This window comes from Phocoena sinus, chromosome 9 (genome assembly GCF_008692025.1).
Source record: "Phocoena sinus isolate mPhoSin1 chromosome 9, mPhoSin1.pri, whole genome shotgun sequence".
Lineage (NCBI taxonomy): Eukaryota > Metazoa > Chordata > Mammalia > Artiodactyla > Phocoenidae > Phocoena > Phocoena sinus.
Genome location: NC_045771.1, coordinates 18,412,968 through 18,557,146, shown reverse-complemented (window position 1 = coordinate 18,557,146; position 144,179 = coordinate 18,412,968). Strand labels below are relative to the sequence as shown.

The 144,179-nt window shown below is 41.7% G+C and overlaps 2 protein-coding genes and 1 long non-coding RNA gene across 3 annotated transcripts; 2 read left to right on the top strand and 1 right to left on the bottom strand.

Moving 5' to 3' along the window:
• The first annotated feature begins 38,158 nt into the window (after positions 1–38,158).
• LOC116759121 (aldo-keto reductase family 1 member B7-like) lies at positions 38,159–55,017 on the top strand. Its single transcript, XM_032642559.1, is given in 9 exon segments — positions 38,159–38,231; positions 48,454–48,782; positions 51,610–51,738; positions 51,740–51,787; positions 52,664–52,785; positions 53,036–53,172; positions 53,608–53,666; positions 53,834–53,902; positions 54,680–55,017. Coding segments are annotated over 9 exon segments (1,212 nt in total). The 3' UTR covers positions 54,926–55,017.
• Positions 55,018–62,711: 7,694 nt separating this feature from the next.
• On the bottom strand, positions 62,712–104,143 carry LOC116759259. Its single transcript, XR_004351396.1, has 10 exons — positions 103,973–104,143; positions 81,617–81,730; positions 79,844–79,951; positions 77,544–77,676; positions 71,567–71,654; positions 70,121–70,336; positions 66,600–66,700; positions 65,815–65,906; positions 64,186–65,427; positions 62,712–63,099 (listed from the first exon to the last, which is right to left on the bottom strand). It is a non-coding gene; the product is annotated as an uncharacterized LOC116759259 (long non-coding RNA).
• Positions 104,144–104,375: 232 nt separating this feature from the next.
• On the top strand, positions 104,376–137,341 carry BPGM (bisphosphoglycerate mutase). The gene is made up of 3 exons (XM_032643383.1): positions 104,376–104,492; positions 116,684–117,345; positions 135,257–137,341. The coding sequence occupies exons 2-3, from the start codon at positions 116,745–116,747 to the stop codon at positions 135,433–135,435; spliced, it is 780 nt and encodes a 259-aa protein (XP_032499274.1). The 5' UTR covers positions 104,376–104,492; positions 116,684–116,744; the 3' UTR covers positions 135,436–137,341.
• Positions 137,342–144,179: the final 6,838 nt, after the last annotated feature.

The window sequence follows — 144,179 nt, the reverse complement described above, 5'->3', positions numbered from 1 at the left end:
TATAGGAAGAAGGAAGCACATGCATTGCCAGGATTTTTGCTAGAGATGGTTCATACGTTATTCTCTTTAATCCTCGCAGGAACCAGCAAAAGTAGGCTGTAATCTCTCTCTTTCTCTCTCTCTTTTTGAGCTTTAGTACATGAAGATCCTTACACTCAAAAAGATTAACTAACCTAAGTACAAAAGTCCAAAACCCAAACTCCTTTCAACATACAAGAATCCATTCCAACAACTAATGTTCTTAAAACACTATTGAGTTACAATGAGTTCTGCATACAGAGAGTGTGCAGTCACATACCTTGCCCTCTTAAGTGTTTCCCAGACCCCTCTGGAGCTACTTTTTGCTGTGCTCACTTTGCAGGTGAAAAAGCTGAAGCTCAAGAAAGTTACTTCTTATAGCCAATAAATAGCAGAGTTGGAATTCAAATGCAGGATTCAAATGACACACCATGTCAAACTCTGCCCAGGACACTGCCACTGCCACTGAAATCTGAGACACATTCCTCTTCACCCACAGGAAGCGTTTCTATTTGCATAATGGCCTCACAGACAAAACAAAGCTTGCTGCCTAAAGACAGACTAGGGGGTTTGCGTGCTCAGACTTTGAAAACCTAAATCTAAAAGTGATGGTTAACACCATTATCTTTAAAACAAACAAACAAACAAACAAAAACCCTTAGGCACAATTATGGATGGCAGCTCCAGAGAGCATTGTTAAAGGAAACCTTTGGCATCCATCCCTGTATAAGTCAGTGTTCTGCTAAGAACAGAACCAATAGGATGTATATATTTCTCTCCATAGATAGATAGACAGATACATATACATGCTTTGTCTCTCTCTCTGTATATATATACACACACTCTCTCTGTTTCTCTCTATATACATAAATATATAATAAATATATTACTGTATATTATATATTATCTCCTTTAATCCTCACAAGAACCTGAAAAATTAGGCTAAAATGTCTCTCTCTCTTTTTGATGTTTATCAGGATCCTTTAGCAAGATCAATAGAGAGAATTTATATATAGAAAGATCTCCTTTAACCCTCACAAGGATATCAATATGTCTCTATAGCTACATGTATCTATCTAGATAGATGGGGTGTAGATTTATTATAAGGATAAATGTGATTATGTGATTATGGAGGCTGCATGGAAGTCCCAAGATCTGCAGTCAGCAAGATGGAGACTCAGGAGAGCTGGGGGTGTAGGTTCCAGTCAGAGTACAAGGCTGGCATCTCAGTGCCAGCAGTCAGGTAGGCAGAATTCCCTCTTACTCCACCCTTTTTCCTATTCAGGTCTTTAACTGACTGGATGAGGCTCACCCTTATTGTGGAGGGCAATCTGCTTTCCTCAGTCTACCTATTCAAATGGCATCTCATCCAGAGACACCCTCACAGACACACCCAAACTAATGTTGATCACATGTCTGGGCACCCTGTGGCCTAGTCCAGTGAACACATAAAATTAACCATCACGTTACCTAACCAATGACATTGGCATTAAGAAAGATAATGGAGATCTTCCACCACATACACCTCATTGCTCTCTTATGAGAGGCAGGGTAACTGGGCAAACATTATATTCGTAAAGTTTAGATGTTTGCACCAAGCCCATAACTTCTCTTTCTCTCCCATTCTTACTATTTGCTCTCTTCACACATCTCCTATATTAAGCTGCTCCATAATTCCACTTGGCAACTCTTGTCTGTCAACTGAAATAAAAATGCACAACATAAAAACTGTGAGTTAGGTTTTATTTGGGGTCCTTACTGAGGAGTATAGCCCAGAGACAGCCTCGCAGACAGCCCTGAGGAACAGCTTGGAAGAGATAAGGGAGGAGCCAAGATAAATAGAATTTTTTTTTTTTTTTTTTTTGCTGGAAAAAACATGTAGTCAAACATCAAAAATACTACTGCTGATCACAAAGAACAGACATCTCAAGTTAATGATTTTAGTGCTTTTTTATGTATGGGAAGACGTAAGAATCTGAAGTTTTTCCTTAGATATGCATCTTAACTATCATTTGAAATTTGAAATTTGAAAGTTTTGAAATTTTTGAAATTTGAAAATTTTCCTTAGATATGTATCTTAACTGTCTAAGGGCCGGTATATCCAAAGCACAAAATGCATCCTGTTTTTCTCCAACCTGAATTCCTCTCAGGGCAACTACAGTGGCTAATGGCTTGAACCTTGTAGAACTGGAATTACAGGCGACATTTTTTTTCCTTTACATGTCCATCTGAAAATAAGTTTCACTGACAACAAAAGTTAGCAAAGTATGGAAGTGCAAGGGGCTGGGACACAGAAGGCTTGAGTTTGGATTACAGCTTTGCATCATACTAACTAACATAAGATTGAACTATATAAATGTATAAATATTCAGCTTTTTAAAATATAGGAAATGTCAAGTTCATGTGGTTTAATATAATAATGATAGAGTAAGGGGGTGATACTTATTATCTCATGTAGCTCTCACAAAGCTATTGTGAAATAGGTTTCTCATCACCTGCATTTTACTGATGAAGAGAAAGCTTCAGAGGGTTTGACCAAGGCCACAAAGCTATTGTGTGACTGAACTGAGATTCTAACCAGGTCTCCCTGTTTCCGGAGCCAACACTCTTCTAGGCTTCACTTCCCATTTATACTGTGAGTCACAGAAGCACTCTAGGTGTCAGGCATCATCTCTTCTATTTATCCTATGCAAGAAGGAACTTGGGGTTTTCTTTTTTCCACCAGTATTAACAAAGGAGTTAAACCATAAAAATTGACAGAATTAAAAAAAAAAAAAAAAAAAAAAAAAAATTGACAGAATTCATAAGTAATGGAATAAAGATTTTAAAAAAGTCAGGCAGACAACTAAAAGAATAAAAATAAAGAGTAAAGTCTAGCTACATGCAATAAGCATAGGGTATTACTCGTGAAAGTAATAACGATTAATAAAAACGTGTGATGCCATCTGTACTCGAGTCATTAAGTTATAGTATTTCTCAGTGAAAAGAAGTGTCTCTTTAGCAATGACTACAGGATATGAATTGTGATAAACAACACAGAGAAATAATGGATTCCTTTCTAGATTGTTAGTTAGCTCTGCGTTCTACTCAGATTGCATACTTTCTTGTCTATGTAGGAGATGGGGCTAAAGACAAAGCTTCCCCCTCTCACTGTCTTGAAGAAGGAATTTTGCAAAGCAATGGGTGTAACATAGACCCTCAGCCTCAATGGGGGACAGTATCCTTCCCGGAATGCAAGGCTTAGGTGATCCCAATGAAGGCCTGCCTCTGCCTAGGCCAGTCTATGGGTCCCTCCACTTGGGCTTGGCACTAACACTTCCCAATCCCATGTCTGCCACAGCCGAGACAAAGCACCATAAATAATATATGTACTCCTCCCTTTGTACCCCTAGACCCTCTTCCAGGGCTGCCCAACGCGGCAGCTGCACTAAGAAGATGATACTTGATACACATATCGGCAAGGGGGTCTAGGGGTTGTGGCTGTCACAAGTACTAGAGATAGGACCCGGTAAGGCAGGCAAGGGTTCCCAAAGATGGTGGGCGAAATGAGAGACATGGAAAAACATTTTTTTTTCACAGTAAGAAACACCATGATCAACCTGTGAAGGCCGCTTCTGCCTGACATGCCTCCCTAACCCCAGGCAGCTCTCTGGAGGGAAAGGGCAGAGAGCCATTCATGGGTCTCAAACCACATAAAATGGAATCTGCTCTCCATCCTGGATCAATTCCTAACATCCAGGATCAATTGTCTACAGGTGGGAGATAGTCATTCTTTAGGTGAAGAAACAGAGTAATCATTAATAATATCTATCTTTAAATAAGATTCTATTCGTCTCCTGCCTGGAAACCAGAAGCAAGAGGAACACAGCTTTGACAGGGAGTCGTCATGGAACTTAGAGTCGAACTTCTTGGATGTTCTTATTCTTTTCCATTTCTCTCATGCATCTGCTCACTCTGCAATGCAATAAGGAAACCACCACAGGGGTTAAAAATACAGCAGAACGATAGAAGTGTGCAAAGTGGCAGGCTTACGTCAAGCTAAATTCAACCAAACCAAGTCAAGTTAATGCAGTTCAACCAATGTGTGTTGAACAGTGCACCAACCACCTGCTTAGAGCAAATGTACAGAACTAACGGTGAGATGGCGGGGCAAGGGCAGTAGGGATGCACAGGAGGGAGGATGGGAAAGTTTTCACAGAGGGGGTCCTATTTGTACTAGGTAAGTTGGGCAACATGATACAGAGAGTTTGGGAAGGGCATTATAAGAAGTGGTTACCTTGACATGAATGAAGATGCTGAGTCCAGGAAATGGCAAGTATCTTGGCATCAGTGGTCAGGAAGGCACTGGGGAAAGAGAAGGGACAGAGAATGTGGCCAGAAAGGTAGACTGGTCCAGACTGCATAGGCCTTGAGTGCCAAGCAAAGGAGCTTTAACTTCATCTTGTGGATGTGCACTATTATGGGAATTGTCTCAGAAAATCAGAGTTTGTCCATTGCTAAGCAGTGATTAAAGTGCTATCAGCAATGCTGCCTTGAGGAAACAACCATGGAATTTTCACCAAGTAAGTGGATGGTTCTGTTTACTCAGCACTGATTGGTGTGAGTGGACATACCATTGGTTAGTATAGTTGTCATTCTTTTGTTTGAATGTTAGAGTTATTTCTTTGTTCACGTCTCTCAATGTTTTCTTAGTATCTAACAATTTCTAAAATTCTTGCCTAACTTAGCTATGCCAAGGGAATTCAGAAGAAAGTATATTTTTGTTCTTTATTGGCTGGAATTGTAAACTGTACTCAGGGAAATCGGGCATGGTGGTGACAAAGACATTAAATATTAGAACTCATGGAGGAAGGAGAAACTTGGGGGACTGAATCAGGCTGCTTGGTCAGTTTCTCCTCCCTACCTAGAGTTTTCATTCATTCATTCACTAAATACATATTTATAAATATATTTCTTTTTATAATGTATATTATTTATACATATAATACATATTCAAAATGGAAAATTTATTTAAAATATTTATATACTAGGCATCCTCTTCTCCACAAAAATTTTGTGGTCCTCTGTTTTCTTTAAATGAGAATCACACTGAGAACTGAAACCATCTATAACACACAGCTTCCTGTCTATGTCTACATTAACATGAATTTACTTTATTCACCAGCCTACTCTTCCAGGAGATTCTTGTCCAGGAAAATTAAAATTGAAGATAACATTATTGTTCATGTCAGGACAATAAAAGACCCATCAACTCTTAATTAATACACAACATTAAATGACAGTTTATACCCTGAAAATCTTTAAATCCTATCCTCAAAACCTTTACCTTTCTGGATCCACCAATTCTAGTCTATTACATCCTGATTCTTCCCCAGTTCTAATCAAGCTCCACCTCTGCCCCCTCCTCCTTCAAAAGACCAGACTTCAAAAGTCTCAATAAGGGACTTCCCTGGTGGTCCAGTGGTTAAGAATCAGTCTTGCAATGCAGGGGATGCCGGTTCGAACTAAGATCCCACATGCCACGGGGCAACTAAGCCTGCGCACCACAACTAGAGAGCCCATGTGCCACAACTACAGAGCCCACGTGCTCTGGAGCCATCACGACAACTAGAGCCAAAACGAAAGATCCCACATGCCGCAACTAAGGCCTGATGCAGCCAAAAGATAAACAAATAAATATATTTTTTAAAAAGTCTCAATAAATATTCCAACTTTGCCTGTCCCCCCTGAGATGCTAATGAGACTCCACAGAGGCAGCATTCTCCCTTACCTCGGTCAGGTCAGCATCCTCTTATCAGCAGGTTGTTTTGGTCTTATTTTGGGAACCTAGCATTCCAAAGAAGCCTTTCTCTTAAATTAGTAGAAATATGAATGTTTGAGCTGGAAAAGTGTATGTGGGAAAAGGTTTTAAGCGATTGAATTGATTGATGTGCAGCCTTGCCTAGAAATCAGATCGCAATAGTAGGAAAAATCAGATGACTAGGTAAAAAAAAGAATTTGAGAGATGCATGGAAATTGTTAGCAACAAATGAGAAGAAGCAAAAGGAGTGTAGGAAGTTAGATCCTTTTGGAAAATGATTAGACAACTTCATCTTTTACTAAACAAATATTGTGATTATTATCTAATTATTAAGAATAAGCTGTGGACTAGGCCATAAACTTGGATTGTTTTGAGAATAATCTAAATATTATAGCAGTACTAAAAAGTAGAGAAATGGAATTTGTTTTGTTATTGGGCTTTTGTAATATGGTACCACAAAAGCAAATATTTAGACTGGTCAGTTTAATACTTTCAGTGGAAATAAGCTTTTATTGTTTGTAAATTAGCACAACGTTTTCATCTCAATCTGCCAGAGGTTTAACACATATTGTGTAAGTACATGTTTTTACAAATTTATAAAAATATAAATTTTGTCATGCATAAACAAGTGCATTCTCGTAAATATGATCTGAAAATTTTTAGTGTTGTGGAAACATGTAAGTTTAAATTTAGCTTAAAAATTTTAGTACAAGATGGAGTGTTCTTCAGTTGTAATTTAACTTTGTATTTATCCCAACACGTTCACAGAATAATTGTAATAAAGTTTATGTGGAACTGAGGAAACAGGGAAAATTACTTGTAAATTGAAAATCCACTTTGCTTTTAGATTTGTGAATCAAGAAATTACTTTTTGGACAACTTCAAATTTAAATTTCCTCATAAATGTGTCAACTTTGACATGACCCAGTTGTAACATTTTTTCTAGATAGTTTTTTTACAGGTGAATCATTTGAATTTATAACAGCCAATGATATGATGCTGTCAAGAGGACTGAACTTCTGGTTGAAGGTTGATACATCTTGATTGTGGCAAAATCAATCAACAATCCTTTTATATTTTGATGAATTCACATGTGGATGCTTTCTTCCAAAGTATTGATAGAATCCTCTCAGTCCTGCACTGAAAGAGGAGAGCTGGCTTATTCATGCAGCATTATTTGTTTGATAAAGTGGGTTCATGTTATTAGGCAATAAAAGGGTTAAAATGTGGCTGGTATGTGCAAGATGTTTTTAGGGGGTTCCTGAAGCCAAAACTATTTCATAGTACTTCTAAGACAGCATTTTCCTTTTTGACTGTCATTCTCTTACAAGCATACAGTGGAGTTTTCAGAGGTTACATGGCATGCAATATTGCAACAGAGTTAAATGCAGAAGATATGAGAATTTGGCTGTCTTCTCTTAAACCACACATTAAAGAGTTTGTAAAAAGGCAAAATAATGCCAGTCTTCTCACTCAATTTTTGTATTTGAAAATAGTCATTTTTGCCTAAAAATATGTTATTTGTATAATATGTCATGGTTTTATTATTGTTATTTTTAATGAACTAATACATCAAGATTTCTTAATTTTCTCAGTTTTAATTTCTAACATAGCAAATATTAGTTAATATAGCACACATTAAACTAAAGCCCTTCAGGGTCCTCAATAATTTTTAAGCATATAAAGGGGTCCTGAAACCAAAAAGTTTGAGAACTACAGCCACAAAGTTCTACTACTGTTCCCCATTCAATGAGAAATCATTTCCAGCATCCCACACGGTTGGCCACCCAACCCAAGAAAAGATGACGAGTTCAGAGGTTTGGGAGGTAGCTTGCCAGTTTGTCGGACAATCATAACGTCATAATGTCTCTATTTTGTGCCCCATTGAACTCCTGGAAATATCTTCTTTTCGGTCTTAGTGCTTGCGGTCATAAAAGTTTCATATTGTATGATAGTTCTTCAATTTCTGAAGACAGTGTCATCTCTTGGCCAGTTTATTCTCCAAGCGTATTATTCCTATTTCTTTAGTGTATTCTCTGTCTGACATGATTTCTAACCTTCTCATCAGCACACTTCAGTTTTTTATGGTCTCCAAGAATTAGTTCCCTCCATCTCTCCTATCCTGTGTTTGTGCAATAGAGTCTTTAAACCCTAACCCTGATTCAAACATCATTGTGCTGCGTTTGGTCCCAAGTTTTAGCATAGCACAATTTTTATCTTCCCTTAGATGAAAAATGGCAAAACTTTATTCCATTATTAATCTTCCATTCTTGGAATAAGGAATTGGAATATGAAATTTTAAAGCAAGTAAACCAGCAAAAAACTGATGTTGTATTAGAAATAGAAAAGTTAAATAATATTGATAATTATGACCTACCTATTCAGTGGCTGTGGAAAGGGTAAAAACTGGAGTGGGGAGCAGTTTCACATCTTTTTAGGATTACCCGAAATAATCTTATCTTTTAGGCAAATTGCCTGAAATGACTGTACCAGGAAAAAGTGCGTTACTGGCTTTTATCTCCAAAGGGAATGTTAAACAAATCATCTTACTTCACCCTCCTTCCTAGATCTAATTTTAAGCACTGAATGTACTGTGTATTTATAGTTATCTTGACCCCCAGATGAATTTGTCTAACAGGAATTATTAAATTAACCTTTGAATCTCATTGGCTTTGTTGTGGGGCAAGTGAAAATTATTTGGCACTCACCTGTCAAAGGCAAAGTGTACAAACTCTTCAGAGTGTCTCGCAAGGGCCAGGTAGGAGAGCATAACCCTGTCTGTTCCATTCAGGTGACTTTAATAACTCAACTTAATAACTCAAGCTTTTAAGTTGAAAATCCAAAATCAATATCTATAGTATCAACTTAAAGAAAAATGCACAACATGAGAGTTGTGAATTTAAGTTTTATTCAGGGACTTACTGAGGACTATAGCCCAGGAGACAGCTTCTAGTAGCTCCGAGGGAACTGCTCCAAAGAGGTAGGGGAGAAGTCAGTTTATATATGAATTTTTTTCACTAGGAAATACATGCAGTCAAGTATATATCTTGGTAAAAGATCACAAAGAACATATATCTCAAGTTAAGGATTTTAGTGCTTTTCTATGTATAGGAAGATGCAAGAATCTGGGGTCATTGAGATTCTTCCTGAGATACAACCAACTAAGGGTCTGTTTATCCAAAGCACAGAGGCCCTCATCCAGTGCTTCTTCCTCTCAGGGTGCACTGTCTGGCAATTGCAGTGGGTTACAATTTAACCCTTGTAGAACTGGTGGGTTAAAGCTGGCGTGTTTTAACTGGTGGGTTAAAACAACACTCTTCGGTGTGTTTTTTTTTTTGTTCACAATAGTAACATTCAATACAACTTTTAACAAAGCTAGCTAGTGTGCTATACTCTTCACATTTGGATAAATTGCTCTGAAGAATAATCTCAAATTAAAACTAACATTGGTAAATTTCAGTGAACGTGAAACCTTTTTTAACAGTTGCATTGAGGGCCTTCCCTGGTGGTCCAGTGGTTAAGAATCCACCTTCCAATTCAGGGGACATGGGTTCAATCTCTGATGGGGGAACTAAGATCTCACATGCCCCCAGGGCAACCAAGCCTGTGTGCCGAAACCAGAGAAGAGCCTGTGGCTGCAACGAAGACCCAATGCAGCCCAGAAAAAAAAGAAAAAAAAGTTGCATTGAGACTGTGTAGGTTAAAAATGTATACTTTAAATCCTAAAGCTACCACTAAAAAATAAAGCAAAGAGTTTTAACTAATAGTCTCATGAAAGAGATAGACTGAAATCATAAAAGATACTCAGTTCATCTAAAAGATACAGAAAAAGAAAAAAGAGAACAAAGAACAGCTGAGACAAATAGACAATAAATAGCAATGTAACAGATTTAAACCTAACTACCTCAATAATCACATTAAATGAAAATGGTCTAAACACTCCTATTAAAAGGCAAAGATCATCAGATTGGATAAAAAGCACAATACAACTATATACTGTTTATAAGAAGCATTTTAATTATAAGGAAGCAATTAGGTGAGAAGAAAAAGGGTGAGAATTATATTCCATGCTAACACTAATCAAAAGAAAGCTTGAGGGACTATATTAACATCAAACAAACTTACCTTCAGAGCAGATGATATTTCATGAATAAAGAAGGGTATTTCATAATGATAAAGAGGTCAATTAATCAGGAAGGTATAACAACATTGAACTTTTATGTACCCAATAATAGACCTTTACAATATATGCAGCAAAAACTGATAGAACTGAAAAGAAAACAAATCTGCAACTATACGAAATTTCAATATTCCTTTTGTAATAATTGATAGAACAAGTAGTCAGAAAATCAGTAAGGATATATAAAACTTGAACAACACAATCAACTTGATCAAATAAAAATTTATAGAATACCCCACCCAACAACAGGAGAATATATATTCTTTTAAATGCATATGGAATATTTACCAAGATAAACAGTAATCTTGTCCATAAAACAGGTCTCAATAAATTTAGAAGTATTCAAGTCATACAAAGTATGTTCTATGACCGAATGAGAATTAAGCAGGTTCATGAAAAGATGCTTAACATTGCTGATCATCAGGGAAATGCAAACAAAAACCACAACGAGATATCACCTCACACCTGTCAGAATGGCTATCACCAAAAAGGACACAAATAATAAATGTTGGTGAGGATGTGGAGAAAAGGGAACTCTCCTACATTGTTGGTGGGAATGTAGCTACTGTGAAAATAAGTATGGAGGTTTCTCAGAAAAACTAAAAATAGTAACTACCATATGCCCCAGCAATTCTACTCCTGAGCATATATCCAAAAGAGACAAAAACACCAATTCGAAAAAATACATGTACCCCAATGTTCATAGCAGCAGTATTTACAATTGCCAAGGTATGGAAGCAACATAAATGTCCTTCAACAGATGAATGGATAAAGAAGATATGGCATATATATATATATATATATATATATATATATATATATATATATACACACACAATGGAATATTACTCAGCCATAAAAAGGAATGAAAATTTGTCATTTGCAGCAACATGGATGAACCTGGAGGGTATTATGCTAAGTGAAATAAGTCAGACAGAGAAAGACAAGTATCATATGGTATCACTTATATGTGGAATCTTAAAAATACAACAAACTAGTGAATAAAACAAAAAAGAAGCACACTCACAGATATAGAGAACAAACTAGTGGTTACCAGTGGGGCAAAGGGAGGGGGAGGGACAACATAGGTGTAGGGGGAAAAAGGGTTATTATGGGATTTTATGGAATCATGTATGTGAAACTTCTGAAAATTGTGAAGCACTACAGAATTTAAAGATTCTTTCATTCAATTAAAAAAATTTTTTTAATTAAAAAAAACCCTCACAACATAACCAGTCCCGCAAACCAATGCCTTACTCTTTTTTTTTTTGAACTAAAGGGTAGAATTTAATCTTTTTCTTTTTTATATTTTTTTATACAGCAGGTTCTTATTAGTCATCAATTTTATATACATCAGTGTATACATGTCAATCCTAATCACCCTACTCATCACACTCCCACACCCCCCGCCGCTTTCCCTGCTTGGTGTCCATACGTTTGTTCTCTACATCTGTGTCTCAATTTCTGCTCTGCAAACTAGTTCATCTGTACCATTTTTCTAGGTTCCACATTTATGTGTTAATATACAATATTTGTTTTTCTCTTTCTGACTTACTTCACTCTGTATGAGTCTCTAGATCCATCCACGTCTCAACAAATGACCCAATTTCGTTCCTTTTTATGGCTGAGTAATACTCCGTTGTATATATGTATATCTTCTTTATCCATTCATCTGTCGATGGGCATTTAGGTTGCTTCCATGAGCAGGCTATTGTAAATAGTGCTGCAATGAACATTGGGGTGCATGTGTCTTTTTGAATTGTGGTTTTCTCTGGGTATATGCCCAGTGAGGGATTGCTGGGTCATATGGTAATTCTACTTTTAGTTTTTCTGTTTTTGTTTTGTTTTGTTTTTTGCTGTAGGCGGACCTCTCACCGTTGTGGCCTCTCCCGTTGTGGGGCACAGGCTCCGGACGCGCAGGCTCAGCGGCCATGGCTCACGGGCCCAGCCGCTCCGCGGCATGTGGGATCCCCCCGGACCAGGGCACGAACCCGTGTCCCCTGCATTGGCAGGTGGACTCTCAACCACTGCACCACCAGGGAAGCCCTACTTTTAGTTTTTTAAGGAACCTCCATACTGTTCTCCATAGCGGCTGTATCAATTTACATTCCCACCAACAGTGCAAGAGGGCTCCCTTTTCTCCACACCCTCTCCAGCATTTGTTGTTTGTAGATTTTCTGATGATGCCCATTCTAACCGGTGTGAGGTGATACCTCATTGTAGTTTTGATTTGCATTTCTCTAATACTTAGTGATGTTGAGCAGCTTTTCATGTGCTTCTTGGCCATCTGGATGTCTTCTCTGGAGAAATGTCTATTTAGGTCTTCTGCCCATTTTTGGATTGGGTTGTTTGTTTCTTTAATATTGAGCTGCATGAGCTGTTTATATATTTTGAAGATTAATCCTTTGTCCGTTGATTCATTTGCAAATATTTTCTCCCATTCTGAGGGTTGTCTTTTCATCTTGTTTATGGTTTCCTTTGCTGTGCAAAAGCTTTGAAGTTTCATTAGGTCCCATTTGTTTATTTTTGTTTTTATTTCCATTACTCTAGGAGGTGGATCAAAAAATCTCTTGCTGTGATTTATGTCAAAGAGTGTTCTTCCTATGTTTTCCTCTAAGAGTTTTATAGTGTCCGGTCTTACATTTAGGTCTCGAATCCATTTTGAGTTTATTTTTGTGTATGGTGTTAGGGAGTATTCTAATTTCATTCTTTTACATGTAGCTGTCCAGTTTTCCCAGCACCACTTATTGAAGAGACTGTCTTTTCTCCATTGTATATCCTTGCCTCCTTTGTCATAGATTAGTTGACCATGGGTGTGTGAGTTTATCTCTGGGCTTTCTATGCTGTCCCATTGATCTATATTTCTGTTTTTGTGCCAGTACCATATTGTCTTGATTACTGAAGCTTTGTAGTAGAGTCTGAAGTCAGGGAGTCTGATTCCTCCAGCTCCATTTTTTTCCCTCAAGACTGCTTTGGCTATTAGGGGTCTTTTGTGTCTCCATACAAATTTTAAGATTTTTTTGTTTTAGTTCCATAAAAAATGCCACTGGTACTTTGATAGGGATTGCACTGAATCTGTAGATTGCTTTGGGTAGTATAGTCATTTTCACAATATTGATTCTTCCAATCCAAGAACATTTATTTACATGACACTGCAAGATATGAAATTCCACATAGAAATAAGAAACCCACTGAGAGGAGAAGCTTTATACAGTATGTACAGTTTGGAACTGTTCAAGTAGAGTTTCGTTGTAAAAAGTGCTACAATGACAAACCGCATTTAAAAAGAGTTCTTAGTAGAGAAACAGTGAGACAAACTTATACCAAACATAGTACACAACAACTTTTGTGTGTGTGTGTGTGTGTGTGTGTGTGTGTGTGGTACGCGGGCCTCTCACTGTTGTGGCCTCTCCCATTGCGGAGCACAGGCTCCGGGCGCGCAGGCTCAGCGGTCATGGCTCACGGGCCTAGCCGCTCCGCAGCATGTGGGATCTTCCCAGACCGGGGCACGAACCCGCGTCCCCTGCATCGGCAGGCAGACTCTCAACCACTGTGCCACCAGGGAAGCCCCATAACAACAACTTTATGCCTCAGATGTGCAATCTAAAAGTTGAAGGTCCCAGCAGTGCCATCCTGAACTTGGAATGTAATACTCTCTTAGCAATAGCCCATGAAATACAACTTTCCTGATCCCCAGACAAAATAAGCAAACCCTACTCTCCTCTTCCTTCAACTCAACACAGAAAGGCATTTACTCTTAGAATTGTTAAAATTTGTCTAATAACCTTAGGGTTTGTTTAAGCTCTTGATTTGCCTTGGTAAACTATCATACATATTGTATGCCTGGCTGGGCTTTTGGAAGCATGCTCCCTGAATAATACAATTTCTTTCTCCTTTTATTTTCACACCCAAATATTCTCTAAGAGTCACAGATTTGTTGTTCAGGTGTGCTTTTTCCTTCTTTAGTGCAGTGTTATCTTTCTATTAAGTGTGCTTTCTTACAAGAACACACATCCTTCATTTACCAAATTCCGATTCATTTGTATTAAACTACCTAGTTCTCATTCCTATGTTTACTCCATGCAATATTGTTTTGGGGGCATCTGAGGTCCTAAGTAGGGTGGCTAATTCATCTTGGTTTACCTAGGACTTTTCCGATTTTAAAACTGAAAGTCCTGGGACTTCCCTGGTGGTGCAGTGGTTAAGACCCTGCCTGCCAATGCAGGGGACACAGGTCCGATCCCTGGTCCGGGAAGATCCCACATGCCGTGGAGCAACTAAGCCCATGTGCCACAATTACTGAGCCTGCGCTCTAGAGCCTTCGAGCAGCAACTACTGAGCCCTCGAGCCACAACTACTGAGCCCATGTGCCACAACTACTGAAGCCCACGTGCCTAGAGCCTATGCTCCGCAACAAGAGAAGCCACCACAATGAGAAGCCCATGCACCGCAACGAAGAGTAGCCCCAGCTCACTGCAACTAGAGAAAGCCTGCACGCAGCAACAAAAATCCAATGCAGCCAAAAATAAATAAATAAATAAAATTTTAAAAAACAAAAAAACCTGAAAGTCCTGTGATCAGGAACTCTCCATGGTCCCAGGCAAACAGAGATAGTTTGGACACTTTAGTAAGAATTATTCCTGACAAGTGACCTTATCATATTTATTTAAGAAGTTTAAGCTCACCTCTCCTTTGCTGCCTCTTGTCATGTTTTTTTCATTGGATCCAATTTTACCGAGTTTCCTTCCTTTCCAAACTCTAAGCATCATAATCTATTAGAGTTGCAAGGAAACAGATATTGTCCGGTCAAACTCATTGATCTACAGGTGATCAAACTAAGCCTAGAGAGAAGTGAGCAGCTAAATTTACACCTCTGAAATCCTGTGGCAGTTATGCCTTACAACCATAGTATCTATAATAGTCATCGTGGCTAATACTTCTATGTCCTCAAGCCTTCCTGCTTGGTGGGGACAACTTGTCCTTTAAGATTAAACAAAAGCTTTCTCAGATTCAGATCCCATCTAATGACAAGTACCTGGCGTCTCTTCCAACGTCCCCAGGATTCTTGGTGTTCTCTGTTTTGCTGGGACCTCTAGGTCAGTCCCTGGCTCTGCTGATTTTCTGATGCTGGACATGTGCTCACCTTCTGTGTGGGGTGTTCTTTTCCACACAGTGTTGCTGTGGCTCCACTGCTTGGGACTTCAGCAGTTGTGGACCTACTTTCCCTTCCAGTGTCCTTCCTTCCAAAGTCGTCATCATTGTGTTGACCAGGTCACTCTATGGCCATGCTCACTGAGGGTCCTCTTCCTGCCATCGCTAAAATCCTTATTGGGCTTTCCCTTCTAGTGTCTTATTTTTTGGCCATGCCGCGTGGCATGCCGGATTGGCATGCGGGATCTTAGTTCCCCAACCAGGGATCGAACCTGTGCCCCCTACATTGGGAGCGCAGAGTCTTAACTGCTGGACTGCCAGGGAAGTCCCCCTTTTAGTTTCTTAAAATGATTTTTCTTTAGCTCATCCTTCAGTGTCAGACAAGCACATCTCTTCTAAAACTTGGAGTTAGTTTTGTTGGTCCAGATGGAGGACAACTCGAGAGTACATTTCTCCCACCACAGTCATTCTTTTAATACATAATCAAGTCAGCGTCCCTAAGCCTTGACACCTCAACTTGCTTCTACCCCAGGAAAGTTCCCTGCCCACCCCATACACTGCCCCTCAAAAGTGAGGCCTGGTCTTTCCTTCTCTTTTTACACCTGATTATTGGTTCCAAAATGTCCCCTTATGGCTTTATCCAGCAAATGGATCATAACCCCATGCAGAGGCTCTTGAGGCCCCCTCAGCATTTACCTGGGTCCCCACAGGTGCAGACCATGCTTTCTCAGGATCCCACTGCATTTAATGATCTCTAATAATATCTATAATAATTCCCAAGACCCAGCTTAGTTGCACCGATAACAATTTTCACGGTGTTACTATAAGAATAAAGCGATTTCTACCCCAAGCCCTAATCTAGTTTTGCTCATATAATTTATGTGGTTATATGCTGAAGAGAGATGCTAGAATTACAGAGACACCCTGCACTGATTATTTGCTTACTCTTCTGAGGGAGCAGGGATGAGCTGCTTCTTTATCCTACAGTAGACAAAGGACTGTTTTCATTTCTCGACTCTTTTCTGTTAACCTATATCAGTTTTTGGATAATAAGAAACTATGCTCAGGCCTCTCAGATTGGGCCTACCCTGACCCGAGGAGCAGACTCGGTGGGCTGCAGAGGGCTGCTGGGGAGGACACTTCCTCTTCCCTGTGCCCTTATCACTCAGAGCCGGCTTCGGCTCAAGCTTTGAACCTTTATTCTACACCTCAAACAATCCCCCATGAATAAAACACATCAATCTCTTTGGGGACAGTGTCTCCCTAGGCCAACTTGTCTTTCCCTGGGAGCTGGCCATCAGGCACTTCTGGGGGTGTCCTGAAGTTCCTACCAGAAAGGCCTGCTCAGCGTCTTGCATTCTGGCAATGAGAGCTTCAGTCTCTAGCCTGGCTGCAGGTAAATGCCCCTCCCAAGAGGGCTCTCACACCCAGCCAACACTGGGTAACACCGGTAACAAGGCAGAGTCATCCAGGAAAGGTCTGGTCCTAAGTTAGCTCCTAGCCACAGGTTACTCTGTCTCTCTCTGAAGAACTGATAGCTGGTCTGGGTGCATCTACTTGGAGGTAGGCGCTGGCAAGGGAAGCAGAGCTGCTCTTATACATGATGTGCTGTGCCTGCCTATGAACATGACTTTGAACGTGGTGTACTAGGTCTGACCCAGGAGATGAATGTGATAAAAGTCAGAGTGAGTAGGAGAGCCATGGAGATGTAGAACAGAAATTCAGACCCAGCCTGGGTCCATAAAGGTGCACAGATTTTACTAAAAAGCACAGGTTGTACCTACCTCAAGCGCTTCTGTGGTTGAAGAATGATCCGTTATGTGCCTTGCCAGCATCTCCCCGGTTTCCTTCTGTAAAGCCTTTAAAGATCATCTGGAAAGGTGTCCCCCGTTGCTTTCCCACTGTGCCCACCATGGATACTGTATCTATTCAGTTCTTAACTCGTTCATTTACCCATCAGATAACGGTGACTGTCTTCACTGGAGTGAGCGCTGAGCTGAGAGTATGTAAATGCGTGTGGCTCCTGATCTTAGGAAGCTTCAGGCTAGTGGAAGAGGCTAAAGCTCATACACTTAGCAAGGTTCAGGTGGTCTGAGCAAAATGCTGAGAAAGCACAAAGGATTTAGTGATTGACTCCTGGCTGCTGCCCGGAGGGGTCAGGAAGGGCCTCACAGGGGAGGAGACATGGTGTCTACACCTAGCGGACGAGAGACCCTTGCCAGGTAGGGAAGGTGAAGACAGGTGTCACTGGGGATCTCACCAATGGTATAGGACTGTCACCACCACGGCCCAGGCAGTCTCTGACCTCAAAGCCGACAGGTGGCTTCATCACCCTGGGGCCGCCCAGTGATGCCTCCTCCTCCCCTGCTCGTAGGCATTTTTCACCCTACACAGGCCGTTTTCTTTTTCTTTTTACATTTAAAAAAAATTTTATTTTATTCATTTATCTAATTTTTGGCTGAATTGGGTCTTCCCTGCTGCATGCAGGTTTTCTCTAGTTGCTGGGAACGGGGGTTACTTTTTATTGCAGTGCGTGGGCTCTAGGCACGCGGGCTCAGTATTTGTAGGGCATGGGCTTCAGTAGTTGTGGCTTGCGGGCTCAGTAGTTGTGGCACACTGGCTCAGTAGTTGTGGCACACGGGCTCTAGAGCACAGGCTCTGTAGTTGTGGCACAGGGGCTTGGTTACTCTGCAGCATGTGGAATCTTCCTGAACCAGGGCTGGAACCCATGTCCCCTGCCTTGGCAGGCAGATTCTCAACCACTGTGCCACCAGGGAAGTCCCCACAGGCCGTTATCTATCCTCACCCAGGAAGCAGAAGACTCTGGGCCCATTCATTCCCCAAGGACTGCACTTACTCTATGTGAGGCCCTGTCCCAGGCCCTCTGCAGGGGGAGCAAAGAACACGAGGCCCTGGGCCTGCACTAAAGAGCTGCAGTCATGTTAGGGGCTGTGCAAGGCCATGCAAAGGCGTCAGTGTGAGTCACAGAAGCAAAGGCCATGGGTTTGTCATGGGGGTGCAGGGCCTTCCACATGTCATGGAACACAGTACTGAATATCACAAACACTAAAACTAGCTTTCTCAACTTTTCTCTGATTGTTTACAAGTAATGTGTTTACCCTGACAAATCTTGTTAGACTCAGAGGTTCAATGGCCAGGGTTGCTATGTTGATGGTAATGCACATCATCCATCTCTGATGTCATATCAATAATTCAGTGTTCACGACGTCAGTTTTTTCAATAGACATTATTTACCCAAGAACTCACCATCACCACCGTGACTATAGTTTTGTTGCCACTATATATTCCATTTTATTTTTCATTTAAAATATTGGTTGAATGCCTACCCTAGGTCCAGCCCTTTTCCAGGTGGGAAAATTCAAAAGCAGGGGCCATAGGAAGAGGCAAATACCCTTGAGATGAGTGACATACTCAGCGCCTTCTCCCCATATACTCTCCCTTGGAATCCAGCCTTCTCTGCAGATGGAATAACAGACCTGCCTCACCCCTCAGACCTTCTCTACCAACTCACCCTCAAGATTTCAACTCAGCTCCAGGATTTTTTTTTTTAATTTTTGGCTGTGCTGCTTGGCAGGTGGGATCTTAGTTCCCCGACCAGGGATCAGACCTCCTCTCCTCCCCAACACCCCCCGCAGTGGAAGCCCAGAGTCCCAATCACTGGACCACCAGGGAAGTCCCATCAGCTCCAGGCTTTTAAATGCAAACAGCCGGAAAGACGTAGCTCAAGGATCCATGGATCATTTATGGCTCAAGGTGAATACATTTCCAGTGGGTGTGATTATGAAGAAGAGAGCAGAGCACCCATGGGGTCTGGGCTTCAGAGACCTGGAGCATTCAGGTGAGTTGTAGGGAGGAGGGATCGGGGAAAACGACACACGAAGGCATGCCCTGTTGACAAGATGAGTTCATGTTATAATTGCTTCTTAGTGTAGAGGAAACAGGGAAGAAAGTGCCCAGCGTGAGGGAACAGGGACACAGAAGGGAGGGAAGGGAGGAGGGAAGGGAGGAAGGGAGGGAGGGAGGAAGAAAGCAGTGCTCCTATTTCACAGATACCTCCAAGTCTGGGCCTGGAGCAGGACTGTTATCAGTTTCTCCCCTTCTCCTGCGTGTACTTCCTGAAGGAAGGGAATTCGGGAATTCATACGGTGACTTTCTTCCTGTCTTGTATTCTTTTTCTAACCCCCTGCCCCATCCCCCCACCCCACCCCGTCTCCCCGCAAAAGGGAGAGGGAAGGAAGGCAAAGACTAAAGGCAGGGCTGGGAGGAATGAGGGGGAAGATGCCTGGGGAGGTGTCAGCAGGCTCCTGCCTCTGTTGTGTGAGCACAGAGCGTCTCGCACCTGTGGGAGCATCCTTCATCCCACACTGCCTTTGGAGAGGCCGAGCTCTTCCCAGGCCAGCTCCCTGCATTCACACAGTATCAGCAGCAGCTCCCACAGTGACAGCCATTCTTCCCAAAGGGTCTCTCCCACAGTCCCGGGGCCGGGCATCCATCTCCAAGGACCCATTTGACAGTCCTGGGGAAACACTCTCTCACCAAAGTAACGATGAGGCTACAACTTAAAACCCCTTATTCTGCAGAAAGACAAATCTCCCCTGAAGAAGCTCCTGACAAGTACTCACCCCACAAAAGGAATTTGCTTCCGTTTGCTTTCTCCTCCACAGCAAGCTAAAGACAACTTCTTTGGACAGGGAGAGGAACTCTCCAGACAGAGCTCCTTCCTCAAAGATGCACTGAGCAACTGGGGGGGAAAAGCACAAGGTGTGGGATGTGCTCCCTGTGGTGACATAAGGAAGAAAAAGGGGCTGGCTTGTTTCTTTCCACTATTTTAAGGAATAAAGTTCCAAGTGGTAATACACAAAGCAATCATTTTGGACTCATAAGCCATTGATTTCTGTATTTATGCAAACCAGCTCTGGACTGTGGGCTGTGGACAGGCTTTCAACGTCTTTGGGGATCTGGCCCCAGTGTTCCCCTGCTCAGCAGTTACCTAAAGACAAACGTAGCTGGATGGGTGGAAACACTCTGAGGTCCTGAAGAGGGAATCTCACAGCTGTTCACCCCAGGCCACACCACCGGCCCTCTTCCAGCCTGAAAGCAGCAGGAAAGCCTGTGTGGTGCTGTAGGGTGCGCGGGTGAGGGTGCGGAGGGAGGCTGGGGTCTGGGTGGCTTTCTGGGTGGGGGGTGTATGCAGAGAAGGGGTGTTTATCCTAGTGCTTTTCAAACTTCCATGTGAACGCAAATCACCTGGGAATCTTGTGAAAATGCAGATCCTGACTCAGTGGATCTGGGGTGGGGCCTGAAATTCTGCATTTCTGACAAACTCCTAGTTCAGGCTGATGCTGCCAGGCCCCCAACCATACTTTGAGAAGCAAAAGAGAGACAAAAACGGGAGGTGGTGAGGATTCAGAGACAAGATTTTCCCGGTTCCGAAAATGGCCTTGGTCTAGCTCTGGACCTGGGCCTGAGTTCCCGATTGTGTTCTAAATGGCTTTTAAGTGATACACCCAAGTAGGCTTCGTTAAAGCTAGTTTGTCTCTCCCCAGAAAGGATACCTGAGGGCCAGTTTTGTGTTAGATTTGTCTGGAAAGCCAGGTGTGTAGGTATGTGCTGGCCTCTGCTGGCCAAGTCTGGCATGCACATTCAGCTGGATGGGGCAATTTGGGGTCCACGTCCAAAGTCACTAGATTCAGTCCTTCAAACGCGTAGGTTCACTCAGTATCAAGCCTTTAGATAGTCACATTTTCAAGCTTTAACACAGGTTACTATTGCAGAGTTGGTTCTCCAGACTACATGTTAGATCTGTTAGGAACCCTTCATGGCCATTTAGTACTGGATGGTGGGTATGTCAGGATGACTTTGAAGTTTTTTTCCCAAGAGACAAGAATACCATTCCAAGCTGTTCTGGCAGGCAGCCCCTTCTCTCTGCTGAGAATCACCACAGCACTGTTATTTTTCATATGAATAAACTGAGGGCTCACAGAGGCTAAGTGATAGGGCACGTTGACAGTGGAAAAGCTGGCCCTAGAACCTGACATGGCATCTGCCCACTCACATTTGAGTCCAGGTCATGGCTCTGTGTGAGGAGCTGGTCAATCCCCTTCAAGACTAGGATGGAGCTCCCCTTCAGAGCTACACCGACCCCTCCTGCCCAATAAATCTGTTTGGTCAGAAGGAGGGAAGAACGGGCAGCGGGCAGCCTCTCCTAGTTTTTTTTTTTTTTTTTTTTTTGCGGTACACGGGCCTCTCACTGTTTTGTCCTCTCCCGTTGCGGAGCACAGGCTCCGGACGCGCAGGCCCAGTGGCCATGGCTCACGGGCTCAGCCGCTCTGCGGCATGTGGGATCCTCCCAGACCGGGGCACGAACCCGCGTCCCCTGCATCGGCAGGCGGACTCTCAACCACTGCACCACCAGGGAAGTCCTCTCCTAATTATTTTTAATGCAACAGCTCAGCTGTGGCTGTCTCCAGGCTTCCCTTGTCAAGGACAATGCTAGTAATGACCACTGAGAAACCCTAGAACTGGGAATTTAAGCCCCAGGACTTGCCTTTAAAGATTACCATGAAAGACAGGGGTGGAAGGGATCATGAGAAACCCCTCTTCTTATAAATAATAAAAACAAGATCCTTCAATGTCCATCTTACGATGAAGGGCAACTTCAGCTGTGATCTTAAGCTTTGTGCACATAACCCAGTTAATAGAGATTCACCAGCAGGCCACAAGGGACCTGTTGACCGATTGTCGGGAAAAGGGCCAAAACGAAAAGCACAAGATAGTACGGCTTCCAGCAGCCAGAGAGAAAAGAGGCAAAAGAAAATTGATTGGTGGGAAAAAAAAATCCAAGAGGCCAATTCTGCTCTCTGTCTTTTACTGCTTACCCTCCTTCAAAACTGTTTTATGCCTTCTCCTTTCTCCTAAAGTCACCAACACTTTTCCTTTCAAATTTAGCGGATGATCTCCATGCATGTTTAGAGACACTGATACATGGAGAAAATAGACAAGCACCACCTCCTTCACCCTACTGTCATGTCCACCACCTCCCCCCTCTGCTGTCCTACACCCAAGAGAAGCTTCCTTCCCGTTGCAAAAGGAGACATGACTGTGGTCCTAATGAGGACTTTCTACGGGATGAGAAAACAAGAATAGTTTAAGGGAATCAGTTCCCAGATTCTCATGGAGCCCCAGCATTGCCTAAGTGGGTCATGGAGACATTCTCGCTATGTAACCAGCCCCCGTGCCATACTCCTCTGGGGGCCTCATCAATACCAGGGGCAAATCATGCATATCATCACGGAGCTGCATTTCTTATTTCGTAAGACTGTTCAGGCTAATTCCAGGCCTGGTGGAATTAACCCTAACAGCACAGTCCACCCCCAATCTGCAGTCAAAGGCCTTTTTATGATAAAACAAACACTCTTAGTTTGACAGTATTTATTTGCCTTGTAACATTGCCTAATCAGATAGACATCAAACAGTACATACAGATTCCAAACATTTTCAATAGCCGGTGAGGGGTTCTTTTTTAGATTTAAACAAATAGGTGAAGCATTCAGGGATTCTAGCACAAAGTATCTCACATTTTTGTAGTTAACTTTACAAATCTTTTACCTCCCTGGTCTTTAGCTATATGCACTTTATGCTATACATCTGTTGAATGGTTAAGAACTGTAATCAATCGTTAATTAAATCTAAATCTTCAGACCAATTCTCCTCCATAGAGATAATGTCCTTCAGGGGCTTTAGTTCAATTTCCCAGTAAATGTGCTTATCATCATCAGTATTATCATAAGTATCATTAGCTTCAATGACATTAATTTTATCTACGCTTCCTGAATTATAGGAAGTAATACTCTGGATATAAGGTTACAATTTGAATCAGATATAAGCACATTATAATTATTTTTGTCCCTCTCAACAAAATCTCTCTTTGCATATGGTATATGAATTACTTTCCTAATGCTGCTGTAATAAATGACTACAAACTTAATGGCTTACAGCAATGCAAATTTGTTATCTTACACTTCTATAGGTCAGAAGTCTGACACGGTTCTCACTGGGCTGAGAGCGAGGTGTTGGCAGGGCTGCTTTCTCGTCTGGCGGCTCTAGGGGAGATTCTGTTTCCTTGCCTTTTCTAGCTTCTAGAGGCTGCCTGCACCCTTGGCTCGTGGCCTCCTTCCTCCATTTTCAAAAGCCAGCAATGTTGGGCTGAGCCCTTCTCGTGCTGCCATCTCTCGGATTCTCTTCTCATCTCTCTTCCTAAGCTCTTCTACTTATAAGGACCCATGTGATGACATTGGGCCCACCTGAATAACCGAGGGTAGTCTCCCCATCTCAAAGTCAGCATATTAGCAAACTTAATTTCATCTGCAACCTTAATTCCCGTGTGCCGTGTAACCTAACATATCCACAGGTTCCAGGGATTAGGGCGTGAATACCTTTGGGGGTTTCATTATTTCGCCTACCATTCCTTATGTATTATTTCTCGACAGAGTATGAACTTGAGGCCATGTCTTTGTTATTCCAGGATTCAAAATGTCTGAGTAAAAAAATAGAAAGTCTTGAGTACACAGCCAAATTCCTTTCCTCTGGGTATATGGCTTAAATAAATACTCCTGCCCAGTAAGAAAGGTCCACAACAGGATCTACGGGAAACATTCTTGTCCTGTGTAAAATGTGTCCAGTGGAAAGAGTAATAAAACAACTACCTATAAAAAGGGCACCAGGTCCAGACAATGTTAAGGATGAGTTTTAGAAACTTTCAAGGAACAGATCATTGTCATGTCATATAAGTTGTTCCAAAATATAGGGAAGAAAAAAAGAGAGATTGAAAGAAGACAGCCAATTGTTTGATCAGACTAGAAAACCCAATAACAAATAACTATTATTCAGTGCACAGCATGTTCCCTCCGGTGCATGCAAGGCCCCTCAATTTGTCATCTGTTCTCACTTTCATTTTTTTCCCTTTGCCCTTCAACCCTACTGCCAGCACTGTGTCGCCTTCCCAGACCTTGTCATGGGCCAGCACCCTAGTATATTTGCAACCTTGTAAAATGGGTTTTGATGCCTGTGTTTTTAAATTCCATAAACAACATGCTGTTAAAAAAAGTGTAGGGCAAGAAAAGAAAACTATTGGCTAATCTCATATGAATTTAGACACAAAATTCTAACTACTTTTCCAGTACACACCTTGTTATATTACATGTACTATTATGTTCACATGTCCAAGATATTGTTCAGCAAAAAAGTTGTCAAGAAAGTGCATGATATTATCCAAAAATAAATAAAGAAGTAAATAAAACGTGTCCAATTACCATGAGTTGCACGATGGGGGAAAGAATTGTTAGCACTCAGTCATGGTGCTGACTCTGGGAAAGAGGGTCTCAATGGGCTGCATTCCCCAATTAAACATTTTCATGGACTAGGGAGCCTGTAAGTCCCTCACAAGCATTCACTTCGGCTTCTGCTCTGAGCACCCCTGGCCATGGTGCCTGGGATACCTCAGACTCCATTTGCATGAAGACATCTAATAACCCAGCTTGTGTGGACCTGCCAGCTTGTTTTCATTGCTGGGTTTGGGCATGTTGTCTTAATATCTGCCCTAATTACAGGGCCCATTTTATCAGTGCTGTGTTATCATCCCAGGTGACTTGCTATGTTTGTCCTCCTCCCTGGAATAGGATGCCTTCCAGGTGCCCTATCTATGTTATAAGGTCTTTTTCTGCAATATGTCTTTCCTCATGAAAAATGAATTCTGCCTGGCCCATTTCTCCTAGCCCAGCTCCTAATTCTCTTAAGGTCTCTTATTTTGAGTGGGCTGAATGCTGTTTGATCCTCCAGACATGTTGTTGCTGGTGAGTACTAACTGTTTTCATACAGTTAGGAAATAAAGTGAAGACCCCGAAAGATTGAGTTCCTCAGGCTAAGATCAAATGAGTAGCAATGACCCCTAAGTGACCTCATGTTTGTAAAAGGTCTTGGGTTTACATGGCCAGATGGGGTTCAAATGCTAAATTAGACTCACAGGATCCAAAATGGCAACGCACAAATCTACAGGTTATTGTAGGAAAAGGATACAATATAGAACAGCATCAAAGTAAGAATATCCATCACAGCCAAAGCCTGCCTCACAGCAGAGGGTCTGCAGAGACTCCTGAGCTCCCATTTTTCTCCCACTATCAGGGCTGTGCCAGGACATACTTTGCCTCCTGAATCAAGAACCACCAACTTATGTACAGAATCCCTTGGAATGAGGGTGTCCAAATGGGATCTCAGACAATGCTTCTTATACCTTACTGGCTTAATCAGCATTTTCTCGCTTACATAACCGGCAGTAAAGGAAAATTTACACTGAGGTGTAAAACCATCGATTTCATTGTTGTCAGCAAACAATGCTGACATACTGGTATGAACTGTCTTGAAAGTCCTCAGACCCAAGGTTACAAAGCAACACTATTAAATCATTATTTTCATGCCCAGTGACACACAGCCACACGCCACGTAGCCACATTTATTATTTTATGTCATTCAGGCCTATGGAGTTAACTCTCACAGCACACATGGATACAGAAACTGCTTTTTAAATAGTCTCCATTTGTCTTCTTTAGAGATGAATTTCCAGTGAAATTTTACAGATTTATAAAAAATTTAAATTATATTTATGTTTCTCTAAAAAAATCATTTTTGTGCTAATAGTAATGCTAATGATAACTCAATTCAGAAGAAAAACTTCCTAATCTTTCAAATTTCATGGTCACAGGAAATAAAATATATTAAAATTTTAAATCTCTATTTTCGTTGGAGAGAAATATGATCTAGTGAACAAGAAAAATGCTTCGAGCATAAAAAGGTGCTACATTAGGATAAAATTCCGTGAGGGTGGAAGCCTGGAATTATGAGTTAAAGGAGCAAGAGGCAAGATGAAAAGTTTCTAAATGTTAAAGAAAATCTTACATTTAGGAGTGAAGTTTTTGTTTTAAAATGTCAATATTGATAATCAACTGGGATTATGTCCTCTGCAACTCTTTCAAAAATTATATATTTTGCAACATTTCTTTGGACAAAAACATTAGATTTCAACATAAAGAGTGTGAGAAGGTTCATATTTTTTTCCAAATCCTCTTTGGAAAAGCGTGAAACATTGGAAGGCGTTGCCCTAAAGAAATTTACTCAGGTGTATTAGAAGAACTGTCAAAACTTTTCATAGTAGCATTTTCAAAATAGCCAAAAAAAAATCTTTTTTTAAGTGTAACAAACCAAATGTCCATTAAGAGGATTGACCCTTGGCATGAGCAAAATATGCCAAAGGGCAGGTGTACACAGGCGCTCCAGAACTGGTCTAGTGCAGTGGTTGGCACACTACAGCCCATGGTCCAAATTTAGCCTGTCACCTGCTTTTTTGTTTTTTAAGATTTATTTATTACTTTATTTATTTTTGGCTGCATCAGGTCTTAGTTGCAGCACACGGGATCTTCGTTGCGGCACGTGGGCTTCTCTCAAGTTGTGGCACGGGGTCTGGGACGCGTGGGCCCTGTGGTTGGCGGCACGCGGGCTCTGGGGAGGTGCGCGAGCTCAGTAGCAGCGGTGCGCAGGCTTAGCTGCCCCGCGGCCTGTGGGATCTTAGCTCCCTAAGCAGGGATGGAACCCGCGTCCCCTGCATTGGAAGGCGTATTCTTTACCACTGGACCACCAGGGAAGCCCCTGTCACCTGTTTTGTAACTAACATTTTCTTGCAACACGCCAATTCATTTATGTATGGTTCATAGCTGCTCTCATGCTACACAGCAGAGTTGAATATGTGGACACCACATGGGCCAAGCTAATTTGCTCATTGGATAAGTTTTGGCTTTTTACAGAAAAAGTTTTCTGCCCCCTGGTTTAGTTCATCAAGCTGGGGGTGTGGAGGTGAGGCGGCAGGCACAAGCATCCTTTATTTTATTCTTTTTAAAAAATTCTTTAAAAGATTGAAGTCTAGTTGATTTACAATGTCATGTTAGTTTCAGGTGTACAGCACAGTGATTCAGTTCTCTGTATATATGTTATTCTATATATATATTCTTTTTCATATTTTTATACATACATTATACGTTATTATAAAATATTGAACATAGTTCCCTGTGCTGTACCGTAGGTCTTTGTGGGTTATCTAGTCTTTATAGCTTATTCATACTTTATGTTTATTTTTTTGTAGGTACGAAATGTGGTATGTATTTTTATTTATTATAAAATATCAAAGAATACTTTCTATTTCCATACAACACAAAATTCTAAGGAGGTCGTAAGAGCACCCTGGACTATTAGAGCATAATTTTTGAGGAGTAAGTTTTCTTTAGTATTGTTTCTCACTGTGTGCTCTGCAATTAACTCGTGTCAAGGATGATCTACTAGCAAAAGTACGTAGAAATGGGAGGATGGTGTTCCAGGATCAAAAAAGTTTAGAAAAACCACATCTATACCTCCACTTCAAGATTCACAATGCACATGATTAATGTATTAAAGGCTCTGACAAGTCCTGTGCAAAAGTGACCTGTTTACACTTGTTTAACCCTGAATTTTCCAAAAACTTTTGAATACATCCTTTTTTTTTTTTTTTTTCACACAACATCTATTCCCTGGGACACGCTTTTGGCAACTCTCTAATAATCTAATCGCAGCGGAAGGAAGAGAGGTTCAGAGAGAAGCAAAGGGCAATGACAGTGGTTTTGGGTGATTCTATATAGTTCTGTTTCTGTGGAACAGAAAGGTATGGATTGAGATAGGAAACACTTTAAAGAAAGAATCAATAATACTAGAACTATATTTGAACATGAGGAAGGAGGCAGGGAGATAGAACATGACCATTCTACACATTTGCGTATCGGAGTGAATGGGGACAACTGAAGGGGAGAAGATTGCGGTGGCAGAGGCTGGACCAGTCCATCTGTGGTGCAGACCAAGTGCCTGCTGCCAGATCTGATGAGGCTGCTGCCTGTGTTCCTGCCGCTCAGGGAAAGGCAGAGAGGGAGCTGAACAAAACCTCTAGTACATCAGCATGAATTTATTGCTGGATAAACCCACCTTCGCTCTCTTCTCACAGGAGAGAGGGCAAAGCTCACCGGTTCTGCTGATGAGGTCTTCAAGAAACCTATCAGCAAGCATACTCTGCTTTGGTTCATAAAGTTTTCAGTTATTTCTTGTTATTACAGAATGGGACAGCCAACACATTTCCCTTCAGTGTGCTCATGTACTGTGGCCTGAGCCAAGGTCAGGGTTGGTGTTTGTGGAAAATGTTGTAAGAGGGCTTTGCATCCGCTGCTGCTTGTACTTTGTTTCTGAGCAGAATGTTGGAAAGGAGGGAAGATTCTTTGATTATTGGACTTCAGCCTTATATGTCAAGTGGGTCAGAAACTCTGAGCAAAGTGGAGGAATGAGGTAAGGACGAAACTGTGAGAGAAAAAAAACGAACACAAAAAAGTGCACTTGTCTGTCTTTGATCCTGGCGAGTGAGAAGAGCTGGAGAGCTGGCGAGCTCGTGGGGATGGCCCTTGGAAATGTCCTTATCAGCTGCTTTTCCTCGGGTCCAGGCCCCACTCCTGCCCTCAGGACCATCACCATCAAAACCCCACGGCTGACCCCTGTCCCGTGGAGCCGTCTAATCTTCCCTAAATACAGCCTTTTCCCTTATTTTCTTCTGACCTTAAGACTGTCCCTGAACCATCTATAAAGAATACCTGTTTTTGAGATTCTGAACAAAACAACAGCTTAAAGCCATGCTTTCTCTTAGAGTGCACTAAGTCACGTAGGCTAAACTTCAAGGCTCACCAGCCTGAGCCTGGGCCTGCTCAGGCACCTGGGGGCCCTCGGCCTCCTGCCCTGGGCTCCCTGGCCTGTCCAGGCTACCTGCCTTGTTCTGTGAGAACACTGTCCTGATGCCACAGCTCTGCTCTTGGTGGCCTCCAGCCCTTGAGGGGCCAAAGCCATGCTGTGGCCTGTGGGGAGGGATGGGCCCAAGCCCTTCATCCCCCTCCACTACCTGTGTGGGGAACCACGACCTCCGGGAGGGCTGGGACTGCAGCCTGGCGTTGAGTGGCTGGCCCATGGTGGACACTTAGTGGCTTAATAAATGTTGGGCAAAAAGTGAATTGATGAGAGTGGCAGCACCATCACCTGTGTGCCTGTTCCATCTTTCGCTAGGTGAGCAGGAAAGGACAGGAAGTGAGAGACTGAGGGAGGAGGGCCAGGGGCAGTGGGGAGTATGAAGGAACATGCATGCTTGCTGTTGGCCTTGTAGATTGCTTATAGTTTTGATCAAGCGACCTTTCTTCTGAAGTCGAAACAGTGGAGCCAGATTTCAATGGGAGTTTATCATGAAATTATATCATCTGAAGGCTGGCAGGAAGAGATGGGGGCAGGAACAGAAGAAATGCCTGAACCACGAGACCAGTGATGGTTATAGAAAGCTCTAACACCCAGACATCTGTACTTCTGCACTATTACAAGGCGATAATTATTTGTAAAGGGGGCAAGAGGACTGACATCTTGGAAGGGGTGGCCTTTGTGTCAAGTGCTCTACTTAATTTATTTAAGAGGAGACTTCCCTTGATTGAACTCAGATACTCAGCAAAGGAAATGTTTGATCATTACCAAAAGTGTTGGGGGAGGGGGAGCAGCCTGACAGTAACATCCTGTTTCTCTGTCTGCTCCATTTCTCCCACCTGGGTCTTCTCCAGCCATCATTCTACAGCTATCGAGGCACCCTCTGCCCTCTGACCATCTTGCCCCATCTCCTGTGTTAACACTATCAGGGTGGCAGGGTTTTATGGAATATACTAAAAGCCATGGGCCACTAGCACCAGGGCATGGAGTTATCTTGCTTCTTCCGGGCTGGAGTTGTTCCCTAATCCTTCAGTCTGCAGCCAGTCTGAGAGAAGGTTTGGCCTCCTCCCTACTTAATCCTGCAGTGTCCTCTGAGAGCTGTAGGAGGCTTGTGCTGGAACCCTGTCACTCTTCCTGGCCCCTCCACTCCCAGCCACCAGATCACACTGTTTTTCTCTCCTTTAACCTATTAAAACATGATCTAAGAATGGGACTCCTTTTGATCGTAAGGTAGATTTTTGAAAAAGTGTTGTTAGATTCTATATTTTAACATCGTTAAATTCTGTATTTTTACACCAATACCATATGTGTATTGGCTTATAGTTTTTTCTTTTCCTTCCAGTTTTACTGAGATATAACTGACATACAATGCAAAGTTTAAGGTGTGCAACATGATAGCTGGACATACGTATATCTTATGGAATGATTACTGCAATAAGTTTAGTTAACATCCATCACCTTGCATATACTAAAAAAAATTTGTTCCTTGTGATGAGGCCTTTTAGGATCTACTCTCTTAGCAACTTTCAAATATACCATATAGCAATGTTAGCTATAGTTATGGTGCTGTACATTACACCCCCAGGATTTATTTATCTGATAACTGCAAGTCTGTACCTTTTGACCCCCTTTACCAGTTCCCCTGACACCCCCCCTCTGCCTCTAGCAACCAAAAATCTGATCTATTTTTCTATGAGTTTTGTTTTTTGGGGTTTTTTTAGAGTGCACACATAAGTGAGATCATACAGTATTTGTCTTTCTCTGTCTGACTTACTTCACTGAGTGTCATACTCCTCAAGGTCCATCCATGTTGCCACAGAGCCTGTAGTTTTCTTTGATGAACTATCTTTGTGAAGTTTTGGTAACAGTGTCATGATGAATTCATAAGAGAAAACTGTGAAGCTTTTCTTCTTTCTCTGGTAAAATCAAAACATAGAGGAATTATTTGTTTGTTAAAGGTTAGAAGGGAATTGACCTCTAAACCCATTTGGACCTATAATTTTTTAGGGGGTGGGAGGGAAAGAGACAAATTTCTCATTTTCTCCATAGTTAGTTATAGGTTTAGATTTTCTACTTTTTTTAGTACACTTTAGCAACTTATACATAAAAATATTTCACAATTTAAAATTTATTTGTATGGAATTATGTAAAATAATTTCAAAAATTTTAAAATTTCCCCTGTATCTGTGGTGATTTTTCTTTTTGGGGAGAAGTATTTGTGACTTCTTTGTTGTTTTCCTTATTAATCTAGTGGGGGGTGTTGCTCTTTCGCTATTGTAACTCATCCTTATTTATCTCTTAAGAACATGTTGCATAGATTTAGCTTTCTAACCCAGTTTGATAGGTTTTGATCATGTACTGAATTAATCATATTAATTCAATAAATATTTATCATGCATAATCCTTAAAAGATACCAGAGGATTATTGTACAGATGAATTGTTTTACAAGCATTAGCACAATTCCAGAAGAATTGTAAGTGCTCAACAAGGGTTATTCTATGTAATAATAAATTGCGAATAAGACAGTGTCCCTGCCCATATAAAGATGACAGTTTTCTTTGACTTTTAATAGGTAACTTAAATGTATTCATATTATTGTAATGTCTTTTCAAATTTCTATTATCTAACCTTATTTTATTTTTGTCATGCTTTGCTGACTTTTTCCCTATTAAAAAAGTTTCCTTTAATCCTGATGGTTTCTCTTTCTATTGGTTTGGGTGTTCTACAATCCATTCATTCATTCAGTTTTTTATTTGCTCTTTCTTGCTCTTATTTGCTCCTTCCTTCACCTTTTATACCAAATTTATCTTCTGGGAACTTTCCACTACCAGCCATGCTGGGTGGTGGCAGCTGCATACAGAGAAGAAATGGGAGCACCAGCTTCAGAGGGTAAATAGTTCCCTCTGATCACGGAAAAAAATGATAAATAACAGATACAGAGTAAAGCAGCAGGAAGACAGAGTTGTTGGCTATTTTTTTAAAATTCCAAAAAAAAAAAAAAAAAAAAAATTCCACTGACTCAAAACTTTGAAGCAATATAGCAGGCTGTGTAGCCCACTCCCTTGAAGACCAAGACATTCACCAGCCACAATCGTTCATTCATTCATTCATACACGAAGTATGTACTGAACACCTGCTATGTACCAGGTACTCTCCCAGGCAGTGATGGTGGTGAACAAGACAGATAAGATTTCTTCCACGTGGAGTTTACATTCTTGTGATGGGAGAAAGAAACAACAAGTAAACACACTAATTCAGATTGTAATGAGATGACGTGAGAAATAAACCTGATGGTAGAGACTAGCTGGGGGGGGAGTGGGTAATCATGCCACTTTACGTGGGTTGGTCAAGGAAGGAAGCATCAGTTCAGGAGACAATTTTGCCGAGACAGGCAGAGAGCAGTCAGCTCTGCTAAGAGCCAGACAAGAAGATTTCAGGCAGAGGGAAAAGCAACTGCCTGTGCCCTGTGTTGACTAAACGAAAAACACACAATGTAAAAGTTATGAGTTAAATTTTATTCACGGAGCTTACTGAGGACTATAGCCTGGGAGAGAACCACTCAGAGAGCTCTGAGGAACTGCTCCAAAGAGGTAAGAGAGGAGCCGGGATGTCTCTGAACTCTTTTCTGCTTGGAAAAAAAATGTAGTCCGGCATCAAAAGATGACTGCTAATCATAGAGAACAGACATCTCAAGTTAATGATTTTAGTGCTTTTCTATGTATGGGGAAATGTAAGACTCTGGGGTCATTGGACATTTTTCCTTAGATATGTATCTTAACTACCTAGGGGCCGGTATATTCAAAGCACAGAATGCTTCCCGTTTTTCTCCATCCTGAATTCCCCTGAAGGCGACTGAAGGGGCTAATGGTTTGATCTTTGTAGTACTGGAATGGCAGGCAACATGTTTTTCTTTACCCCTAGGACAGGAAAGAACTTGGAATCTTTAAGGAACAGCGAGGAAGCCTGCAAGTGGGACACATGATAAGCCAAGGGAGAGAGTCACAAGATGTGGGAGGAAAGGCAGTAAAGGGACAAAGTGCAGAGGCCTTGAAGGCTCTATTGGAAGTCTGTATTTCACTGTGAGTGCAGTGGGAACTCCTTGATGCATTTTTAAGCAGGGGGTAACATGATCCATTTTCATTGTTAAAAAGGTATAGTGAAGAGAATGGTTTGTAACAGTCGTTCTCAAGCTTTAGCATGAATCAGAACCACCTAGGGAAAACACAGATTGCTGGGCCCCACCTCCAGTGTTTCTGAATCAGTAGGTTTGGGGTGAGGCCTGAGAATTTGCATTTCTAACAAGTTCTAGGTGCTATGGACTGAATTGTGTCCCTCACAAATTTGTATGTTGAAGCCCTAACCCCCAGTGTGGTGGCATTAGGACATGGGGCCTTTGGGAGGTAATTAGGTTTCAGTGAGGTCATGAAGGTGGGGTCCACATGAGGGGATTAGTGCCCTTATAAGAAGAGACATCTCTTTCACTTTCTGTGCCATGTAAGGACACAGTGAGAAGGCAGCTGTCTACAAGTCAGGAAGCAAGCCCTTATCAGAGCCCAACCATGCTGGTACCTTGATCTTGGGCTTCTAGGCTCTTGAATTTTGTGAGAAATAAACTTCTGTTGTTTAAGCCACCCAGTCTGTGGTACTTTGTTATGGCAGCCTGACTAAGATACTAGGTGATGCTGATACTGGGCTGGGCCCACTCTGCTAAGAACTACTCTCTGAGAGAACCAAGAATAGGTCCATGGAGACCAGTTAGGAGCTATTTCAGGGATCCAGGTGAACATGGACATAGTGTACAGTTTCAATGGAAAGGAGGTTGAGAGGGAATCAGTCAGTTGATCTATAAAAAGCATTTAGTCATAAAAACAAGAAAAGTCGATGTAGTTCCTGACTAAAATTTACTCTAAAGTTTGCAAAGAAATTCTACAACCTTGTTTCAACATTATTCTATTCTTCTTTTAAATATTTTAAAGTCCCAAATAAAAAGGTTGAGATAAATCGGTAAAACTGAGAACTGAACGTTTTCTCTGACTTACATAATGTGTGGGCATCTTTTTAAAATTCTTATGTCAGCATAGGATGTCCCTCCCTTTCTGTCCCTTTTTAAAGCACCTAATTAGGCATCCATCCATGAATAAAAATGCCTTGTGGGAGTTGTGGGATCCAGCACTATACACCAAGGGACCCAAAAGGAGTCTGCCCACCTGTGCATCTGGTAATACACAGACCTCAGTAAGGGCCATGGAACCAGGGGAGCCAGCAATCCTGCCCCAAACGCTCTTGGCTGTGGCCAGGGAAGACCTGGAGAGTGCTGACTTGGGAAAATACCCAAAGATGAGAGAGAATTTGTTGAAGTCCAGCCTTCCCAAGAGGAGATTCCAGCATGCTGTTAAAAAATATATATATATGAGTTTGTACACAGTGGCGAGGGTAAGAGGAACTTGGCTAGTGCTGCTTTTCCCCCCAGGACAACACAGTGAGGGGCTGAGCTATCCCTCGGGGACCTCTCCCACGGGGAAAGGGGAGTAGTGAGTGAGTGCCCAGCTACCCCTAGCTGTGAGGAACACAGCTGGAGAAACCCATTTCTCTCCAGAAGCGCCCAGTGCACACAGGCAGGACCTCCATTGTGGGTGGGAGGGAGGAGATCAGGAAAGGGGCAGATGAAAACATCAAAGGCCATTTAAGGGATGCAATTGCTGCTGATTGAGCTCAGGACTCCAGCAGGAAGCTCGCCCACAAGCCACTGGGAGCACCTCCCCTGAGGATCTCTCCACCAGCCACAGGCACCCCCAAGGCCCCAAGACTAAACACACACCTCCCAACACTCTGTTGCTGGCTTGGTTCTGAGTGTGGTGGCGAGAGAGTCTGGTAAAAGCAGTGCCATCAGAAAAACAGACCAGGATCTGTGGGCAAGGGAGAAGCCACAAACTTGGGCTATAGCGCCACCTTCTGGAAACAAGAGAGGTTTCAGCAGCCAGCCAGGTGAGTTTTAAGAACCAGAGAAGACAGAAAAGCTTAAGAATCCTGCCACAAAAGAGAGCAAGATGTGTGGAGCAGGTAGATCCATATCAAGGCAGACAGAAAACCTCAGATGTAATAGCCCCAATGAAAAATACACCCCATCTGAAGGCAACTAGTAAAGCTCTGAGGAGAAGTCTGCTACTTCAAGTGCAAAAGCAGCAATGCAAAGCTATAAGGAACACGATGAATCAAGGAAACGTTGCACCAAAAAATAACAATAATCCTCCAATAACCGAGCTCAAAGGCACAAAATCTTGTGATCTAGCTGTTAAAGAATTAAAAATAGCTGTTCTGACAAAATAAATGAGCTACAAGAAACAGAAAGACAATTCAGTGATGTCAGGACAAAAATATATGAACAAACTGAGAAATTTAACTAAGAGATATATATCATAAAAAAAGAACCAAACAGAAATTCTGGAGCTGAAGAGTTCAACGAGTGAAATGAAAAATGCAATAGAGTAGATCAAAAGGAAGACAGAGTAAGTTACCTAGAGAACAGGAACTTTGAAATAACCCAGAAAGGAACAAAGGGTGAATGAAAAAGAGTGAAGAAATCCTACATGATCTATGGGACTCAATGAAACATACAAATATCAGAATAATCAGGTTTCCAGAAGGAGAAGAGAGGGAGAAGGAAGCAGAAAGTTTATTTCAAGAAATAATTGCTGAAGAACTTCCCCACCCTGAGGAGAAACATGAACATCCAAGTTCAGGAAGCTAATAAATCACCCCTTATCTCAATGCAAAATGACCTTCTCTAAGACATATTATAATTAACCTATCAAAACTCAAAGATAAAGAGACCATGGCTATCATCAAGAAGACAGGACACAACGTGAGCATGTGGAGGAAAGGGAACCCTTGTACACTGTTGGTGGGAATGTAAATAGGTTCAGCCAAATAGAAAAGGAAATGGAGGCGCCTCAAAAATTAAAACTAGAACTATCATATAATCCAGCAATCTCACTTCTAGGTATATATCCAAAGAAAATGGAAACAGGCTCTCAAAAATATATCTGTACTCCCATGTTGATTGCAGCATTATTCACAATAGCCAACTTACAGAAACAACCTGAGTGTGTGTCGACAGATGAGCGGATAAAGATGTGGTACATACATGAAATGGAACACCATTCAGCTTTAAAAAGAAGGAAATCCAGCCATTTGCAACAACAAGGGTGGATCTTGAGGGCATTATGCTAAGTGAAATAAGACAGAGAAAGACAAATACTGCATGGTATCGCTTATATATGGAATCTATGAGAAAAGCCAAACTCATAGAAACAGAATAGAATGGTGGTTGCCAGAGACTGGGCGGGGGGGGGGGGGGGGGCGGAATTAGGAAGAAGTTATTAAAAGGGTACAAATTTTCAGTTATAAGATGAATAAGGTCTGAATTTCTTAACATCATCAAATATCCATCATTGTTAAAATATCACTTATTGTCTCATCTTTCAAAATGCTTAGTTTGAACTTAAATTCAAACAAGATCCTTTTACTGCAATAGCTTAATATATCTCTCATGTCTCTTTTAATCTAAGATGTCTGCTCCCAACTTCTCTCTTTTTTTCCATGGATTTTATTTATTGAAAACTGTCTTGTTTTTCCTATACAACTCCCCATATTCTGGATTTTGATTATTGCATCCTTGTGAAAGACTTTAGCTCATTCCTTTGTATGCTTTGTTCTGATATATATTTTCCTATACTTTTATTTAGAACCTTTGTATATACAGTCCTATGTTCCAGGGTTGGCACTTTTAAACATGATATATCTGAGTTTTTTAGACCAGTCATGATTATTTTAATAACGCTATTTTGGTTTTATTTTCATCATCTTATTTTTTGTTTTCTATTAGTTCCATTTTTTCTCTTTGGTCTTTTTTGCTCTCTTTTGAATTGATAGTAATTTTTAAAAAATTCCTCCAATTAAAAATATCTGTAGGCTTACGTGATATGTAACAGCTCTTTGCCCCAGAATTGTCTATCCCAGAAACCTGTGCATTTCCAATTTAGCATTTATCACAAGCATTTTTAGCTTACTTAAAAATAACAATAAACATTCATTGAGTGAAAAAAAAGATGAATAGGGTCTGATGATCTAATGTATAACGTGGTGACTATAGTTGATAACACTGTTGTATAATTGAAATTTGCTAAGAGAACAGAACTTAAATATTCTTTCTCTCTCTCTCTCACACACACACACATACACACAAAGTGTAAATATGTGAAATGATGGATATGTTAACTAACTCAATGAGCAGACTCCTTTCACAATGTATACATATATCAAACTGTCATGTTGTACAGTTTAAATATCTTATAATTGTGCTTGTCAATTATACCTCAATAAATCTGAAAAAATAATAAATAAAAATATCTATTGAGAAAAAAGATAAGAGCAACTGAAACTTAAGTTTCATCATAAATCTACCTCTGTGAACATGACTTCGTGGCTCTGCACCATCTGGTTTCTTTATACTTCTCTGGCTTCATCCTTAGCTCTGCTCTTGGAGCGTCCACACACTGGCTTCCTCTGATGAATTTCAGGGTCTCTCACCGCAGGACCTTGGCTTATACTATTCCTCTGCCCAGAAAGTTCTGTGTCTCACCATTCTTGGAACTGTTTCTTTCCTCCTTGTTTCTAACAGACACATGGGTTGCTGCTTCCTCTCCCTCTTGGATACACTGATGTGGGAATATTACAGAGGGTGAAAAATGGTCACTGCCCCTCACTCATTCTTCTATGAAATAATTTTCTCTTAACTTGTATTTATTTTACACGAAGTAAAACTTATTATAAATACATATTCCTCAGACCAGATAAAAGAGAACTTCAGTTTCTTAAAAGTATAAAACCATGAAGCTGGAAAGTACCTAATCAAAGCTCTTACTAAATCTCCTGGCGTTGATCAAAACTAGCCACAGATTCTCTGTAACAACTCTCAACAAGCAGTGGAGTTTGTTTTCCCACATCTTGAATCTGTGTTGGCCCCGTGACCTGCTTTGACTGATAGAATGTGGCGGAATTAACACGGCAGATGTTCTAAGAATAGGTCCTAAAATGCTGCTGTCTTGTGAACAAGTGCAAGTTAGCCTCCTGGAGGATGACGGATGTGTGGAGGGGGGTCTCGGCCGTCATCGCTGGCAGCCCGCAGCCAAATGAAGCTGAACACGTGAGTGAGCCCAGCTCACACCACGTGGAGCAGAGACGGGATTGCTGACGGATTTCAGCCCAAGTTGCCAACCCACAAAATCATGAGCAAATAAATGGCTGTTGTTATAACGAGCTCATATTTGACGAAGAAACAGCTGATACACCTTCCTAACCCCAGTTGTCCAATAAAGATCTCCGTTCTCACTGGCTCACAGTTTAAGTGGTTCTAGAAGAAATATTAGGAGGGATCACACACCTTTCTGTATTCTGTGAGTCACAAAGAATTTACTAATTCAATAATACTTGCATTGCCATGTCATCATTATGTGCTGGGACGGTAAGATGCCCCTATGTGGATTCACGAGATTTTACTAAAACCCAGTGGCCACAGTGGGTTTATGAGACATGCATATGTTACCTGATATTGAAGTAGATAATTTAACAAACATTAATGGAGTCTGAAGATTTTCCGTTCATAGGTGCAAATATCATGCCAATTGACTCCAATGAGCTATGTCATAATCCACAGTCTAGAGGTTAATGTTCACTTCAAGAGTCAATCAAAGCCAACTCACAAACAAGGGAGAACACAAAGACAGAAGACCCCCCTACCTGCAGGCTGAAATCTATGCTGTGCCATGCCATGAGTCTCTGTCATGTCCTCTGTATTGCTGACTACCCAACTAGTCACAGCTGACTTAGATCACGATTTGGCCGTCTCGCAACTAAGCCTGGAATTGCAACCTTCAGCACTGATGCACTGCTATTCCTCTCTCCTCTTCTAGACCCCATTTCACAGTGGAAACAATCACAAGGCAAGAAGAGTCCCTTTCTCCCCTTCCTTCCTTCCTTCCTTCCTTCCTTCCTTCCTTCCTTCCTTCCTTCCTTCCTTGCCTCCCTCCCTCCCTCCCTTCCTCCCTCCCTCCCTTTCTCTCTCTCTCCTCTAGCTGAGATCCTTTAACACAAAAGAAGTCCACCTTTCCAACTTCCAGTTGTACTGACTTTGTTGCCTTACCATGAACAAACAGAAACTTCTATTGCACTTCTATGTGATCTAGGGCTCTGAAATTAATTCAGGTCTGTTAGCAAAAACCTGACTGAACAGAAATGGGCCCTTTAGATCTTGTTTCTCCCCTGTTTTCATCAGTGAAATAGGATCCCCCAGACAGCAATAAAGAGGCCATGTAGTTAGAAGCCCCATGGACTTGTCAGCAGGATGGAGTCGAAAAGGAATGCTGGGGCTGAGGGGAAAGCCTTCTCATTGTGGGAGCAAGCACACACTTTTCAGAGAAAATCACAGCGGGTGTTTTGATACCTTGGACAGGTGTGCTGGGTGTGTAAGAAGTAAATGCAAGGTTTCAGGAATAAAATATCATAAGAATAAAACTGAACATACTGTTTCCATATGACCCAGCAATTTTGCTCCTTGGTATTTACCCAAATGAGCTGAAAACTTAGGTCCACACAAAAACCTGCACATGAATGTTTACAGCAGCTTTATTCAGAATTGCCAAAACTTGGAAGCAACCAAGATGTTCTTCAATAGGTGAATGGGTAAGCAAACTGTGATATACCCATACAATGGATACTGGCAATGAAAGAAATGAGCTATCAAGCCATGAAAAGACATGGAGGAAACTGAAATGAGTATTTCTAAGTGAAAGTAGCCAACCTGAAAAGGCTGCACACTGTATGATTCCCACCATATGACATTCTGGAAGAGGTAAAACTATGGAGACAGTAAAGAGATCAGTGATTGTCAGGGGTTGGAGGGGAAAGGGGTAGGGATGAATGGGCAGAGCACAGAGAAACTTTAGGGCAGTGAAAATACTTTGTATGGTATTTTAATAATGGATACATGTCGTTATATATTTGTCAAAACCCATAGAAGGTACAACGTAAAGAGTGAACCTTAATATAAACTATGGACTTTAGTTAATAATAATGTATGGATAATTTCTGTAAACCTAAAACTTTCCCCCAAAATGAACCCTATTAAGGAAAAAAAGAATGTCATAAGGATGAGGCTGTCCCGTCTTGAAACGGTCTATGTGCAGGGCCCACATATCCATGAGGCCCAGCAGGCACAGGGTCTAGGGCCCATGATATTTTTTAGGGACCCACAAAGATGTTTTAATTTCTTTAAAACTCAGGAGGAAAACATGAATATAATAACACATATATTGGTCTGGGTTTTTCTGTAACATCTTCCCTTAAGATGTTACAGAAAAACCCAAACGAACTTTTCGGCCAGCCCAATATAATCATAAATCCAGGCTTTATACCACCTCAGTCATAAAATATACTTTAAAATATATGATGGGAGAGGGGGCTCATAAAGGCACAAGTGTCCAGGACCCACAAATGTTATACTAAGGTCCTTGCTGTGTGGGCGTGAAACATAATACCCAGTGAATTTGGGTGTGGGCCTGCTCTATGGCTGGGGCTCAGCTGGAAATGAGCTAAGAGCTTCACACAGAGCTGGGATGTTAAGAAAAGAAGGGGCCTGGGGTTGTTCTTGAAGAAGCCTGGGCAAACAGCCTACTGGAAAAAAAGTAAAAAGCAAATTAGAAACTGCATGAGCGGGAATAGAATGGGGCTGGTTGGGAAGCTAGAGTATTTTCTGTGTAGGATAAGAAGCTGGGCTCAGAGGAATTAAGGCATTAGGTACCAATTACAAAGGAACCTCCAGGTGGGAGCTGGATTCCTGGAAGCAGAGACCAGCTGAGACAGAAGAGTCCTGTTCTCAGGGTATGGGGATGCCAGAGGGAAAGACTCCTCTCTGGCTGGGTAGAGACTGAACAGGCCTGGAAAGCACTTCTGGTGGTTGTGTTTCACACACACACACACATACACACACACACACACACACACACACACACACACAAAATCATTCCTGGCAGAAAACCTGTGTGTGTTCTTTGTCCATCACAGATAAGATTGCTACGGCCTTGACTTAGACCCATCTCATGCCTCTCATTTTACCTGAGTAAATGAAGCATATTTTATCAGCCCCAGAGATAAGCAATCCAACCAAAGAGTGCTTTCATGAGCTACAAAAGCTTATAAACGTTTTTATCTCCATTCTTTTTTTTGTTTGTTTGTTTTTGTTTTTGCGGTAGGCGGGCCTCTCACTGCTGTGGCCTCTCCCGTTGTGGAGCACAGGCTCTAGACTGCGCAGGCTCAGCGGCCATGGCTCACGGGCCCAGCCGCTCCGCAGCATGTGGGATCTTCCCAGACCGGGGCACGAACCCGCGTCCCCTGCATCGGCAGGCGGACTCTCAACCACTGCGCCACCAGGGAAGCCCTATCTCTGTTCTTGTAGCAAACTTTCAAAATTAACAATGCCTGAGAGGAGTAGGTCTTACCCATAAATCCTCACTGAAGGCAATTAAAACCATCATTCCATTTAGTTGCTGCATTTTCATCAGTTTCAAAAGATCTTGGGTCGAGAAATACTACTGGGTCTGATCTGACTTCTTTGCAATATGATATAATACAGCGGTTCTCCAACTTAGATGTGTGTAAGAATCACCTGGGGGGTTGTTAAAAAGCTAGATTCCCAAGGACCACATCCCCCCTCCACATTTTGGTTCAGTGGATGCAGGAATCTTCATTTTTAACAAGAATTTGAGTTGGTTTAGGTGCCAGTGACTGGTAGATCGTATTGTAAGAAATAAAGTAAGTCCTCAACATACTAACAAGTTCCATTCAGAGAGCGTGTTTGTAAGTCCAATTTGTTTGTAAGTCTAAGTTAGCCTAGGCACCCAACTAACACAATCGGCTATACAGTACTGTACTGTAATAGGTTTATAATACTTTTCACCCAAATAATACATAAAAACAAACACAAAAAATAAAGGAAACATTGTTACTCTCACAGTACAGTACCTTGAAAGGTACAACTGTACAGTACAACAGCTGGCACACAGGGGCTGGCATCGAGTGAACAGGCAAGAAGAGTTACTGACTGGAGGAGGGAGAGGAGGTGGGAGATGGTAGAGCTGAAGGATCCTCAGCAATAGGAGACGGAGGGCAAGCTGAATTTCATTCATGCCTGACGTTGATGGCACAGGTTCTGGTTCCTTGCTGGATTCAATTCTATCTACCCTCTTGAAAAAACGATCCAGGGATGTCTGGGTAGTAGCTGTTTTTTTCTCGCCACGGACAACACAGTAGCACTGCATTGCATCCTAAACAGCTGCTACAACCTTCGTGTACTGTTCTATGTTCGGGTGTTGTGCCTCAGAAACTAACAGTGCCTCCTCAAATAAAGAAAATCCCCTTGCCATTTTCTGCGTTGTGAATCTCTTTGGTTCTTCAGTTACTTCTCTTGTCTCTCTTCATCCTTTCTCTGGGCCTCCAGTTCCATCAGGTCTTCATTAGTAAGCTCCACGTTTGCATCTTTGAAAGTTCACAGCTTGAAGGTTCGTATGTAGGGAACTTACTGTACCTTCATGGTGCTCAAGGTATAATCTCTAGTGGAGAGAAGGGTTTCTCCACTTTTTGGGCACCTTAGGATCCCCCAGGGAGCTTTTTACAATGCCAGTGTTTTACCCTCAGACTTAGCAATTCCACTCCCATGTAAATATCCACCAGAAATATTCACCAAAAGATACATACAAGACTGTTTAAAGCAACACTACTTCATAATATCCCCAAACTGGAAAAATCCTAATGCTTATCAATTGTGGAACAAGATGTCATAGAGTGGAATACGACACAACAATAGGAATAAACAAACTACAACTTCATCCAGCAACATGGATGAATCTCACAAGCATACTTTTCGATGAAAGGGGCCAGACACACAAGAATGCACAACGTACGGTTCCATTAAAACATGTAAGTAAAGTTCAAAACGGGGCACAACTGCTCTATGGTGTTAGAAGTCCAGAGAATGGTTGTCCTTGAGGGTCCGGGGAGGTGGCGTGAGGGGCTTCTGTGTCTGTAATGTTCAGTTGCTTGCTGTGGGTGTCATTACGTGGGAGCATTCACTGTGTGAAATTCACCAGCTTATGCACAGGGCCTGAGCACTCGTCTTGAAGGGTATGTTAAACTTCAACCAAATATCTATTAATACTTAAGGCTAAAAAAAAAAAAAAAAAAAAAGTCAGTGTCTGGGCTCTACCTGAGTCCAGTTAAATCTGAATGTCTGGTGTGAGTGTGGGTGCGTGTAGGTGGGAGGTCACAGGCGTCTGCAGTTAGAAGCTTCCAGGTGATGCTACTGTACAGCTAAGGTCGAGAAACACTGCTCTAGAAAAAGCCTAATCTGGGTCTATAGCAAAGATCTTTTACTTATTAATTGTGTGACTTTTAAGGTGACAAACTGTCCCCTCAGATCAACTGACTGACCTGAACGGTTTACCTAACCTCTCCGAGCCCCCTCCTCTATCATAAGAGGTTGATAATGATGTCTACTCAGTAAAGTTACTTTGGACGTTAAATGGGAAAATTACACAAAAGCACTCGGCATCACGCTGACCGCATCCCTCCTCTCCTTTTCTCCTTCTCCAGGGTGGTTCCTCTTCTATCTGATTTCTCCCTTGCCTGACAGACTTTCTCAGGGGATCGTCTACCATTTGGGCTGTCTTCCTCCTTGAGAAGAAAGGGTGTCTTTACCTGGATAAAGATGGAGTTTGCAGGCACAACGTGGTGAATGCACAGGGCGGAGCACCGTGTGGAGTATGTGGACTAAATGTGCATAACACAACACTGTTTATATAAACTCCAGGGCTTCCCTAGTGGCGCAGTGGTTGAGAGTCCGCCTGCCGATGCAGGGGACGCGGGTTCGTGCTCCGGTCCGGGAGGATCCCACATGCCGCGGGGCGGCTGGGCCCGTGAGCCATGGCCGCTGAGCCTGCGCGTCCGGAGCCTGTGCTCCGCAACGGGAGAGGCCACAGCAGTGAGAGGTCCGCGTACCGCAAAAAAAAAAAAACTCCAGACACAGGCACACTTCATACCAATAAGCGTTATGAAAGCATTGACCAAATATGTTAGCATGATGTCCTGCATGAGCGATAGAAATAAAACAGGATAAATATGTAAACCCAACAGACAAAGAGGACTTTGTATGAAACGATGATGTTCATATTCCATGAGGTCAGTTCATGCACCTGACCCCCCAGAAACACATGAATGAGAAAACATGAACTGATATTTAGAAATGTGTATTTTTTATGGAAACAAAGACAAAAGCTCAGGAATCCAGTACAGTTGGTTTCCTCCTACACTATCGGGACCCCCATGCCTGAGGACCCCTTCTCATGAGAACATGGTTTTCTGGGAAGCAGAAACAAAGCTTGAGAGCCTTCTCCTGTTCTGGCAATCTTTTCCCCAAATATGTTTTCTCTTATGCTCTCGATGATTCATTTTTCCTTAATTACGAAGTTGAATATGTGCTTGATTAGTTTGGACGTCTGGGTCGCTGCTCACGGATCATTGTAAGTCATCAACCCGCACAAACTATGAGAAAATAGATGTTTGTTGCTTTAAACCATTAGGTCTGGGGATAACTTATCATGCAGCAGCAGATAACTAATACAGCAGAGAATACCCTTCTCATGCTCGTGGACACATCCTGTTGACCATCAGCTGCCGTCTGCCAGGAACCACCACTCCGTCCAATGAGTGTGTAAAACCTGCACGCGTTGGCACCACTTCTGGGCATGTCAGCCACCTCCACTAGTTATTAGTGTCCCCGAGAATCCCCAGTGCCATCCCCCACCAGATGCTACAGTCTCTCTCCTTCTTTGGTGTTTGTTTATAGGGGTAGCAATAAGTGGAATACAGGGATTGGGGTGTGAGGGTAGCAGAATAGCACAAGAGTTAGTCGTGGAGCCTCTGGACTCTGAAGGCCCGTTTGCATCTTGGCTTTTCCAGTTGGCCTTGTACCTCTTTCTCAGTTTTCTCCTTGGTATAAAATGGGATTAATAATCATATCTACCTTATAGCACGGTGACAATTGAATTGGAGAATGTGTATGGCACTTAGCACAGTGCCTAACTATAAACAAACAAATAAATGGCTCTAGAGCCCAATAATCTGTATTCAAATCCCAGCTCCACCATTTACCTTGAACAAATTACTTAACATCTCGATGTGTCAGTTCCTCATCTATGAAATGGAGATAAGAAACGTATCTACCTCATGAGGCTACTGGAAGAGTAAATGAGCAAATACATGTAATATTATGTAGCACAGGCCTGTTAACAGTAATAACAATAATAGCAAACCATAATCAGAATCACCTCTCTCCTCACCTGACAATGATGGCTTTTTTTTGCTTGTTTGTTTTAAGCTAGGTAAGACTTGTGCCTGGGTCATTCTTCCTGTGAGATAAATTCTGAGCAGATATTCCTCGTTTCGTCACAGAACTAAAACTTACTTTTTCTTTATAAATGAGTTTGAAATTAATTTTTGATGGCATGAACTAAAAAATGGGCTGCAAGCAACTACTTCTGGATGATTATATCCACTTCTGAAAATTTTCTGTGTTACACCTCCAGCTTACACTGGCTTTCTCCTTTAGGTCAAAGTCTTGACTTTGATTTCCTTGTATTTCAGGATTAAAATCTACTACATTTAGGATTCCTTCTCTGTAGTTATCAGCAGGGTTTAGGGGAGACTTGCAAAATCCCACAGAGTGGGAATGGTAGCCGGTGTGGATCACCATCTATACACTGGCTTCCCCTGAGATATGACTCATCTCTCCGGTGCTTGGGTGTGATCATCCATCCCTTTGTGCAGTCATCCAAGATGCCCTTATCTCCATCAAGCCCTAGCCATACAGCCCACTCTATAACCTCCATCCAGCTCCCCTGAATATAATGTGTAGGACGAACTTGTACACGTCACAACTTTCACAGTCTCAGCCTTGAGATGTTCAGGGGCTCACACTCCCTCGGAAACCTTACCCTGTAACTTACACACTCAAGGCCTATAAGGTAGCAACAAAATAATTAACAGAGACCCCCAAGCTTGTCTTGCAGAGTACCAGGGAAACCAGGTATGGAAACACTAACAGCCCCTGCCACCGAGCATCACACAGGCACACTAAGGGACTAGAATGATTGATCACGAACTTTGGACATCATATGCCAAAAATCTACCAAGTGTAACGTATGGAACTCTCCTGATATTGCACATGCCACTCATGAAGAGACATGAAGGACATTCACACCTGCACAGAGGACTCCTGAAACTTCCTCTTAACTTTCCACCAATCGTTTCCGAGCCGCCTCCCTGTCTTACTCCCTACTTCCACGATAAATACCCCACTCAAAAGCCCACTGGGGAGACAGAGCTGAGCTATGCCTTCTGTCTCCTCACTTGGCTGCCCTGCAATAAAGCCTTTCTCTTTCTGCAAAAGACCTTTGCCTCTTTTGGTCTTGCTGTTACACAGGGCAACAGCCCCACTTGCTCGGTTACACTTCCTTTCAGCCAACTTTGCCAGTGGACATCAGTAACCCGGCTGTTCTCCCAATGGGACACCCTGAGACTACCTCAGGCCCACTCACCTGGACACCTCCTGTGGTCGTGGCGATCCAACAGCTTTGGGAACCAGGAGATTCCATCCTAGACTTGGTGTCTTCCCCACAGCCTCACCCCGGGAAACGAGGCACAGTTCTCCTCTGCTTTAGGATGTCCCAACTCAATAGGGTATCCACAGATGCCTGAAGATATTAACAATAATCACCTCTAAATGTGGGACTATGGATGGGTTTTATTTTCTTACTTAATCTATTCTTCATTCTCCACTGATTTTTCTTTTTATATTTTACAAAGAACATAATATTAAAAAATGAAAGTTGTAAATAATTACTGAAACATCACAAACAGTAAGGTGTGTTATTCTATAAATGGTAATACAAAAAAAAAACCCTCTCAATTTCGAACCACATTTCACATGATAAACTAAAACAAATTTCCTTTGACCACATAATCCTGCTCCTGGAGAACAAGCCTAAAATTAATCAAAATGTGTTCAATGCTTTACTCACAATGCTATTCCTTGAAATATTATTTATAATAGAAACAAACTAGAAATAAACTAAATGTCTAAGAATAGGGAGAATGATTGAGTACATTAAAACCATAAAACAGAATTTTTTACAACAACTAAAAATAGTTGATGTAAAAACAATTTTAAGAAGAGCATTTATGAATGTATAGAAAAGTTTATTTTGTGGTCCTAAGTTTAAAACTATATGTGTAACTGAGCAGGACCCTATGGGGCCTTCTGGGAACTGACCTCCCCGCATGTCTTCTGCCTGTCCCTTGTCAGTAGAAGAACTTAGGCAAAGAATAAATTTAATCAGAGAAGTGAGAAAATGCAGAAAGGAAAATAGTCAAGCAAGAAAAAATAATAATAGTTTAACCATTTAACAAAGTCAAGGACCTTTAGTTCCTCCGCAAGGACTATAGATAATGTTCTGAGCCATGTCCTTCAAGCTCGATTCCAGATATTGAAACCCCCATCAAGTATAAGAAGTTAACTGTATGCTGCTCACAAGCATGGAGACCCCAGACCATTTGGAACCAATAAGGTTGATGATGTCGACTCCCGATTTCCTCACCACCAACCTATCAGAAGAATGTCCACGAGCTGATCACACATCCAACAAGCCTCAGCACGTAGCCCCTTCCTCTTTTCCCTGTATATATATGCACAGAAATGGTGCACTCTATATATGCACTCTTGTAATGGTATCATGAGTGGTGAGAATACAGATGATTAATATTTCCTTGCTTATAATCTACATTTTCTAGTTTTACTATAATGAGCATATATCATTTTGTTATCACAAAGCTTTTTTTCTTTAAGGAAGTGACAAGAATCACTAAATAAATATACGAAGAGTGTTAGCATCCTGTCCAGGTAGTTAACAGATAAACATATTCTTATACTTCTGTAATTTCCGTGTTCTGAGGGAAAAAATTTGCAACTGTTGAGCAATTAGATAGGAACAGATTAAAATACATGCACCTTTTTTATTTTCCATTTATTAAACTAGCAAAAGAAAAGAAAAATGGATAAAATCTCTAAGTGTCACTCTCATAAAATAATCCATGCATTTTGAATCAGGGAGAACTGGACACAAGGTTGCAATATTTGAAGTTCATTCAAATGAATCAATATTACAAAAGGCTGAAAGGGCTTTCCTGTTCTTTCCAGGGTTGGAAATGCCTGCCCACTCCCAACCTCTAGCTCCTCCCTCTGCAGCCAGAGTCAGCACCATTAAGCAGGGCAGAAGACAACTAATCTGCTCACTCACGACTATTTTGCACTCACGGTGGCCACCTTTGTGGAGCTCAGTACTAAGGCCAACTTGGGCCTGGGCACCTGGAAGGTATGTATGCAAGGATTTGGACACCTACTTCCCTCGAGGGGCTTTGGACATTTTCTCCTGTCAGTAGGGAAAGCTCAGAGGCAAGGGTTTGGAGAGGTAAATGTTGGGCCCTGGAGGCAGGACCGAGGTTCCTTTGCTTTCTCAGGGCTGATTCAGGCTGCAAAGCTCCAAGACTGGCTTTTTCCAGCAGTGGTGAGAGCTTTGCTAGCAAGTATCAAGTTTTAAGCAGTTTGGGGACTAAAAAACACTTGCTTTCCTGGGCACTTTCTCTCTCAGCAGCTGTTCCCTCTCAACTCCCCCTGGCTCTGGGACACTAAGAGGGCCCTGGGTTGGCTGCTGTGGCCTGGGGGGTTGGGAGGAGGGGCTGGGAGGGCTCAGGAGGCTCTGGCACTTCACGCTGCCCAGGCAGCATCAGCAGTCCCTGGGAGAGTGTTGAGAATCAGAAGCTGAGACCCCACCCCAGGCTACTGTGTTGGAACCTGCTCTTTAACGATCTCCAGAGCATAGTAGAGTCTGAGAAGGCTGTGACCACAGGGAGGGTGGTCCCAGAGAGAGGGGCGCCTGGGCTGGGAGTCGGGGAGCTCAGGTTCCCCAGGTGTTGCTAGAGTGAGCTGGCAAAACCCAGAAAGGCACTCCCAGTGCTCAGGGAAGCAGATTGCGGAGCCTCTCTTAGGATAAGTTCAAAATGTCTTCCCATCACTTTCTAACTACCTTTGCTGTCACTTCCGTCCGTGATGGCGCCATCCTAACTAGTTCCAGTTCTCTACTTACCTTCTTCCCTCTTGTCCCTCTGTTGAGTCTTTCTCCTCTGACTCTGTCCTTCTCTGCACCTGGTTTTCTCATCTCCTCTCCTGGGTTTGTAGGTAGGCTCCCTCCTAGTCCCAGGACTGCGTCATTCTCAGGAAGCTCTCTCGGATAATCTGGGCGAGCAGATTAATTCCAGCTTGATTCATCCCAGCTTCTCTTGCTTGAACAGGGCTGCTTTTCTCCAAATCAGAGCTTTGACTTTGACACAGATGTGACAAATAATTACTTCCAGATCTCCAGTGAATCTGCTCACCTCGTCTAAATTTACCCAAAAAGGGGACTTCCCTGGTGATGCAGTGGTTAAGAATCCGCCTGCCAATGCAGGGGACATGGGTTTGAGCCCTGGTCCAGGAAGATCCCACATGCCACAGAGTAATTAAGCCCGTGCGCCACAACTACTGAGCTTGCGCTCTAGAGCCCTTGAGCCACAACTACCGAAGCCCGCACGCCTAGAGCCCGTGCTCCGCAACAGAAATCACCGCAGTGAAAAGCCCACGCACCACAATCAAGAGTAGCTTCAGCTCGCGGCAACTAGAGAAAGCCGGCGCACGGTGTGGAAGACCCAACACAGCCAAAAATAGAAAAATAAATTTATTTTAAAACCCCCACTAATCTGAAAAAATATAAAGCTAGATGAACTGGGAGATTGGGATTGACATATATACACTAATATGTATAAAATGGATAACTAATAAGAACCTGCTGTATAAAAAATAAGTAAAATTCAAAAATTCGAAAAAAAAAGAATATAGCACTCAAAGCAGTATTGTATAAAGATATAATCAATGTGATGCCAAGTATTTGGTACCAAGTATTCATCAAAGATACCATATACTTTTGGTCTTTATTTTTGTACAATAATTACTTTTTAAAAGACAACTTAAAAGTTGGATTACTAAGTTCAACTATGCTTCGTCAATATTTCTTCTTCTAGCCCTACAAAGCAATACTGGATCTACTCTAATAAATGATTTTTCATTGGAATAAATAAATAAAAAGTTCACCCAAAAATTATGTTCAGAATTTCAGAATTAGATGTAAGGATTATGAAGTGAAACATTTTCAAGGTGTAGGGATGGTGTAATTTTTAAGGCTTATGTGTTTACCAGTGAAGGTAAAGTAGGGTGTAGTGATTGGGAGGGGCATCCAGGGATGCTTCTTTCTTTTATTTTTATGTATTTATCTGGCTGCTTTGGGTCTTAGTTGGGGCATGCAGGTCGTGGTGTGTGGGCTCTTGGTTCTGGAGCGTGGGCTCTAGAGCGCTTGGGCTTACTTGCCCCACAGCATGTGGGATCTTAATTCCCCAACCAGGGATGGAACCCACATCCCCTGCACTGGTAGGTGGATTCTTAACCACTGGACCACCAGGGAAGTGCCCAGGGATGCTTCTGAATGTGTTTATTATTTCATGATGAAAGAAGAGGTTTGAAAAAGATTTTGTGAAAGATCAGTATTAAGTGCTTTTTTTTCAGTTTGGCTTTGCTAGATTAGACAGAATGTGGTATTTTTAATGCCCTTCCTCCCTCCCTTCCTTCCTCCCCTCCCTCCTTTCTCTTCTTTTTTTTCTTCCTTCCTTCCTTTCTTTCTTTTTCTTCCTTTCTCTCTTTCTTTCTTTCTTTCTTTCTTGCCTTGCGGGGGTCGGGGGGAGGAATAAACCCCATTCTTACAAGGTTTTCTATTTCTCCTTTTTCTGAAACAACAGTTATATAATGCCTTGCATCCATTGACTCTTAGGTGTGTGCCCAGTGCTGTGCTGCAAACTTGACATTCATTGTGGCCCTTAACACAGTGACCTCATGAGGCAGGTGCTATTGTTATTATTCCCATTTTGTAGACTAGGTTTAGAGAAGTTAAGTAATCTGCTCAGGCCACACACCTAGTATGCGATGAGCCTGGATTTATGCAGTAATGACCATTTTCTCTCTGAAGATTCCTTTGAGTTACTTCAAAATCCAGTCTTCAGCCTGGTCATTAGAAAGAGGTTGCAGTCTCTTCCACACACCTGGAGACAGCTCCCGGCTGGAGGGTGAACCTGGATTAGAAGGGAGTGGGCTTGAGCTAGGATACGACATGAGGCTATAATCATAAAGTTAATTCACTTTCCTTCCTTCTCTTTTGAAAAGTTTTCCAAAGCACGTTTTCTTCCCAGGTGTCCCCTGGAAAAGGGGACCCCAGGGAAACCTTGGTTTGGAGAAGCTGGGCTGTATAGGAGAGCCTGTTGAAGGTGGTCTGGGGATAAGAGTCTATGATGGTCTTTTCTTTTTCCTTCCGGTCTACCCCAGGCAAAGTCAGAGAGGCTGTGAAAGTGGCCACTGACATAGGATGTCGCCACTTGGACTGTGCTTATGCCTACGAGAACGAGCGTGAGGTGGGGGGAAGCCATCCAACAGAAGATCTGAGAGAAGGTTGTGAAGCAGAAGGTGGGAGGACTGCACTTCAAGGGCAGGCAGAAGTATTGGATTTAGTCAGCACCCGGAACTCTGCCAGCCTTTGCTCTAAGTACTCTGGTCATTTCCCCCGCTGCCTTTATAACATCCCTGGATACAAACATCCACACTCTAGCTCAGTATTGGTGTGCAGAGACGCTACTGCTACCTTACCCACCTCGACTGGGTTTTCCCTTTGTGGGGATGGCTCCATTGAGCCATGGCAGTACCCTTAGCATCCCCGTTCCCCATCAGTGGGCTCCATCTGCCCCGTGGCAGTTAAAAGCTAAGGCTGCAGTCAGAAATGGATCCTGAAGCTCCACCTTTTTTTTTTTTTCTGCGGTACGCGGGCCTCTCACTGTTGTGGCCTCTCCCGTTGCGGAGCACAGGCTCTGGATGTGCAGGCTCAGTGGCCATGGCTCATGGGCCCAGCTGCTCCGCGGCATGTGGGATCTTCCCAGACCGGGGCACGAACCCGTGTCCCCTGCATCGGCAGGCGGACTCTCTACCACTGTGCCACCAGGGAAGCCCTAAAGCTCCACCTTTCAGCACTGTGGTCTCAATGGTTGTGGCCCAGACGTTCTCAGCGAGCAGGTATTTTGGAAAACGGTGGGAGCGTTTTTATTGTCATATATGAATTTCATTTTAGTTCAGTCTAGTAAAAGGCAAGTTACAAAATGTTATTGAAAATCCTTTCCTCCTGCTTTCCTCTCTCTCCATGGGCTGAATGGAAAATTCCTCTTCACGCTTTGGTTAATCCTTACGACGGTGGATCCTGTACCAGCTACTCCTGTCCCAGAGAGGACTAAGCCAAGCCAGGATCCCTGGGGTCCCTCTAGCACTGCCCAAAGGTGTCCCTTTCTATGACAGGCCATGGAGGAACTGGTGGACGAGGGGCTGGTGAAAAACATTGGGATCTCCAACTTCAACCACTTCCAGATCGAAAGGCTCTTGAACAAACCTAGACTGAAATACAAACCAGTGCTTACCAGGTAAATTCTGTTTAGTAAAGGGTAAGGGTCCTGCGCTATTACTTCTTAAACATTTGGAGGCAAGTTCAGTGCTTTGCACTGAGTCTCATTTGAAGGTCAGTCATCAGGTACTTCGTTGGTCATGTGAGACAGCTCTTGGGGTCTGGTTTAGCCAGGCTAGCAGTGGGCAGTGTTTGGCTTCTGCTTGACGGTCTTTTTTTGTGTGTAGAACTCCCTATGAGCAGCTCAAAAAGCAGGTGGACTTTTCTAGTGATGAGAATTGTCCCCTTTTACAGATTGAGTGTCACCCATACCTCAGGCAGGAGAAATTGATCCAGTACTGCCAGTCCAAGGGCATCACTGTCATGGCTTACAGCCCTCTGGGCTTTCCAGATAGACCTGGGCGAGGCATTTGATCTTTCTCCTGACATTCTTTAAGAAAAGCCATCAGATGGCTAGTGGAAAGCTGTTGCTTAGCACAGGGAGATCAGCTCAATGCTTTGTGACGACCTAGAGGGGTGGGATAGAGAGGGTGGGAGTGAGGCTCAAGAGGGAGGGGATATAGGGATATATGTATACATATAGCTGATTCACTTTGTTGTACAGCAGAAACTAACACAACACTATACTCCAATAAAGAGTATAAAATTATACTCCAATAAAGATTATTGGAAAAAATAATACTCCAAAAAATTATACTCCAATAAAGATATATATTTTAAAAAAAGCCATCAGAAAGAAAAATACATGTAATGCAATGTGCCTGGCATACTCAAACAGTGGGGAAAATATGGTAACTTTACAAAAAACAGCAACATGCCTGACCCTCTGGAATTACTCCAGTTCAGCCACCCAGCACTGGATCAACCTTTGCAAAATTACTGACGCTTCAAAGCCCATGGGTAAGACGTGAAGCTTTCAAATCCTGCTGCCTTGTCTCCCACATGGAGAAGACTGATGATCAGCCTTGGGACCATCGCTGGAGTAATATTTATTTACATATGGTAGCCATGGTGATTATTCACACCAGCCATCTTTCTCCCTCTAGGGCCAAGGGTCTTTAATCTAGGACTCTTCCCTACTGGAGGATCCCAAGATTAAGGAGATTGCTGCAAAGCACAAAAAATCCACAGCCCAGGTACAAGGTATATAGTTTCTTTTCCATCCAGCAGATCAGTCTTGTGTTTTATTCCTTGTGCTGTCTTCATTTAATTCCTTGAAGGCAAAAAAAACAGGAAAGGAAGCCCACTGAGGCCCTTCCTTGAAAGCCTGTTTGTTTGGAACTCCAGGAAATCCCATGGTTATCACTGAAACAAGGATGGCATCTAACGGCTTCTGTTGAGTCCTGTTGTCCAGGAAGAAGAGCATGGCTATACAGCCAAAAGATCTGGGTTCAGATCCCAGTTCCACTACTTATCAGCCTCATGACCCCAAACACTGTCCCAAGCCACTTTCCTTATTTTTAAAAAAGGAAGGTTATGAGGGCCTCCCTGGTGGTGCAGTGGTTGAGAGTCCACTTGCCGATGCAGGGGATACGGGTTCGTGCCCCAGTCCGGGAAGATCCCACATGCCGCGGAGCGGCTGGGCCCATGAGCCACGGCCGCTGAGACTGCGCGTCCGGAGCCTGTGCTCCGCAACGGGAGAGGCCACAACAGTGAGAGGCCCCCGTACCGCAAAAAAAAATAATAAATAAAAATAAAATAAAATAAAAAAGGAAGGTTATGGAGTTGTTGTGAGGATTAAGGGAGATACTGGCAGAGGACTGACAAGCTTCTGATAGTTATAAAGTGCTCAGTCAATACTAGCTGTTGTACTAAAGATACAGTGAGTGGCAGAGATGTTTTATTTTTCTGAAAAAAAGTAGAGGGAGCAGTCCTTGTAGATAAGTGGAAACACCACGTCCCCTTCTGCACAGGTTCTGATCCGGTTCCATATCCGGAGGAACGTCGTCGTAATTCCCAACGTGACGCCAGCACGCATTGCTGAGAACTTTCAGGTAAGATTCCAGCTGGTTGGCCCTGGTTTTCTCAGTGGAGGAGGGGACGGGAGAGATTCCCTCACCAGGCCTCTCATGCTGTCCCTGAGTTTTCTGTGGGCTTTTCCCCCTTCCCAGCACCTTGCAATCTCTCAGGCCAGGGAGCTGACCTCAGAGCTGAGATGAATGACTAAGGATGGGCTGGGGGAGCAGCCGGTGAGGTCCTGTCAGGTCTGAGCACAGCTGTACCTCTGATCTGATCACGGGGACTCTGCTATCTTGAGGATATGAAGATTTAAAAGAATAAAGAATAATAATAACCAACATGCATGGAGAATTTACCCTGTGCCAGCACTATTCGGAATGCTTTTTGTATGTGTTACTCACTGAATCCTGCAAGCACCCCTTGGAGGTAGATACTCTTACTCACATTTTATGGAAGATGAAATGCAGGAATGGGGAGGCCAAGGAACTTGCTCAAGGCCACTCAGGTTGTAAGTGGCTGAACCAAGTTTCAAAGGCTCTTGGGAGATCTTTGGTTTCGCTTGCAATCAAAACGTCATCTACATACTGAAGTAAGGTTCCCTCGTATAACTGTAGGTCCATTAGCTCTTTGGCTAGGGCTTTCCTGAAAATGGTGGGGGCATTCTTGAATCCCGGGGGGGAAGCACGATCCAGCAAAACTGCTATTTCAATTTGGTCTCTGGGTCATCACATTCAAAAGCAAAAAATCCTGAGATTCGGGACTTAAGGGTGTGCAATAAAAGGTGCCTTGTGGGTCCCAAACCGTAGGGCCGGCAGAAATCCCAGGATAAAGTTGTAAGTAAGGTATAGGGGTTGGCTACCACCAGATGAATGTCCTCAGCTATCTGATTTATTGCTCTCAGGTCCTGTACAAAGTGGGTCCCTGGCTTCTGGACTGGTAGGATGCCAGTGTTGTATGGTGACTGGCAGAGGCAGATGAGGTTATGTTCAAGGAAGGCAGATATCACTGGCTGGATTCCCTTTCTGGCATGTTCCCTTAAGGGCTATTGTTTTAAGTTCGGGATCTTAGACCCTGGATGGAGTTTCACCTGTACAGGTGTTACCATCTTTGCTCTTCTTGGCCTCCTATCTGCCCAAACATCCTATCTTACCTTCTGCAGGATCTCTTCAGGAAATTCCAGGCACTCAGTCTTTCCTAGCTATAGTAATGTTGCTTGAAGCGAGCAAGTTTGTTCTGGCGGCACCTTAATGTCCATCCTTTCTTGGGAGAAAGTGACTCTTGCATTTAGTTTACTCAAGAAGTCTCGTCCCAGCAGAGGTATTGGACACTCAGGCATGTACAGGGAAACTGCTTCAAATAAGTCTCCTATCTGACACTCCAGTGGCTTCCAAAAGGGCTTTTGGAGAGGTTTTGGAGACAGTCACTATCTCTGAGGAGGCTTTGGCCAGTTTAGAGTTTAGCACAGAGAAAGTAGGTCCGGTATCAATCAAAAAATCAACAAGCTTATTTCCCACAGTCATTTTTACCCAGGGCTCCTTGTGGGAAATATCAGTGGAGCCAGTAGTTCCTAGGGGAGACCCTGGGCCCTGTCATTCTTGGTCACTATCAATCATCTGGGGCATCAGCGGAAGGGGCTGTGAGCAAATTATTTCCATATCTGCAGTTTCCCTGGCACTCTGAAAGACAAGCTTGGGGGTCTCAGTTCATCATTTTGTTTCTACCTCATGGGCCTTGTAAATGACAGAGTATGGTGTCACACTTCCCATCCACATTTTTATATTTTTGCTATTTATTTATATATCCATAAATAATCTATGAGATTGTTTTGGGTGTTTTTTAAAATTAAAAAAAATTTTCCTTCATGTGATTATGATTTCCTTAATTAAAAAGCTTAGTTATAGGATAAAAAGATTAGGTTCCTATTAATAAGTTATATGACATTTTTTGTTTCACTTGAATTTAACCAAACAGAGGTGAATTAAAATGCTGATATAGAGAAATATTTTAAAAAACAACTTCCTAGTTTTTCCTGATTTCACTTTTCACATTTACATCTCGAGTAATGAGAACTTTGCAGGCCTCAGACCCTTCAATCTCACGATTCTAACCAAGACAATGAATCCATCCTAAAATTTGTTCACTGATTTTGGATTGCTGGGAATAAAGCCACACTAGTCATCAGCTAAACCTGAATCCAGTCTAAGATACACACTACAGGTGTGTGTTAAATTGACTCTTTCTACTCTATGATTACGTGATTATGTAGTGAACTTGCCTTTTCTTATGGGGAGAGAGGTTGGGGAGTGATGGGGAGGGGAGGATGGTGAAGCGGGGTGTGGAAAAGGAAGGCAGCTTGTCATGGGAAGTAGGGGACCAGGGAGTGGGTCCTCATGTCCCAGGTATGTCTCTCCACCTGTATTTTTGGATTGAGCTGGAAAGATGGGTACCAGCTAACTGGAAATCTGGGAATCACTGCTGCTGTCCTACAAGTCCCAGGGAGTCTCAGGACTAGACTGGACCCATTAGTATTTAAGTTAGATCTGGTAAATGCCAGCCAGATGGTACCAAACTCCAACTGAGACCTGGAGGGATTTGACTTTCTCAATAAGACCCCATAATGCGCAACCTCTCAGGCCTGCTTTAGTCATTCATTAACTTGCAATAATTGCATTTTATATGACTAGAATTTTGTACCCTACTTATTGCATTATTGTGAGATTTTGCTATTTTGCTCTATATTATAGAGTTAAAAGGGGTACAGATTAGAGAGAGGTTCCTGTAGAAAATAATTTCCAGTAAAATTTGAAAGGACCCTCATCAGTGAACATTGTTGGAAATAAGCTTTTTTTTTTTGCTTTAATATTGAGTACACATGGGTATAAGAGTGAAACATAAAACTGAACGTAAAAACCATGCAAAAATAATAGGCTGTAAAGAATCTTGGAAAAAAACATTTGCCATGAATGTGACAGACAACAGATGAGTAATTTTCTTACAATCAAAAAAGCTTATTCAAATCAGTAAGAAAAATCTAAGATGTCAAAAGAAAAGTTGGTGAATGAAAATTGGCCAATAAACAACATGAAAAGTTATTCATACTAGTAACCAAAAATGCAAATTATAACAAGCTATCTACACTATCAAATCAATAAAGCTTAAAATAAAAGAAAAATCTATCTAGCAAAATAAACATGTAAGCAGGGTTTTTTTCTATGTGGTAACCAGTGAATTTCATGTTTGTTATTCTTACATAATTTTCGTATTTTCTAAAATAGGAAATTCATGTTTACAATCAGAGATGTAAACATTAAACATTTTTTAAGCATTAAAAAAAATAACAAGGATCCAACTCAATCAGTTATTTCACACACCTATGGGGAAAGTCAAATCAAAGAAACATTTTTACTTGAAGTCATTTTCATTCAGTTGGTCTTTCAACACCCTGAGTGTACTACACGGTGGAATGTGATTACATTGTATTTAAAATTCTATCCAGTTTGTTTTTTTCTCATTTGTTGTCAGTAGGGTAAATGTTTTCCCAGCAACTCCAGGGAAGTGCTGTCTTTAAGCACTTTTGTTGGTTCAGAATGGTCAGGCCCCACGTCAGTTAGGGAGAGATGGAAAGACCAAGGAGAAGACTTTGACCATTGTTTAAAAGTTACCCACGATAGGTGGTTTGAGGTTACCGTGTTTATGGCCTCGGGCCTTTGCCCGGGTTATAATCAATGCTTGGGATGCTTTATCTACCCTCGGATAGTGTGAGTGATTCTCTGCCTCATAGTCTTCAGGTCTTTGCTCATTTATCATCTACTCAGGAAGCCCTTCTTTCCCCACCCTATTTAAGATTAATCCATCTTCTCTGGGGCTCCCTCTTTCTCCTCTCTGTTTTCCTCTTTTCCATAGCATGTATTTACCTAACATATTATGTGTTTTATTTATTTGTTGTTTGCTTGCTTGCTTGTTCTGTTTCTACCTAATAGAATGTAAGCTCTATGAGAGCAGGAATTTTTGTCTGTTTATTTTTATTTTATTTTTATTCTGATGTTTCAGATGAGAAAACTGAAACCAGGTCTCTTAATTGTTACAACCCATGGTGCCTACCTACCTACCTACCTACGCTGAAGTGATTCTGTGAAGGACTCTATAACTAATCATAAATTATATTAATTACTGTTATGGATTAAATGTTTGTTACGGAATTCACATGTTGAAATTCTAACTCCTAATGTGATGGTATTAGGAGGTACGATTTTGGGGAGGGGATTAGGTCATGAGGGTAGAACCCTCATGAATGGGATTAGTGCCCTTATAAGAAGACACAGGAGATCTCCCTCCCCCCATCCCCGCCTGCCTCTCTCTCTCTCTCTCTCTCTCTCTCCTCGCTGCCATATGAAGATACAATGAGAAGATGGCCACCTGCAAACCAGGAAGTGCCAGATCTGCTGGCACCTTGATCTTGGACTTTGCAGCCTCCAGAGCTATGAGAAATACATTCCTGTTGTTTAAGTTACCTCTAGCCCATGGTAACTTGTTATAGCAGCCCAAGCTGTCTAAAACAGTTACTGAGGGGAAAGAGTTCGTTTACGGTGGAGAAAGGTGGCAGATACCTCTGGTATTAGTTTTCTACTGCTGTGTAACAAATCATCACAAATGGCTTGAAACAACATCCACTTACGATTTCATAGCTCTGTAAGTCAGATCCAACTGGGTTCTGTGCTCAGGGTCTCCCAAGACTGAAATCAAGGCGTTGGCCAGGCTGGAATTTCATCAGGAGGGAGGCTTTGGGGAAGAATTTTCCTTCAAACTCATTCAGGTTGTTGGCAGAGTTCTGTTCCTTGTAGCTGTAGGGCTGAGGTCCCCATTTCCCTGTGGCTGTCAGCTGGGGGCTGCTCTCAGATCCTGGAGGCCAATCACAGTTATTTGCCACAGGTTTTCTCCAACTCAACAAGGTAGACCTCCCTGGAGTTGAATCCCTGTCACACTTTGCATTTCTCTGACTTCCCCTTTTGCTACCAGCCAGAGAAAACTCTGCTTTGTAAGGGCTGATGTGATTAGACTAGGCCCACAGATAATCTTCCTTTTGCCATATAACTAAGCAAAATCATGGCAGCAACACCATGGGCCAAGGTCATAGGGCCATCCTAAAATTCTGCCTACCACCCCACCTTAATCAAGTGATCAGTTTAACATTATCAGTAATAGGACAAATTGAAATCATGTATCACCTGCTAGGAGGCAATGAGAAGAAGCTAGCATCACATCTCTGATATCCCTGCCAAAGTTGTATAACTTGAATATAAACATGAGGAAACATCAAACAATCCCATCAGGAGAGCTGTTCAACAAAATCAGTGGTCATGTATCAAAATGGCAAAGCTGAAGCTCAAAGGGATGGAAAAATAGAGTATTCCTTTCTACAGCATATTAAGAATGTAATTAATGTTTTTCAAAGTACACAGAAATGCCAAGGGTTTTGTCAAGGTCCCGGGCCACTCCTTTATATAGCAATAAGCAGGGTTTTAAATAGTTTTTTTTAATTTTAAAAGGAATTAATATTTACTGATTTTTTTTACATATTTCTCCTAGAATTCAGCACGCAATAAATACATAGGACTACTTTTTAGTTTCTGTTTTTTAATAAAAATCAGTCTTTTCTTTTTTATTGTCTTGGTGACCTTAGTCTCTAGACATGACCAGAAACAAGGTCATGAGGTTCCACTTTTTGAGCAGCCCCACTGCCTTCTATGTGTATTGTTTCTCTGCACTTTGCACTACCATGTCCAAACATCAATACAATCTTATCAATTGTTACATGGTTGGCCAAGTTCCCCACACCATGACTTTGCATATGCATCCTCCTCACCCTGTCTTTGGATCTGGGGCTTTGGCCTTCTGATCCAAGGCTGTCGCTCGCTCTCCCAGCAAGGCAAGGGCAGCGGAGTCAGAGGCGGCAGTCCTCTGAAAATCAAATTATCCACAAGCCCCAGCTCATTCTTTCTTTTCACAACCTCTTTTTCCTGTTAGTTATTGTAATAAAGCAACACACACATCACCGAAATATATTCTTCAGAGTAAATCAAATACCGAGTATTTTCTTATAAGTCCAGAAACAGGTTAATAGATTGAAGTTAGAACCTACAACTCTTCCAAAAGTATTAATAATTGCACATGTGCCAAAATTAAGCTCCCTCTCTTCTGCCTGCCTCTCAGATGATGTAGCTCTTCTTGGATCCCACACTTCCCACTTCCTGGCAAAAATGTGAAACCAGCTAGTTCTAAGGGCCCTTGAACTCCTGAACTAATTCCTTAATTTCTGCTTAGGATTTCAGAGGAAAAAGAATGATCTCAGGAAAATACATCCCTCTACTTCTTTCTTCTCTGATCTCAGAACTTCAGATGTGCAGCTTCTTTCAGATTTGCTTGGTTTATTTCTAAACCAACAGGTGATGTTCAAAAGCAGAAAATACTGCTGTAACTGTTGTGTGCTAATGTTCCGTAACTTATTTCATTTCTACCTGTAAGCTGGAAGCCAAGCACCCAGACAAGGATTTAAATATTTGCTTCATCCTAACTATCAACCGTGTAACACCATCCAGTATGAATCTGTGAACTGAAAAAAAAACCCGCACAATGTGAGGGTTGTGAGTTAAGTTATATTCATGTTCTTACTGAGGACTATAGCCCAGGAGACTATGGCCTCTTGGTAGCTCTGAGAAAGTACTCCGAAGAGGTAGGGGGGAAGGCTAGCTCATATATGATTTTTTTTGGGGGGGTGCTGGGGAATATGCGCAGTCAAGTATGCATCTTGGTAGAAGATTGCTGCTAGTCATGAAGAACAGGTAACTCAAGTCAATGATTTTAGTGCTTTACTATGTATGGGAAAATGCAAGAAGCTGGATTCATTAAAGTTCTTCCTGAGATACAATACATCTAACTATCTAAGGGGCCTGCTCCTCAGAAGCACAGAGCATCCTGTTATCATCTTCATTTCCTCTGTCTGGAGCACAGAGTTTTTCACCCTGTTATCGCCTTAGTCTCTTCTGTCTGAAGTAAGGGATGCACTGTTGGTCAGCCACTGCAGTGGGTTCATATTCGTAGAACTGGATGGTGAGCGAAACACTCTTTGTTCTCCTTCTGCTTGCAAATCTACCAGTGGATAAGTGGCACATTCACAGCTGCATGCTCTACAAGCTCTGCTGAACAGATAGGTTTGTCTCCCTGGAGTTATGCCCTGCTTCTGTGTTGTATGAGGTAGGCCAGAGCCAGCAGCTGAGGGACCCCCAAGGCTAAAGGGCAGCTGTGCATTTTGGGCTGTGGCAGAAATGATAGGGCTGATTTAAGAGATTCACCTGGTACCAGCCAGGCTAGACTCACAGGCTATCAATGCTGGTGGGGCCTTAGAGGCACTGAAGGTCTTCCAGGTCTTCAAACATCACAGTCTGGCTAACGCCAGCCTTCTCTTCTGCCAACTAGTATTCAGAATTTACTTCCGCCCACTAGTATTCAGAAAAATCTTGTGTTGAGAGAGGTCTTTCTTATGCTGAGGTAAAATTTGCCTTCCTATATCTTCCACTTATAGATCTCAATTCTGTATGCTGTGACCACACAGCATCCTGATCCTTGTGTAATAAGGAAGAACAAATCTGACTCCATATTGGATCTGTTTCTTTTACTTTAACCTTTGTATTCTATTGCTTTTGCTACAAGTTAATCACTAAAGGGATGTTGCCTAAAATATACATAATGGCCTATCTCTGGGAACCCTGCTTCCCATGCAATGAGCATTAAGTTAAAATACCTTTGTTTAGGGCTTCCCTGGTGGCACAGTGGTTGGGAGTCCGCCTGCCGATGCAGGGGGCGTGGGTTCGTGCCCCGGTCTGAGGAGATACCACCTGCCGCAGAGTGGCTGGGTCCGTGAGCCATGGCCACTGGGCCTGCACGTCCAGAGCCTGTGCTCCATGGCGGGAGAGGCCACTGCAGTGAGAGGCCCGCGTACCGCAAAAAAAACAAAAACAAAACCAAAAACCTTTGTTTAGCTCACAGGAAACATCCTGACCAGGCCCACCTGTGAATCGTTGCCGGAAAGAAGAAATTAACATAACCCCTCTGGAGTCTGGCCAGAACCAGGAAATATCTGCAACAACTTATTGCCTTTTTTACTTTACCTCTTCACCTCCCCCTCTTCGTTCTATAAAAGAAACTAGCATCCAAACCTGGGTAAGACAGTTCTTTGGGACATTAGTCCACCATCTTCTCAGCCTGCTGGCATTCCGAATAAAGTCGCTACTTCTTGCTCCAGAAATTTGTCTCTCAATTTATTGGCTCGTCATGCAGCGAGCAGTACAAGTTTGGACTTGGTAATGCTGTGAAAACCCTCCAAGTATATGATATAGCTGTTATAGTCCTATGTTATAGCCAGTTGTTTTGGGTAAATATCACCAATTAATTGATACAGACGAATGGATAAAGAAGATTGACAAAAAAAACACACACACAAAACACTCACACACACACACACACACACACACACACACACACACACACAAAGAAGATTGACAGACGAATGGATAAAGAAGATGTGGTACATATATACAATGGAATATACTCAGCCATAAAAAGGAATGAAACTGGGTCATTTGTAGAGACGTGGATGGATCTAGAGACTGTCATACAGAGTGAAGTAAGTCAGAAAGAGAAAAACAAATATCGTATATTAACTCATATATGTGGAACCTAGAAGAATGGTACAGATGAACTGGTTTGCAGGGCAGAAATTGAGACACAGATGTAGAGAACAAACGTATGGACACCAAGGGGGGAAAGTGGCAAGGTGGTGGTGGTGGTGGGATGAACTGGGAGATTAGGATTGACATATATACACTAATATGTATAAAATAGATAACTAATAAGAACCTGCTGTATAAAAATAAATAAGTAAAATAAAATTCAAAAATTCAAAAAATAAATTAAACGAATGAATTCATTTTAATAATTTAATTTATTAATACATTATCTCAAATTAATTTTTAATATTAAATCAAGAGTAAATTAATTAAATTCAATTAATACAGTTTAAATTGGACGTGTCTTTAATTTAGTACTGATAGCTTTAAGAGACAAGAAGGATCAAGCTGAACCTTCGAGGATGCCAGCCAGTGCATTGGTGAGGTCATTTTGAAGCCAAGGTCTAGTCTACAGTGTTGCAAATTTAAAAGTTCATCTTTGTTAGTTTACTCAGAAGTGATCTGAGTTGGGATAATCCATAATAATCTAGTTCATAACAAACAGATAAATGAGGCAGGATTCTAAGTGACTGTTCTGAGAGAGGTACCCGTCATGCAGTCTAGAACATACATGTATCTGCTAGTCACACATTATCTTTTCATTAAATAGAAAGCCTTTGAAAACTACTTGAACATCGGGAGAGATTATAATAAAAACCTTATCCTGAGGCACTTACCTCTTGACTGAGCACCCAGCTGAGCACACTGGCCTATGCCTGCGGGCCAGTGAGTGGATTCTCTTTCCATAGTGCTGAAGGGGGAGTCTGACAAATTCTGGATGAATGATTCTTCTTGTTAAATATTCTTTATCTGCCACAAATGTGCTTCATCATCACATGTCTGTATTTGGCAGTACGTAGTAGTTAGGAGTCTTGGCTCAAGTCAGTTAAGTATTTACTAATTGAATGACTGAATAAATGAATCAGAAATCATTGCACAGGAAGAACAAGGTCAATTAAAATTGGACAGAATAGATTTTATGTTAGTTTGTGAATTTTTCAATGAAAAGTTTGAAAGCACTGTCTTTGCAGATGAGATTTTTAACAGCTGCCACCCCAGTCCTAAGTTAGGAAACACTCCAGCCATCAACATTTGTAACTGTTCTGGACTAAATATTTGTGTACCCCAAACTCATATGCTGAGACCCTAATCCCCAATGTGATGGTATTTGTAGATGAGGCCATAGGAGTTAGATTAGATCATGAAGGTGAAGCCCTCATGATGGGATTGGTGGCCTTATAAGAAGAGGAGAGAGAGAGAGATCTCTTTCTCGCTCTGTATGCACCCAAGGAAAAACCACGTAAGAACGTAAGGAGAAGGTGGCTGTCTACAAACCAGGAAGAAGATGTTCACCAGGAACCGAATTGGCTGGCACCTTGACCTTGGACTTCCCGGCCTCCAGAACTGTGAGGATAAATGTCTATTGATTAAGCCACCCAGGCTGTGTTATTTTGTCAGCCCGAGCTGACTAAGAGAGTAACATATCATTCAGAGTAGTAAGTTGATTCTGAGATGAGATGTAGGCTAGCTGATTTCTTACTTTGCCTTGAAAAGGATGAAATTTCTGATGTCTTTCCCATTCAGCTCAAGAAATGTACCATGGAGGACTCTGTAGGTCCTGTGCTCTGTCTACAGTGGAGAGGGCCTGCAGAGGAGGACTGGATGGATGGTCCCAGTCCTCCAGACAAAGGAGGATGTGAGGTCATCTGCTGTGGTCGAGGAGCTGAAATGCAGAAAGGGACTTCAGCGAGTGGAGAAGGCTTAGAATTGCTTCTATGAGCAATGCCCCAAGGAATTAACTAAGGATGAAAAGAGGAAACTTCAGCAGCCTTGAGGTTACCACTGAGGTTACATATTATGGATTTAGAGTTGATCCAATGTGTAGACTTTTGTAACTTTCTGCAGGAGCACCTGGCCGCCTGGAAGGAGAGAGACAAGAGGGTCGATTCCATCTAGCACTGGGGATTGGCAAGGCAGTTAAGAGCAAAGGATTCCAGGAGGCTTGTTGACATTAAGTAACTAACCCTTAACTAGAAAGAGCTTCAGAGCAGTTGGGCAAGGGATGTTTCAAAGCAGGAGGAGACTACCCACGTGTATAGGTATGAAATGGTTACACAGAACGAACCTGGGAGAACCCTGCCATCTCCCCCATTGCTTGGGTCTAGCCACTTCTCTGGTTTATACTTACATGAGGATCAAGATCTTCTTGTCCCCTGCTGCCTGATCTCCCTGTATGCTCTATCCTTTGTTTAATTCCACTTCCCCTTCAAACTTGAGGCTCCCATTATAAATAACAATGACCATACCTGACTTGGTGCCCAAGTTGGTGGACAGTTTAGTTGAGACTCTGCTGCCACCTGGTGGTCCTTGGTCACTTCAGATGTCCACGGTATCCAAGCTAGGAAGAGGCAAGTGAAACCAAGACAGAGCTGAATACTCATACCTGAATACTCGGGCATGAGCATTCAAGGGGTCTGGAGTTCACGTGAGGTTAAAGAAAAAATTAGTAGGTATGAGAAAGACAGAAAAATAAGAGTTTGTGGCCTAACAGAATTTCAGAGTTTGAAATCTTGATGACAGAGGAGTATTAAGTATCAATACCAAAGGAGTAGCCATGGTTGTGTGCTTCTAAAAATGTCCTGAAGACAATAAAGTTGAAGGTCAGAGAATCCAGGGCCAGGTTGTTGCAAGCACCATTCACATTCTCCACTTGGAGATGAACATCCCTGTGTTAGAGTCCATGTTTCAATAATATTTTCCATCTCCCACACTTCCCAACACATTGTCTACAAAATGTTGGTTGAATTGGTTTGAATGTTGAAAAATCACTAATGGTGATTGCAGGGGGTGGAGTGGAGATGACAGCTGGGATCTGGCTGAGCTAGTTTCAAATACTTGGCTTTCTCAAGTTAAGTAGCTGCTTTCAACATTTCAGTGACTGCTCCAACACATGGCCATTGGGAAAAATCTCCCCTTAACGTGGTACTTTACAGTTTCACGTATATCCTCCTAGGGCAAGAAAGTATCCATGATGTTGCTATGCGCTCATTGCCTGAAATGGGCAAACCACACTCAGAATTGCCCTTCTTACCTTCGCTGCCATTTATTTTCCACCGTGAACTTTCTGTAAGGAAGATTTTCATCCAGGAGTTCTTAACATAGTGCTCATGGATCCCAGGCTTTGGGGAGGCTCTGAAATCAAATGCAAAATTCTATGCTTGTGAATACTTGTTTACTTTCTCTCATTAAAAAAAAATAATAATTCTTAAAGGAATGTGTGGCCTATGAAAGAAGAACCCTGACTTTAGGCAATTTGACTTCCTTTGACCTCAGGCAAGTTTCTGTACCCTTCAAACTCCATCACCTCTTTCCTCCTTTCTGAGTTTGTAAAAGTTTTTGGAAGTTAATTACTCTTCTTTCCCATCCTTCTCCTGGGAAGTTTGGAATTCCTGTACCTCTGCTTCCTGGGTAGCTCTGCTCTTGACCACACTGTTCTCAGTCAGTTGGGTCGTTGGCTGAACCAGAAGGGTTCCCTTCTCTACTCCCTGAAGGGTAGAGGATTTCTAGAGAATTTTTCATTTCTTACGTAGTGGATTCTACATTTCTTTCCTTTTTCTTTTTTTTTTTGCGGTGCACAGGCCTCTCACTGCTGTGGCCTCTCCCGCTGCGGGGCACAGGCTCTGGACGTGCAGGCTCAGCGGCCATGGCTCACGGGCTCAGCCGCTCCACGGCATGTGGGATCCTCCCAGACCAGGGCTCGAACCCCTGTCCCCTGCATGAGCAGGCAGATTCTCAACCACTGCGCCACCAGGGAAGCCCCTGATAAGAATTCTTAATACCACTTCCCACCTAAAAATTAGCAAAAAATTCCCAGAGTCATTCAGGGTTAAATAGTGGATGAGGGTAGTTTTTCTTGTTCAGAAAAATTTCAAGCTGAAAAAAAAAAAAACACAGTCAAACTTTACCATTGCTAAGCTATCAAACTGCTGTTTAGTTGAGCAAGTCAGGATATTCAGCTTCTATTGCTGACAAAAATTAATAGAACTGAAGTTGTGTAAGTATACAAGAGTGAATAAAGTTAATTTTTTTTACAGTATTGGTTCAATAACTCATGATAGATTCAAATATTGCCTTTGAAGTATCTGCTGATGAATCACACAAAGAATAATCACAGTCTTTAATATCCTTCTTTTCCACAAGCTTTGTAAATTTGTCCAACTAAGCCTTTTCCTGCTCCACACCAATTTTTATCACCAGGAGTTGTATACATCTTAGCAGATTCCACTTCAGGTTGTACTAAATTCGAAATTTTCTCAACTTCTTTGAAAATATTCTTGCTTGTAGCTCAACACAGACTGTTCATAGAAGCCAGTTGTTCAGTCATTTCAAACTTGGCATTGACACATCCAAGTAAACAACAGCTGACCAGCATCAGTACCATCTTGTCAATTCATGAAGATACAAGGAAGAATACTCAGAACCATTAACATTTTTTTTTTTTTAAAAACTAACTATTGATGTTGCTACCAAGGTCCTCAACTCCGAACCAACTGTTCATACCAAAAGGCTGATCATCTTAAACAGGTTTATTTTCTCTGGACACATTTATTCAGCTTCTATGATCAAACACAATTTAATTAACTTGCCATCGGTAAATGACTTTCCTTGCTTGCTAACAAGTGAGCCACTCAGAAACTCACTTTCTTTGCAGCCTCATTTACATTTTTAATTCTTGTGAAGAAATTCTGCTATAATGAGGTATTCTATTTTAAATTTCCTAATTTTTCCGACTGTTGCTTTCCTGTGAGTTTGGGGTATTGTGATGAGTGCTTAACCTGGAAATGTTGATATATCTTGTGTTATTTTAGCACAGTTATAGTGTCATTGCCTAATAAATATAATTCAATAACAAACAAACCACCCTCCACCAGTGATTTAAAAGTGCAACATTTGAAGTCCACTTTTCTTGTTTAGACATGAAAACATGTCTGGTAACGTAAAATAGAACAAAATAAAATAAAATAAAATGGTATAACAAAATGCTTAGCATTTGTAACACTGTTTTGAGTGGGTTATGACTCATTGAGTGATAAGCATGAAGTGATGAGAGTTCCACATATGGTCTCTGTTGCAACTTTTCAACTCTGCTGTTGGAACTCAAATGTATCCATAGATAATACATAAGTGAAAGAGTGTGACTGTGTTACAAAAGAACTTCATTGACATATACTAACCCTTAATTTCAAATATTTTTCACATCACAAAATATTCTTCTTTTGATTTTTAAAAACCATTCTTAGCTTGTGGACCATACAAAATAGACAGATTTGGCCCACAGGCCATAGTTTGCCAACCACTGGTCTAGACCATTGTACCTCTAAAAGTTCCACAGATCTGTCAGGTTCCTGAATCTTTGTAGGGTTTATTTCCTATCACCGGAGGTGCACATTTCTTAATTAGGCATTCAAAGCTCTTGCCACTTTTTGTTACCGGGTCCAACTGGCATGGTGTCATCAATAGAGTGGACCAGTGACCAGAATGTCCAGGCAATCAAGGTCCGTCATTATCATCCATGATCTATATACTTTAAGTGATGATCAAACTGGTGCACTGAATGGGGTATATGGAGAGCATCACTCCTGCATCCTTGAAGTGGTTGAGGGTGACATGAATCACTGCAGGATGTCCTTTCAATTTACTATCTTTGCCCAGGGATGGGGATCAGGGAGGACTTTTAGGGGTTTCCACTTAGCCTTTCCTACTATAAAGATTCACTCCACAGAGAACCAATGTGAGGGTTCTTCCAGTTGTTAAATATTCCACAGCCCCCTGACTTGGGGGAGGACTCCATATATCAATTGTTCTCTAATCATCCCCACTCTAATAAAGAGGCTGATGCTATTTTGGGTTGCTTGGTATTCATGTTGACTTATCCACAGCCTTCAAAATACCTGAATATTCACTTTCCCCAGTGTGTAGTTAATCTGGTAAATGTCTGCAGGCCCTTTTGAGGAAGGATTGCTCATAGCTATGATAACTACTTGCTATGGTGTTTCAGGGACTTTCTTCAAGGGGACACGGCTCTTCAATCAATGGATTCTGAGTCTGAAAACTGCCTCAACTCTTGAAACTAGACAAGAGACCATGATTTTCCATTGTGGTACTGACTGACTCAAGATCTGTCTTGGATATATAAATCAAGCAATTGCCTGCCTTTATAGCTTGTTCCTAGGATACCATTTTGTTTGTTAGTTAGTTTTTGGCACAGATTCCTGCGGTTCAAGTCCCCTTGCTCGTCACTCTGACCTTGTTATCCATGAGGATAATCGCACCAACCTGTCTTCCTTTAGACTTATTGTGTCAATTAACACAGCAAATTAATTCCACCAATCCTACCTTCGCTCTGACAATTATATGCTCTCAACTTGCTTCTTCTACTCCAGAGTTCTATCATCCCCCCCGACACCAGGGAGCCCAGTTTTCCCAGCAGTATTTCCTACTTGGCCTACAACCATGGCCTACAGAGGACAGAAAACACTGAGTTTGTTAAGATTCTAGTGTCTCCCTCACGAAGCATCACTTCTTACTTTAGTGAAGAGAGTGTTCACTCACCTTCCTGAGGAACATAGTCGTCTGGTGATTCTCTGGTGTTGCACAAGTAAGTCAGTTCTAATAGGCCCGCCTTTCTGTGCCTTTGACCCCCTTCCTCTGCCAAGGAGTTTCCATCATCTCCACCTCATTTACTGTAGGCATCCTTTTTTCCCAAACTTTGAGGAGATATTCCAGGAGTTTATTAGGAGTGGCTCCAGGTGCCCTTGCCAGGACAAGCTGGGAGAGGAGAAAGCAAAGAGCAAGGGGAGTCAAAGAATAGACCACATATCTTTTCCCACTGGTAAATCCTCAAACCCAAAATCAGTTCTAAGCTGAGGGAGGGGAAACACTTTGAAATGGATGACAATTTGAATTTTCCGGCTGGAGAGTACCTTTTAATACCTGAAAAATCAGACTATTTAATACCCAACAGCGAATAGAAAGTGAACGGGGAGCCATTGGATCTGCCCATGGTATCTCCAAAGAAGAGTGAAGGGAGAGCCAACAGTGTTTTTGAAGGCAAAGGTAAAAGAAAAATAGAGCGGTTCCCTCATTGTACATTATCAATTATAAATGGTTCAAACGACCAGCTGAAAAAGTGTTGAAGTGCAAAATTGTGTTGCTACCTTCTAGTTCTTTGAGTTGTTTTTTCCATTTAGGACATGGGCTACAATGAGCCATTATGCAAGTGAAACCGCTAAGCATTCTGTTTTTATAAACACAGGTAACAAAATATATTAAATCTGCATACCAAAATATGTGAACTGGTCTTAGAAGTTGAGAAGTAGTGACATAAGGGCCATACAAAGGTCTTAGCCATGAAGTCTGGAGCTCAGTGAAGGGAAAACCTCACCCATGATATGGGGGGTGCTGGTCAAAGAAGCTTTCATGAAGCAGATGATATTTAAAAGGACTCGAAATGCTGAGTATGATTTTGAAAGATATATAAAAAGAAGTCTTTCCAAGTAGAACGACAGGAAAAGGCACAGTGGTGTGTTACTAGGGATGAGAAATTCAATTTAGGTGAAACAAGGACTGTAACGGCAAACAGTACATCCACGTAGGGATGTCATGGGAAACTAAGCCTGAAAAAAACATGTTTGACTTGTACCTGGAGAGTCCTGGACAGCATGGAGCAGGATTTATACTTCATATGGAGGCACAGGAGTGATTGATTGAAATTCAAATACTTTCCCTAGTATTTTTCAAAGAATTTCCTGAATATGATTTTCAAGTTGTTTTTAAAACCGAGTCTCAAGACAGAGCAAGTGGGAGTAAGAATCTGCTAAGGAGCCAGTGGGCAGGTAATTGCCGAAGCAGAGTACTGAAGGGGGGGTGGGGTGGGGGGTGACTGCTGTACCATACCACTCGGATGGGAACGACCTGGCAAACAGAGAGAGCCCTAAAGATCGGTCTCTGTCCACCAGCCAGCAACAGCTGAGGTGGAAGGAGGCGGGTGTCTCTTACTCAGGCACTGCTTCTGGATTTGGCATCCTCCAATAAGTCCCTCTTTCCTTGAAGTCCATCTCCGGCCCTGTCCCAGTCTGCTCCTGGTCTGAGGACAGAAAGTGAATGGTACACCACTGTGTCAGATCCTGGAAGCAAAGGGCCTTCTTCTGAAGCTGATTGCTTAACCTTCACGTTGAATACTGGAGCCCAGTATCAAAAGACTTGCTCATATTAGCAAGCATATACTTGATCTTCAAATGGAAGAGTCATTAGAATGCTGCTAAGGTGTTGAAAACATATCAATAATTGTCTTAGAGAGTTGGTGCAGGGAAGTAATGTGACAGCACGTGTAAAGTGGTTATCACTTCCTGGCACAGAGTAGACACTCAATATTAAGTTCCCTTTCTATCATTTTTCTGTAGAAGGGAGGGGCACAGAGTAAGTAATTTATCTCTTACACACTCCCTCCTTGAATCTCCCTGCCCAGCGCAGATATACCCATCACTATATTCGCCATTCCTGCGGACACGCTTCAGGTGGATGGTCTGAGCCTTGTACCTTCCCATCCCCTTCTTCTGGACCCCTGTGGCTTGATGCTGTTCCTCTATGATGCAATGCCTGAAGCAGTACTCAGTTCCCCAGGTATGGGCTGATTAGTGAAGGAGAAACAAAAAGGTTTCTTCACCTTGGCCTAGATACTACAATTCTGTTTTTCCAAGCTAAGATTTCTTTAGGGTTTTGTTTTGCTATGTTTTGTTAAGAAGCCACAACTTGCCATTGACTCATATTCAGCTTCTAGCCAACGGAAACCCCTGAGCCTTTTTTTTTTTTTTTCCATCTCTCTCCCACCCAGATCTTGGACAGCTGTTTGTTGTTCTAGATCTGAGTAAAGGATGTCTGTTAAATTCCATCTTGTTAGATTAATTTTCTCCATTCTAGCCTATCACAATATAAAAATTCTTGTTAAGTGAAAAATTAAATGCAGTGCACTGACATACAGATGTCAGACTAAGGCCCAAAACATCAAATCATGGAAACCCCTCTAGCAGCAGAGTATAGCAACAACAAAACACCATAGAAAAGACATACGCTGTAGTTTTCTTAACAAAAATGACCCACGAGCCATATAACTCACCAGTGTTAGTCTCTGTTAACTTCCCAACATGCTAGACTCAAAACTTTTTTCAGAATATATTAATTAAATCTCCAGAACATGATTTCTTATTACAGTCCAGTATTTATATATTTGTATTTATTTATTTTTTTTTGAATGAAAGATTTTTACAATTCTATAGTGCTTCATAATTTTCTTTTTAAAAATATTTATTTATTTGGCTGCACGGCACACGGGATCTTTAGTTGTGGCATGTGGGATCTAATTCCTGACCAGGGATCGAACGCGGGCTCCCTGCATTGCAAGTGTGGAGTCGCAGCCAGTGGACCACCAGGGAAGTCCCTACAGTGCTTCATACTTTTCAAAAGCTTCACACAGATGATTTCATATAATCCCATAATGACCCTTTTTTCTCCTACCCCATATTGTCCCCCCCCTTCCCTCTTCCCACCTATGTAAATAGTCTCACCTATGTAAATAGTCCTTTTTATTAAACTCTCTTCAAATTACAAAGTTCCTTTGGGGACTGAAACTGATACAAGCTGTCAATCAGGATTCAATGGATAAAATAGAAATAGTTCTGAGTATTTTAAAAGAGAGAAATTTAATACAAAGAATTGGTTACATGGATATTGGAAGACCTGAGAGGCCAAATAAGTAAGAGTAAAGGAACCCAGAAATCAGCAACAGATGGAAGCCACTACCATTCCTATGACGGAGGGACAAAAAATACTGTGCTATCAGATCCTGGAGGCTGGAGTGCCCTGGAAGAAGCTAGAAGCTAGTTCAAAGGGAACTGGAGCCATAGGAGAGACACGCTGCTGCCTGGAGATGCAGGCTGAGACAGGAGAAAATATCCCTCCCTCTTCCCTCCTCCAACTCTCCAAGCTTGTGAGTTGACTGAATCTGACCAGAAGCCAGCTAACATAGGAGTCTGAGAAAAGCAGCATGCAGGAGAAAGCAGAGCTGAGCAAGGTCGTGATCAGAGAACATGCACCTCATACCACACAGAGAAGACCCTTCTAAATAAGGTGATATTTCAGTAGAGACTTTAAAGAAGTAAAGAAGCAAACCATGCAGATATGTGGAATAAAAATGTGCCAGCAGGAGAAAAAGTGCAAAGGCCCTAGGAAGAGCATGTTTAGGGGCACAGGCAACGAATGATCCTACAACAGAAACAGCACGGGAGTGGTAGGAGATGAGGTCAGAGGGAAAGACAGGCAGCAGACCATATAGGGCTTTATATGCCATACAATGGGCTTTGGCTTTTGCTCTGAGATGAAGTCATTGGCAAGTTTTGAGCAGAGGAGTGACATGATCTGACTATGGTTTAAGAGGATCCTTGTGGCTGCTGTGAGGAAAAGAAACTTTAATGGGGCAAGAGACCAAGAGAAAAAACAGTTTAGAAATTATCTCAATTGAGGCAAGGTAGCTTGGGTGAGGGCCAACAGGTAGAGGAGAGGTAAGATTTGCACCTACGTTGAAGATGGAGCCAACAGACGTCGTTGTTGGGTTATACGTGCATGTGAAAGGAGTGGCATCAAACTGACCTCAGCTTGAGAAGTGCAGGTTTGGAGGGGAAACCAGGAGCTCACTTAGAGACACATGAAGTGTGACACGGCTATTAGACACCCACACACAGCTGTGAGGGAAGGCTATTGAACAGTGATTCTGGAAGCTGGGAGATGTTTGGACCGCAGATATAAGTGTGGTGGTCACGGGCATATAGACAGTACTTGTCTTAGTTTGTCTACTTGTCTAGAAGCAGACCCTGACAAGAATTTGAGCGCAAGCAGTTTATCTGTGAGGAGAGTTCAAGAATTACCAGTAGAGAAGAAAAGTGAGACAGGAAAAGGAAGAGAATCAATAAAATGTGCGTTACGAAAGAAGTCATCTCTGTCGGCAACTGAAATTTGTCCCATTGTGGAATTCTGGGAGAGGATGTTGAACAGGCTTCCAAGGAATGTAATAGGGGTGGGGCAGGCTCGCGGCTGTTAGCGAGCGACGTTAGCAGTCCTGCTCAGCCATTGGTCGGCATTGCAGTGGGCCCCTCTCCCAAACGAGCGACCGTTAGTGAGCAACTGTTACGGAGCAACTGTTAGCAAGTGACCGTTAGCAGTCCCGCTCAGCCATTGGTTGGCATCTCGGTGGGCCCCTCCCCCCTTCCTCTGTATAAAAGGAGCCCGAATTCGGACTGAGAGAAGACGGTATTTTTGAGACACTAATCTGCCATCTTCTTGGTCTGCGGGCTTTCTGACTCAAGTCGTTATTCCTTGCCCCAACAGCTCGTCTCCCAATTTATTGGCCTGTTGTGCAGTGAGCAGAGCGAGCTTGGGCTCCGTAACAGGTATCCTAACTGAGGGATTGGAAAGCTAGGTTGATTATCCACCAAACTACCGTCCATCTTCGGTTGAGGGCTGCTCTGGGGGCATTAACTCTCCAGCACTTCCAGCTTCCTCACAGGAGAGCCCCTCGCCCCGGGGGCCATTAACCCCTCCCCTAACCCAGGGAGACTCAGAAGAAAGGTTGCCAGCAAGCAGCCTTCTGTGTGTACAGGCGAGTCTTGAAGGGATACAGGTGGGGCGGCCACAGCATGAAATGATCTAGCATCACCCCAAAAGCGAGTGAGGTTAGAGAGAAAAGGTGTCCAAAGCTCTAAAGCATTCCAACATTTAGAGGTCAAGGAAATGAGAAGAAACCAGGAAAGGAGACTTTGGAGAGGCTGGTGAAAAAGAGAGTGGAGTCGTGGAAGGCAAGTTTAAAAAGTGCTCCTAGCAGGAGGAAGAGAGTAACTTTTTCAAACAGTTTTGTTGTGGAGAAACTGAACAGTGGCTGGAGGGAGATGTGGGGCTCAAAAGAGAGGGGTGTAAGAGAGAGAGAGAGAGAGTGTGTGTGTGTGTGTGTGTGTGCGCGCGTGTGTAAAATGGGAAATGTTGCAGCACATTTGCATGTTGATGGGACTGATCCAGTCAAGAGGGAAAAACTGATGAGGCAGGAAAAAGCGGGAAAAGTACAGATATCCTTAGTAAATGAGAGGGAACATGGGATCAGTGCACAACTGGAGGGGGCTTCCTTAGGAGCACATGTTCATGGAGAGAAGGCAGAAGCTATGGCCATGTAGAGAGTGGGGGAGTGTGTAGAAATTCTCTTCTGAATTGCAATATTTTTCACAGAAGCAAGGAAGTTAGCTGATATTTGAGAATTGAGGAGGAAGAGTTGTTGGAGGACTGAGAAGAGAGAAGTTATGGAACAGTCATTCAGGATTGGGAATAGATGAGAGAAATGGAGAGAGATGGCCAAGTAGCACCAAAGGCCCACTTGAGCTTAGTGATCATAATATAAAGTGAGAGCAGTCAGCAAGGTTGGGTCTTTCTCCAGCCATGTTCAGCTGTTGCATGCAGGCATGGAGTAGGGGAAATTAGATTTGACCAAGGTTGAGCAGGCTTTATTTATGACCCCCAACCTGTAGTTTTACTCCAGGAAGACATTATATAGTAATTAGCTAAGAAATAAAATTTTCTTGGCAAAGTCATCCTGAATTCCAAGATTCTTGGGAATATGCTATAAGCAAAGAGAGAAAAGTGATTTGTGGGAAAGTAAGGTAGAAGTAGCTTTACTCAATCCATTTTGAAAGTTTGAAATTTTGTTGCTCTACAAAAACTGATCTGGGATTTTTCAGGAAGCAATTGGCTAACCCTTCTACCCTCAATAAATGTTGTGAACTAGTCCTCCTCGCTGAGCCTCTTGGCTCTGGTGGACCCTGCAGCTACCTATTAGCTAAGGGATCAGAACCCAACATTCCATTTAACTGTTAGTGTTGTAAATAATCTGTTCCCATTCACAAAAGGATGAACATATGACAACCACAGACTGTGAAAAGCAAAAAAGGTGTGTTTTAACTAGCCCCACCTTTCTCCAGAAAAAATTTTTACTCTGGACCTTTTGCAGGTAGAGCTCACATCTTTGATGTGCCTCTGGTCAAAGATTCTAGTAAGAAAACTCTGGATAATCTGGACCTTTGTTTTACTCCTCGCCAATGGGAGCTATGGTACTGTGTCTTTCCATCCCAGTACCCAGGTTCTGGACAAGGTCTAACAACCCAGCTACAAGTGCTCAGAAGCCACCGGATGTGGGCAACGAAAGGGTGGACATAGTGAGTTGAATACTGCTCCCCCAAAAGGTATGTCCAAGTTCTAATTCCTGGAACCTGTGAATATGACCTTGCTTGAAAATAGGATCTTTGCAGATGTAATTAAGAATCTTGGGATGAGATCATCCAGGATTTAGGATAGGCCCCAAACTAATGACTAGTATCCATATAAAGAGAGGGGAGAGGGAGCTTTAAGACACACAGAGACACAGGGAAGGAGGCATTTTGAAGATGGAGGCAGAGGCTGGAGTGCTGCATCTATAAGGGCCAAGGATTGCTGGTAATTACCAGAAGCTAGGGGAAAGGCATGGAACAGATTCTCCCTCAGTGTCTTCAGAAGGAACCAATCCTGCTGACACCTTGATTTTCAGACCTCTGGCAACCTGAACTGTGAGAGAATAAATTTCTGTTGTTTTCAGCCACGCCTGTGGTAACTTGTTATGGTAGCCCTAGGAAAACAATACAGGGAGTGAACTCATAGCTTAGTAAAGTAAAGAATACATGGTCAGGAAAACCACAAGGAAGCATTCCTGGGACCATGGAAGGAGGCTGGGACCACCTGAGGTTCTTAAAACCTTGTGGCATTTCCCTTAGATTCCTTCTATAAGAGTATGGCTCCTCCTCCAGAAATCATGTTTCTGGACAGTCTGGAAAACCTGCAGTAATTTTGAGTCCATTGTCCCATTTCCATGAAAGTGTTTGCAAATATTTTGCTCCCCAGGAAGTCCTACCCTTATGATTTAACCAGCCTGATTCTGCAGTCGTGAAATTTCTGCTTGCAGCAGGGCTGAGCTGAGAAGACCATCCTTGAGGAGGGCAGCCTCCCAGACACTTGTCTCTCCCTGGATTCCTGACTTGTGTCATCTGGAATGAAAAGAAATAACAGCCAGCACTGCAGTTTGATGTACTGGTGCTTTTATTCATTCTCTTCTCTGCCTGAAGTGCTCTTACTCCACTTAGGGAGGCCCTGCTCACCCTTTGAGACTTGCCCAAATGCCTTCTGCTCTGTGAAGGCCACCCTGGAACCACGGAATTGTTCTCTTCAGCATTCCCACAGAACTTGTGCACTTCTGTTGAAGGACTTATTAAACTTAATTATAGCTTATTATGTATTTGTCTTACCTGAAACACTCCAGAGGAAGTGTTATTCATGTCTGAATCACCAGCATTTAGTCTAGAAGCTAGCTCAATAGATGTTTTTGGTATAAACTAAGGAAAGCAATATCTTAGAAAACATCCAGTAACCAAACTCAAGAGTTTCTTGAAAATATACAACTGCTCTTATTTAACTTCATCAATTTTGGATTTCAAGCCATTGGAATTTGGCAAGGAACAAAGTAACATAGAAATTAGTGTGTCCTCTATGAGTAAAGAGTTCAGTGAGTGTTTGCTGATTTGCTGTTATGGTCAGAGGAGAACTTCTCTCCAGGAGATGAAAAGGGCAGTGTCACCCCCAGCACTGCAAGCTTCTTGAACACGAGGGAGGGAGAGTCTTACTATTTTGGATTAAAATTTAGCAAAGGCTTTCCAGAATTAGCTACCGAAGAAGCACTCTGAGCCATCTTTCCTTTATCTGGTCACTGAAGAAAGCTAAAATGTTTACCACAGATGGTATTCAAAGTGATGTTATCACTCCATGGTCTATCCAAATGCCTCCTCCCATCATATTTGGTTTGAAGTTTTACCTGGAGTTTTTTTTTTTTGCGGTACACGGGCCTCCCACTGCTGTGGCCTCTCCCGCCGCTCCGGACGCGCAGGCTCAGCGGCCATGGCTCACGGGCCCAGCCGCTCCACGGCACGTGGGATACTCCCGGACCGGGACACGAACCCGCGTCCCCCGCATCGGCAGGCGAACCCCCAACCACTGCGCCACCAGGGAAGTCCTACCTGGAGTTTTATACATTTGAAAATATTCAGAATGAATCCTCAGTTGCAAAAGAAAAATGGGCTGTGCCCTAAGCTTATATGTGAATATGCTCCATAGAAAAGATGAAAACATCCAAGTGAACAGAAGCTGAGGGCATAAATAAAAGAGGAAGGTTTGGATAGGTAAGTATGTGTGTTCCCATGGGAACATACAGCTGCTGCCAACAAAAACCATGGGAAAAGGCTAGAGACTCTTCCTATGATTCAGGCTAAAAACAAATTTGTAAAGAAGTTAAAATACATGTGAATCATTTCCTTTTTTATCCACCACAATCATTACCATCAAGTCAAAATCTGTCCTAGCATCATAAGGAAAACCAGCCTGTTGTGACAACTGGAGATGTTTGCACTAAATAATCTCCCCACCAAGAAATCCAACAGCTTCTAATATCCACCACATAACATTGAAATGGCCTTCACCTATTAAGACCCTCACGACCTGGCAGTACAATCTCTAACCCACTTAATTAATGACTGCTTCCCCATTTTGATCAAGATGGTCTCCTCACTACCCCCTACAGACTAACCCATGTATCATGTTTATTCATAACTCCAAACTTTACTCATACTGTCTCCCAGTGCATTTTCCTTTTTCTTTATTCAAACCAACTTATTCAAGTCCAGTCCCAGTATCATCTGATCTACATGGTTTGTCATGACTGCAAACTATATTGGTATCTCTCTACTCTGAATTTCTATACTGTCCCTCGACAGCTAGAATCCCAAGCTAATGTTTCTTTTGAAATTAACTTATTTATAAACACTCATTGGCTTCACACACTGTGCTAGGAGCATAATGGAGATTTCTTGAAGATCTTCTAGCTGTTTTCTTTGCTGGGCTCACCATTTTAAACAATTCTTTCCTTCCCAAAGATGACCAAGATAACTAAGGACTTTTTGCTCCTTTTCAATCCTATGCAAGGGAAGCACTTTTTCCCCTCTCCTTGGGCTAAGAAAGATTAGTAGATACTAAACTGGTGAGAGCTGTTAGAATCTTCAACTTTAACCCCTTCCAAATTGAATAAACCTCAGTTAAAGTGCAAATTAGTCACTAATTAAGGAAAGCCTGTGTAGATAAGAAAGCATTCATTTTGGATCCTTTTACCTCTTTTTGGCTATCCAGATTGTGGAATCACAAACAGGGATATTCAGTGGGATGTGCTGATTCTCAGCCCAGGATCCAGAATGAGAGTAATTCTTTTGGGATCTGAACCTTGCAAGAAAAAAAAAAATGGACAAGGCTAGATTCAGGTCTCAAGTCTGGCAATCCCAGTTTAGTCATGAACAGATAATGAAACCTCCATAACAATAACATTTGCTTAATATCTGAAACCTCCAAATGCCTCTATTTCTAGGGCAATATCATCTCTGTTAATAAGAAACTTTCTAGATGCCAAGAAATTTAGCCTATTTTAAAAAGTCACTCTAGTTCACCTGTGATGAATGAGAGGAAAACTGAAACCAAAATTCTCCTCCCTTTAACTGAACAAATTGTAGGCTGCCTTTGAGTGACTTTCCTGTAGTTTACCTGCTGTGGTAGATTATTGTCAAAAATATTTACACCTTCTCCCTTTCACCCCTTGACCTTGGGCTTGGACATGTGACTTGCTTTGGCAGATGTGACATAAACAGGGACTTGAAATGTGCTTGAGTGGTTGGGCTTGCCTCTTGTACCTCTGTCTTCACCATAAGAGCACGTCTTAATTAGTCATCCATCTAAGGAGGGTGAAGAGCCACTGCCCAGCTGACCTGCAGCTTTGTGAGATTAAATGATTATTATTCTAAGGTACTGAGCTTTGGGGTGGTTTGTCACACAGAATTTGGGGGGCCATAGCTAATTGATATATATACCAATAGCTACACAAGTGACCAGATTTTCCCCAATTCTGTTTCAGTTCCCAGAAAATACCATTCTTGACCCTAAAAGATGCAAGTATATTTTTCTGTGAGCTTCTAGATCAAATGGCACAATGTGCTTCAGACAAACATGTCTATTTTTCTTTTCTTTTTCTAAATTTCTGACATCATTTCCCTCTGAGAGGGAAATGTGATGTCTCTGTTTGCACAGGTACTTACTTGATTCCAGGCTCAGAGAAATGACTGTGATCCCTAAATCTGTCACTGTGTCATGGACTGCTGAAAACTTGAAGGTCGGAGGCTATGTTAGCCAGGGGCTCAGCAAGAAATAGAGAGCATACCCAACTTTATTGTGTAGAGGCTTTTCAATAAAGGAACTATTTATAGAGATATAGGCAGAGTTAGAGGAGCCAGCGAGGGATGTTGAGACTCCCCCAGGGACTAGGGACAGAGGGGGCTGTTGTAATCCCCAGCCTGGACAGCAGGGGAAGTCAACCCTATTTCCAGAGCCTGGTTGACAGCTGGAGTCAAGAGGGGACTGCCCAACCCAACCACAGCTGTAGTTCTGGTGATGAGGCCACTGATAGAACCACATTGAGGCAGTGAGTGAGTGGGAGGGAATAAACACCCTGGCATCTCTCTCCTCCCACAATCTGGTCTACTGCTGGTGCCTCCCACTGGTCAGAGGGTGACACAGTTCACAGAGGCCAGCGTCCCAGTACAAAGAACAGAGCAGAGGAGAACAGAGAATGGATCTGGGGAGGATCAAAGAATAACCAGAATAGATGTTTATTAACGCCTGCCCCAGTTTCCTCTGGAAAGAAAACATGGGTGGGGAAGGGAGGATGAGAAAGGTGTTATGTTTACAAGGATACTGGTTACAGAAAGCGTACAAAGTCTTTCATTGTGAATTGATGAGCAAAGAGATGGGGAATTAGAAAATCTGGGACTGGACTAGTAGGCATCTTTGCACTGCACTATGCTGACTCAAGGATTTCTTTGAAAGTATCATGACACAAACCTGTGGCACTAGGAGTTTTTTTCTTCTTCTTCTTCATATAAACCGTAGAGTATATTTAATTCAATTAAACATGAAATTAGAATAAGGTTCAGTCCTTATCAGGTAGCAATTACACTGTTAAAAAAAAAAAACCAGTGAAATTAATATTAAATTACCTGGAAGACAATTATTTGAAGTGGGCTACGGAACTAAGTTTCAGGCCTGAATCTCTGGATTTGGGATTGGGATTGAAGAAAAAATATTTTAATGGCTGGAAAGTAAAATTTATCTTGGTGCTAGAAGATTTCTAGCATCTTGGGCCATGGGACCCTGATGTTTCAATTTTGTGATACTCTTACGATTCTTGACCTATAAAAATATTAAGTGGAGCTGTTTACCAAACTTAACTCATGGCACATCCATAAACCTAAACTAGCCAGAATATTTTAGCTGTCATTGTATTCATGTTTTTGAAGGAAGAGTGTGTGGAGGGCAAAGAATGCTGAGGACTCCTGGGTCCACACATACACACATGCCTGTACATACACCAGCATCAGCCATCTCTCTTCCTTCAGCAAAGCTATCCTCACTTTCCATTTGTTTCCAAAAATGGGCAAAGGTGAGTAAAACCAAAACATCAATACGTTAAGAATGTCTTTTATTATACACAGAGGTATCTTAATATGCTGAGAAATAATATACATTATACGAATTTGCTTTGAGAACGCAAGTAGCTAACTATCCATCTGAACTCAAATATGTGGGACAGACTTCCTTGGTTTGGGGATTATTCCTTAAACTCGATCTTTACCTGAGAAGAATTCTCTAACAATAATACTTCAGGGATAACACCAGGTAAACTCGAAGCGAATTCTAGGTCTTTAGGATTGCTGGATGTGAAGTGAAGCATTTAAACTGTTAGAAGATTTATTAACAGTATGTTCATTATTTATTTATTTGGCTGTGTTGGGTCTTCGTTGCTGCGCGTGGGCTTTTGCTAGTTGCGGCAAGCGGGGGCTACTCTTTCATTGCGGTGCGTGGGCTTCTCATTGTGGTGGCTTCTCTTGCTGCAGAGCATGGGCTCTAGGGCACGCGGGCTTCAGTAGTTATGGCTCGCGGGCTCTAGAGTGCAGTCTCAGTAGTTGTGGCGCACGGGCTTAGTTGCTCCGTGTAATGTGGAGTCTTCCCAGACCGGGGCTCGAACCCGTGTCTCCTGAATTGGCAGGCAGATTCTTTTTTTTTTTTTTTTTTTTTTGCGGTACGCGGGCCTCTCACTGCTGTGGCCTCTCCCGTTGCGGAGCACAGGCTCCAGACACGCAGGCTCAGCGGCCATGGCTCACGGGCCCAGCCGCTCCACGGCATGTGGGATCTTCCCGGACCGGGGCACGAACCCATGTCCCCTGCATCAGCAGGCAGACTCTCAACCACTGCGCCACCAGGGAAGCCCGGCAGGCAGATTCTTAATCACTGCGTCACCAGGGAAGTCCCAATATGTTCATTCTAATATTATTTTATTAGTTTGCTTGATATTAAACTAGCCTAGAATAGGTTTCTCCAGAACAGACCCTGAGACTAGGATTGAGGCTAGTTTATTTGGAAGATGATCTCCAGAAGCATTGGTAGGGGAGGGGACAGTGAGCCAGGGAAGGGAAGGCAGCCTGAGGAGGATGCATTCACAAGTATGTTACTACCATGGGGAACTGGGGCTCATTTCCATTGTGCAACCCTGGGAGGTGGTGGAGAGCACACCTGAGAATTGTCCCACCCCAAGGATGAGAAAGATGGAGAATTTAGCTACTAACTCCCATCTGTCACGGGAGCTGTTCCCAAGGATGTTAACTCCCTGGCACTTCCAGTCAGCCTGGCACCCAGCATGCTCCTGTGGTCAGAGAAGCTCTCAGGCTAAGGGATGCAGGTACTGGCAATAGAAAGCTATCAGTGTACAGGAATCAGTATCCTGTACAGTATAGGGATACTGAGTGCCAAGAGGATATGAGTGGTGCCAAAAGTATCTACTTCAGAGGCATAACTGATTATAAACACATTATTTAAGCTTCCTGTTAATGGGAGGAAACCAGAAGGCCAGAGCAACCAAGGGTGGCAAGATAAGGAAAGCACAAACTGTAATCTTTGTGATAGCAGCCCTACTTTCTTCCCACACAGATCCTTGCATGCCTCTCCTCAACTCCCAGGCAGTCACTGAAGGTCAGGCTAAGAGAGGCTTGAGAAAATTTTTGCTTGTCTTCATAGAAGACATTGGAAACAGGTCAGAGGAGGAGCTTTACAGAGCACAGCCAGCAAGACAATGCAGTCCCTTTCTCGTCAATGGGAACTTCATGCCTATATTCCAAGAAAATAATATTTCTTTCTCATGCTGTAAATTTTTTTATACATCTTTACTGGAGTATAATTGCTCTACTATGTTGTGTTAGTTTTTGCTGTACAACAAAGTGAATCAGCTATATGCATACATATATCCCCATATCCCCTCTCTCTTGAGCCTCCCTCCCACCCTCCCTATCCCAAAGGATATATTGGGGTATATATCCCACCCCTCTAGGTCATCACAAAGCACCAAGCTGGAGGAATCAGGCTCCCTGACTTCAGACGATACTACAAAGCTCCAGTAATCAAGACAGTATGGTACTGGCACAAAAACAGAAATATAGATGAATGGAACAGCATAGAAAGCCCAGAGATAAACCCACGCACATATGGTCATCTTATTTTTGGTAAAGGAGGCAAGAATAAACAATGGAGAAAAGACAGCCTCTTCAATAAGTGGTGCTGGGAAAACTGGACAGCTACATGTAAAAGAATGAAATTAGAACACTCCCTAACACCATACACAAAAATAAACTCAAAATGGATTAAAGACCTAAATGTAAGGCCAGACACTATAAAACTCTTAGAGGAAAACATAGGCAGAACACTCTATGACATAAATCACAGCAAAATCCTTTTTGACCCACCTCCTAGAGAAATGGAAATAAAAACAAAAATAAACAAATGGGACCCAATGAAACTTAAAAGCTTTTGCACAGCAAAAGAAAACATAAGAGGAAAAGACAACCATCAGAATGGGAGAAAATATTTGCAAATGAAGCAACTGACAAAGGATTAATCTCCAAATTTACAAGCAGCTCATGCAGCTCAATGTCAAAAAACCAAACAACCCAATCCAAAAATGGGCAGAAGACCTAAACAGACATTTCTCCAAAGAAGATACACAGATTGCCAACAAACACATGAAGGAATGCTCAACATCACTAACCGTTAGAGAAATGCAAATCAAAACTACAATGAGGTATCACCTCACACCAGTCAGAATGGCCATCATCAAAAATCTACAAACTATAAATGCTGGAGAGGGTGTGGAGAAAAGGGAGCCCTCTTGCACTGTTGGTGGGAATGTAAATTGATACAGCCACTATGGAGAACAGTATGGAGCTTCCTTAAAAAACTAAAAATAGAACTACCATATGATCCAGCAATCCCACTACTGGGCATATACCCTGAGAAAACCATTATTCAAAAAGCATCATGAGCCGCCGCAAGGCACAGGGATATTAGCTCGGTGCTTTGTGACAGCCTGGAAGGGTGGGATGGGGAGAGTGGGAGGGAGGGAGACGCAAGAGGGAAGACATATGGGAACATATGTATATGTATAGCTGATTCACTTTGTTATAAAGCAGAAACTAACACACCATTGTAAAGCAATTATATACCCCAATAAAGATGTTTAAAAAAAAAAAAAAAAAAAAAAAAAAAAAAAAAAAAAAAAAGCATCATGTACCACAATGTTCACTGCACCTCTATTTACAATAGCCAGGACGTGGAAGCAACCTAAGTGTCCATCGACAGATAAATGGATAAAGAAGATGTGGCACATATATACAATGGAATATTACTCAGCCATAAAAAGAAACGAAATTGAGTTATTTGTAGTGAGGTGGATGGACCTAGAGTCTGTCATACAGAGTGAAGCAAGTCAGAAAGAGAAAAACAAATACTGTATGCTAATGCATATATATGGAATCTAAAAAAAAAAATGGTTATGGAAGGGTAAGCTGTGACAAAGTGAGAGAGTGGCATGGATATATATACACTACCAAACATAAAATAGATAGCTAGTGGGAAGCAGCCGCATAGCACAGGGAGATCAGCTCGGTGCTTTGTGACCACCTAGAGGGGTGGGATAGGGAGGGTGGGTGGGATAGGGAGGGAGATGCAACAGGGAAGAGATATGGGAACATATGTATATGTATAACTGATTCACTTTGTTATAAAGCAGAAACTAACCACTGTAAGGCAATTATACTCCAATAAAGATGTAAAAAAAAATGGTTATGAAGAACCTAGGGCCAGGACAGGAATAAAGATGCAGATGTAGAGAATGGACTTAAGGACACAGGGAAGGGGAAGGGTAAGCTGGGACGAAGTGAGAGAGTAGCTTTGACATATATACACTACCAAATGTAAAACAGATAGCTAGTGGGAAGCAGCTGATTCACTTTGTTATAAAGCAGAAATTAGCACACCATTTTAAAGCAATTATACTCCAATAAAGATGTTTAAAAAATATGCTTAATATATCATCACTTCTCATCATTTTCTATTTTAAAACAGATTACTGCCAATGCCATGGGTGGTTCCTAAGAGTTTACATTAAATTTCCTTCATCTCAATGCAATGCATTTGTGTGTATATGTGTAAGTGTGTGAAGTCAGGGGTTTCCGTAGACTTAGAGTGAGTTACAGATTTCTGTTTTAGGAAAAAGTTTACAGATAAGGGAGCTGAAACCAGGAGAAATGAAGTGACTTGTCCAAGGTAACAAGGTGTAAGACCACCACTCAGGGGCTTCCCTGGTGGCGCAGTGGTTGAGAATCTGCCTGCCAATGCAGGGGACACGGGTTCGAGCCCTGTTCTGGGAGGATCCCACATGCCGTGGATCAACTGGGCCCGTGAGCCACAACTACTGAGCCTGCGCGTCTGGAGCCTGTGCTCCGCAACAAGAGAGGCCGCGACAGTGAGAGGCCCACGCACCACGATGAAGAGTGGCCTCTGCTTGCCACAACTAAAGAAAGCCCTTGCACAGAAACGAAGACCCAACACAGCAAAAATAAATTAATTAATAAACTCCTACCCCCAACATCTTCTTAAAAAAAAAAAAAAAAAAAAGGCCACCACTCAGACCTGATTTCCTCAAATTGAAGTAGACTATTTGGCAATGTGCATGGATATGAAATGCTTTCCATTAGCTACATCCATACTGAATAACTCGCAATTCACTGAATACTACACAAATACACAACTGTTCAAAAGGTTCCCAGTGCACTAGTAGAAATATTTTGCCCCATGGAGATTCCAACACTTTAACAGGGGGATATCTTCAAAAGATTTTGAAAAATACTGCCAATTCACCACTTGCAGATGCTTGTGGATACAGTTATTAGAGTCCATATTGAACTGCTCAAGACCCTTTCTTCTCTTCATTTTCTCTTCTTACCCATCTTTACTTGGGTGTCACCACATGCTCTTTACACTAGTTTTTACAAGTGGTGGGTTATAATCCATTTAGTGGGCCATGAAATCAACTTAAATGGGACACAATCAGCATTTTAAAAAATGAAATTAATTAGATTAGAAAATATCAGCGTATAACACAGCAAGCATTATTTTATGAAATTTTTGTTTCAGTCATATATGTATGTGTGTGCACTGGGTGGCAATTTTCTAACTGTGGATTACAGTCAAAAGCGCTTGAAAGTCAATGGCTCTCAGAGGGTCTCATAAGGACTTTAAAATGCTTTAACTCTGATTACCCCTTTCTCAACTCACATGTTGTGTTGGGTACTATTATTATAGTAACACAAATAATCATTTATCACAATATACAATGCCGGGATTTACCCACGTTTGCTAATTACATCTGTGAACTTTTATTACAGTAAAACTCACATAAAATTCACAGTTTTAACCATTTCACAGTGTACAATTCAGTGGCATTTAGTACATTCACAATGATGTGCAACCATCATCACTATCTGGTTCCAGAACATTTTCACTACCCCAAAAGGAAAATCCATGCCAGTTAAGCAATTACTCTCCATTCCTTCCTCTCCCCAGCCTCTGGCAACCAGTAACCTGCTGTCTATGGATTTGCCTACTCTGGACATTTCAAATGGAATCATACAATATGTGACCTTTTGTGTCTGCCTTCTTTCACTTAGCATGTGTTTGAGATTCATCCATATTGCAGCAAGCATCAGTACTTAATTCATTTTTTGTGAATAATATTTTATTGTATGGATACACCAGATCTATTTATCCATCATCCATTGATGGACATTTGGGTTGTTTTTACCTTTTGACTATTATGAATAATGTTGCTATGAACATTTGTGTCCAATTATCTGTTTGAATAGCTGTCTTCAGTTTTGGGGGTTATATACCTAGGAGTGGAATTGCTGGGTCATATGGTAATTCTTCGTTTAACTTTTTGAAGAACTACCAAACATTTTTCCACAGTAGCTGCACCATTTAAAATTTCCACCAGTAATGTACAAGGGTTCCAATGTATCCACATCCTCACCAATACTTGTTTTTTTTTTTTAATTTTTATTGGAGTCTAGTTGATTTACAACGTTGTGTTAGTTTCAGGTGTACAACAAAGTGAATCAGTTATATATATATACATATATACACCCTTTTTAAGATTCTTTTCCCATATAGGTCATTACAGAGTATTAAGTAGAGTTTCCTGTGCTATACAGTAGGTCCTTATTAGTTATCTATTTTATATATAGTAGTGTGTATATGTCAATCCCAATCTCCCAATTTAACCCTCCCCGCTTTCCCCCTGATAACCATAAGTTTGTTTTCTATATCTGTGATGTTTATTTATTTATTTATTTATTTTTTGGCTGCTTCAGGTCTTTGTTGCTGCACGTGGGCTTCTTCTAGCTGCAGCTAGCAGGGGCTACTCTTCATTGTGGTGCACGGGCTTCTAATCGCGGTGCCTTCTCTTGTTGCAGAGCATGGACTCCAGGCGTGCAGACTTCAGCAGTTGCAGCACGCAGGCTCAGTAGTTGTGGCATGTGGGTCCTAGAGTGTGCGGGCTTCAGTAGTTGCAGTGCATGGGCTCAGTAGTTGCGGCACACGGGCTCACTAGTTGCAGCACGCGGGCTCGAGGGCTCAGTAGCTGTGGCGCATGGGCTTAGTTGCTGCACAGCATGCAGGATCTTCCTGGACCAGGGATCAAACCTGTGCCTCCTGCATTGGCAGGTGGATTCTTAACCACCGTGCCACCAGGGGAGTCCCTGTGATATTTATTTTTATTTAAAAAATAATCATGGCCATTCTACTGGGCATGAAGTGGTATCTCATTGCAGTTTTGATTTGCATTTCCCTAATGACCAATGATGCTGAATATCTTTTCATGTGCTTGTAGGCCATTTGTACATCCTCTTTAGAAAAATATCTATTCAACTCATTTGCTCACTTTGTGATTGTCTTTTTGTTGTTGAGTTGTACAAGTTCTTTATAAATTCTGGATACTAGACACATCATTTATATAATTTGCAAATAATAGCTCCCATTCTGTGGTTGCCTTTTCACTTTCTTGATAATGTCCTTTGATGCATAAAAATTTTTAATTTTGATGAAGTCCAGTATATTTTCTCTTTTGTTGCTTGTGCGCTTGGTGTCATATCTAAGAAACCATTGCCAACTCCAAGATTATGAAGATTTACCCCTATGTTTTCTTCCAAAGGTGTTACGGTTTTAACTCTCACATTTAGGTCTCTGATCCATTTTGAGTTAATTTTTGTATGTGGTGTAAGATAAGGGTCCAACTTCATTCTTTTGCATGTGGGTATCCTGAACTTGATTTTAGAATCATTTTTCTTCTTTCTAAAGTGCATTCTTTTAAAAGTTCCTTTAGGGAAGGTTTCTTGGAGGTAAATTCAATCTATGTCAGTCTATGTCTTTGCTTCCCTTGTCCTTGAAAAAAGGTTTTGCTAAGCCTACAAATCTAGGTTGATGGTTATTTTCTCTTCAGAACTTTGAAGCTATCATTCTCCTGTGTTGTGGATTCCATAGCTGCTATTGAGAAACCTGATATCTACTTGTTGTCCTTTGTAAATTATCTACCTTTTTCCTCTGCCTGTTTTTTTTTTTTTTTTTTTTTTTTTTTGCGATACGTGGGCCTCTCACTGTTGTGGCCTCTCCCGTTGCGGAGCACAGGCTCCGGACGCGCAGGCCCAGCAGCCATAGTTCACGGACCCAGCCGCTCCGTGGCATGTGGGATCTTCCCGGACCGGGGCACGAACCCGTGTCCCCTGCATCGGCAGGCGGACTCTCAACCACTGCGCCACCAGGGAAGCCCCCTCTGCCTGTTTTTAAGATCTTCTCTGTCTTTGATATTCTTTGGTTTTACTAAAATATATCTGGGTATGACTTTCTTTTTATGTATCTATTCTGTCTTGGACTCTATCTGTGGATTCATGTCATCAGTTTTGGGAAATTCTCAGCCTTTGTGTCTACAAATATTGCCTTTTTTTTTTCTGTTTTCTCCTTCTGGAATTCCAATTAGATGTGTTATATTTTCTCATTATATCTTCCATGTAACTGACCTCTCTTTCAAATTTACTGCCTTGTCTCTATGCATTATAGTCTGAGCATTTCCTTCAGACTTAATTCTCTCTTCACCTGCGTATATTCTGCTGTTTACTTCATCCACTGAGTTATTAATTTCAATAATTATATTTTATTTATAAAGGTTCTAATTTATTTTTTTGAAATATGCCTTTTTTGAATTTTATTTTATTTTTTTATACAGCAAGTTATTAGTTATCCATTTTATACATATTAGTGTACGTGTGTCAATCCCAATCTCCCAATTCTACCCACCACCATCTCCCCCACCCCCCACCACTTTCCCCCGTTGGTGTCCATACATTTGTTCTCTACATCTGTGTCTCTATTTCTCCACTTTGCAGAAATCCCAAGGCTTAATTTTCTAATCCCAGTGCTGGTATTGACATTTTTCCCTCAAGGCAATCCTAGCCTTTCCATTTGTTTAAACTGCTCATCATTCCAAATTTAGCTGTTTTCATTTTCCATTTTTGGCACATGGGGATACCACTTATTTCTTGTATGTCAGTGATGTATTAAAACTATGTTTGAAATTTATCCAGGTTCTAGTCATCTCGTAGTGGGAGAGTCATTCTGTCTAGTCCATCATAATCTTAGCTGTGAAAAGCATTAGAAAATTTTAATTTATATCAGTTGAAGGTTGTAACTTTGGAAGAAAAAAGAAGTGAGAAACAAATAATAAGCCATGTAGATGTGCTGAATAACAGGATTTGGTTTCTTGGACCATGATTATATCATGTGTCTTTTTCTAGAAAGAGAGAAAGCAGAACAGATGAAGAAAAGTTAGTTATAAATGGGGCTAAAATGGCTTGAACCAAATTCACCCTAAAGAGCAAAAAAGAAAAATGTCATCTTATAACTGACTACTTAAAATAAGTCACATTTTCATGAGACGATATGCTTCTTGAGAATAAAGACTATATTTCTCCCATACTACTCAGGGCCCCAACACAGGATAAGTACTTATGTACTCTGTGGGATCCAAGACTGCTATATTAAAAAGATCTTTAAAGGTTATGCAGTTTAACACCTTAAATTTACAGACAAATAACTTGGATAACAGTTTTAAGCAATTTATCCTGAGGTCACACAGCTAGTATAGCAGATCATGGGAGTAGACCCCAAATCTCCTGACTCCAGGCCATGCGTGTGTATTACACCACACTATATCACTGAATTGAGCCAATATGAATTGTTCAAGTGTGTGGCACTGCATACCAAAAAGAAGGGGGAAAATCCTCTCTTTGAACTAGTTGTTTTTCTTCTTTTCCTTTTACAGAACTGATGACTTCATACATAACCTTGTTTGCTGAAAGAAGCACATATTTTCTATGAATATAAATACTCTATTGTATTTTTTTAAAAATAGTTTGCACTGTAAGGGCAAATTTAAAAAAATTTTTTTGGTAATAGTTCAACTCCTAATCTCAGTGTTTAAGGATACTGCCCAGGAGTAAGCAAGAAATAGAACTTCAGTTAGAGATCAGGAAAGAGCTGATTTGTGCATAAGAATCAAGGTGTCTCAGACAGAGACATAAATAGCAAAGAGGTGAAGAGGGAAAGAGCGAGCTGTACATGTGTGAGGCGGTCAGGTTGGGATCTAAAATTCTAAAAGATGGATATGCTTAGCTGATTTGGGGGAAGTTCTGAAGAGGTGAAGACTCAGTGTACACTGTCTTTGTCTATTTTCTACCTCCCTTCATGGTGAGGCTGAGTAGAACTGAACTGGAGTTTCCTTAGTGATTCTTTAGTAAAAGGCTGCCACATGGTCGAGGGTTTGCTTGTAGCACTATAGTCTTGTAGTCAAATGGTCATTTGACCATTAGGTACTCAGTTGCTTTACACAATACTAGGAATCCAAGAGAACATGTACAGGGCATCTTAATTTCCTTCCCCAGTAACAGAAATGAGCTATGGAGGCAGGGTAGGGAGATGTATAGGATAGATGCAGCTGGGCTGAGTAGAGCAAGGACCCATCAAGGACAGGTGTATGTATATATAGGTGAGGAGAGCTAGAGATGTAAGTAACATAATGACAACTCTGGATGTCCAAGAATAGACATAAGACTTTCCCACAGCTCACAGCCAGGATTAGTAACAGATCATCTAGAAAGAAACTACCCCTGTTTTACTACTTAAATAGTCCCATTGGGCCACTGATGGACATAGCAGGGAATGATAAAAGATGGGGCAGATACACATAGAGAGGGTGCGGTCAGAGTGGATATGGGGGGACTAGTCAGGAGGTAACTGCAGCCAAAGTGAAATGATACCATCTTGAATAACAAAAGGGTTGTAAGTACAGTCAAAAAGATATTTGAATGTTCTAAGAGAATACTACATAAAATTTTGGTGCCATAAACTTGAAAGAAATGTCTGATTACATAGGAAACACAAATTACAAAAATTGACTTAAGAAGAAAAAGGAAACCTTAGTAGACTGGGTTGCACCAGGGGTGAGAGGTGGGATTGAAAGGGTAAAAAGTATGTAAAAATGTCTACCCTCTAAAAAGTTCCAAGCTAGAATGATTAATCAAAAGAATGCTATCAAACACTTAGGGGACTTCCCTAGTGGTCCAGTGGCTAAGACTCTGCACTCCCAATGCAGGGGGCCCGGGTTCTATCCCTGGTCGGGGAACTAGATCCCACATGCCTTAACTAAAAGATCCCATATTCCGCAACTAAGACCCGACACAGCCAAATAAATTAATTTTTTTTTAAAAAAAGAAAAAACATTCAGAGTGCAGGTAATATCTATGATATTCACATTATTCCAAAGCATCAGAAAAGAAGGCATTTTCCCAATTCATCTTACAAGGTTAGAATAACCTCAGGACCAAAATCTTCCCAAGAATCATTCAAAACTGTAGAACAGCCTCTTAAAAAATATAAACTAAAAATTATAAATAAAATATATAACAACTGATTCTAATGGCATATTTGTAAACCACAGTGCGCCCAAATATGCTTTACTTCAGAAATTAAAAGATAGTTAAATACTAGAATATCTATAAAGTGATCAACCAATGAATTTTATTAATAGAATAGAAGATTAAAAAGAGCAGAAGGTCAGGAGCCAGTCATTATAGCAGAAATCAGAGGCTGAAGAAGCAGCCAGGGGGTCCAGTCAAAACAGGTGAAGAGGGTTATTCCAAGCAAACAACAGGGACAGTGAGAAAACTAAACTATACGGGTTGAGTCGGTAAATTAGACATTTGGTGATCTTTCCTGTTGTTTTCTCTTTTTCCCTTAGGGGTCCTTCAACTACAACAGGAAGATCCTTCCTAGCACAAATAATTCAAGCTGTTTAGTATTCCCCATGAGGCTCCCATTGGTGTGCTACCAGTACAGCTGGAATTTAAAAAAAAATAGTAATATCTAATAAAATCACAGATTTCTTTGTAAAGTTGGCTGGTGATGAGAAGTCATATTAGCCCAGAGATTATACCCGTGAGATGTTAAGATCTCTAAGAGAACTGAGTAGATCAACAGACATTTGGGTTAGATGTCGAGAATGGGCTTTGGCTACAGGTGGCCCCGAGGAGGAAATCTGCCCTCGTCACTCACTCGGTGACCTTGAGTCATTTACTTCAACTCTCAAGTCTATATTCCCATCTGTAAAATGGAGATAACGTGACATATCTCTCAGGGTTGTTATGAAAATTAAATGAGATAATGAAAATGAAGAAGTTAGAACAAAGTCTGGCCCATAGTAAGGCATAGTAGCCCTTATCTTACATTGATTATTATTGTATTTGTTGAAACTGAGGCCAATCGCCAACCCCTTCATCACACATGCTTTCTCCTCTGACCACCGGATGGCACATCAACATTGCCCTTCCCAAGTGAGAAATGCCCTTAAGTTCTGCAGCCTGAGACCTCAGGAATGCTCTGGTTAAGCCACTCTTCGTGAATTTTGTCAGAAGAGCAAACCAACCTTCTTGAAAGGCATAAGCAAAGTATCTGCTTTCCTCCTGATATGTTAGTTCAGCAAGGAGTGGGCAGGATATAAGTTAGTGATTGAATATAAAATTATATATAAATATTGAGATACACTAGGTTTCTGGCATTAGGAAGCAAGGTAATTTGAGGTATTAACTTCCTTTTCCTTTTATATTTTAGAATATTACTTCTTTGAAGTACTATTCTATACATATTTTCATTTTTTCCTGAAAATAACACTCTGAAGTACACAGGACAAAGTACATTTTACCTGTTTAACTGGTGTGAAAATTGAGGCTCTGGAAAGTTTAGTGACTCATTCAAAGCCAAAGAGATATTTGGTGTCAGAATCTGAACTGCCACCCAGATCTTAAGACATCATGTACAGGAATGCTCTTTTGTTTCTTTCCCTCCCTCCATCCTTCCCTTTTTATTTCCTTCCCTCCCTTCTTTTCTTCCTTTCTTCTTTTCTCTTCTTTCCCTTCCCCCAGCTCCTCCCCCTTTTTCTTCATCATGCAATATTTCACATATATATATGTCTGATCTAAATAAAATGAATGCCCATTAACCCACCATTCAGCTTAAAAAATATACTACCAACACTTCTGAAGCCCCATGCATTCCACCCCCTACTGTAATCACTATCCTGGATTTTGTAGTTATCGTTACCTTTTCTTTCCAGTTTTATCATCTTATCACTTATGTTTCCCTACAAATATCTATATTGCTTTATTCTGCATATTGATGAACTTTCTGTAAATGGAATCATACTGTCTGTATTCTTTTTGGCTAATATGCATCTGAGATTCATTCCTGTTGATGTGTATAGCTGTAGCTCATTTTCACTGCTTTAGAATATTCCATTGTATGAATATACTGCACTTTATTCATCTGTTCTCCTACTGATGGGCGTTTGGGTTGTTTTCAGTTATGTGTTATTCTAAACAAAACTGCATACAACTCCAGTTGCACATGTGCAAGAGTTCTTCCAGTGAAATTACTGACTCATGGAATGTACCTACCTACGCTTTAGTGGCTAATGCCAAATTGTTTTCCAACCTGATTGTACCAATTCCCATAAGCATATGAATTCCAATTAGTCCCCATTTTCATCAGCCTGGAATTGTGAGAAATCTTAGCCCATTTCACACCTTGTGCTCAGATCTTGGATTCTAAACACCACTCTCTAATGAAAGGAACCAGAGTTCCTTGGGGAAATAGTTGATTCCAGGGCCAAGGCAGGTAATATATAAGATGAGACTAGAACATCTTTTGCCAGAAAGTAAGAACATGCTCCAAAAACAAAACAAAACACAGGGGCAAAGTAACTCCTAAGTGCCAGAGCTGGAACAATTTGAGCAGCAAAACATATAATTATAGTATTAGATTATAATCCATAAATAAATGAGTCCACACTGATAAAAATAATAAATGAAATAAATAAATGGTAGAGATGGGACAACTCTTCCTTACGGTAGAACTTGAATTAATAAATGTAAAAGGAAAGAGAAAAATATAAAATCACCATGAAATACCACAATAATAACTGTTGTAGCCAAATTGCATCAATAGATGATAAAACTAGTGGGTAAAAGTTTGAGGAGAAATAAAGTTTCATGACTTCAAAAGATCTCCCCCAACATACTTATTAATTACAAAGGGAAAGATGTAATTTTATGGTGGAGAAACTTGGCAGAAACCACGTTAACCAAGTGATCAGGGTTAATACCACCAATAATAAAATATATCAACATCATGAACCCTGTGATATGATGCAGTGAAGACAACACAATATTTCATGGTATTCTCACCTAAACTGCAGAACCTGAGTTCAATCATGAAAAAACATTAGGCAAACTCAAATTGAGAGACATTTGGCAAAATCATCTACACTCTTCAAGAATATCAAGGTCATAAAGGACAAGGAAAGACTGAGGAGCTACTGCAGACCTCAGGGCACCAAGGATAACTAACAACTAAATGCAATGTGAGATCCTAGATAAGATCCTGGAATAGAAAAGGGACATTAGTGGGAGATTAGTGGCAAAATTTGTACAAGGTCTTCAGTTTAGCTAGTAGTACTGTACCAATGTTAATTTCCTGATTCTGACGATTGTAGTATGCTTATGTCAGATGTTAACATTAGGGGAAGCTGGGTGAAGGATACACGAAACTCTGTACTATTCCAGCAACTTTTCTATCAGTCTAAATTTAGTTCGACATAAATTTTTCACCAGTCCAAAGTTGTAAAATTGGTAACTAAGTATGGAAAGAAATAGGTGTCATAAAGGTAGGAAGTAGAATATCAGCTGTATGCCTGATAAAGTTGTTGGATAATGTGGCTCAAGTATGAGGCAACAATAAGCTTCTTAATACCATCCCCAGACCTAGACACACTGACTATCCACCCAGACAGGTAGCACTAGACCCTGAGGTCTATTGGGCAAAGGCAGTGGCTTTACAAATAAGATCATTCATGCACTTTCTCTCTGAAACAAGCCAATTGCAGGAATCTGTCCACATGTGTCTGTTTCTAAAGCCAGTGTTCTTAAGAAAAAAAACAAACAGTTTGAGATATAATTTATATACCATAAAAGTTACCCATTTTTAGCATATAATCCAAATGAGTTTCAGCAAGTTTAATACAATTGTGCAACTATCACCACAATCCAGTTTTGGATTCTTGCTGGAAGTCTACTCATTTCTTAACATTGCTCAGACGTTACCTCTTCCATTATGTATCTATAATTCTCACATCCCTGCCAACTCTTCTCACCCCCAGCCCCTCCCCACACACACTTAAGAACTCCCCCTCCCCCATCCAACCAAAACACCCTGTGAGTCCTCAATGATTGCATTTGCACATGTATTTGTTGGACCGTGATTCATAGTTCATGAGTTGGTTTCGCTCTTACTGGGCCATGCTCCTGGAGGATAAAGATCATGTTTCATGTATCTTAATATCTCTTGCTCCTGGCACAGCTTATGGTAGGCATTAATAGTGTTGTTAATTCTCTTCCTTCATTCAATGAATAATTGGTTACTTTTTGGATTGATTTGCTGGTTGGGACCAGACCTGTGCATTTCTGAAGGTTTTACTTATTTTCCCCTTCTTCCTTTTCCTTTTTTTGTCCTTATTTGTCACCCATTTTAGAGAAGGTAGAGAAGCAACAAAGCATAAAGAAATATATGTGTTTAGGCAAAGAGGAATATATATAAAGCAACAGTTACCAGTTTTGGATAAAAAATGAAATATTTACCATAATATTTTGTTAAAAGTTGGTCCGTTATTAATATTTTGCCTAATATAACTGACTTTGAATCTGAGAACATAGGTTTTTTTCCTAATGGTCCTAAAAATAATTTTCAACAGTAGGGAAGTTTTAGCAAGCTATAGATGCTTGGTCTTTATATAATTGCTTAAAGTTTCGAAGGCGAAGAAATGTAGGTCATTTGGCATTGCAGTTCTCTGCTCCAGCTGTCACTGAATAATCATGGATCACAACAACCGGAGTTTCAGCCCATCATCTCTCCAAGAACCATCAAGTGTTAGAGCCTCTGCCATTACTCGTAAGTCTAATAATAGTCTATAGAACACCACGTATGAGAATAGCCTTTCTTGCTAATTTTTATATCCTGTGGCTACCGACAGGAGACTTACCTGTTCCTCTTATCTGACCTCACAGAGAGATGATGCCAGAGACTAGTTAGGAGACTCAACTGGCATAAAGAGACCTACACTCCAGTGGCCAGAAGTCACTGATGGTTACCAAACTGGTAACAAATTCTGTACTCTTATTACTCTTTACTTGAAAACTCACTAATAAGTGAAGGCAGTCAAACTATTTTCTAAATTTATTTAATAAGGATTCTGTAAGGATTTAAATGGGGAATATAAAGAACTTTGTCTCATTCAAGCTGGAGTAACAGTCTACAGGTAAAGTAGCTTCTCTCTTCTAGGTACAAAATAGTACCTAGAAGTACCTAGAAATGACAGATCTCAAAGCTACCATAGAACATTCTGGTAAAAAAATTCTGGGACCTCAGGTAGCCTCCAAAATGTTTATTATACATGGAAAAGATATTTTATGACAGGGCTTAGTTTAGAAGCTGAAAATGATTTCATCTGTAAACAGATTATCTTTTGTCCGCTATTGTGATTTTTTATATACTATTTTAGATTTCTTTAATTTTTCCTTGTGTATTTTTTAAATCCCTTAGGCTTCATGTTAGCTCACTAGCATTTGTGGCCTGGCACCTGTTTTGACTACGTAATCATGTGTCTTTCCCTACACAGTGCAGACCCTGAAGCTTTATCTGCTAGGACCAGCCTTCCGCTGCCCTAGGAGGGCCTCCCAGTTGCTTGCTGTATCTGTTTTTTCCCAGAAGAAAACAAGAGAAAATTAACAAGGTTGATTTTACTTTCTACATAAGAAATTATACTGGGCCCTTAATCTATTGTTGAGACTATTGTTAAAGTTAAAATTTACTGAGCTCTTTCCATGTGTTAACTTATTTAAACAATATAGCTTTATGAGGTAGATAACCTTACCATGGCCCATTATACAACAGAAGGAATAAGGCAAGGGTGTTAAAAAAAAAAATTTGCCCAAGATCATATCATTAGTACTGGACTGGAACCCAGGCGGACTGGCCCCAAAGCCCACACTCTTAACCCCTGCACTACTGAATTTCCTTTGAACCTCCAAATCATGTTTTCCCCCTGCTGGACAACAACTAATCCCCAGGAACACACTTACATTAGAGATTCAGCCTGGGAATTAGGAAAATTGGGTTCTTATTCTGCGCTTTAACTACCTGGAAAGGAAGAGCATTCTAGGTAGGGAAAATGCTTGTGCCAAGGTCTAATGGCCATAGGGAAGAGGAAAGAAGGCCAATACCAGGGACAGTGGGAAGCTATTGCAGTGTTTCAAGCTGGGGGAAGGAGGGGGTTAGCTGTACTATGATCACAAAGATCACCCTGCCTGGCTAAAAGAGAGGAAAAGTGGATTCAGGAAGATTTGTTAGGAAGCTACTGAGAAAATCCATGCAAGAGGTGATGGTAGTTTGGGCTAGGGTACTGGTATAGTATGGGGGGTGGGGCAGGGAGGATGGAAAAAAGGTATCTTCTTGGGACTTCCCTGGTGGTCCAGTGGTTAAGAATCTGCCTTCCAGTGTAGGGGACACGGGTTCGATCCTGGTTGGGGAACTAAGATCCCACATGCCTGGGACAACTAACTACTGAGACTTCACGCTCTGGAGCCCCCGTGCCACAACTAGAAGCCCGTGCGCCGCAACAAAGATCCCGTGTGCTGCAACTAAGCCCCAGCACAGCCAAATAAATAAATAAATACTAAAAAAAAAAAAAAAAAGAGCGAGAAAAGATATCTTCTTGATTGAAACTGATTCTGATTAGATTATATATAGACCCTTTAACAAAACATTCCAGAAATTACACTTCCAAATATGTGTTACTGCCTTAAAAGTGTCATATTGGTAGGTTATACACCCATTTTAATGATGCTGCATGGCTCTAAACAATTTTGTAAAGTTTCTTTTAGAAATTCGTTTAGAACCAGGTTATAACCAAACCAGAAAAACAGACTTATTGCTCTCTATATAGTCATACTTTATAAATCCCCAAAGCTAAGGAACTATGTGTAACATTGTTAACTTTATGCAGGCTTTATGAGAACTTCCTTTTATGAGTTTGACCTTCCAAGGCATATAGTGAGGACACTTTGGGAAGAAAACTAGCAAATGTTGGGCAGGGGTGAACAAAAGCTAAATTGTCTGATTCTTTATCAAAGAATGAGGATATATTCTTTTGGCAAAGGGGGAGCCAACTTGGGAAATCCAGAGGCAGAAGAAATCCTTGGACAGTCAGGAGGGAATTTTTTTTTAAGGGAGCAGATAACCAATAAATCTTAGGAGACTGACAACAAATTTCTCACAGAAAAAAAAAAAGAAGAATGAAGTTATAGCCATCTGTTTTTAGAAGAAGTAGGAAGCATGGTGGGGAGAGTTCAAATTTCAGAACCAAGTCAAACTCAGACTCTAATTAGCTGTGCAGGTTTGCACAGATTGTCTCTGTGCCTTACTTTCCTCATCTGTAAATTGGAGACACATATGCCAGGAGTTTTGTGAGGTTTTATTAATTGAGCCCTGATTTCCAACCCCTCCCTCAATTTCTTTCACCTCAATACCTTTTCTTCAGGTTGAAGAGCAGGAAACTCTGGGGGGAGCAGGGGTGAAGGGGCTACCCTACAGGAGCTTTCAGGCTTCCTGGCTTCAGCTTTCTTAGCTCTGCAATTCCAGGCCACAGAGAAAAGAATGCCTGGCGACTTTATCAGCCTCTCTGCAGAGAAGGCCAGCAGCCAGTAACCTTTGGTTCAACAGACATTCCCAGAGCACCCTGTCATTTAAGGAAAGCAGCAGCCCATTTACGTCCCTGAATCTTTGAAAGAAACTGAAACAACCTCAACGCCCAAGAGTAGGAAACTGGTTGAATTGTGAGACATAATACCCAAAGGCACAGTCACCTGATGGAATTTTAATCGAAGAAGAATATGAAATGACATGAGGAGATGTTCATAATGAATTAAGTAAATATCGCCATGAACCAGTATATATAGTACGGATTCCTGTCTTTTTTTTTTTTTTTTTTTTTTTCCTTTCTCTTTCTTCCCTTTGCGGTACAAGGGCCTCTCATTGTTGTGGCCTCTCCCATTTCGGAGCACAGGCTCCAGATGTGCAGGCTCAGCGGCCATGGCTCACAGGCCCAGCCGCTCCACAGCATGTGGGATCCTCCCGGACCAGGGCACGAACCCGTGTGTCCCCTGCACCGGCAGGCGGACTCTCAACCACTCGCCACCAGGGAAGCCCGGATTCCTGTCTTTTAAAATAATTGATTTATAGAGAAAAAATAGAAGGAAATAAAAATTAACAATAAATTCTAAGTGGTAGGAATGTGGGTGTTTAAAATTTTTCTTTCTAAGCCTTATGCAATAAACAATAGTTTTAATATAAAGTATAATACATAAATCTGATATAGCATTTGAAAAACAACTCCACGAGGAGAAATTATGACAACTTCATTCACCCCTTGATGCTCCATGTTGTACAGTAGGGAAATTTCATATAGTTCAGACTTCCCAATACCAGAGGCTCCCAGCCCCGCAGTGCATCTGTACTCTCTTTGGCATTCACATCTTGACAGTCACCTCTCAGGGTGGCAGCAAGATAACTAAGGAAATTCCTGTCCTGTAATCTCTGCAGGAGGCCAGGTCTCCATGTGAGTAGAGAGCAGGCAAAGGGGAGGAAAGCACAAGGCCTAGACTTCCTTGAGTTCTTAAAACAAGAGTACATGTAAGTAGTTAAAACACTTTACATTTATCATTACTGTAGTTGTTAAGAATAACTACCATTTACTGAACACTTTCCTTGTGCCAGGTACATTCTGCATTATCTCATTTAATTTTCACAATGGCCACTTAGATATTATCCCTATTTCACAGATAAAGACACAGGCTGAGGTCAGACAACGTGCCAAAGTTCCCAGTGCAAAGAAGTAGCAGACGTAAGGTGTTTCAGAGATTGCAAAAATATTTCAACATGGCCTCAGTTATTCTTTGCACTACTCTGTGAGATGAGCATTCTGTTTTAACCTGTAAAATGAAGGGACAGATGGCTTCAAAGTCTCTTCTAAGGTTCTACATGGCTGATCCCAAAGGGCATTTCCAGTTTTTGGTTTCAGTAGAGGGATCGTGTACTGAATAGGTCAATAGGTGGGAGCCAAACACTTTGGGCCTGTTACACTAGATTACAGGGAGCATATTTTAATCTGACCCTGAAAGACAGTAGCGTGTGGTGGGAGACTAGATACTAGCAGCAAACAACCAGATCATAACGATAAGATTGTCAAGGAGACAATCTGTAAAGGGGATATAGGATCAACTACTTTCTGGAGTTTGCTGGAGGGAAGGAGAGAGCCAAGGCAGAATAGCCTAGGTCTCTGGATGATGTTTGATGCATGGTGGACCAGCTCAACCCCACCTGCAAAGGCCCTGTGTAAATAGCTGTGAAATTTAGGCCCAGTATGTAGGCTTTCATAAAATTGTATTTTATTCAGGTCCTGAATAAGACAATCTGCTACTAATTCTTAAAGTACTATATGTGTTAACATTGCCTTTTTGATACACTCACATAACAGAAAGAAAGACAACATGGCTATAATACTGTACTGCATTTTCATTTCTTATTTGGATGAAAGTGGGACTACACCAAAGTTGTTTGAAAGTAGTGAACTGAGACCCTGAGTTATTTTCGTACTATCTATACTGTTTGCTACATCAGAAGTAAATTTTCATGACTGGTCTCAATGGAAATAAATTTTCAAATTAGTAATTTGATTTAAAAAAATATTGCTTTTGTGTGTGTGTCTTAGGTGGGGAGCAAGAGGCAGCAGGAGAGGAAGCATTTTCCCAGAATTATGAATTAGCAACCTTGGATCCTTGCCCAGGCTCTGCCCCCAACCAGCTAAGTAATTCTGAATAAACTTCTTAAATTTCAGATTCCTCACCTGTACAAGGAGATTCTAAAAGGCAGGTGATGTTTGATGTTGTTAATGTTCTATGTGACAAACCGGCATTCCACTGGTATACATAACAGTAAACAAAAATCCAGTTGAGCCCCTTAAGTCCAGATAAGTATCGCTAAATGCTATAAGACTGACACTTGTCTTTATCCTGTCTTTATCCTCCAGAGTATGGATGGTGGGCACTCTAAGTAGGAAGCTTTGATGTTACACTAGCAGAAAAGGTTTCCCTTCACTTTGTCCTCACCTGGTACAGAGAAAAGGAAGAGGAAGTGGGTAAGAGTATAGGATTTGGAAGCTGCATTCTTGGGAGTCAAGACCGGAAGACGCCTCCTCCAGTTGCTCTGACCTGACCTCTAGTTAATCCCGTACAAGTTTAATTTGACTGTCCCTAGATGGTACCTATCACCTGCTGGGATCTGTCAGTCCTTGGATTTGTGCTCTCCCAGAAGTAAGGGTCTGTTCTTTGACATCCTAGGAGGAATTGTTATGCTCTAAGAAGGATAGAGGAGATACAGAACTAACTACCAATGCTTACATCTTAACGAATTCAATACATAATGTGTCACAGGGTTAAAAATGTGGAAATTAGCTTTTCAAATTTATGTTTAATTATTCTGAGGACCTGCTTGGCCATCACGTATCTACTGTACTTGTTATGAGGATGAAATAGGAAAAACTCAAAAGAGGATACTAAACACTAGGTAGGACAGCTTTTAGAAATCAAGAAGCAGAATTTCCCATGTGGTCAGGCAAACAAACCAATCATTATTTTCACACCCACCCAAAGGTTCTGACACTTTATGCTTCAAAGGCTTGTGTGGTAGTTCAATCCTACTTGAAGAAGCTTACAAGGCCCTGTGCCCAGCTTCGAGTATTTTCATAGATTTCCCTTGTTCAGTAACCGTGGCCCCCCAATTTATCATTCTCATATCACTCCATCCTCTCTTCGTCTGTTCTATAAGCTTTTAGTGCCTTCCATGTTCACTGTTCTTCCCCCAACCAAAATAATCTCGGGGGATTGCCTAAGGGGAAATCCCTATAAAAGTATCAACACTAGGAGAGAGTGAGGACGAGTTACTGCCCATAAATCGGGCACTTTAAAGGCTTTTGCTTTAATCACCGTTTAGGACTTAAAACCATGAGGAAAGGAGGAGCTTTCCTCCGCGAGGAGTGCCCACCTTCATCCGCCGGCTGCAGTTTCCCAAGAGTAAAGGAAGGCATCACCTCATCACTTCCAAGATTCCGTCGACCCTTCTCTACGTTGGCAGGTATTTCCTTCACGACGCCGAACACTTTCTAACACCCCGACCGCTTAAGCGCTCCTGAAGTTTTCCAATTGCCGTGGCGACGCTCCCGGCTTTGTTTTTCTACTTCCCTAGGCAGAAGCCCGCCCACTAGCGTCAAAGCTAGCTCTTCACTGGCCCGAAGGTGTGCTCGTCTCCTCAGCAAGCCATTCAGAGCCTTACTTTCTACGCCGGGGATTTGAAAAACGGAAAAGACCTCGACCTGTTCCTGGGAGTAGGGTGGGGCTGTGAATGAGTGACAGCTTGACCCTCCAATAGTCAGAGCCATAGGACCTGCCCCTTGTGGCTCCGGGGCTAGAAAAGAGAGTCGATGCCGGCAGCAGTGATGAGTCTTGGGAGGTACTGGCAGCTTGGCGGTTCCGAGGAGCGGCTGCTGCTGGTGGCCTTTTTGCAGGTGAGTGGTTTTAATATTGCTGTTGCGAACGTTTCCATTTCTCAATGATGTGGTGGTTTATTTTGGCGTGCGGGAGGGCCAGTTCCTTTCCTCCCCGGGTTCAGTCTTTGACGGGAGTCTGGCACTCGCGCGTCCACCCCTCAAGCTCCGACCCTCACTTATCCCCCAGGTCCCGCTCAGCTGTCCTTTTGTCAGAATAAGCCTCTCTGGTCTGACAGCCGAAAGGAGGATTCCGCTTGGTAGAGGTACCTTGACGGCAAGAATAAACAGGAATTGAAGGGAGTGATGAACTCAACTCCCCTGGACGTCTGAGGCACGGGGTGACAGAGCCCCGTAAATAGTAGGGCTCCCACTGGAAGGGAGCTCGGTGTGTTTTCAGGGCTGTGCCACTATATTGAGGGCCATGGCAGACCTGGCCCTAAAAGTCTCAGTAGACAGAAAAAACTTGAACGTCATGAAAGGAGAAATGTGAATATCTGCAATGGTTTATGGAGGGTTCTAGTCTGGAGCTAAATCACAGGTTCTTCGAACCACTACAAATGAAAAAATAAGTGTATTTCTTCTCCTTTCGAAGGGATGGGGGCCATATTACTGGAGAAGGACAACAGAAATGTGTAATGGAAGTGAAGTTCACAGTTAACGTTTTAAGGATAATTGGTTGTTAGTTAACTTATTGTAACTCTCATTCCCCTACCACCTCCCTTCCAAATTATGGAGGCTTTATAGCTTGTGAGTGGTACCAGAATGTTAACTGACTGAATGCACACTTTTGGGGAAAAAAATCAAATGCTATCTTTCACCAGTAGCTATTAGGGTTTTCTATAATGAAAGCTGAACACATGTCATTTTGTCTTTTATTTTAAAACTGTTTTCCCTGAGGCCAGGGGACTAGGTTTGATCCATCTTTGTGTTCCTGTAGCACCTCACACACCACAGATGCTACTCAATTGTGGTGGGGTTGAGAGAAGCATAATTCAAACAAATGGTGTCATGGAAGGAGCTCTGAGTTGGCAGTCAAGGCACCTGGGTTTTAGTCTTGAAGCTATTTGTGTGATCTTAAATCATTTCAGTTATCTGTCTCTTAATTTTTGCATCTTTAAAAAGTGGATGTCGCATTGGATTATTTCCAAGGTCCATGCCTGTGTTCAAAGTCTGTTTTAAACTAAAGATCCTTAGACGTTTTCCACCACAAGTACATCAGCAAAATCTCATTGCAGTAAATTCCTAACCAGCCTGTTAGCAAATAAAAGTTCCCAGCTACAACAGTAGTACCTGTTCTTTTGTGTCCATATTTAAACCAAACCAAGTGGATCATTGTAGAAAATTTGGCTTCTGTCCAGAATGAACATTGTACAGAAGTATAATGTGGCAGAAAATGTCATCCTTTATTCCATCACTCAGAGGCAACCACTGTTGGTGTCCGGGTAGATCTTTCAGTCTCTCTTCCTCTTTTGCCTCCTATGGTTGGTTGAAATTAAGTGACATGTTTCATTTTAAGTAATGACATCTAAATTCAGCCATGCCCTCATCTTTGTGTATCTGGTGCCTAGAGCATAGAGGACACGCCAGCGTCTGAACTGTGAGGTCACTTGAACATCCTTGGAATGAAATCTGGTGTGAAGGGATATTTATATGGGGAAATAGGACTAAAAGTATCACTTAATAACAAAACTCTTTAACTGAAACTTGGCCACAAATATGGATAAAGTATAGTTTATAAAATGTAAAATAAATGTTAGCCACTTCACTAAAGCATTTGGATTGTAGAATATTGCTTAGTATTTGGTATGCTTCTAGGACTGTATCTTACTGGCAACGCCTCTTTCCTGAAACACAACATTTGATTGCATTCCTACTTCCACTGTCTAATTTAACCTTTTCTCCTTCCTGCCACCCTCATTTTGCTTTATTCCCAGCTTTTACTTCTGCTCATACCATCAGCAAGTCAGGATCACTCTCAAGGGTCTGAGGTCTGTGTCAGTGTTCATGTGTTAGTCAAAAAGTCTGCTCCATTCAACCCAGAATACCTCACACTCTTTGGTAGACCACTTCACCCTAATCTCATTTAGTCTTCTTCATAGCCCCTTGAGAATAGTAATTAGATAGGAAGGAGGTGTCATGAGTGGGTGTTGTGCACATCAGTGATGCCACGCAGGCTGGAACAGGCCACATGCCCCAGGCACACACATATGTCATTACACGTGTGTCCCTTTCCTGTGAAGAGGGGTCTACCTGCTATGGTTTGTTACCTTTGTAACAAGTGGTTAATAGGTATAAAGTTGGAGAATGACACGGTAATAGTGTCTGGAAAACACCTGTAAGTAATAGCGTTTGCTCCTGGTAAAGAGTTGTTCTTATAATGCAAACACAAATGGAACAGTTCCCATAAAGCTTTAGGAAAAGTAATAGATTATGGAACAATAGGTACTTTTGGAAATAGTCATGTTTGAACTTTTCGTAATGAGCTGGGCTTGGGGAAAGGCATATTTTAAGACCCTAAGGGACTGAGCTCCAGATTTCATTTCCACTGTTCCTTTTTAATCTATCAGAAACACGGTTAACCTCTCTTTTTCCTATCCTCACATCTATCTTTATAGAGTTAGATCCCTAATGCAACGGAGGTTAAGAGTTGTTCAAAGGTATGTAGTGAGGATTTGGACCAGGGAAAACATCCAAGTGGGTAGTATTTGAATATTTAATATTTAAGGGTAAGCTTTGGCTCAAAGCAACTCTGGCTCTGCATGCCTTATTTTATATTACTTCAACATTATATCATTGATCACATTTCTTACTCAATTTTGAAAACAATAAACAAACTGTTTAGACTGGACTTTATCCTATAATTTTCCCCACCTGTTCATGAGTTGCCATACTAGAGTATTAGACATTATTATTTTTCAAACACCTGAGGAAAGGAGGAAGCACTGTCCTAGGAGCATTGGTTTGGGAGAGAGGACGAGACTCAGGTATGGTGGGTGAGGGAGAGGTACATGAAATTATATGGTTTAATGAGGAGCAGGTGTAGGAGGCAGCAGCAAGATTTTTAGCTACATTTGTTGATACTACCTAGAGATTCTGGAAGTATTGTAAAAGTAACCTCAGTAAATGCAATGGCCTGATGTGTACCAGTCTCCTACCTACCTACCCACCCTCTCCATCCCTACCTTGCCAAAAGGATGCTAATCTTGAAACATAACTCGACTTTACGGTGACGTTTATGGAAAGGATATTTTTTACCCTGTCGCCAATTTAGGTGGGAAAAAATGCATATACGTATATGTATTTCAAAAGGTCTTTGAAAATATGAGTCACCTGCAAATTGTGTTTTCTTCAAATCGCCTATTTGTTTCTTTTTTGCCAAGGCAATTCCATAGCACCCATTCCTGAGCAGGTATACATTCACCTGAAGTGTGAAGCATTTATAAAGATGTCTAATAAAAGTAATGCATGTCAAAATGACAGATTATATTTTTGAAGTTGGTTAACAAGATGAATAATTTTTTCCCTCTTCTATCTTGAACCCATTATTAAATAATTCGATGAAGCAAAATAAACTACTCAGACTGATTTAAATGTGCTCAGTACTATCTTCTGTGAGGGATAAAAACAGTTATGAATGGGATTCCATTATTCAAGGCACTTGCAGTTCTGGCCAAGAATGAAAGCAGGTGATTTAATAATGTTGGGATTATCCCATGACAGGATGCTTAAAGGTTCAAAATGCTGATGTGATTAGTCGATCTGAATAATCCCAGCTAGGCCAGGGTTTGGCAAACTAAGGCCTTCTGACCCACTACCTGTTTTTGTACAGTCCACAAACTATGAATGGTTTTTAATGGTTGAAATAAATCGAAGTATAACAATATTTCATGTGCATGAAAATTATATGAGATTCTAATTTCTTTGTCCATATGTAAAAGACAAAAAAAGTTCCAGTATGTTTATTAGAACACAGCCTTATTTATTCATACATGCATTGTTTATGGCTGCTTTCAGCAGAATTGAGTAATTGTAACAGAGACCACATAGCCCACAAAGCCTAAAAAATTTACTCTTTGGCCTTTTACAGAGAAAGTTGCCCCCACCTGAGTTAAGCTGGAGTGTCTTTCACATCATTGCCTTTACCCCTTTTCAAGAGCCATTATGCTTGTCCAGGTCTTCATTAAATGTTACCAGAATGGTTGCAAAAGCCTCACAAGTATTCAAATCCCTGGTTTTCCCATCTCTCTTACTTGTAGGTGCTGCCTGATCCTCCTAAAATACACATTATTAACCCTTTAATGATGTCCCAATACTTACAGAAGAACCTGTGTTCTTTGGCACAAGGCCCTTTTGGGGGCCACTATTCAGTCTTATCTTTCTAGACTAGTCTCCTCCTACTTCCTTGTTATACCCTATACTTAGTTTAAGGTGGTCATATAATTTTCCAGATGGGACCTTCAAGTGTGAAAGGGGCCCTATAATAAGTATGTTGGGAAAACAGGCCTAAAGCAAGACTGTTCTAGGCAAACCAGTTTGAATGGCTCACCATTTCTCCATAAACACCTATTCCCTTGCCCTCTACTCACTGTTCCCTTAGGCTGGAATTCCTTTTCTTTTTTCTATAAATCTGAATCTTAAATATCCTGGAATTCTTTTTCTTTTTTCTATAAATCTGAATCTTAAACATCTTTTCAAATTCAGCTTAAATAGTGCCATGTCCATGAAGCATTATTCAAGTAAAAAATCTCTCCTTGGGGCTTCCCTGGTGGCGCAGTGGTTGAGAGTCTGCCTGCTGATGCAGGGGACACAGGTTCGTGCCCCGGTCCGGGAAGATCCCACATGCCGCGGAGCGATTGAGCCTGCGCGTCCGGAGCCTGTGCTCTGCAACGGGAGAGGCCACAACAGTGAGAGGCCCGTGTACACAAAAAAATCTCTCCTTTTCCATCTCCCATATACATGAACTGCTTTCTCATGATGTGGGTTAATTTCTGCTTTAGTGATACACACACGTATCCTTTCCCCCATTAGTCACTTGGAGACATCATTCATGTTGGATTCTATATTCCTCACAGGCCTAGCATTATGCCGTGTTCAAATGGAGTTTGTAACACGTTTGAAGAATGAGTTAATTGACCAGACTTGGTAGACTGATGAGTATTTGGGAATGTCAATGTATAAATCATCCATTTTAACGTAATTTAAGTAGTGAGAAAAGTTGGGTTTCCAAGGACTGAGGACAGAGCCTTGGGTGCCAATATGGCGGTGGAGCAGAGTGGGTCAAGGCATATGTATAGGCTTTGAGGTCCAGCCTGCCTGAAATTGAAATCCAGCTCTGCCAGTTACAGTCTTTGTCATCTTGGGCAAGTTAACCTCACCTCTTAGGTTTCTGCATCTGTAAAACAGGAGTAATCATAGTAACTTCTCCACAGAATGGTGGTTGAGGATTTAAATAGTCCCAAGCACACGGTGAACACTCTGAGAAAGGTAGTGGCTATGGTGTCATATGCTGTCTTCATCGTCATAGTACTGTTGCTGGCGGGCAGAAAATACAAATTCAGTAAGAAAGAGAAAAAAAAACACCATATATTAACGCATATATGTGGAATCTAGAAAAAGGTACAGATGAACCGGTTTGCAAGGCAGAAATAGAGACACAGATGTAGAGAACAAATTTATGGACACCAACTGGGGAAAGTGGTGGGGCAGGGGGGTAGTTGTTGTTGGTGGGATGAACTGGGAGATTGGGATTGACATATATACACTAATATGTATAAAATAGACAACTAATAAGAGCCTGCTGGGGCTTCCCTGATGGCACAGTGGTTGGGAATCCACCTGCCAATGCAGGAGACATGGGTTTGAGCCCTGGTCTGGGAAGATCCCACATGCTGTGGAGCAACCTAGGCCTGTGCACCACCACTACTGAGCCTGCACCCTGGAGCCCGTGAGCCACAACTACTGAGGCCCGTGTGCCTAGAGCCCGTGTTCCACAACAGGAGAAGCCATCGCAACGAGAAGCCTGCGCACCACAACAAAGAGTAGCCCCAGCTCGCCCCAACTAGAGAAAAGCCCGTGTGCAGCAACAAAGACCCAATGCAGCCAAAAATAAATAAATAAATAAATTTATTGGGAAAAAAAAAAAGACCTGCTGTATAAAAAATAAATAAATTAAATTTAAAAAAAAGAAAATATAGGGCTTCCCCGGTGGCGCAGTGGTTGAGAGTCTGCCTGCCGATGCAGGGGACGCGGGTTCTTGCCCCAGTCCGGGAAGATCCCACATGCCGCGGAGCGGCTGGGCCCGTGAGCCATGGCTGCTGAGCCTGCACGTCCAGAGCCTGTGCTCCACAACAGGAAAAAAAAAAAAAAAAAAAAAAAAAAAAGAAAATATAGATTCAACACTGGGACATAACAATAGAAGAGCTGGGAGAAATGCAGCACCAAAATCTTAGAAGATTTTTTCTTCCCTTGATAGTAATAGCTTCAGAGGGGTCAAAGCAGTGTAAGTCCTGAGTAAAGATGGTCTTCACTTAGTAAGAAGTAACCAATCAGCAGTCTTTTGAGAGCATTTCAGTAGAGTGGGCAAGGTATAAGTTAGGTGTCAGAGGACTAAAAAAGTAATGGCCAGAAGGAAGGGAAAAACAGCCAAGAGGAAGCGGCAGGAAGATGAGATGCAGCGTCATGTAAAAGATATGTTTGTTTACTAAATTTTTCTCTTTCAGCCACACCATACTTTAAAAAGGAAGGAACCCTGGGGTATGGTAATTTAGTGACCCGTGTGGCCCTTTGGGGGTATGAAGTAAATCACTGACTAAAATTAGTGCTTAATTCAAGTGCCAGTAACCCTTGCCAACGGATAAATGAGGACCCTTAAGAACCAACTCCAGCGTGGTGAGCTTTACCAAAAGCAACACAAAAAAACAAAGCTTGATTTTTAGAAAGGATAGTTTTTAATTCTTAGCATGGCACCTTATTATAAGTCGGGGGTGACTATTGCCTGACTTGACCTTGTGATTTGAGGTTCTTCAGGCAGTCATACGCCGAGCCCTCCTTTATACTCACCTTGTTTGTGTGCATTTCATGAAATGTCTGCCTGGGTTGGGGAGACAAGCTGTGACTGGAGATTCTCCTGTGAAGGGAAGCCTAGTGAGCCTAGATGCTCACACCCAGACTTACAAATCTTCCGTGGTGAGGCAGAAAGAGTGTGGGTGTCAGAGGCACAGACCTGGATCGCAGTTCCAATTCCATTTAGTGGCTTTGTGTTTTTGGACAAGTCAATCAGTGTCTCTCTTTTCTCTGTGGAGATTATTATGGCCTTTCATGTTTAGTTGTCTAGTTGTTATACTAAACTGTAACAAAAGAAAAATATAATGGATGATTATTCTTGGCGCTGCCTTTGCCATCAAATACATTGGAATTCTTGAGTTAAAGCTTCCTAAAGTCTCGGGCCTGACTATTTTTGCTTTGGTGGTTACCACTAAAAATGTCAGGCCTTAGCCTTATTGGCACAAGCTAATCCTTTTTGCCTAACTTTGATTCAGTCAACACACCTACTAAGTACCTAGTATGTGTCAGGTGTCATGCTGGGTTCTAGAGATGGGGCAGTGAGTCAGACCAACCTTGCTGCAGCTTACAGTCTAACAGGGCACACAGATGTGGAACAAGTGATCTGTCATAAGTGACCCATCACAACGGCACCTAGTGTCCTAAAGCAGGGGGCTGTGGAGGCACCTCGCTACTTCCCAGTGGGTGGGAAAGAAGGGCAGAGAAGTCTGCAGAGGCTTTAAAAGCATTGTCCTCAGACCAGCAGCCTCAGCATCACCTGGAAGCTTGCTAGAAATACAGATTCCCAGGCCTGCCCCAGACCTATTCATTCAGGCTCTGGAAGTGGGGCCCAGCAGCCTGTTTGAACCAGTCCTCTTGGTGATTCTGATGCACATTAAAGTTTGAGGACGACTAGCCTAGAGGAAATAACATTTAAGCTAAAGCTGCACCTGTCAATACAGTAGCCACTGGTCACGTGTGGCTATGGAGCCCTTGAAATGTGGTTAGTCGAAATGGAGATGTGCTTTAAGTATAAAATACACATCAGGTTTCAACTTACTAAGAAAAAAAGAAAGTAAAATACCTCATTGAGAATTTTATATAGATCATATGTTAGAATGATAATCTTTTGAACCTAAAGGGTTAAATAAAATGTATTATTAAAATTTCACCTATTTTTGCTGCTTAGTACGGCTTTTAGAAAATTTTAAATTACAAATTTAAAAAAGCCAATTATATGTGGCTTGCATTACATTTTGATTGGACATAGCTGATCGAAAGGATAACTAGCAGGCCCCCAAAGCAGGGAGGAATTGAAATGGGGGTCGAGGGGAGGGGGGTTGGGTGAGGGTTCTGTGTAGGAGACAGTGTGTGCAGAGGTCCCGAGGCCAGAAAGAACATGGCCAGAAAACCAAAGTCTTGCAGGTCGCATTAAGGATTTTGAGCTTTGTCCTAAGATCAACAGGAAGTAATCTGAGGGTTTTAAATAGGGTACTCAGTTTTCAGGAAGTTTGTAGCTAATATATGAGGGCAAGAGAGCTACAGCTGAATATTGCAAGGCTCAGAATCAAAGCTCCCCCCCACCTGCCCAAAAGATGGTGGGGATGGAGGCATTTGGACAGGAAGTACTATTGAGAGGGAGGGAGAGGGACCCTGCTCATCAGCAGCCCCTGCCACAGGATACGAGGCACGAACACCCCTGCTGAAGAGAGAAGCAGACACCTGGGAATAGTTTGGTGTTCAGTTCATTTTCAGCTTGGTTAAAGTTGAGAGCTAGAGGAAACATTCCAGAAGAGTCCAAAGTTGAGTAGGAGTTTGATTACAGAGCTGGGACTCTGCAGGGCACTGGCGAAGTTTTGGTGAAGAGAGGGTCAGGGACAAGGAAGCCTGGCACACGTGGGGATTAGAGGGTCTGTCCTTTGAAAGAGTGTGCTGGACAACCACAGAGGAAGGCTGGGGTTAGAGCCTGGAGGCTTGGGGTCTGACCAGCTCCAGGGGGCAGGAAGGCGGGGCTGGGGGGTGGTGGTCCTCATTCACCTGAGGCCTGGAGGAGGTTTCTCTTTAAGTCACAGTCATACACTAGCAGACTCAATCTACCCTCAGAAATGTCTTGTTTAGCTCACATTTTTAAAATGTATTCAAATTAGTTGCTAGTATTTGTATTAGATATCACATAAAATTCACATTTCCAGTTCTTTTGAGAATTGGAAGATTGAGGACCCCAGTTCCTCAGTCTCACAGAGAAATGGGCTGGAGCTAAGTAGCAGCTACTCCCTTCATTTTTCATTTGAGCTTCTGAGAGCTGAAATGATCACATTAAAAAAAAAAGACATTTATTTACCCTAAAAACAAAACAGAATCCACAGGTTCTGTCTGGTCTGAGTCTTGCATTCTCTCCAGTCTTTGTTTTCAGCAGCCCTGGCTTCTCCTTGTTCTGCAGAAAAGTTCTAGAATGGTACCCTTAGCTCAGCGAGACCAGATTATACAAATGCTTTGTCCATGCACATGAGTTGCTTCCATCAGAGAAGCGCGTGTTCCCTGCAGTTCAGCACTTTTCCTACCACCTTGCAGCCCCGCAGCACTGCTCCTCACAGATCTGCCTGAAACTTTAAATGAAACTGACTACAGTGTTATGTTTGTTGACACTTGACACACCAACTCCCACAATGATTAAATTGTAAAGAATGCAAACTATAAACCTCAACAGCTCCTTTGTGAATATTCAGTAGTTAATTAAATGGCAAAGATCAGTTGATAGCAAGGAGGAGAGAGGGGAGGGACTTTCTGCTGACCTGAGGTAGATGCTGCAGTTTGGTACCTTATCCTGTATTCGCCCTCTGTACACCGGAGTAAAGCGCAGGTGTGTATTTATTTGTAGAGTCCTTGTGGCTGTAGCACTATTTCTGTGCTCCAATATATATATTTTGAGGGGAAGAAACAGAAATTGTTTTATTTCTTTAAGTAAGCAAATAGAGCAGATTAAAATACTGCTGAGCTTGGTGATAGCTGCCTCAGTGTTCATGATATTATTGCTACATTTTTTTGTTGCCTCCATATAGTTTATAATCAAAAGATGATGGAGAAGTGCCTCTGCCTATAATATTTGTCTATCACACCTTCTTCATTTGAAGGGAAAGTAGCTTCATCAACCTAAGGAACTCTTGTTTGACAAGACACAGTAAGGGCTGAGGTAGAGAACAATTGATAACTTCTCTTTTCTCCATCCCCCTCCTCACCATCACGGAAAACAAAACAGTAAGTGTTGCGTGGGCATGGATCCAGTTTTTGATGGGCCTGAAACTTCTAGTACTTAGTGGATTGGGGTGGGCCCTTTACAAAAAAAAAGCAATACAGAAGTGTCTTCTGCTGATTAAACACACACACACACACACACACACATCCTCAACGATGTGAATTCATTATTTGGTCTCTCCCAGTGCCTTAGAAGGAGTTTGTTCAAGTGAGGGGCCCTGAAACTTGAGCTTCATTAGTTTCATGATTATTCCTCTTCCGGGCACCGGTAATCCCCTAGCCAAACACTGCCCAGTTCTTTCATCCCATTCTCTGTTCTTCTGCCACCCGATGCCCATCTGGGCTGAGAATAGAGACATTGCTTTCCCTCTGGAAAGTCTTAGCTCTGCAAGGTACCTTCACCTGAGTCCTTAGCCCAGCTTCTTGCAGTGACCTGATGCTTCCCCACTTCACATGCACTAAATCGTCAAATTTTATTGATACCTGATGAGAAAGGGAAGTCATAAACCTAACCATTGTAGCCTTTCAGCCACTTGCAAATCACCTCAATCTGCTTCCTCCCTTGGGTCCTCTGTTGGCCCTCCACTGAAATTGGAAGCTTTGTTTTAAAGACATTTTCCGCCCTTGAGAATCTCTAGGAATTACTAAAGGAAGGAAGAAATTAGATCTAGATTCCAATTAACTTTGTCATTGATTGTTATATAACTGTGGGTGAATCACAGTTTAAGTGGGACAGAAAATCTCCAGTTAATGGAAGTTGCCAAGAATGGCAGAAGCCCAGGCCCTGATGTTCATATAATCTCTACTCTCCAGTGTGGAAAGTGCTGGGCTGGAGGTGGAAAGTGCTGGGCAAGTAAACTGAGCGGGGTTTGTCAGTGTAGATCTGTCCACTGCAAGGAGAGCGAGGCAGGCTGATGCAGCCAGTCCGAAGATTCTCCAGGGGACAGAGTGGGCCCAGCAGATCTTTGGGCCGGCAGCTTCACTTAGGAAGTTCAGAAACACTTTAGGGTTGCCTGTCCCTCTTTACTAGAGTCTTCGCCTGCTGAGATGTGGCTGGCATGTGTAGGACAGCTGAAGGGTTGGGAGAAGGAGAGGGGGGCCTCCTTATCAGTGTGCTTCCTCTCACTCCTACAGACCTGCTTCTGGTAATCTGTTTCTACAGGCAGCATCTCTCAGCTGCTTAATTTGATAGCTTGTTTTGCATCCAATTTATTCCTGCCAAAAACTCTATCTTGAGGCAGGTGAAAGATTATTTAGGTGAGTACCATATTGGGTGTTAATGTTGATTTAAATCATTTTAATGTTTAAATGTTGAACCTTAGGTTTTCTTGTATGTGATGTAGCCTGTGGCATTGTAGAGCTAGTTGCCACCAATCAATGATTTACATACCAGATGAATGTGGTGGTTTATTGAATTAACATGTTTAATAACTTCGATAATAAGACGAGACTGGTAAATTATTTCTCCACCAGAGGGGGAAACAAAATGAGAAGGGTGCCTTCAGTCTCGAGTCAGCTTCTCAGACCTGGGAGTTCCCAACTACGAGTCATCCTTTTAGACACCTAAAACTCATTCTATTAAATCCTGTCTCCTGGAAGCAGAAACTGCCTTTTGATCTGGTGGAAGTGTAGCATATGCCAATAGAGTGAAGTGTTCTGTTGTTTTGTGTCATACAATTAACTTTCTACCCAGCCATCAGAAAATTTGTCAACTAACTAGGTTCCCTGTAATTATCTGTAGACTCTGCCTGGATGTGCCACAGTATGTACGAGTTGCCGGATGTCTGATGTCAAAACTGTTCAAGGAATCATTCCAGTGTGTTTTAGAAACTGGCTGTTGAAAAGTTGTGCTTCCACCCCCAGGTGGTTAGTTGAATGAAGAATATAACTTATACTTTTTTTTCTTCTCTTTCTAGATGTATTGCTGTCACTGAACACTGGCCCACTGGAAAGCACTAGAGAAGCTCAGCCATCAGTATGTCCAAGTACAAACTGATTATGTTAAGACATGGAGAGGGTGCTTGGAATAAAGAGAACCGTTTTTGTAGCTGGGTGGATCAGAAACTTAACAGTGAAGGAATGGAAGAAGCTCGGAACTGTGGGAAGCAACTCAAAGAGCTAAACTTTGAGTTTGATCTTGTGTTCACATCCATCCTGAACCGGTCCATCCACACAGCCTGGCTGATCCTGGAAGAGCTGGGGCAGGAGTGGGTTCCCGTGGAAAGCTCCTGGCGTCTCAATGAGCGTCACTATGGAGCCTTGATCGGTCTCAACAGGGAGCAAATGGCTTTGAATCACGGCGAGGAACAAGTGAGGCTGTGGAGAAGGAGCTACAGTGTGACCCCACCGCCCATAGAGGAGTCCCATCCTTACTACCACGAAATCTACAACGACCGGAGATATAAAGTGTGCGACACTCCCTTGGATCAGCTGCCACGATCTGAGAGCTTAAAGGATGTTCTGGAGAGACTCCTTCCTTATTGGAATGAAAGGATTGCTCCTGAAGTATTAAGTGGTAAAACCATTCTGATATCTGCTCATGGAAATAGCAGCCGGGCACTTCTGAAACATCTGGAAGGTACCATCTTTATGCTACTACTTACTGAAGGTTGCTACTGGGCCTTAATCTAGAAAGGAACTGGTTTCTAAGCTAATAATGCACAGTTTACGTAATAGACTTTCCTTCCCTATTACCTTTTGTCCTTTCAGTCTTTTCAGGATCCTTTTGTTCTATCAGTCAAAAATCCTGGGCCTTTTACATTTGTGTTATCTGAAGCAGTGTCTCTAACGTCAGCAAGCATCAGAATCACCTGGAGGGAGGGAGCGCTGGGACCACCACTGGTTTCTGGCCGCACCCTTGGAGTTTCTCAGTCTGTAGGTCTGGGGTGTGGCCCAGTAATTTGCGTTTCTAAGGAATTTTCAGGTGGTGCTGATAATAATGCTTGGGCTTCTCCACGTGCTTGAGAACCACTGATCTAAAAGATTCTGTGGCTTTTGTTGTCACAAGGTAAACGGAGGCTAGGGAGGGAAGAAATTTTTGTAGAAATGGTATGCAAGGTAAGTTTTTTTTTCTTTTGAGTCTTTCAAGTTAAGTAATATCATATAGACTCCAGTTTTGCTCCCGTTCTTCCAACTTTAAACAATCATTGCTGTGTTTTCAGACCTAGGTTTCCTGAATAATTGTTTTGTTCCAGTCTTCTCTTTGTTCCAGACCAGGCTTAGTCATCGACTGGGAGAAAGTTCAGGAGAAGGAAAATAAAAAGATGGCTTATTGGAGATAATTAGTAGCCTTAATTTTATTTTAATTCCTTGATGTTATGTTCTAGAAAGTACTGTGTTGTTACCTTCCTCTTAAGTAACATGAACTAAATGAACTCCTCTGAGGACTTGAGCTCACCAGTTTTGGGCACCAGTGATTGCACAGTGACACCTTCAGGGGGTTTCTCCCTCCCCTCTCACCCTTCACTAAATAATCCCGGAAGGTTGTGCGTTTTGAGTGATCTGCTCTGTCTGGTGTTTTCCTGTCTATCGTCACTGTCAGCAGTCAGCCACTGGCGTTAGAATGCATTTCTCCAACATTCCCTTTTCATTCTGCTTTACTTTTCTATATGAGGCTGTGAAAAATGAAAAAGTTGACCTTGCACATGAAATAAGTGAAAATCGGTTATTGTTAACAAAATGAACTGATCTTTATAAGATTTTAATGTAAACCTTTTAGCATGTGTTTTTTTTCCCCCTAGTTTTTATAACATGGCCAAGAGCCAAGTCATTACTCATATACCTGACCTCCATTCATTGTGCAGAGATCTAAAATCTACAGGCTTTATTGGCTATTTAAAACATCATTGGCCAGACATGACACTTGATCTGTTTGTGTATGTGTATATATCTTATTTACTCAACTATATAAATGGTATTATTCTTCCTTGTTCAGAATAGTCATGTATTTGATTAAATATCTATATATAACTTCATCATTACTGGATTTATTATAGTACTTTATTGTTTGAAGAAGAGTTGAAGCTCCTCTTAGGACAACAACAAACTGAAATTCAGAATTTCAAAGTTTCTGCCAGAAGATGTATTCTCTGTCTCCATGCCAATTCCTTTTTTCCAGAGATGGGACTTAGATCTCTTTGTGGCCAGATTCCCTTCCCTTAAGAAAAGACCATCATCTCCTTCAGGATCCTCTTTTCTTCCCCATCTCAGCTAGGAAATCCTCCTTTTAAAGACAGTTTCCTGCTGGTTAGTACCATTTACCCATCTTCAGGTTTAGAGCGCTAAGATTATTCTGCAGCCCCGACCATAGCGTATTCTAGATACCCCCTTCCATTAGTGTGTTGGTAACTTAACCATTTGTTACTGTTATTTTTGAAAGAAATAGGAAGGTTTAACAAATGGTGGTGAAGAAGACTGCCACCATTGTAGGGATGCAGGGAAAACTACCTGTCGAGGGCAAGGTAACACATAGAAAAGCTGACTGTCTATATTTGAGGGAGGTTTTGAAACCATTAATAGTTTATTGAAAAACAATCAAATGGTATAGCTGCTTGGGAAAACAATCTGGCAGTTCCTTGACGGTGACACATAGAGGTACCATATGATCCAGCAGGTCCACTCCTAGGTACATACCTGTATTCATTTCCTAGTGCTACTGTAACAAAGTACCCAAAACTGGGTGGCTTAGAAAAACAGATAATTATCTCACAGTTCTGGGAGCTGGAAGTCCTAAATCAAAGTATTGGCAGGGTCCTGCTCTCTCTAATGACACTAGGAGAGAATCCTTTCTTGCCTCTTGTAGTTTCTGGTGTTTGCTAGAAATCTTTTTTTTTTTTTTTTTTTTTTTTTTTTTTTTTATGGCCACGCTGTGCAGCATGTGGGATCTTAATTCCCTGACTGGTGATTGAACCTGTGCCCCCTGCAGTAGAACCACTGGACTGTGCTTAACCACTGGACTGCGAGGGAAGTCCAGAAATCTGTAACGTTTCTTGGTTTGTAGATGCATCAGTGCAACCCTCCATCTTCACTTGGTGTTCTCTCTGTGTGTCTCTTCTTCTTGTCCAAATTTTCCTATTTATAAGGACACCAATAATATTGGACTAGGGCCTGCCCCAGTGACCTCATTTTAACTTGAGTACCTCTCTAAAGACCTGTTTCCAAGAAAGGTCACGTTCTGGGGTACTGGAGGTTAACTTCAGCATATCTTTTTTGGGGGAATGCAGTTCAACTCATAACAATACCTAAATGAAGTGAAAACATATGTCCACACAAAAACTTGTACACAAACCTTCAAAGCAGTATTACTCATAATAGCCACAGCCACAGTGTGGAAGCAACCCAAATGCCCATCAACAAGTGATTAGATAAGTTAAATGCAGTATGTCCATACAATTAAATATTATTCTGCATTAAAAAAAATGAAGTACTGACACGTGCTATAACATGGATGAATCTTGAAATCATGATTACATGAAAGAAGCCAGGGCTTCCCTGGTTGCGCAGTGGTTAAGAATCTGCCTGCCAGTGCAGGGGACACAGGTTCGCTCCCTGGTCCAGGAAGATCCCACATGCTGTGGAGCACCTAAGCCTGTGTGCCACAACTGCTGAGCCTGTGCTCTAGAGCCCGCGAGCCACAACTACTGAGCCCGTGAGCCACAACTGTTGAAGCCCGCATGCCCAGAGCCCGTGCTCCATAACAAGAGAAATCACCACAATGAGAAGCCCGCACACCGTAACAAAGAGTAGTCCCTGCTCACCGCGACTAGAGAAAGCCCTGCGCACAGCAAAGAGGACGCAACGCAGCCAAAAATAAATAAATAAGTAAATTAATTTATTAAAAAAAGTCTGCCCTGTTTAAAAGAAAGAAAGAAAGAAAGAAAGAAGCCAGTCACAAAGGATCACGTATTGTAGGATTATATTTGTATAAAATCTCCAGAATAGGCAAATCTATATAGACAGAAAATAGATGATTTGTTTCCTAGGACTGGTGTGGAGGGGAAGAGGGTGGATTGAAGAGTGACTGCTAATATGTGCAGGTTTTCTTACTGGGGTGGCGAAAATGTTCTAAAGTTGACTGTGGCGATGGTTGTACAACTCTGAACATGCTAAAAGCCATTGTATATGTTAAGTGGGTGAATTGTATGGTATGTGAATTATCTCATTAAAGCTGCAAAACAATTTAACCAATGAGATTTAAAGATGAAAGGATTTGACATTGGCCTAGAAAGCAATAGTTTAGGGTAAATACGTGGAAGTGACAGATAACAAAGGAGATATGCATGGATGTGGAGTATAGAATAAAGAAAAGAATTAAAACACAGCTTTGACCACGGTGGGGCAGAAATGTGTTTACAGGGATTACTGAGAAATAAGCAGGCATTTATCCTCAGGCTTCATTTAACTTTTCTTCTGAAGGTCTTTTTTTTTTTTTTAATTTGGATGTACAGAACTAAATTAACTTTCAGAGATTAATGAAATAGAAGCAACCTTAAATTATAACTCCTATCCCTATCACTATAAATAGGCTATATAGAAAATTTTTTGGGGGGTTTTTTTTTTGCAGTACGCAGGCCTCTCACTGTTGTGGCCTCTCCCGCTGCAGAGCACAGGCTCTGGACACGCAGGCTCAGTGGCCATGGCTCACGGGCCCAGCCGCTCCGCGGCATGTGGGATGTGGGATCCTCCCGGACCAGGGCACGAACCCGTGTCCCCTGCATTGGCAGGCGGACTCTCAACCACTGCGCCACCACGGAAGCCCCTAGAAAATGTTTTTATTTGGGGGATAATTGATTTAAAGCAGTGGTGTTCATACTGGAAGAGGTAAATTGTACAAAGAGTAGGAAGTATGTGTAGAGAAAGGTGTGAGGCTGGCAGATGCCTGAAGGAGAGGAGAAGGGAGGTGAATGGGCAGGAGACAGGGAATAGAAATGGTAGGGCTGGTGGCCAGGGAGGATGGCAGACATTCAGGGAAAAAAACTGGCAGAAAAGTCAGAATATACCACTAGGCACAAGCGAATAGCTGGGGAAGCAAATGAAGTGGAGTGAGGATTGCGGTTTGTCCATAGGAAGACATAAGAGTGGTTTGTAGTCTCAGCTCAGCCATCCTGGGGAGGAGAACAACTTTGTTCCCTTTTGGCCTATAGTACCCCCTGGTGGTACTGTTGTTAAGATTCATCAAATTCTTTGATGTTGCTAAGATTCCCTGTACTAACTTCCATGCCTCACATGGAAGAATTACTTCATGTGCCTGAAATAGACTGGACTAGATTTTAGGATCACATCATACATTAGTTGTCATCTTTTGTTTTAGGGGTACTCTAAAGGCCAATCTCCACTAATAGAATTCTCTTGCAGTGTGTACTGAAAAATAAGATCCAACTATTCTATGTCACAGCTCTAAGAATTAAGCATAAGTCACTTTCCCAAAGATAAGAAGAAATAGTGTGTTATTTCTCCCATCATTTCTGTTAATTTAGTGAGATTTCAGCCCTTTTAAAATTTATTGTAGACGTATGTGCTCACTGGAATAAGAATACTAGCATCTGTCTTCTTTTCTTGCATGTCTAACTTTTTTTTAATGTTTATTATTTATTTAGTTTTCTTATTAGTCATCAATTGTATACACATCAGTGTATACATGTCAATCCCAATCTCCCAATTCAGCTGACTACCACCAGCACCACCACCATCGCTTTCCCCCCTTGGTGTCCATACGTTTGTTCTCTACATCTGTGTCTCTATTTCTGCCCTGCAAACCAGTTCATCTGTACCATTTTTCTAGGTTCCACCTATATGTGTTAATATACGATATTTGTTTTTCTCTTTCTGACTTACTTCACTCTGTATGACACTCTAGATCCATCCACGTCTCTACAAATGACCCAGTTTCGCTCCTTTTTATGGCTGAGTAATATTCCATTGTATATATGTACCACATCCTCTTTATCCATTTGTCTGTTGATGGGCATTTAAGTTGCTTCCATGACTTGGCTATTGTAAACAGGGCTGCAATGAACATTGGGGTGAATGTGTCTTTTTGAATTATGGTTTTCTCTGGGTATAAGCCCAGTAGGGGGATTGCTGGGTCATATGGTAATTCTATTTTTAGTTCTTTAAGGAACCTCCATACTGTTCTCCATAGTGGCTGTATCAATTTACATTCCCACCAACAGTGCAAGAGGGTTCCCTTTTCTCCACACCCTCTCTAGCATTTGTTCTTTGTAGATTTTCTGATGATGCCCATTCTAACTGGTGTGAGATGATACCTCATTGTAGTTTTGATTTGCATTTCTCTAATACTTAGTGATGTTGAGCAGCTTTTCATGTGTTTCTTGGCCATCTGTATGTCTTCTTTGGAGAAATGTCTATTTAGGTCTTCTGCCCATTTTTGGATTGGTTTGTTTGTTTTTTTAATATTGAGCTGCATGAGCTGTTTATATATTTTGGAGATTAATCCTTTGTCCGATGATTCATTTGCAAATATATTTTCCCATTCTGAGGGTTGTCTTTTCATCTTGTTTATGGTTTCCTTTGCTGTGCAAAAGCTTTGAAGTTTCATTAGGTCCCATTTGTTTATTTTTGTTTTTATTTCCATTACTCTAGGAGGTGGATCAAAAAAGATCTTGCTGTGATTTATGTCAAAGAGTGTTCATCCTATATTTTCCTCTAAGAGTTTTATAGTGTCCGGTCTTACATTTATTTGAGATATTTCTTGTTTCTTGAGGTAGGCTTGTATAGCTGTAAACTTCCTTCTTAGAACTGCTTTTGCTGCATCCCGTAGGTTTTGGATCGTCATGTTTTCCTTGTCATTTGTCTCTAGGTATTTTTTGATTTCCTCTTTGATTTCAGTGATCTCTTGGTTATTTAGTAATGTATTGTTTAGCCTCCATGTGTTTGTGTATTTTACGTTTTTTTCCCTGTAATTGATTTCTAATCTCATAGCATTGTGGTCAGAAAAGATGCTTGATATGATTTCAATTTTCTTAAATTTACTGAGGCTTGATTTGTGACCCAAGATGTGATCTGTCCTGGAGAACGTTCCGTGCACACTTGAGAAGAAAGTGTAATCTGCTGTTTTTGGATGGAATGTCCTATAAATATCAGTTAAATATATCTGGTCTATTGTGTCATTTAAAGCTTCTGTTTCCTTAGTTATTTTCATTTTGGATGATCTGTTCCTTGGTGTAAGTGAGGTGTTAAAGTCCCCCACTATTATTGTGTTACTGTCAATTTCCTCTTTTACAGCTGTTAGCAGTTGCCGTATGTATTGAGGTGCACCTGTGTTGGGTGCATATATATTTGTAACTGTTATATCTTCTTGGATTGATCCCTTGATCATTATGTAGTGTCCTTCCTTGTCTCTTGTAACACTCTTTATTTTAAAATCTATTTTATCTGATATGAGTATTGCTACTCCAGCTTTCTTTTTGTTGTTGTTGTTGTTGTTGTTTTGCTTTTTTGCAGTACGCGGGCCTCTCACTGTTGTGGCTTCTCCTGTTGCGGAGCACAGGCTCCAGACGCGCAGGCTCAGCGGCCATGGCTCACGGGCCCAGCCTCTCCGCAGCATGTGGGATCTTCCTGGACCGGGGCACGAAGCCGTGTCCCCTGCATCGGCAGGTGGACTCTCAACCACTACGCCACCAGGGAAGCCCTCCAGCTTTCTTCTGATTTCCTTTTTGCATGGAATATTTTTTTCCATCCCCTCACTTTCAGTCTGTATGTGTCCCTAGGTCTGAAGTTGGTCTCTTGTAGACAGCATATATATGGGTCTTGTTTTTGCATCATTCAGCAAGCCTGTGTCTTTTGGTTGGAGGATTTAATCCATTCATGTTTAAGGTAATCATCGATATGTATGTTCCTATGACCATTTTCTTAATTGTTTTGGGTTTGTTTTTGTAGGTCCTTTTCTTCTCTTGTGTTTCCCACTTAGAGAAGTTCCTTTAGCATTTGTTGTAGAGCTGGTTTGGTGGTGCCGAATTCTCTTAGCTTTGCTTGTCTGTAAAGCTTTTGATTTCTCCATCGAATCTGAATGAGATCCTTGCCAGGTAGAGTAATCTTGGTTGTAGGTTCTTCCCTTTCATCACTTTAAGTGTATCATGCCACTCCCTTCTGGCTTGTAGAGTTTCTGCTGAGAAATCAGCTGTTAACCTTATGGGAGTTCCCTTGTATGTTATTTGTTGTTTTTCCCTTGCTGCTTTCAGTAATTTTTCTTTGTCTTTAATTTTTGCCAATTCGATTACTATGTGTCTCGGCGTGTTTCTCCTTGGGTTTATCCTGAATGGGACTCGCTGCACTTCCTCAACTTAGGTTGCTATTTCCTTTCCCATGTTAGGGAATTTTTCTAGTATAATCTCTTCAAATATTTTCTCGGGTCCTTTCTCTCTCTCTTCTCCTTCTGGGACCCCTATAATGTGAATGTTGTTGCATTTAATGTTGTCCCAGAGGTCTCTTAGGCTGTCTTCATTTCTTTTCATTCTTTTTTCTTTAGTCTGTTCTGCAGCAGTGAATTCCACTGTTCTGTCTTCCAGGTCACTTATCCGTTCTTCTGCCTCAGTTATTCTGCTATTGATTCCTTCTAGTGTTTTTTCATTTCAGTTATTGTATTGTTCATCTCTGTTTGTTCTTTAATTCTTCTAGATCTTTGTTAAACATTCCTTGCATCTTCTCGATCTTTGCCTCCATTCTTTTTCCAAGGTCCTGGATCATCTTCACTATCGTTATTCTGAATTCCTTTTCTGGAAGATTGCCTATCTCCATTTCATTTAGTTGTTTCTCTGGGGTTTTATACTGTTCCTTCATCTGGAACATAGCCCTCTGCCTTTTCATCTTGTCTATCTCTCTGTGAATGTGGTTTTTGTTCCACAGGCTGCAGGATTTTAGTTCTTCTTGCTTCTGCTTGCATGTCTAACTTTCGAGAGTTCATGTATGAAGGCTTCCTGTGGTACTTGACAAATTCTTAACCTAAAAGAAAACATCCTATTGAATTTGGATACTGACTTTCCAAGACTCCAAATGTTAAGTGAATCTCCCTTACTTTAAGGGGAAAATATAGATTTTTGTTTTATAGGAAAGATTACTGGCTAATTTATTTGTGTGTATGTGTTTATTGTGTTAAAAAATGTCATAAAATGTAACATTTTAATTGCCAATTTATTTTTATAGTGAATTTATATGACTACACACCCCCCTATTTTCTGGTTAATACCTGTTATCCGTTGCAATTATTAACAGCATCTCCTTTCACTTTCAAAAGTGCCCAGCTTGGAGGATTATATGGTCACGTTATAAGAAAGTTAGCTTTCATCTGTATTAAGAATGAATCTTTGAAATGGGTGTGACCAGATTGCATATTCCCTATAAATATGAAAGTTGCTAAATTCTTTGAATTGATTACAAAAGTAAAAATGCATGTCGTTGTAGACTGATCTGATTCCTAGTCATGTTTTCTAGATATGTTTATGTAAGATTCTCCCATATAAACAGGATCTTTCAAGGAAGTGGGCAATTTTTCCCCATATTGTCCTTAAAATGCTTGATAGACTTCAAGCATCTTACCTTCTGCTAGGGAGGAGTGTGGTAACTGATAGAATCAATGACAGCATACTGTCCTATCATAAAAATACTTTATTGTAACTTTGAAGTAGGAAGAATGATGACCCAGTCACATAGCTAATTAAGAAATTGGTCTACCCTGAAGTCTCCAAGTGCCTTAAGATCTTTGACTAAGAGTATACTAGTGTTACTAATTTACTCTAGATTGTATGTACCTCAGCAGTGGAGAGTGTTGTTAGTTCCTTAGATGTTATTTTGTTTCTCAAATATTTGGTGCTATGATTTTACCCTATAGTCAGTCAAGTCCTGCCTGACACTTCTTCCATTTGTGGGAAAGAAGACAGATGCTGTTGAAGGAAAATGAAACCCAGACAGACCTCAGATGGCTTAGCCATGATCGCGATAAGTAGTTGGCTTCATGAACTCCGCCTAAACCCAGTTCACTGAGTCTCCACACACAATTACTGCCTGGGCTGTTTTGTTTTAAACTTTTTCTAAAATGTAGCCCTTCTGTTGATCTATTCTGTTCAGAATAGTACGTTGTGAGAAGCTGAGTCAAGAGTATCTTTGGCAAGTAAACCATAAAAAGGTAATTTCATGCAGCTAATTGAGTCTTACATTATTGCTTTTACCTTAACATTGTGGTCTGTGAATGACACTCCCTAGTATAGCTATACCAGGTGGCCCTTTTTTGAGCGCACACTGTGTGCTAAATGCAGTTCTAGGCATTTTACATATGTATCTTGTTTCTTGTAGGAACTATAACAAGTCTCTGAACTCACTGGAAAGCTATGGTTCAGTATTTTGACTTTGTTCAATACTTTGTTTTACTCTGCTATTTAATGTAGCTAAGCCATGTTTTTTAAATTTCATTTGAGCAATTGTTCACTGTTTGCATTTTATTTTGTTTGTTTGTTTTGGTTTTTAGATTCCACATATAAGTGAGATCGTACGGTATTTGCCTTTCTCTGATTTCACTTAGCATAATTCCCTCTAGATCCATCCATGTTGTCACAAATGGCAAGCTTTCTTTTTTTTAACGGCTGAGTAATATTGTATATATGCACCACATCTTCTTTATCCATTCATCAGTGAACACTTAGGTTGCTTCCATATCTTGGCTATTATAAATAATGCTACAGTGAACATCGGTGTGTGTGTATCTTTTTGAAAAAAAATTTTTTTTTCTTGGCCGCAACCATATGGCTGTGGGACCTTAGTTCCCTGACCAGGGACCAAACCTGCGCCCTTGACAGTGAAAGTGCAGAGTCCTAACCAGTGGACCACCAGGGAATTACATGTATCTTTTTGAATTAGTGTTTTTGTTTTCTTTGGATAAATATCCAGAAGTGAAATTGCTAGATAATATGGTAGTTCTATTTTTAATTTTTTGAAGAACCTCCATACTGCTTTCTATAATGGCTGCACCAATTTACAATCCTACCAGCATTGCACAGGGTTCCCTTTTCTGCACATTCTTGCCAACAGTTGTTATTTGTTGTCTTTTTGATGATAGCCATTCTGACAGATGTGGGGTGATATATCACTGTGGTTTTAATTTGCATTCCCCTGATGATTAGTACTGTTGAGCATCTTTTTTATGTGTCTGTTGGCCATCTGTATTTCCTCTTTGGAAAATGCCTATTCAGGTCCTCTGCACATTTTTTAATCAGGTTTGGTTTTTTGATGTTGAGGTATATTAGTTCCTTGTATATTTTGGATATGAACCCCTTATCGGATATATCATTTGCAAATATGTTCTCCTATCCAGAATGCTGCCTTTGGTTTGTTGGTAGCTTCCTTGTCTGTGCCAAAGCTTTTTAGTTTGGTGTAGTCCCATGGAATGCTTTACTTTTAACTTGATAGTAGTTCTTAATCCCTTCAGAATAAAGAAGACTTAAAACAGATATAAGAAATATTATATAGTGAGAAAATTCCTGCTTAAGGGACTGCTTTACTGATTTGTGGCAGCATAAACAATTGCCTAACAAGTCCGGATTACAGCAGGGCCCACCTCCCACGAAGCACCACCACGAACACTCCTAACCCAGGCGTAGTGTCTAACAACACCCTGTTCCTTAGCACTCCAGACAGGTGTGTGTTTCTTTCTCTGCGGTTGGCATAGTCACTTCGTGTTTGTTTCCTGCCGGCCCACATTGAAGGAGAAGCCAGGTACTGAACTAAAGCACTGGATGTAGTCTGCATCTTGCCAGCAGAAGTGGATTGTTTAGTCTGGGTTCAAGAAAGGACTAGGCAGGGCTTCCCTGGTGGCACAGTGGTTGAGAGTCCGCCTGCTGATGCAGGGGACATGGGTTCGTGCCCCGGTCCGGGAAGATCCCACATGCCGCGGAGCGGCTGGGCCCGTGAGCCATGGCCGCTGAGCCTGCGCGTCCGTAGCCTGTGCTCCGCAACGGGAGAGGCCACAGCAGTGAGAGGCCTGCATACCGCAAAAAAAAAGAAAGGACTAGGCAGTTTCAAGTTTGGAGTAAGAGTGGCATGCAAGACAGACTTGACCCCTGAAGAACCGTGTGCAGCTGCACATGTAACAAGGCAAAGAAGTGACGAGGTGAAATTAGAGACTCGAGGAAAGGTCAGCTGGGACTTGCTGTGGGGATGGACACTGACCAGTCAGTCACCTTTGGTATGCTGTAGTGGGATATTTTCAGAAGTAGCAGTCAGGCCTCTCTTCTGTGAAGCAAATGCTTATCTAGTAGTGTGGCTAAGCTTTCTCTTATTATAAGTATAATTGATTTATAGAAACCTTCATTTTTAAAAGTTGTAGGCCACTTAACTATAAAATTAGATGTAGAATGGATTCTTCTCTCTACCTTATTCTAAATTAGAGGCCGTTATACTGTCATCATGGTACATGATTCAAATAACCCATTTCCAGTTGTTCCCCAGCCAATCTTTAAGTTGTACATGGAGAGCATTCAAACCTAAAAGAATTCTAATTAAAAATAGGTAAGCCATATATGAAATTCAGAATCTCTTCTGTCAGCTCTTATTTTGGCAATAGAAGAATACAGTACTCTTATCACAGATCACCCATCGGTGGGGTTTGGATTGTGACTAACTCAATTGGGAAAGGGAAGCGGGGCATGGGTGGAACCTCAGAGCTGAATGATTTGATCGGAGCTGTTTTCCCTCTCTCTCTGTCATCCTCAAAAATAAGCATTATGGAATTGGGGTTTCCTCTTGTCCTGTAACAGATCTGTCTCCCTGAACATCTTTCCTCCTGTTTCCTGATATTCAAAGATTTTGAGCACAGTTTGGAGAACACCAAAGAAAATATATAGACGACAAATTTAATTTGACTTTTTTTCTTAATAAGGTAATAAAGGAAACACAACCTTTAACCAAAGCTTCAACAGTAAAGGACTAGATTTAATTTGAAAGCTCAGAGAGTTCAGATTCATTCATTTCAGCTATGTGCCAAGGGTCCATTAAATCAGGTACTGCACTATTCTTGGTACAGGGATACAGCACCTGGAATTGGACATACAAAGTCCTTACTTTTTTTTTTTTTTTTATGCTGTACGCGGGCCTCTCACTGTTGTGGCCTCTCCCGTTGCGGAGCACAGACTCCGGACGCGCAGGCTCAGTCGGCCATGGCTCACGGGCCCAGCCGCTCCGCGGCACGTGGGATCCTCCCAGACCGGGGCACGAACCCACGTCCCCTGCATCGGCAGGCGGACTCTCAACCACTGCGCCACCAGGGAAGCCCCAGTCCTTACTTCTGAGGAGCATACATCTCCCTTTTGATTTCCTTCTGAAACTTAGCTGGTACTGTACCTCCGAGAAAGTCCTCAGAGTGCTTTCACATATAGGCTTTAGGCATTAGCGTTTCTAGTTAACATTTTATTCCTAATAGCCTTTGTTTGTAAGAAGTAGATTCATATAATACATATAGTTGTAATATTGGATCATAAAGCTAAATCATTTCTGGATCCTAGCAGCAACACATGATAGAATTCCTTACAGTAGAACAAACATTTACTAACGTCTTGCAGCATATAAGGCACTGTTTTGAGAGCATGGGTGACACAAGGATGTATAAAACATGGTCCCTTATAATCCCCGTGGGAGAAGTGAGCATTTGCCCAGCCACTTCTAACAGAAGGCGAGTGGGAGTGCTGTATATATGTGCAGTGATCTTAATTACTGTCTGTGGTTCCTGTTCCTGCTCCAGTGACTCAGGGGAGTCATCAAAGGTACAGATTTGACTTTCTGAAGTTAGTCCTGTATGCAGAAAATGAAGTTGTTTGAATTTCTTCCTGTTTTGGCTTTGAGCTACTCGTTTGACTTACCACCAAATTTTCATTATTTCTTATTTAAAATATCCCAATCATTTAAATGGATAGCAGTTAACTCCCAGACGCTCCTACATGAAGATTCAAGAATTAAAGACAATGGTTGGGGGTTGGTGAAGGGGCAGTGATAGAGATGGGTTGATGCAGGATTAGATGTTTCCCTTCAGAACGTTCCTGGATGCTGTATCAAACAATCTAAGCCATTATCAGAGGATGTGATATCTGGCCATGCGTTTTAACTTTCATATGATGTTCCAGTTAATGAATTTGTAATACGATATTACATAATATAGTATCGATTCAGTTTGGTTTAATCCAATGCAGATGCATTTTTCTAGCCTTAGGAGTTCTGCTTGCTTGACTCTCTTAGGACAAAGAATGTGGCTTATGCCAAAACTGAGTAATGAATAATGGCTTCATTGTGGTTTTTCCTCATTTGCTATTTTTAAAAGCCAGTCGCTTAAGTCTCATTGACTGATTATTAACCAGTCTAAGTATTTTAAATATTTGGAAGTAATTAGTCTGCTGTGTGAATGGCTTGAGTAGTCATTAAAGTGGAATGTCAGCTTTATTTATTGGAAACATTTCTATTTTTGTTGAGCCCTCCTTTCTTTATAAGTGAAACATTATAGTTCTCGTGGCCTTTGTTAGTTGGCTCTTCCATTTGGTCCCACACAAAAGTGGGTTTTTATCTAAGCCACAGGCATGAGCTTGAGAGTGGTGCTCTTAAAGAAAGGGCTTGTTAGATCTGGTTAGATCTGAGGCCATGGTCAGATGAGTTCTATGTGTGCCCCTCTCCCCCTGCCAAAGACCCAGAACTTTTTACTGAGGCCACAGACTGCAAACCCTCAACCTGGCCCATCATGATCCCAGTGTGTTAGGTATTTCAAGGGGATCAGACAAATCTGTTGATCCCTTTACTAGTCTTGAAAACATGAGAACACTTGGTGCTGGTGTCCAGTTAGCACCCAGCCCTTCACAAGGGCAGAGCATGAACACAAACATTCTCCTCTCTCCTTATGCTGTGGTGGAAATAGCCATAGACAAGTCAGACGACCAGAGTTGAAGTCCTGGAATTTGGGAATTTAAAAAAAATGTCTAATTTTACTACCTTAACAGTCTGGTGACTCGAAGAGTTTTATTTAACTTCTCTGGATCTGTTTAGTAGTTTTTTAAACAGCTTTCTTGAGGTATAATTCACATGACATACAGTTCACCCATTTAAAGTGTTCAGTTCAGTGGCTTTTCACAGAGCTGTATTTTCACAGAGTTGTATATTCACAGAGTTACCCATCTATCACCACAGTCAATTTCAGAACATTTTCATTACCCTCAAAAGAAACTCCATACCTAGCTATTACTGCCCAGTCCTCCCATTCCCTCTGGCCCTAAGCAACCCCAGATCTATTTATGTCACTATAGATTTGCCTATTCTGGACATTTCATAGAAATGGACTCATACAATATGTACTCTGTGACTGGCTGCTTTCACTTAGCATAATGTTTTCAAGGGTTGTCAATGTTTAGCATGCATCAGCACTTCTTTCCTTTTTATTGCCAAATAATATTCCATTGCATGGATCTGCCACATTTAATTTACCCACTCATCAGTTGATGGACATTTAGACTGTTTCCATCTTCTGTCTATTATGAATAATGCTGCTGTGAGGGTTCGTGTACAGGTTTTTGTGTGGACATGTGTTTTCATTTCTCTTGGGTATATATACCTAGGAGTGAAATTGCAGGGTCCCATGGTAATTCTGTGCTTACCCATTTGAGGAATTGCCAGACTTGTTATCCAAAGATTCCACAGGATTTTATTTTACAGTGTATTAGGATTTCAGTTTCTCTATATCCTTAGTGGTCACCTGGCTCTAAACCACGTGCTGTTGCATTCCTCTCTGGCTATCTCCAGGGGATGTGGGTGGCAGCTACTATGCGGCCAGCTGACAGATCTGACCTGAGAGGGTCTGAGGGCTTTTAGAATCCCAGGCAGTCATCTCCCAGCTAAACAGCTGGCTGTCTGGCCTGAATTTATCTGTTCTTGCCAGCTTTAGTTTGGGATGGTAATCTTGTGTAGGGTTGCAGTGTGGGGATGGGGGCTTGGCAGGGCAAAGGAGTGTTTTAGTAGCCTACCCTTTAAATCTTCTACCTAGAAGAGAATTCGTAGTACAGAAAGAAGAAACACTTGTTGGGCTATACTTTCTCATGTATGTTCTCTTTTAAGTCCATTCCTCCTGCCCCACAGGGTTTGTAATAGTGGTAGAGAAGAGTGTGTGTTTCTTTTTTTAATTAGACAGAGGCAGTGGAGGCCCAGAGAGGTTACTTACCTAAAGTTATATATTTGGAAGGGGACTAGCAAAGGAGGAGATGGGATGGGTACTTAGAATAGACCCTGACTTCCAAGTTATGATCCTTTCCATTGTTTCATAGCTGTTTGAGTATACAGCTTGTGCATAAGAGTTCTTAGGCAGTTCTTCTGAACCTAGAAATGAAATTCTAATAAAGAACCACCCCAGCGGCTGAGATCCAGTGCTATGATTCTGTGACTGGTGCTCATAGTTATGACCAAAGTTAAAAATGACACAGTGCATTGATAACTAACTGCTACTAACTTATTCTGCCATTCTCACCTTCCAAGATGGACCCTTGCACTCCCCTCAGAACTTGCTCTACCCTGGGTCCTTTCTATTAATAAAGAACAGAAGTATATGGTTAGAATTTAGAAGTCTATATAATAAAAGTGTGTTTTTAAAGTAGATAATTTGAATACTTTCAGTCACCTTTTAATTGGCTTAACTCCATCTTTTTAGGTCTCCTCTCTTCTCTTTGCCCATTTTGAACTCAGAGGAACTTGAAAGACATTGTGCACTAGTTACATACACCTGGGTTTAAATCCAGCCTTTGGTATTTACTGCCTGTGTGACCTTGAGTTGTTTGCTTAACCTCTCTGTGTCAGAAATTGTTACATGGAAAAATAATGGTGCATATCTTCCTAGGATAAGTTAATACACATAAAGTGCTTAGAAGAGTACCTGGCATGCGGAATGTACTCAGTACATGTTAGCTGTTTATTGTTTTTTAAAAACACTCATAATAATAGAAACCTTATCACGACCACTGCTGCTACCATCCTTGCTACAACTCCAGCTCTTCTGGTCAAAATTGAACAACCTATGATTCAGGTTATCTACTTATTAAAAAAAATTTTGTGGGAGCGCACTGTACGGCATGTGGGATCTTAGCTCCCCGACCAGGGATCGAACCTGGGCCCTTGTCAGTGAGAGCGTGGAGTCCTAACCCCTGGACCACCAGGGAATTCCCTGATTCAGGCTATTTTAAAAAGAACTGAGGGAATTGCCTGGTGGTCCAGTGGTTAGGACTCCACGCTTTCACTGCCTCGGGCGTGAGTTCAATCCCTGGTCAGGGAACTAAGATCCCACAGGACGCGCAGCATGCCGAAAATAAGTAAGTAAGTAAATAAATAAATAAATAAGTAAGTAAAATTTTTAAAAAATAAAAAAAGAATTGAAGGTGATTTGTCCATTACACATACCTTTCTCTCCTAGCAGTTGGGCTGTTAAGGGACAGCAGGAGAACGAGACCTGTTTACAAGGCATGTCGATCAACCTTCTTTTGATTCCTCTTGATTGTATTTCCTGAGCACCTAGGGGAGAGTTATTCCTTGACTGGGTCTAGCCCAGGGCATCCCATGCTCACTCAGTGTTGGAAAACCAGCCACTTTCTAATCAATTGAACTAGATTTTTTTTTTTTTTTTTTTTTTTTTTTTTATGGTACGCAGGCCTCTCACTGTTGTGGCCTCTCCCGTTGCGGAGCACAGGCTCCGGACGCGCAGGTTCAGCAGCCATGGCTCACGGGCCCAGCCACTCCGCAGCATGTGGGATCTTCCCGGACCGGGGCACGAACCTGTGTCCCCTGCATCGGCAGGCAGACTCTCAACCACTGCGCCACCAGGGAAGCCCCTATTGAACTAGATTTTGAGGTTAATTTTAGCCAGCCTGGGGACAACATATAAAAGGAAAAAAACCGGAAAGCCCCCCTAGTTCACTTTCAGATTTTTCAAGATTGATTTCTGCGGAAAACCAGTAACACACATGTGAGCATGGAGAGAATAATTTTCATTTCTTTAAGATTTAGATAGGAAACAACCAGGAACAGTTTGCCCCAAAAGGTATTTACTGTCCCAAGATTTAATGTAATTTGAACTTCTGTCTTAGATTTTTAAAAAAAAACAACTTCTGAGGGACTTCCTTGGTGGTGCAGTGTATAAGACTCTGTGCTCCCAATGCAGGGGGCCCAGGGTTTGATCCCTGGTCAGGGGACTAGATCCCACATGCTGCAACCAAGAGTTCGCATGCCGCAACTAAGGAGCCCGCCTGCCGCAACTAAGACCTGGCACAACCAAATAAATAAGTAAATAAATAAATAAAACTTCTGGGACGCCCTTGGCTTCCAGCAACTATAGCTGGAATCCCTCACAGTACCTGGTGTGGTTCCAAACATGCAGTTAATATGGGACTAAGTGAATGTGTAGTTAATTAACTAAACACAGCTGCCTCCTGGGTTGTCTTTAATGCCTTGCTCCTCCCTGTCTTAATCTCCAGGTATCTCAGATGAAGACATTATCAACATCACTCTTCCTACTGGAGTCCCCATTCTCCTGGAACTGGATGAGAACCTGCATGCCGTTGGACCTCACCAGTTCCTGGGCAACCAAGAGGCTATCCAAGCGGCCATTAAGAAAGTAGAGGATCAAGGAAAAGTGAAACGCGCTGACAAATAAAATCTTTCCCACGTGCTAGCTAGGGATAGCTGCAGCAGGAGTGGTATGCGGTGTGTTATAGGTGCTGATCTCGCTTTTTTTTTTTTTCTCCCCCGCTGATTTTTCCTGATTTTTCCAGATCTAGGCTGTGGGGTAGAGTTTGTGTAAGTAACTAGGTAACATATATTGGCCCAGATAAAGGCTTTAGGATGCCTGAGTGCTAATGTCATAAGCCTTATGCATTAGCCCCTGCCGGCCCCGTTTGAATTAGTCACTAAGTTAGTCACCAGTGGGGCTAAATCAATGTCATAAGTTTCCAAGATGGGGAAGCAACAAGTGGAGGTCAAGTTCAAGGTATTCCTCATTCAATAAATCAGTATAGAGTGACCACTGACAGGCACTACTTCCTCCAATAAGTAGTTCACAGTTATATTTACTGAGACTTTCTAGGATGATAATAAAGGGCATTAGATAACACACTATACTTAAGTATTTATTACTAGTCTTTTCCTCTAGGGAGAGGGATGCTTTGATAGGTTAAGACCAGAGGCCCATTAAATGGGAGAGTCATGGATGGATTCCTCCAAGACAGCCAACAACAAACACCAAGGCCCTTTGCCTCATAACATTTGGTGGAATTCCTCTCTGGCTGCTAGAATTAGCAGCATATAGACAGCTATAGCTGTTCGTGTTCTCTTTTTGTTTTATTTTTGTGTTTTAAACTTTAATTTTGGGGTCTTTAAAATTAATTTAAAAATAAGTTCTGTGACTGAAAATGGTACCATCCCAAGAATTTCCATATGATTCATAAATATTAAGTATAGGCTGCTGAATTATTCTCTGCTCTTATCTTCCTATAACACAAAGAGTTGTACTTATTTCAACACATAGACATGCCTAATTCTCTAAAAATTGAAGGTCGGGTCGGGGGAAGGTAGAATATAGTGGGTGTAATTTTATTCACTTGAACAGGGGAAATGGTATATTCGCCCTTGTCATGTACATTTGTTCTTTATCTGCTGAGGGCAAAACATTATGGTACGTAGTCTATAGTATTCAGGGTAGGCCACAGACAGAACTGACTGCTTATCAATCTTAATGATATAGGATGTTTTTAGATGCTGGAGATAGGTAAGTGATCATTTCTTTAAGCTACTGCCTTATTTCAGAGCAAGTGACATATATTTCAGTGATAAAGTCATGTAAACAATTTACAACTATAAAAGCTGTTACAGATATCACCAGTTTTTCATGGTTTTCCATTGGTGGATTGGTTTATTTGTATCCATTTTATAGTAAAACTGTCATTAGAAGGAAACTAATTCTAAAACCCTTGCTACTGCTTGCTTGGTCTCTACTGATCCTTAAATCAAGACTTAGGGCATCAGCTGAAAAGAAGAAATGAACCTGGTTTGCTCACAGCTGGCTGCATCTGTGATGCATAAGGACATGGAACGTGGATGCTTGACGTTCCTGACCAACTACTGGCTTTTCTGCCGTAGTCCTTCTTTTCACAGTTCTGTTGCCTAACCAAATAACACTGTTTATAATTCAGAGATCAGGGCCAAGAATACAACTACCAGATCTTCCTAGAATTCCAAACCTATGGCTAAGCTTCAACTCAGGCCATTTTTGAACGGCTCCATCTCTGGAATTGGCATCTGAATTTTCCAGCCCAAGAAGTGACCATGTCTTAACACAGCTTAAGAGCCTAGAGTTGGATTCTTCCCTTGTCCTGCATCTAGATATCCACCTCCCATGGACACCTGGCAGCATGATGTGCTCCTGCACACAGAGCTGTGCTCACACCCCGTCACTGTGGAATCTTATAGACTTCCTGAGAGAGGGATAATTTTTGCTGACACTTTCTGGTACAATTTGGTTTTTGAGATCTTGGCTGAAATAAATGAAGAGATATTTATGAAAATTTGCTGTAAAATTATTTTTAACGACTCCAGCACTTCAACCTTGAGACCACCTAGTGAATCTGTTTTCTTTGCATGGCTTACAAGGGATCCAGAATTTTTTTTTTTTTTTTTTTTTTTTTTTGGGGTACACGGGCCTCTCACTGTTGTGGCCTCTCCCATTGTGGAGCACAGGCTCTGGACGCGCAGGCTCAGTGGCCATGGCTCATGGGCCCCGCTGCTCTGCGGCATGTGGGATCTTCCCGGACTGGGACACGAACCCACGTCCCCCGCATCGGCAGCATCGGCAGGCGGACTCTCAACCACTGCGCCACCAAGGAAGCCCGGATCCAGAATTTTTGATGTAGGTATCTTGAAATCTGCCTAACCTGCATCCTCATCTTGGCATCCTTCTGTACCACGTCAAGCTGGGACCAAAAAATGGGGACTTTTTTAAATTTAAAAAATGATAGACAGCTTATCCAGAAATTTGGTCCTTGGAGAGGGCAGCCCATCCTGCTGCCAGGTTGGGCTTGCCCTGGAGCCAGTTAGACACGTCTCTTTTGCCCAGGCTGTAATGATTGTTTCATGCAGGTCCAGTGTGGTAAGATAAGAGCCATAGCAAGATGCTACTCCTAGAGTTTTAATTTTTAAATATCTCAGATGAGTAGTGTATCCCAGTACACTCAGACTTTGTTTTTCTGAAAGAACAGAAATTCTGCCTCAGAAAATGGAAGTTCTTGCATCATCCAGTACTAATTTGAGCACTGAATTAACAAAGCATCCTCGGTTAGAGTACATAATGTCGTGTATGTTTCCTTGATAAGATGTATGAGGCAAATTTCTTAACATGATCTGGCTATTTCCAAGCTCAACCAGATTCTTTTGCTCCAGATTTGCAGACTATTTCTCATCTTGGGTCATGACCACTTTTATTAAAATGCAGTCCCTCCATGTGCACGGTAATGGCAGTGGTTATTTGTCTTCTGGCCTGGGAAGCCTCCCCAGGCTCTATAGTTTTGTTGTGAAAATGCTTTTTTTTGGTCAGTGTGTGAGCTGGTTAACCCAACTGCCCCATCGGACAGCAGTTGGGCAACTCGGTGGCCAGAAGCAGAAGTCCTCCTGATCATGATGACAGTCTCAGGAAAGAGAAGCCAGAGGTCATGTACATTTCTCCCCTTTTCCTACTATGTAGTTATAGTTTTTTATTTTTCTAGCTCCTTTGTGTTTATGACAGAATGAGGTAGGGGAACCAGCTTTACTAGACAGAAGATTCATCATCCCCAGCGTCATTTTTAATATATTTTTATGCTTTTACATAAAAAGTGGCAAGCCTCTTTTCAAAGTTCAGCTTTCCTCTTACCTGGAAAGTCTTTCATATGTTCAAATTGCCTTAACATTGTAGACCCTGATCGTTTCTCCTGTTTTTGTCTTCTGCATGGTTGGATTTTGCAAGTTTGGGGCTCACTTATGTAACACTGTTCGTTGTATTAAATCATGCCTGGCCTCTCAAAAGATCTGGCTGTGACAGATGCCATGTTATGCTGTAGCCTGATGGTTTCCACATCGGTCTGTGAGGGGACTTTGATCCCAAGGGGAATATGAAACATCCGTTCTGTAAGAATATTTTAATCATACAATCTCCCTCTAGTGACAAAGCTATTTGGCAAAATGATAGGCAGAATTTAAGTCAATCTTTTTCCACAATTGGTGAAGTTTTATTTATTGGAGGATAATCTAGCTATATAGACTAACCTTTAAAACATGCAACTTAAGCCCCCAAAAAATGAAAGTTCCTTAGACAATTTTTTAAAGATAAGCTAGATTGTCATCAATACTTCCTATTTTCACATAATAGAGCCACATCTTATTTGCCATTTATTTGAGTTGGGGCTAGCCATTTAAGCTTATGCTTACTCTGATTTGACAGGAATATATATTTTGAAATCTTTTTATTATAAAAAAATTTAAACATCCCCAAAAGCTGAGAGCATAAATAACACAAAGAACACTCACCCATCAGCCACTATCACCTCATTAACCATTATGTGTATCTTCTCACACTGTCCACTGGATTGCTGTGAAACAAATGCCAAACGTCAAACAGGATAAATTTTGAAAAGGAAAACACCTCAAATAGTCTTCAACCAATTAAAGCAGAAGCCACAGTAATCTGTTCTAAATTTGTCCTCTTTGGTCCTCTCAAGAAACAACCATTGCTAAGTTGTCCAATTCGAGTCCTATATATAGGTGCATTATCTCTTGTTGCTATTTAAAGAGCTGTTAGTCTGTGCGACTTCTGCGGAATAATTTGGGATGATATGGTACCGCTGATGTTAAATTCAAGTGTTTAAAGATGAAAATGTTCCTGAGACTGTTTCTAGGATGTAATTCTGAATCTCATAGATTTAAAAAATTGAGCAAATTTGTTGATGTCATTGTAAATTAGGTTACTCACAATGGGAGAAGGGAGATAGAAAGTGGAGGAAGATAAAGATAGAAAGTGGAGGAAGATAAAGAAGACCCCCGTGTTACTAGTTTTGAGCTGGAGATACCTGTAGGAATGTGTGTGCATTTTCCCCTCTCTTTCTTCCCAACGCCACCCCACCTTTCCCCCACCCCCCAACCCCAGCTCTGGCTCTGTGCTCTGAAAGGGCCTAGAAGCCATAACCTAGTAATAGCACACGTAGTTCCCTTGATCTTGTTTTCTAAATACTGTTCCACAGACCCAGGCATGTTTGGGAAAATCGTTGATTCCAGGTTGGAGGCAGATAAAGTATAAGGTGAGTTTAGAACATCTTGAGTCAGAAAAGAAAAAAATGCCCAAAGACTGGTGGGACACAAAAATTGGCTTCAAATGCCAAATCTGGGACCGTTTGAGATGAAAGAAAAGAATAACAAGAATGGATTATAGAACATTTGTCTCAGTCTGTTCAGGCTGTTGTGACAAAACACCACAGACTGGGTGGCTTAAATAACAAACATTTCTCACAGTTCTGGAGGCTGGGAAGTCCAAGATCCAGGCACTGGCAGATTTAGTGTCTGATAAGAACCTTCTTTCTGGTGCTCAGAAAGACGCCTTCTCGCTGTGTCCTCACATGGTAGAGAGGGAGGGGGCTCTGGTCTCTTCCTCTTAGAAGGACACTGTTCTCATCATGAAGGATCCACCCTCACGACCTCATCTAAATCTGCTCACCTCCCAAAGGCCCCACCTCCAAATACCATCACACCGGGGATTAGGGTTTTAACATTTGAACCTTAATTTGATATTTTAATTAAAAGTTATAAAGGATATTTTGGGGGCCTGAAAAATTTAAGGGTGAGGTGTCATTATGTCTGCAACTCACATTAAAATGTTTGAGCCAACACAATTGCTCCTATATATTTAAAGAGACGCAGAAAGCAAATATAGTAAATGTTGTAATTGATGAGGAAAGAATTAATAATGTACTATTCTTCCAGCTTTTCTGTAGGTTTGACATTTTCCAAAATAAAATCCCCCCAAATAAATAAAGTGACAGGAGAAAAAAAAATTGGCAAAGAAGCAACTAAAACAACCTTGTATTAAGTACAGTCACTAAAACATGTTTCGCTATATGCAGTGACTGGATAAAGGTGCCTGGTTTCTATACTTTTTATTCTTGAAATCTCAGTTTTGGTTAGTAAAGGAAAAACTTCTTTGTATTGTCAAGAAACAAATTTTCTACACTTATTTTTTTCTACTAGGTCTAGTGCTACAGTTATGTATCAGACAATTAGCTTCTCTGCTAATACAAGTCAAAAATAGGATTATGATTGCCATCACCTTGTGGCTGAACAAATAGAATTTCTCCTGATACAAAACCTTCTACTTTAATCTTTTAGTACCTTAGGATGGCATCCCTTCTTAATGCCACCGTTTGGCCCCTAAACTCTACTTAATCTCTGGGCCTCCGTTTCCTTCGATTTTAGCTCTTTGCAGTGGCCACCTCCCGTGTCCCTTGTGTCACTCAGCTCAGTGTCATCGCCCAGCTTGAATCCATGTGACCTCAAAGCAGCCATGATTTCTACTGCTGCTCCATGCTTCCTTCTACTAAGACTGCTGAGGGTCAATAGCCTGTAATGAATGCTTCTCATTGCCCAAAGCAGAAGTCAAATAGGTTCTGTTGGCACTAAAGATTGGCCTTTTATTTATGTTGTGGTTGACAACTTAAGCCTGAAGTCTATTCTTACTTTAAAAACAACGTTCACGAAAACAATCCTGTTTTCATGAAGGAAACTCTAACTTTTCAAGACGGCTTCATTTAATTCTCTGCAAAGCCAAGTTCTTAAAAACTTCAGCATAGACCAGAATGTGACATAAGCTTGTCTCCAAACAGCCAGTGCCTCATTTCCAGTTGCAAAAAACAGATACCATTTGACACCAACTGCAGCTGAAGGAGCTATTTTTTTCTTCTTTTTATAAATTTATTTATTTATTTTGGCTGTGTTGGGTCTTCGTTGCTGTGCGCAGGCTTTCTCTAGCTGCGGCGAGCGGGGGCTACACTTCGTTGCGGTATGCAGGCTTCTCATTGTGGTGGCTTTTCTTGTTGCAGAGCACGGTCTCTAGGCGTGCGGGCTTCAGTAGTTGTGGATTGCGGGCTCTAGAGCGCAGGCTCAGTAGTTGTGGCGCACGGGCTTAGTTGCTCCGCAGCATGTGGCATCTTCCTGGACCAGGGCTCAAACCCATGTCCCCTGCATTGGCAGATGGATTCTTAACCACTGCACCACCGGGGAAGTCCGGAAGGAGCTATTTTGCTGCAGAGAGTTTACTCAAGAATTTCTCATGAATTCACTCTAGCCACACAGATGCTGAAAAGGGCACATCCACCAACCACACTGTCCTGCATCCACTTGAGAGGAATCTTCATTTGATGTAATGCTGACCTAGGTGGGGATTAAGACACAGCTGGAGTTTGTATCAGTCAAATTAATTGCATAAAAATCTACTCTTTTAGTGAGAAGACTCTTTGGAGTAGTTAAACCTGGACGTTGGAGCAGAGAGGGCCAAGACCATCACATAGTTACACACCCATGATTGAGACCAAATCCATTCTGACACTTATTCTATAGAACATTCACTAGAGTTCTCCTGGCAGCCACTAGCCATCGGTATAGTAAAATACTAGTCAGTATTTCTGTTTCTGAAGCGCCCCAGGATTCTGAATTGGATTGCAGGGAACATTATTTGTAGCTGGAATTCCAGGTACTCTCCTAAGAGTCTTGGTGTTTTATCTTTATTTTTAATCTTTATTTCTGCAGTTAGACACTGGGGGTCAGTATTTATTCATAAATGCCTCTGGGTTTGACTGCAAACCTAGCTCTGGCTATTTACAAAAGGTAATGTCTAAAGAGTCCTGGAATTGATTGTGGGATTTCCTTCTCTGATTATGTAACTACAGAGCTCAGCCTAGGTAAACATAAAATGTAAATATAAACATCGTGGATCCCCATGGGATTGTAACCTGGGAAAGATGCAGACAGTTTTCAATCTAAAATACAAACTAATACCAAGTCCTTGTTGGTTTCTGGAGACTTGTCTGGCAACGTTGTTCCTACAGATGCACTCAGATGTTTGGCAGGATTTGGCCGTCATCCTTGACCTTCCTTCTTCTGATTACTTATTGAGTCCTGCTGGTTCTCTCTCCTCATACCTTTCAAATTCATCTCCTCTCTGTCCCCATTGCTCAGGCCTTGAGTCACATCCTCATCTTTTCTCTCTTTAAACATTTCAACAGTCTTCTAGACGATCTTCCTGCCTCCGCTTTTACTCTTCTCCAATCCTCTCCAAGATTTGTCAGGGTGACTTTTCACAAGATCTACCACACAGAACTTCACGCAGACTTTCAGAGACACGGTCATTTCTTAAGGCTCTGCTTTGGCATTCATCTCCCCTCCATTGCCTGTCCCACTTTGCCTTCTTTTTATTTCCTGCCTAACATCTGCTTATCCCTCAGAGCTGTTAGCCTCCCATGGATGCCTGTGATTTACCTGTGCTGGATCTCACCTGTTCCTTTGTCTTTTCACTGGCAGAAGAATGAATTCAAGTTCTCTGCCTCATGAAGCTGGGTACCAGACAAGGTCATGCAAATTTACTCTTCAGAATCCCCCAGGGGCTTCCCTGGTGGTCCAGTGGTGAAGAATCTGCCTTCCAATGCAGGGGATGTGGGTTTGATCCCTGGTAGAGGAACTAATATCCCACATGCCGCAGGGCAACTAAGCCTGCGTGCCGCAACTACTGAGCCTGTGCGCTCTGGAGCCCATGCACTACAACTAGAAAGAAGCCTGCCAGCACGCTCTGGAGCCCGCACGCCACAATGAAGATCCCACGTGCCGCAACTAAGACCCAACACAACTAAATAAATAAATACTTTAAAAAAATTTCAGAAAAGAATCCCCCCAATTTATCTCACTTGAGCATTAAACTGTCCGTTTATTGTAGATTTATTTTAAAATATTTCTTGTCTAGAGATATTTGGTCTTAATCTGTACTGTGCTTTGTGGCTGTCTTCCCACTGTGAATCCATGGAAGCAAAGATGGAAACCCTGCTGCTGGTGGATAGGAAGGCAAGTGAGGCTGAGTAGTCCTTCATCTCAGAGCATTTCTCCATAGGCAGCTGCTATAATGGTGTGGAAACAGGTTATTTAATGAGTTGTGTTCTTGCCTTTTATTCAAATTATAGAGTTAAATGTAGCAATATAAATATTTTGAAAATAACTACAGAAAACTCCTTAATCCTACAATCCTGAAAACTATTTCATTTTTTTCTTATATGCATTTTCACATAGATATATTCTTAATTTATATTTGATTTTATATGCTTTTCTTCATCATAAGTATTT

Excerpts from the sequence above, each read along its gene's own strand:
- BPGM (XM_032643383.1), top strand. The coding sequence starts at position 116,745 with ATGTCCAAGTACAAACTGATTATGTTAAGACATGGAGAGGGTGCTTGG. Across the intron at positions 117,346-135,256 it reads ACTTCTGAAACATCTGGAAG|GTATCTCAGATGAAGACATT; the intron begins GTACCATCTTTA and ends CTTAATCTCCAG.